The sequence below is a fragment of the Megalops cyprinoides genome, chromosome 19 (assembly GCF_013368585.1).
Source record: "Megalops cyprinoides isolate fMegCyp1 chromosome 19, fMegCyp1.pri, whole genome shotgun sequence".
In the NCBI taxonomy this organism is placed as follows: Eukaryota; Metazoa; Chordata; class Actinopteri; order Elopiformes; family Megalopidae; genus Megalops; species Megalops cyprinoides.
The window spans coordinates 29,209,067-29,342,920 of record NC_050601.1 but is presented as its reverse complement, the minus strand read 5'-3'; the positions used below and the strand labels follow the sequence as shown (position 1 = coordinate 29,342,920).

The 133,854-nt window shown below is 43.3% G+C and overlaps 2 protein-coding genes, 1 long non-coding RNA gene and 1 pseudogene across 4 annotated transcripts; 3 read left to right on the top strand and 1 right to left on the bottom strand.

The window, feature by feature from the left end:
* The first annotated feature begins 26,120 nt into the window (after nucleotides 1–26,120).
* On the top strand, nucleotides 26,121–82,258 carry LOC118794021 (annotated as a pseudogene).
* A 2,506-nt stretch (nucleotides 82,259–84,764) lies between these two features.
* Nucleotides 84,765–91,798, bottom strand: LOC118793975. 2 transcript variants are annotated; one of them, XR_005005715.1, is made up of 3 exons: nucleotides 91,625–91,798; nucleotides 85,871–86,207; nucleotides 84,765–84,882 (listed from the first exon to the last, which is right to left on the bottom strand). It is a non-coding gene; the product is annotated as an uncharacterized LOC118793975 (long non-coding RNA). The 2 variants fall into 2 exon arrangements; XR_005005716.1 differs by having other exon boundaries at nucleotides 84,765–84,876.
* Nucleotides 91,799–98,533: 6,735 nt separating this feature from the next.
* Nucleotides 98,534–114,776, top strand: si:ch211-106h11.1 (volume-regulated anion channel subunit LRRC8D). The gene is made up of 5 exons (XM_036552051.1): nucleotides 98,534–98,739; nucleotides 107,521–108,476; nucleotides 108,911–109,161; nucleotides 110,986–111,363; nucleotides 113,173–114,776. Exons 2-5 carry the CDS (start codon nucleotides 107,523–107,525, stop codon nucleotides 114,293–114,295), a joined length of 2,706 nt encoding a protein of 901 aa, XP_036407944.1. The 5' UTR covers nucleotides 98,534–98,739; nucleotides 107,521–107,522; the 3' UTR covers nucleotides 114,296–114,776.
* Nucleotides 114,777–121,709: 6,933 nt separating this feature from the next.
* ddx39ab (DEAD (Asp-Glu-Ala-Asp) box polypeptide 39Ab) lies at nucleotides 121,710–128,627 on the top strand. The gene is made up of 10 exons (XM_036552083.1): nucleotides 121,710–121,795; nucleotides 123,171–123,379; nucleotides 124,125–124,252; nucleotides 125,091–125,367; nucleotides 125,781–125,899; nucleotides 126,421–126,552; nucleotides 126,675–126,784; nucleotides 127,107–127,251; nucleotides 127,480–127,627; nucleotides 128,153–128,627. Exons 2-10 carry the CDS (start codon nucleotides 123,172–123,174, stop codon nucleotides 128,167–128,169), a joined length of 1,284 nt encoding a protein of 427 aa, XP_036407976.1. The 5' UTR covers nucleotides 121,710–121,795; nucleotide 123,171; the 3' UTR covers nucleotides 128,170–128,627.
* Nucleotides 128,628–133,854: the final 5,227 nt, after the last annotated feature.

Genomic DNA, 133,854 nt, shown 5'->3' with positions numbered 1-133,854 from the left:
TGACTCCAAATAAGCCACAAAGTAAGTACATTTACATTTTTTTTTTTTTTTTACATTTTTACATTTATTTATTTAGCAGACGCTTTATCCAAAGCGACTTACAAAAGTGCATACAGCAAGTATAGCAACAGTACGGGGACAGGATGTGTACAGTTCCACAATGAGACAGTTCTCAGCTAGAGCAAGGTCTGTTTGAGGACACAGTACTATTAGATTTGTACAATTACAGCCTATAGGGCAACTAATACGATACACTTTCAAACGGCGGACTTCAACAACTTCAAACAGCGCAATGAGCGTCAGGGTAAAGGCGGCAAAAAGAAACAATTTAAAAATCACAATTTAGAAAGCACAGCAATTTACGACAGCACTGATGGGGGGGGGGGGGGGGCAGCAATTGTGTGCTGGGTCAGTCCAGGTAGAGTTTGAAGAGGTGCGTCTTCAGGCCCCGTCTGAAGGAATGGGGTGAAGAAGCTGTCCGTAGCGAGACAGGGAGTTCGTTCCACCACTGGGGAGCGATGTAAGTGAAACGCCGATGTCTGGCAGAACGAGCACCTCCTGCCTTGACCATGCAAGGAGCGAGGCATCCAGTTGTTGCTGAGCGCAGGGATCGGGCTGGTGTAAGTACAACCCCATTTCCAAAAAAGTTGGGATGCTGTGCAAAATGTAAATGAAAGCAGAATGCAATGATTTGCAAATCACATAAACCCATATTTTATTCGCAACAGAGCATAGACAACATATGAAATGTTTAAAGTGAGACATTTTACTATTTTATGAAACATATTAGCTCATTTGGAATTTAATGCCAGCAACATGTCTCAAAAAAGTTGGGACAGGGGCAACAAAAGGCTGGAAAAGTAAATAATACTAACAAGAAACAGCTGAAGGAACATTTTAAAACTAATTCGATTAATTGGCAACAGGCCAGTAACATGATTGGGTATAAAAAGAGCATCTTATAGAGGCAGAGTCTCTCAGAAGTAAAGATGGCCAGAGGTTCAATGACCAGTGAAAAACTGCGAAGAGGACCCCGGACAGTTGAGCAGCTGGAATCCTATATCAGGCAAGAATGGGACAACATTCCACTCGAAAAACTCCAGCAACTCATCTCCTCACTTCCCAAACGTATACAAGCTGTTGTTAAAAGAAGAGGAGATGCTACACAGTGGTAAACATGGCTCTGTCCCAACTTTTTTGAGACGTGTTGCAGCCGTCAAATTCAAAATTAACTTTTTTTTTCATAAAACAGTACACTATCTCAGTTTAAACATTTGTTATGTTTTCTAGGTTCTGTTGTGAATAAAATATGGGTTTGTTTAATTTGCAAATCATTGCATTCTGTTTTTATTTACATCTTACACAGCGTCCCAACTTTTTTGGAAATGGGGTTGTACAATTATGAACTCCGTTGTGCTGTGCGAGAGCGCTTTTCTTCAACACAAAAAGTCACATCGTGATGACGTAAGCATGCTTGGGCCCGGAATGTTAGAGGCAAACACTCCAGACCCATCAGGTACCAATCGCCTCATCTCCTCCTTCACCATCCGAATCGCTGCCTGGCAGGAGTCCTTGTTTACCAGCCCCAGAACGATACAATGGGACTCCAGGCAAGTGTCGAGGATTTCTGATCCAGTGCTCACTCAACTTTGAACTGCAAGCTTCTCTGTTTCCCACAGACCTTTCAAAGGTGGTGTTCATCATTTCCTTGCTGACCGGCAAGGCGCTTGCTTGGGCCACTGCAATTTGGGAACAGAAGCTACCAGTTTGTTCAAGCATTTAGTTTCATGGAAGAGATGAGGTGAGTTTTTGATCACCTAGTGACCAGTCATGAAGCTGCTAAAAGGCTCCTCCAAATCCACCAAGGCTCCCGTAGTGTGGCAGACTTCGCCATAGAGTTCCACACCCTGGCTGTAGAGAGCTGGTGGAATCCCGAGGCTCTATTGGAGGACATCAAGGATGCAGTGCAGGGCTCCAGACTGCGACCATTTAGTCGGATTTTGCGACCATTTTTGGAGACAGTGCGACTAAATTTTATAACTAGGCGCACCAGTGCAACTTGCAAATATGCCCGCATATGCGAACATATGCATATGCAAGTTAAAATTTCACGTGGTCGCATTCGTGCGAGTGCATGATGATCATTTTGGCGCCCCTCCCCGCACAGGTACTGCGTTAGCAATTGTGGTTGAAAGTAGTACTTCTTCTTCAGTGGCTTAGTCGGTGTCTCCCTACCTGCACTCTCACTGCCTGTACACACGCATTGATGATGAAACGTGCGAAATGATCCATTTAGCTGTTATCCTGTTGCAAAGCTAAAGAGGTCTATAGCTGATTATTTTAATCCTTTCGCACATAACTTATTTTATGCTATGTAGCACGTGTAACCTTGCATGGTTCATTATGTTTTCATTAGTGTTATTAAGCTTCTCATAGTTTTCACTGCCGCATTTGCTATAATTTTTAATGTTAACCCTTTGGGTCCCAGGGGTATTTTGCCCCATTTTTGCAACTTTTACTTGTGTGCCTGTACAACCCCATCTGTCCAACTCATACACTAATACTGCATATCATTGTTTTCAGCAGACCCAGAGCTACACAACGAGCCCTCTTGTTCAACTTTAAGAAAGACTACCAGCCTAAGACAAGGCCTCAAACAGTAAAAATTAGTCACATCCATTGAAACAAGAGGAAATTATCTGGAATAAAAAGTTATTGAGTCATGGATCTTTGAAAAAAACTTCATAAATTCAAAGTTCAATATCTCTTGAATGTTTATGCAAGGTTTCTTGTAAATCTAACTTATCACTGCAGTACACTGCTGGCTTATACATATAGTGTACCAGATGCATTTAGTGATTTTGAGTAAATTTATGAAAAATGTCTCAGTGCAAGGCCTTATAGCACTTGGAAGTGAATTTTATCATAATAGTCATAATGTAGACATGATCACACACAGCATGGTGAGGACCAGTGGCATCGTTAGGTCCAATCATTCGGGGCTATAGCCCCAAATATTTGAAGCCTAGCCCCAAATATTTTTGCCCTGAAAAGGAGGTGTTTCTAGCAAAACAACAGACTAGACCAGGGGTCTCCAATCTTTTTTCATCTGAGAGCTACTTTGAAAAAATGAAAGTGACGGAGAGCTACTCGTGTCTTATATTACTCACACTTATTCACATAATGTATTAAAACACTCACAGGGCTACAGTGCTCCTGGTAAAAAAAAAGTTCATCTGGAGCCCTGCAGTGGATGACCTAGAGTCACTCATTGACATGGCCATCTGGGTGGACAATCACCTTTCGAGAGAGAAGGAGGGAACATTGAGGGTTTTCCGCCTCTCCCATGGTCTCAAGCTCCAGCTCCACTCGCAAGTCTCCTGATCGCCACCAAGCCCCCTCGAGTCTGCAGACTCCTGACCCAGGGGAGACCATGCAGTTGGGTAGGACCCATCTCTCACAGTCAGAACAGGATCCGCATATCCTGCCCAGGGCTTCAGAGAAAAGTTCAGCCTCATCTGGGAACAGAAGGTCTGTGATGAGGCGAAGTCTCTCTCCTGAGTCTGCTACTCCTGGGGTCCTGCTGACAATGCTCCTCTCATGGGGAGAGAAGAAGCATATCCATGACGCCTTTGTGGACGCTGGAGCAGCTGGTAATTTCCTGGACCTCACCGTAGCCAGACGCCTAGGTGTCCCCCTGGCTGACCTTGACCGCCCACTTCCCATAACAGCAGTGAACAGGAATCCTCTGGGTTCCGGTCAGGTGCATCAGTGTACTGTCCTTGTCCACCTCTGCACAACGCACCACCACGAAACCATCCAGTTCCATCTGATTGACTCTCCTGAGCTCCCTTTGATCCTGGGGTTCCCCTGGTTAGTCCAACGCAACCCTCACTTTGACTGGTCCAGTGGATCATTAGTCAAGTGGGGGCCTTTATGCATTTACCACTGCTGCTCTCCCGGGTCGCTGCCGTGCTCTCCCAAGTTGCCGCCATTTCTCCCTCCGGAGTATATGGACCTCCAAGCGTTTTTTTGCAAGAAAAAAGCAACATCTCTACCCCCCCCCCCCCCCCCCCCCCACCGTCCTTACGACTGTGTGATTGACCTTCTGCCTGGAACCTGCCCTCCTCAAGGAAGAATATTCTCCTTGTCAGGTCCTGAGACTGCCACCATGGATAACTACATCCATGAGGCCCTTGCCTTGAGTTTTATATGTCCCTCCACCTCTCCAGCATATTTACCAAGCTGGACCTCTGCAATGCTTACAACCTGGTTTGGATCCGAGAAGGAGATGAGTGGAAGACTGCATGCAACACACGCACTGGCCACTATGAGTACCTGGTCATGCCCTTCGGAATGGTCATTGCTCCGGCCGTGTTCCAGGCTCTGATCAACAACGTTCTTCGTGATACGTTGAACTGCTTTGTAATTGTCTACTTGGACAACACCCTCATCTTCTCCAAGTCTTTTGCAGATCATGTCCAGCATGTAAAGCAGGTCCTGCAACGACTCCTTGACAACAACCTTTTTGTTAAATTGGAGAAGTGTGTCTTCCATGTATCCACAGCACCCTTCCTGGGTTTTATTACTGCAAAGGACTCTGTACAGATGGACCCCAGCAAGGTTCAGGTAGTGGGGGACTGACCAGCTCCTTCCATGGTAAAACAAGTGCAGCACTCTCTGGGTTTTGCAAATTTCTACCATGAGTTCATTTGCAACTTCAGTGCCAGCGCTGCTCCCTTAACTGCATTGACCAGGGGATCGCCCCCACAAGATTCATCTGGATGCCTGAGTCAGAGAAGGCATTCAATATTCTCACGCATCGGTTCTCTTCTGCTCCCATTCTGGTCCTTCCTGATCCAGGGCTCCCCTTTATTGTTGAAGTGGACGCCTCTGATGTCAGAGTAGGTCCAGCAAGGACAACAGAACACATCATTGCGTCTTCTTCTCCTGTTGTCTGTTGGCTGCCAAGCGTAATTATGACATCGGCAATAGGGAGCTGCTGGCCACTACGTTGGCTCTGGAAGAATGGAGAAGAGCCCAACTGATATAGAATTTTTTAAGACTGATACTGATTTTGATATTTGAGGATTAAAATTTTTTTTTTCAGAAACACACAGAGGTGCAAAGAGTGCTAAATAATTTTACTCAAGTAAAAGTACTGTTACTATGGTGAAATTGTATTAAAGTAAAAGTAAAATTACCTGTGTAAAAATCCACTCAAAAGTAAAAAGTAACTTATTTAAAGTGTATTAAAGTTGTAAAAATTGTATTAAAGTATTTTTAAGTGTGTGGTTGGCGAGGTGCAGATAGATTGTCCTCTAGGACCTTTCCCAGGCAATACAGACAGGGAAAGAGCATGTATATAACATGTTATTTTATTTCAGATCACCTTTACAAAATAAAATGCATTAACAAATTAAATTTAAATTTAATATTTAATTTTTTTTTAATTAAATATTTAAATAAAAAAGTTAAATAAACATGAAATAAATACAATTAAAAACTGAAATAAAAAATAAACATGATATAAAATGAAGTATACTAACAAATTAAAATCAATTGCCTCCTCAAGGACATTAATTCTTGTCACTGGATTTAAAACACGTGTGGCGACAGACTTAATGAGACCACTCATTGAAATTTCTAAAAGCCTGAGCAGGTCTCCTTGCTCAGCTTCAAAAGCCTTCACAGCTGCTTCGGCCTCTGATAGAATTGACTGAATGTTAGGTATAGTACACACTGAGGGTCACTGTACATTACATCAAGTGTCTCCGCCATGTAGCAATGCTCAGAAGACTCTGTAAGACCAAAGTGCAGCTTCAACTCATCCCACTGGTTCAGGATGCGGTCCACTGCGGGCTCAATGGACAGCCACCGTGTTGCACACACCTGAGTGATTTGTAGGGGCTTTTCTCCATTGTTTATTGTCTCATAGACTGCCCTGTAAGCATCTCTCCATTTAGAAGACACAGAAAACCAATTATATGTCTCCCTCACAAGGTACTCCACACTTCTTGGTATGGTGTCATGTGATGCATGGCTGACAGCTAGCTGGAGAGAATGTCACACACATCTAATGAGTACAAGACTGGACAGGCCGTATTCATTCCGAAGGACTTTGTAAACACCATTATTTATGCCAGTCATTACAGAGGCATTGTCTGTCTCAATGCCAATCAGATGTTCCTTTTTTAAACCACATTTGACCAGAAAATCCATTAGTGCAGTCGCAGCAGCCCTAGCATCACCACCCGTTAGCTCAACCAAACCAAGATATGTGGAGTTGACCTGATTTTTATTCTCACTTAAGTCACTAAATGCTGCTTTGCAGGCTTCCCCCAAATGATCTATGGTTAGCAACGAGCAGGGGCACCTGCAGGATTTATTTTTAGGGAACGCACAGAAACCTGACCACGCACGTGCATGTACACGCATGCACGCACACACACATCGAGAGAGAGAGCTGGGAGAGAGAAACGCCACTGATTAATGAATAATGAAATCTGGCCTACCTATTTGAAGTTTACCCTCCTTCTTCCGGTCGCATCGAATTGTTTGCACACTTCCTCACTGTCTATTTTCATTTCAGGATGAATGTTCATAAGGGCAAGGGCACCACTATTGTTGGCACGATGAATAAAAACAGACGAGAGATGCCCCCTTGTACACAGGCACAGTCTGAAAGATTTTCCACCAAGGTGCTGAGGGCGGGAAAAGCCACACTCATGATATACCAAGCAAAACCCAAGAAAAATGTATGCATCCTGAGCACAATGCATCAGACAGTTTCAACTGATGATGGCGCAAAGAAACTGCCTGAAACTATTTCCTATTACAACAGCACTAAAGTTGGTGTTGATGTCATGGATCAAATGGCACGGCTGTATTCGGTAAAGGGAGGCAGCCGCTGTTGGCCTGTGGCTGTGTTTTCTAATCTGCTTGACCTGGCTGCGATTAATGCACATGTTCTGTACAAACAATGCATGAATGTCACCATAAGAAGAAGGAAATTTATTCTCGAGCTGGCTAAAGAGCTATGTGTGCACCAGAAAATGGCGAAGGCAATGGGGGCAACAGCACGTAAGCCACTTATGCCTGAAACTCCTTCTCCGCCTGCGAAAAGGAGACAATGCCAAATCGGAAGATGTTCAGGGAACAAAACTTGTGACGTCTGCCAGGCATGTAAGCGATTTGTGGCAAATGCTCCAAGAATGCACCAAAGCTGTGCTTGGAATGTTGGAATGTTGATAAAGCCATGCACGTATTCTGAGCACAGTTTGAAGGGAACTTGACTTGAGTTGGTGAACAAATCAAACGATTCTTGATGCGGTCATTACGAGCACAATGTATCAGGCAGTTGCAGTTGACAGTGGGGCTGAGAAACTACCCGAAACTATTTCCTCACTGTTTCAAGTTGGCAGATGTTCAGGGAACAAAACTTATGACATCTGCCAGACATCTACGTGAATTTTCTGTGGCAAATGCTCCGAGAGCATTCTGAGCACTCTCTGAAGGGAACTTTACTTGATTTGAGACAGTGCCAAATCGGCTGATGTTCAGGGAACAAAACTTATGACATCTGCCAGACATGTAAGCCAAATGTAATGACTTTCAGTAGTGATAAAGGCACTTGCAAAACATTAGCTTACGTTGAAGGGAACTTGACCAAGTGATTCATGACACGGTCGTTAGGAGGGGGTTGGGATCACACCTGGGCTATTGTTCTAGGCTGTCGGTCGATTATCTCTCCACTTGAAATGGAAACACAAAACGGCAAGGCGGAATAAAGGCACATCATTCCCTGCTTGAACAGGCTGTGCACAAGGGGTTACAGCATCTCGACACATAGGATACTAAATAGCTAGAAAAGTACTTTGTTATGTAGTTATTTACTTAGTGCATTTTTCATTGTATAGAGTACCTTGCGTATCTGTCTTGTGTAATGTATAATTAATGTATAATTAATTAATTTTTCTTAAGTATTTACTGTAAATAAACTACACAGCTGTTGATTTTCCAAAAAGAAGGTGTTTTTTCGTGCTGTAATTCAGTTTAAATAAATTCAATTTATTCTAAAAGCCTAGACATCCGACACAGCTTTGTTGACAAAACTCAATTGCGACATACATATTTTGTAAAAACAACATTCATGCATATTTATTCACTTTCAAGCTGTGCCTACATTTTCTATTACATGTGTGGAATTAGTTTTAGTTAAGACTCATGATAGGTGGTGGTAGGCTGTTCATAGTATGAACTAGTTCAGGCCAAATCGTTCAAAAGCGAGACACTAACGATAGACTATGGCACTCTATTGGGAGGGGGGTGGGAGGTGTTACTCGTAGGCTACTCGGCAGGCTAGATGATAGCCGACTGAATGCCTTGAAAAGTCGTAGTGTTTGCTTTATCTGTTAGTTGTGGTAGATGACTCATTTATTCAAATGCAAATGTAAAGCCTTTTATCCTTGGGAGGGCTTATTGTGTGGTGTAAGCGATAATTTCAAAGAGACAGACGAGTTTGGAACTGAAAGACTTTAGCCTACTTCTCCAGTGCCACCCAAAGGACTCTCACACTTTAAACTTGTACAAGTTTCAGTTTACACAAATTGTAATTCTCAACCAACAAATTGTAATTCTCTTAACCCCGTCACCCGACACATCGCCCAACAATTAGAATGTCCAAATCTGTAATTTGTCGCAACAATAATTTTTGCACTAGTTGGACCGTGCCCTTACAATAAAAGAAAGACTAGGGACAATGACGTGATGTCAGTCGACAACTGAATGGGCTGGACAACAAACGTTCTAATGAAAAAATCAACGACTATCTAGACGGAAACAATACACTGGCCGAGCTCAAGTTGATCTTGTAAGCAAACTATTTGCTTTGTGCAAGAAGCGCCATCTAGCGATCATTATGTGTCAGTAACAGTGTCCTTGTCTAATGACTCGGCGGTCTTTTGACCACCTAGCCACGCTTTAAGTAGGTAAACCCAGCTCGGCGCTTCTAGTGTTAAGGAGAGACAAAACCGTCTCATCGTACACACAAGCTGTAGTAATATTTTGTTAATTTCTGCCCCCATGCAGATCTACATCGTCACTTACCTTGACTGTGTGGAATAAAAGCTATATAGGCATATCTATTTATATAGTCCTATAATTAAGGTCTGAGGAGATACTGTAATTCTCTACATCTTCTTTGAAAAATTGTAGGCTGTTTTTTTTTCTAATCACAAAGACAGACAAAACATGCTTAATCTAAATAGTGCATTCTATATATATAGGCAAATAAACTTTATTTTTGGCGGATGTGAAGTCAATTGTATAAGAAATATATGAGCCTAATAACAATTACAATAGCCTATAATATTTATATTACATTGAGGATCCAACTCGCAAAAAATCGTAAATTATGTCATTAAGTGGCATTCTTGTTAAATCTATGTCCTGAATATATGGAGAGAATATCTATATAGGCGGGCTCTGGTTCTGGGTAGATCTCCAACTTCCGGTTTCCAGACAGTTTACTGCGAATCAGCTGAACTTGTGCGTGTTGTTACACAATCACGTTTAGCTTAACACACAGCTGCGTGTTAAACTTGTGATACTCCGGTTTAAGTAGTACAGTTCTAAAGCGCAGCTAAGGCCAGGTTCACACTACATGACTTTCAAAGTCGTCAGATTGCTGTAATGTTCACACTACACAACTTGCTGTCTTGTAATCGGGAATTTTGAAGTCATTGTGGTTTGCACACTACATGACTGATCAGCGACAGGGGGCCACACATTACAAGAGTTTTCACCAGGAGGAATCTCCAACGAGTCTGTCTGTCTATATTGTTTATGTAATGAAATTGTAATGTAAGAGTCACAGTCCTAAGTCATGAATTCATATTCACAGTACTGCAGGAATGTATTATTTTTGGAAACATCAAAAAGGCATTGGTGTTCCTGCCAAAGTTCAACCGAATTTTCCTCCATTTCTTGGATCCAACCAGATTGCGGAACTTCTGCTGTAGCCATGCTTGCTGATGTTGTACAACTCCTCCCCCGGGTTTCCCCTCACCCCATGTCTTGCACTCTCATTGGCTGTAGCTCATCACTGCACTCACTGCCAGTCACTACATTTTTCACACTACCGGATTTGGACTCCTGTCCAGGAGTCCAGATATTTAGCCTGCCAGATATCTGTCAGGCGTCTGCGAGACATCAGCGAGTCTCTCGGATGGCATCTTTGAACAATTCACACATAGGGATCGAGAGCCAATTTGCGAGCCCCGGGCGAATGCCGATTTGCCTCTGATCTGGGGCTTTTGTCAGCGATCTCCAAAAACTGTCAGCGAGTGGAAAATCAGGGCTAAAATCATGTAGTGTGAACCTGGCCTTAGACATCGCCAATGTCTCGCAGACGCCGACGCAGATACTGGAGATCACGTTTTTCAACTCGGGTGTTCCAGATCGCGGTTCCTGCCATCCAATGGAAACTTGGAAGCTGAGTAGAGCCTTACCGTGGGGATCATGTTTTTGGACTCTTTAGGGGTGTTCCACTGTCAAGTTTGCCAACAACTTGGGGGGGGGGGGTGGTGGGGGGTGCGGCTGCCCCGGGCCGGTTCTGCCCAGTAACAAAGGGGCCCGCCTTGGTCCCAATCTGCCTGACTGAACATGCATTTTTGTTGTTTAGTTTAATATTTTGAATAAAGTTCGTTTGTGTCTTGATTGCCGCAAAAAAATTAAAAGTCAGACTGAGGGCGTAATGGTTTGACCGACCTCTAGCTAAGTTTTTTGCTGTGATATTTATTTTGAATGAACACAGACACAATAAAGTTACACAAAACTTTATTCACTGTCCAGTATCCTTGTGTAAGTGTACAAACAGAAAAATTACACCCTCTGTTTGAGTCCCAAAGTAGGAACTAGGCGATCGCCGGCTGTCGTTTTATTCCCATCACCGTCACTGCTGACGGAGCTACGATATTTAGCTATTTTGAATGAGCACAGACACAATAGTTACAGAAAACTTTATTTGCTGTTCAGTATCCTTATGTAAGTGTACAAACAGAACAATTACACCCTCTGTTCGAGTCCCAAAGTAGGAACTACGCGATCGCCGTCACTCCTGACGGAGCCGTGATATTTAAAACTGGTCCACGAGTAATAGCACACCTCATTGTAATCCGCATTTCTCTCCGTTCCGCCCTTCTGTCTCCGTAAGTTTCCCCTTGGATCTGTTTTGTATCTGCATACAGCCTATAATAGAGGTTATGCACTGACGGGTTTCCTGACATTTACATGTAGCCTACCTGATTTCGACACCGGGGAAATACACAAAGCAAAGCCTGAAGGCATACAAATGCCGGGACATTCTAAAACGCTTAACGTTGCATAATGTTCCAAAACTGCGATCAATGATCACCAAATTTCTCTCAGACAACTCTTGTCAGAAACACTTCCTCCTGTCAAAAAATCAAAACCGAAATCCAAGGAGTATGGTCGTTATCTCACGTTAAGCGCTTTTCTCTCCATTGACGCCCATTATAAGGAAAAAGCTTAACGTTGTGTAAGAATTGAAGAGGCGCGGGTCCAATGTAGTTTGGAAGTCAATACGGTTTTATTGGCGTTCGAGCAGTTACAACGAGAAAGTTTTACAATGATCGGCAAAGCGTCACAGAAAAACAGTCTCTTTGGGTTCGCGGAGTAATTGAACACTGGTTGATACATTGAGGCACTTTATATACCTTCTCTGAGTTCTTTGTCCTCAGAGGCGGGAAACAGAAATGTGTATTCCAGCTACATTCTTGTGTCTGGCATTCTTAACTCTGACCATCACTCTTGTGTCTGGCATTCTTAACTCTGACCATCACCTCTGTTACTTGCCTCCTGGGGGTCCGCAGGGGGTCTGACCCTCCGCCCTCAACCAGAGGCCTAGCCAGGTAACAGTCTATGGCAGCCTTTGTGTGTGTGTTTGTCTGTTGGCACCTAGGGTATCGGCACCTCTGTGTTTGTGGGATAGAGGGAGAGACCCTGTGTGGGGTCTCTCAGACCTTACAGTGGCTTAATGTCCCAAAACAGCGATCGATGATCACCAAATTTGTCTTACATCTCACATGTCATAAACACTATCTCCTATGAAGAGATAGTGATTATTGGAACTTTAATATTTTGGAACATTAAGCCACCTCAAGCCTTTTTCTTAGCCTATAGGCTAATGTGTGTCAATGGAGAGGAAAGCGCTTAATGTAAGAACGTCCATACTCATATGATTTTGGTTTATGACTAGAGATGCCAAGAGAAATTTGGTGATCATTGAGCGCTGTTTTTAAACATTAAGCCATTTCATGTTAAGCATTTTAGAATGTCCGCAAAAGCCTTGATGCTTGGTTGTATTTCAAGACGCAATTTGTTGGTGAAAGTGACGAGGACGCCAATGGATATTATGGTTGTATGTGGACAGGTTTGCACAAATATTTTTATTTTATTACAACTTTTATTTGGAAAAAAAGTTTGGAAAAACGGTTTTGATTTTTTTTTATTTATGACAAGAGATGTCTGAGAGAAATTTGGTGATCATTGATCGCAGTTTTGGAACATTATGCAACGTTAAGCGTTTTAGAATGTCCCGGCTTTTGTATGCCTTCAGGCTTTGCTTTGTGTATTTCCCCGGTGTCAAAATCAGGTAGACTACATGTAAATGTCAGGAAACCCGTCAGTGCATAACCTCTATTATAGGCTGTATGCAGATACAAGACAGATCCAGATCACTGTTTCTGGAACATTAGCCACGTTAAGCCGTTCACTGTTTCTGGAACATAAACCATGTTAAGCCGTTTCACGTTAAGCGTTTTAGAATGTCCGCAAAAGCTTGGTTGTACTTCAAGGTGGGATTTGTTGGCGAAATTAAAGTGACGAGGACACAAATGGATATTCTAGCTGTATGTGGACAGGTTTGTACAAATATTTTTATTTTATTACAACTTTTATTTGGAAAGCTGTAAGCTACACATTTCGGTGGCTGGATTGTTTCTGCGAATTGCAACGATCCATTTGCTTCTCTTTTCTTTAGCTTTCAGCAGTCTGTAAAAAGATAGCTCCAATTTCTTGTTGAATCTATTTGTATAGTCAATCGCACAACAGCTCTTTCCCAATTTAGATGTGTTTTTTTGTTTTCGCGGCATTCAAGCTGAACGCTAACGCTGCAGTGGGTGTAACCCGCAGTGACTCCGCCTACTGTGACATCACGTGCATAACGGAGAGGAAGCTGGGATAATTGAGAGAGAGGGTAATCAGCAGAGAGGAATGCTCACGCACACAGGAAAAGAGACAGTCATGAGTTTAGAGATGAAGGCAGCGGAGAAAGGGGGCAGGTAGGCCTACAAACCCTGATGTGTGGCACGAGGAGATGTGGAGAAATAAAAAAGAAGCATATCCCTGGATTGACACTAGAGATGGTACACTAGGGTGTAAAACGTGCACTGAAATGGCCAGTCTAGCGGTATTACAATCACAAGGGGTGTGTATGTCTGCGGAATGGCAGTCCTACAGCGTAACCAACTTTGGGCAAAATCGTACTGCACAATTGCAATCACTCAGGAAAAAGACAATTGAACATAAAAACTCAAGTGCATAGTCATGCACAACACATCATTGACAAGTCTGAAGAGGAGACCCTGGAGAAACTGTGTGACAAATAAAATGCAGCCCACCTATAAGCCACAACTGCTGTCTTTAGGACAGCTTACCATCTGGCTCAGAACGACAGGACACTACGACATCCTAGAGCTTCAGCAACTTAATGGGGTAAATATAGGAGTCGGTCTTCATTCATGGTATAGTGCTACACAAATTGTCAATCATGTTGCCAGCGAGATTCACAAGAGAATATGCAGCCACATCAAACAAATAAAAGGGAACACATCACTACTCACTGACGAATCCACAAGTCTGAGCAGTAAAACAACTCTGATCATTCACTTAAAATGTGACACTAACAGAAGCTGCAAACCCCATTATGTCTTCTTGGACCTGATAGAACTTCCAGAACAAAAGGCTGTAAACCATTGTCAAACATTTGTTAAATTGTTTGAGTGAACACAGTGTTGACTATCAGTACTTAGCAAAACATTTGGACAGCACAGCAGCTACAACAGCAAGTGTCTACAATAGGGCGCATACTGCACACATGCCAGGTGGCAAGCTCGTTTCAGACTGTGGCAGCAGGGTGGAATGGTTTTGAAGTACTTTGCTCACACTTTGTGCAAGTGATGACAACTGAAACAAAAATGCCCTCAGAAAGAAAACGGTACGCAGGCATGCACAAAAGATTTTCTTCCAAACAGTTTGTTAGGGACTAGGTTTAATGTATGATGTTCTGAACAAACTGGCAGTCTGCTTGGAGTGCTTTCAGAAGCGCAGTGCCTCCATTGTATATGTTACCAGCTCCAGACCTAGGGGATATCTGGACCGGCAGCAAGTGATGCACAGGCTGAACAGCACTGTGAATCTGTGAATCAATACAGAGAGACGTTTACTAGCGTCTTGTTCAAACCAGCGCCACTTTATTTCTGAATAAACGGATTTGCAAAAATGCGATTTGAATCGGATTTCAAACCACATACGAATGTGGTTTGAAATGGATTTGTAAAAACTGGATCTCGTGATTTTTGGCTGTTCAGACTTGCTACATATGATCAGATTCCAATCGGATATGCACATAAATCGGATTGGATATACACTACATGTACAAAAGTATTCAGACGCCTGACCATTACATTGTAATGACATTGTATTCAAATACATATACTTTAATATGGAGTTGGTCCCCCTTTTGCAGCTATAACAGCTTCCACTCTTCTTGGAAGGCTTTCCACAAGATTTTGGAGTGTTTCTGTGGAAATTTGTGCCCATTCATTCTGTAGAGCATTTATGAGGTCAGGCACTGATGTTGGACGAGAAGGCCTGGCTCGCAATCTCCGTTCCAGTTCATCCCAAATATGCTCAATGGGGTTGAGGTCAGGGCTCTATGTGGGCCAGTCAAGTTCTTCCACACCGAACTCATCAAACCATGTCTTTATAGTCCTTGCTTTTTGCACTGGGGCACAGTCATGTTGGAATAGAAAAGGGCCTTCCCCAAACTGTTGCCACAAAGTTGGAAGCACAGCATTGTCCAAAATGTCTTGGTATGAAGCATTAAGATGAGCCCAAACAAAACAGGTGTGGCCAAATACTTTTGTCCATATAGTGTATATATATACATATATATATGTATAACCTGTAAAAAACATAACCTATGTAAGTGGCACAGCTCTCTTTGTACAGCCTATAGGCACACCCACTAAAAAATTTCTAAACGTTTATGTGGAATACAATGAGAGAACTCCGGCAGAAAGTCCCCCAAATAACTGCATCTTCAGTACCTTACTCGTGGGCTGCCACGAGTGATTCTTGGAGGGTTTTGAACATGTTCAGTGTCAGTAAGGGCTAGTTAAGGCCCTAGTCTACCGAGTCATCTTATGACCCATGCAGCAATCGACCAAGGTCACGGGGACCCGCGGGTGACTTAGTCAATCACATGAGCACCTGTCAGGCTGGAAAGGCACCTGTGCAAGGGCTAGCTACTGCCTTTCTCCTCACTCCTGACTCACACAAGTCGACGTATACAGCTATTGTTGCAATCCAAACATTTCTGAGATTGCAGTAGAGCACTGAGCTAGGCAACCTCACATGGTGTGTGCTCAGGCACTCTTACGATTCTACATGTTAGGCTGTTAATAAGAGAACCACGGAGTCACTATAAAATAAATGTCTGCCTATACATTCTCTGCTCGCTAATCCACTGCAGATTCTGAGGCACAGTTTGTTTATGTCTCCTTTTAACCTACAATCATCGCAGTTCGAAAATGTAAATGTTTTTCCACATTTGGTTAAATTGATGGATAACGCCTCATATTACTGAACCGATATAACCTTGGAATCTTCAACTCAACGTCACACCAGTGCCTCTGTCGGAACTTCCCTTTTCAGGGGTCGTCATACACAATAAGGTAAATGACAGACTTCCTATAGCGAGCATCTCTCAGTCATGCGAGATGTGCCTAATATCTTGTGTGGACACGACCACTTACATTTAGGCCCTACCTCAGCTACCAAAGTCACATCAACGTACCATTTTTCAATGTGCGATTTGAAACATCTTAATGAGATACCAATTCATAAATAATCCTGAATCACCAGGATAGTAATATTTATTGAAATGTAGTTACATTCCAATGTTAATCGCTTGGTCAAAGCCTTCTCAGAGCTTGATGTCGTATACATCAAACACAGCTGCATGGTAACGGCGGTAAAATATCTAAAGCTGAAAAACTATGGAGGTGCATGTAAGATAGGTAGGATAATTCGTCTTCTGCTGTAATTTTGCAACAAGAAATCAAGGCCGTTACCCGGAAAACAGTTGTATCCTCCATGGAAAAACCGTCAGTTGCATATTTGTGCTTTACATTAAGCATGATATACACTATTCTTCCACTAGACTAAAATCAGTTTTCGTCCCTGTCACTCTAATCATTTGCAAATAACGGGGTGGTATGTGTAGTTGTGTGTGTGCGTGTGTGCAAGACGGGGGTGTGTCTACGGGTGGGCTGGGGTGGGCATTGCCCACCCACAGATAAGCCTTGCCCATCCAGAGGAATCATCTGCCCATCCATTGAAAACTCTGAAAAAAATACCGTTATAGCTATTTTTCTGAGCATTCATAGTTTTCTGTAATTTTGTCATTGGTCATCAAAAAATGCACTGCTTTCCTATTGGCCATTTTAAAGGTGTGAGTGTTCTTAGTCAATGCTCCTCCTTTATATTATCGCCAAATCACATCCACGACACTTCTCAAGTGCGGTACAGACGTGAACCGCAAAATCGGTTTGTAGCTAGAACACTGCTCTCAGCAATCCAATTAAGACTTAATACTGTGACGGTTGGGGAAGTGGGCGGAGCCAGACCAGCATGCTCTGTGGTATGTGATTTGCATATGTACAAAGTTGCCCACTGTGACTGTGTTTTGTAGTGCATTCAGTTAGTCCCTTCCCTTTTCCGCTTGTTTGTGTTGCTAACAAATTTTTTTAGCAACACAAAGCAAAACATTTATGCAGCGGTTATGCTCAAGTTCACTTATACTTACCTGGCAGGGGAGATACCATGATCAACAACGTGGTCCGCGTGGAGCAGCCCATTGCTAGTTCCATTTTTACCCCTCAACCTTTTTTCACTTCATCGTCTGCCTGAGGAAGGATATCAACATGGCCGCTTGGGCTCGAAGAAATGCTGTTCGTTTTGAACTAGAGGAAGATGTTAAGATGGACAGACTGGAGTTCAGCAGACTTGTTCTTCAGAAGGAGTTGGGTTTTTCCGTCAGCCATCTTGATTTCATCTTCGCCTTCCCTGGGAACAGAGTTTTTGAGGTAATTTTTACAGCTTCCTTTCTTCTCGAGCGTTGTTTAAGTGTGTTTGAAGAGAAGAAGAGAACTTTGCCAGCATTTGGGAAAATTAAGCTAACCCCTCTTTCCCAGAGGAATATAAAAACTGTTCATGTTGTTATGTTTTCTGAGTGGGTAAAACATGAAGACATAGTTACATGGCTTAATAGATATTGCACCGTGATTAATGGAGACGAAGTGAGAGATGCTGATGGAGTTAAGACTGGTGCCAGGCGCTTCCAAGTGCGCCTGAAAGCAGCCCCAACTGGGGAAGGCCTCCACCACTTACCCTGCACAATACAACTAGGGGCTTACCGTGGGTCAGTTTTTTATGCTGGCCAACCCAAGGAATGCAGGCATTGTGGAGCACTTGATCACTTAGCTGCAGCTTGTACCCAGCAAGTTTGCAGAAACTGTTTGAGCCCAAGCCACCCCACAGCTCAATGTTCTGACCCTTTGAAATGTAATCTCTGCAATTCAACTGAACATAAGTTCAGAGACTGTCCACAGGCTTACTCCAACCGCCTGAAAGGGGCAACCGCTGCTCAAGTTAGCCAAGTGGGATTGTTGCGAATGAACCAAACGAAAGCCAGCAACAAGCTTGAGGTAAGGCCTGCAGGCCTTGACTGCGGAAGCCAGGCCTCACCAGCAGAGGTCCCAGTGCAAGCCTCCTCTCCTGATGGCTCCAGCCTGGCGCCATTTTCCGAGAGCCCTACTGAAGGCCCCAACCAAGCTCAACCACCAGAAAATGCCAGCCAAGCTCCAGCCCAGTCGGGCTCCGGCCTGACTTCACCCCCAGAGGTTTCCAGCAAAGTTCCTCACCAGGAGTCCTCCAGCCAGGCCCCACTTCTGGAAGAACCTAGACAGCCAACACCCAATGCACGGTCTAGTCAGGCTCCCACCCCGGCGGGCTCCAACAGACCTCCACCCTGTGACGGTCACGAGGGGCCACCAGAGGAATGTATCCACAATGAGGTTTCCAAAGGAGGTAGTCAACCACCCACATCGAGGAATACCAGCTGGACTGATCAGGCCCACGAAATGAGCTGGGGCCCTGCCCTTCCACTGATTTCTGCGCAAGACATCTTTACTCAAGAGCTCCTGGGTGTCCTCCTCAGAGACTCTCCTGTTCCAGCCAAACTGCCACCATGTTTGAAGCAGTCATCTCTGAGTGGCAATATTCTACTTGATGGTGTTGAAGACTTCGCAGCCTCAATCCCGCTGTTGTCAGACAGCACCTCGTCTCGTGAAGATTTAGCAACTGTGAACCCTCGAAAGCGCGCCCAAGAACCTTCCAGTTCACCTGAGGATAAGACCAACCAAAGACCAACCAAAGCAGCTATGAAGTAGGAGATGAATGCCCCACCCCCCAAACAACCCCTTTCCTAGGATCTGAGGAGGTAGCAGCCTTCTCCTACACAACCCAGATGAAATACTTGGGAGGTGAAAAGGGAAAAGGAAAAAAAGGTGAAGGGAAACAGAAAAGAAGAAAAAGGTAATGGCCCACCTCCTATTTCAATGGAGTTCCTTTGCTTCTCTTAATACAAGGGGATTGAATGTTACTGTCAAATGTCACTCTGTATTTAGACGTTTACTTAACACTTATGGGGACTGCTTCTCCTTCAAGAATGCGGGATCCCCTTCTTAGAAAAATATAAATCTTTCGAAAACAGATGGTCTGCAGTTAATTTCGTTGTGGTCTGGAGACAACAAAAATTGAACCCCTGGGGTCGCCATACTGTTTCAATACTGTTGAATCCAAAAAAATTGGAAACTAGAGGGAAAAGATGATCTGATGTTTGCACTTTTCTAACCTGATCATTGAAAATGCTTAAGTACTTGTATGTAATTTCGTATCCGTGGTGTAGAGAAAAAAACAAAAATGGACACGTAACATCTGCATTTTGAACTAAGCAATACAGGAGAAAAAACTGTTAATCCAAAAAACGGAAATGTGAGGGGAAAAATGAACTAATATAGGCAATTTTATACTCATCCCTTGTATACTGTAACTTCGTGCTGACATTGTGAAATTGTTAACCTTCCCCTCTTTCGTCTACCTCGCCATTGAAAATGCTGATGAACGTGTAGGTAATTTTTGTATGTGTGATGTAAAGAAAACCAAAAACGGGAGATGTATCATTTGCACCTTGAACTTAATAAAATCTGTTAAAAACTGAAAAACTGGTTATGCTCAAGTTCAACGTTTTTTTAACCCTGCGTGAATGCTACAATACCTTCGATTCTTGTTCATTCTTTTGTCTGGTTCTTTTAAGTTATATTAGTAGTCTTGTATAGTTTCACAGTTGAGTTTGCCCTTTTTGCAAGCTGTGTGTTTCTTTTAAGTTACCAGTTTACTTGGTGGCCATTGGTTTAGTGATTAGCCAGATAGCTAACGAGCCCCAGACTAGCTACAGCTGATTTGTTGCTGGAGTTGGCTTGTTGGGTAGGAAATAAATTTACAGAAGGCAATTAGTAGTAACACAATTAGTTTTATTTAGCTAGGTAGGTAGCTCTTCCAGCATGGATAGGTGGGTCATTAAAAAACAGGCACCCTCAACTCCAGTGCGTGCTGCCTCCACTGTCGAGCCCAGCACAGCTACCAACACTGAGCAAAGCGTTACTGCCTCGGTGCCGTGGGCAGCAAACTTCCGTCCTCCACAAATTTCAGACACACCATCCTCCAGCTCTGCCGTGTCATCTCCTGACTTAAATATGGATAGCCCAACCCAGCCAATTTTAAGTAGTTATCCCAAGCGCCCATTTGGACAAACTGTGAGAAGCTTTAGTGCAGGCTGGTACCAGTCTCAACTATGGCTAGAATATTCTGTCTCGCGTGATGCTTGCTTTTGCTTTGCCTGTCGCAGATTTGGGGTTTCCAATTCCGAATAAGAGGAAATATTCACGAAACGTGAATACACTAATTGGAAGAGAGCACTTGAACGAGACAGTTGTTTCCTTAAACACGCCTCTAGTATTCCTCACGTTAGAGCGATATCTGCATGGCAGGAATAGCAGCGTTGCTCAGAGACAGATGGAAGTACCGTACAGCTACTGGGTCAAACTGTCAGAACTCAGGCAGGGACTCAGGCGCAGACAGCGGAATGGGGTGCACAAAGCGAAGTATAATTAAGCCAATACGGGGAATCCAGAAAACGTAGTCAAAACAGGCGAAGTCGGAAAACCAGAAGAGCACGGCTAACAGTACCAAACAGATCCAAAAACACGGTCGAGGGAAACAGGCAAGATCGGTGAAACAGGCTGGCAGGCAGAACAGGAAAAACAGCTTGTAGCGAAACAGATAACTGAGACGAACTAGCGACGATACAAGAACCAAGCAGGGAAGATATAGGGCAAGGCTGATGAGGAGATGGGATGCAGGTGTGCAGGCAGGCAGGTAGAGACAATCAGGTGGGCGGAGACAGGGCGGAGAGCGGGGCAGGGCTAGAACACAAGGAAAAACAAAAGCACATGGACAGGGAAAAGAAAACAACCGGCTAAGACGCCGCAGTCATGACACAAACCCAGATGGAAAAGAACAGGCACTATATTAAAAGCATAGGCAAAGTCATTCAGTTTCTCACTGTAAATGAGCTAGCTCTCCATGAGCACCGTCAGGGGCATGGGGATGAGGCAGGTCTTTTAATTAGGCTGTTTGATTACACATACACATCAAATGTCATTCAAAACGAAATAATTGAAACCCTTGCCAAAATGGTTTTAAAAGATATCAGGGCCAAATATGAGGAAGCTGACTCTCCTGGACTTTGTATTAAAAGTGATGGCACCAGGGATCGCTGTAACATTGAGAATTTATCAATAATAATAAGATTTGTGCGCAACTCCATCCCAGAAGAACATTTAATTGGCTTGATTGACTTGAGTCAGCTTGATGCTGAACATGTGTGTAACCAAATTCTCTCTCATCTCTCTGACCTGGGATACAATGCTGCTAATTTAGTGTCTCAGTGTCACGATGGCACTTCAGTGATGTCTGGGGTGAGGGGCGGTGTGCAGACTTTGCTGCCACAAAAAGTAGGCAAGGACATTCCGTATGTGCACTGCTACAACCACTAACTCCACTTGGCAGTGATACATGCGATGCAATCAGAACCTCTTGCAAAGACGTTATTTGAATGGTCCAATTCATTGAATAGATTCTGTCACAGACATTATATTGCATGCAGGTACAATACTCCTGTCAGGAGTGACACAATGCCCAGCCAGTTCGCCCTCCTAGGGATCCGCCCGCCACAAGAACGCCAGGACAAGGTGAGTCCCTGCCCTCTGCCCTCCCCGGCTACAAACAGGCGGGAACGCTACCCAACCGCACACCAAAAAAAAAGAAAAAGGAATCCCCACACACACACACACACACTTGGCCTCACTACAAACATCCCGTGATCTGGCGTGCCCGCCCACCTGGACACCGGGAGAGAGAGGACTGCTCAATTTCACCACCGGGGGGAGTGCTGCCGCTGCGGGGGAGGCTCCTCACATGCACGCACATGCACACCACACAAGACGAACAAACGAAAATGAAAGTATAAGGGGGGACGTAGCTCAGCCCGCGCCACGATGCCGGGCTTCGCCTACGTCCCAAAAAAACAAAAAAAATTAAATAAACTCCAGACAAGGCCCCCGCGTCACTCCTGCGGGGGCTGGCGGCTCCGGCGGCGACCCACGTCTTCTCCCCGGTAGTAACTCCGCCGGCTCCGCGGGATCACACTGAGGGAGACACAGAGCAGCAGCCTGTCAGTCCTCCCTCTCCACCCCGTGCTGGTGACCCACGCACTCTCTTGAGGTTCCGCGGTGCCACCTCCCTTCCAGCTAGGGGATCCACCTCCCCAGCACGCGCTTCCACGGGGTGGGGGCTCTCTTCGACCCCGGCTGCGTCCGGAACCAAGTGATGTTTTCCCTGCTCCCTCAGGGATTCGCTGCTGGAGCCCCTTCGGTCGCCGCTCTTCTGAGGCCGCCTAAGACACACAAACACACTTGGCCCAGCACACCAAAGCAAAAAAAAAGGAAATTTAACCAAACAAAACAAACTCAAAACCCGTTCTGGGTCACGACTCCCAGAGCTCAAACTAAACGCAAAGAAAAAAAACAGCAAGCCAAAAAAACAAACCCTAAACTCGGCCGTGCCGGCACGTTCAAAGGAAAAAAAAATAAAAAAACCTAACCTCACACTAAAACCCCATGTGACAACCTCCGTCAGCATCTCTGTAGTGCTACTCCCACTCACCTGCCTAAATAGTCCCGGCGAAATCACTACGGACAGGCAACAGGTGTGGAGCACACACCAGGCAGCGAACACCGTCATTAGCCAATTATTCAATCAATAATTCAGCCAAGTATCATGAGTCTTTTGTCTTATTCACATAATGTATTAAAACACTCACATTAACCAGCTGAATTAAGCTACTTTTTGTATATACATGTATCAAATGTCAATATCCAAAGCTCACATTTTGGATCAAAAGTATCTTAAATTCACATCAATAGCATGTCAAATGTACGTTCTGTATCCATATATTTCAAATTTCAATATGTCAAGCTCACTGTAGCAAAGGGCGAGAGCAGTCACCCCAGCTGGCCTCAAACCCGGGTCTACAGTATACCAAACTGCAGCTTTGACTGCGACACCAAAGAGCTAGGCTGGTTTGGCATTGCACTCAGAGCACATACTCAACCGCAGTGACAGCACTCTGTCACACACATCTTAAACACGTAGTAATGTTTTCTATGGCTTTGTTGTGAATTTATGACGTGAGATGTCAGACAAATATGGTGATCATTGGCCGCTATTTTGGAACATTAAGCCACGTTAAGCCTTTTCCTTATAATGGACATCAATAGAGAGGAAAACGCTTAATGTAAGATAACATCCATACTCATAGGATTTCAGTTTTGATTTTTTGACAGGTGAAAGTGTTTATGACAAGACATGTCCGAGAGAAATTTGGTGATCATTGATCGCTGTTTTGGAACATTAAGCCACATTAAGCCTTTTCACGTTAAGAGCTTTAGAATGTCCCTGAAGTGGCGCTGAACGTTCCATCTTTTACCGACTGAAACGCTGGTACCACAGATGAGGCACACACACACTTTCCTTCCTCCTTCCTTCCTTTTTTCCCTTCACATTCATGGGAAAAACAACTTGCGTTCCCATTCCTCATGGAAATAACATGTTTTTTTAGCCTGGCCACTTTCTTTGTTCATCATAAATCTGGCTATTTTATAAGCTAAACTGGCTTGCTAACACCACCGAACTCCTTGCTTCAGCTCAGTAGCTACCTCAGTAGCTAGCCTACAGGCAGGGGCGGAGCCAATGGCTGATTTCAGAGGGGGTGAGGACCTTATACAGCCAATAGAGGTTATGCACGTGACAACACAGTAGGCGGAGTCACTGCGGGTTACACCCACTGAGTGGCAGAAAGACTCACTGGCAGCGTTAGTGTTCAGCTTGAATGCCGCAAAAACACAAAAAAACACATCTAAAATGGGAAAGAGCTGTTGTGCAATTGACTGTACAAATAGATTCAACAAGAAATTGGATTGTCCTAAAGACAGCAGTTGTGGCTTATAGGTGGGCTGCATTTTATTTGTCACACAGTTTCTCCAGGGTTTCCTCTTTAGACTTGTCAATGATGTGTTGTGCATGACTATGCACTTGAGTTTTTATGTTCAATTGTCTTTTTCCTGAATGATTGCAATTGTGCAGTATGATTTTGCCCAAAGTTGGTTACGCCGTAGGACTGCCATTCCGCAGACATACACACCCCTTGTGATTGTAATACCGCTAGACTGGCCATTTCAGTGCATGTTTTACACCCTAGTGTACCATCTCTAGTGTAAATCCAGGGATATGCTTCTTTTTATTTCTCCACATCTCTTCGCACCACACATCAGGGTTTGTAGGCCTACCTGCCCCCTTTCTCCGCTGCCTTCATCTCTAAACTCATGACTGTCTCTTTTCCTGTGTGCGTGAGCATTCCTCTCTGTTGATTACCCTCTCTCTCAATTATCCCAGCTTCCTCTCCACTAATTTCAGTCTTTCTCTCCATTGTTTCATCTCCATCTGTCTCCCTCTCCACTGTTGTCACTCTGCGCCTCTCCCCCTCTGCTGATTTCAGTCTCTCCCCTCTTCTCAGTTTCTCTCTATATATCAAGCCGAGAAATAATTGTGGTTTAACAAAAGTTGATTAATTGACATTATTATATCCCATTATATATATTAATATAGCAGTATGAGCTGCTAGGCTACAGGTTATGCACGTGACGTCACAGTAGGCGGAGTCACTGCGGGTTACACCCACTGCAGCGTTAGCGTTCAGCTTGAATGCCGCAAAAACACAAAAAAACACATCTAAAATGGGAAAGAGCTGTTGTGCAATTGACTGTACAAATAGATTCGACAAGAAATCGGAGTTCTCTTTTTACAGACTGCCGAAAGCTAAAGAAAAGAGAAGCAAATGGATCACTGCAATTCGCAGAAACAGCTGGAATCCAGCCACCGAAACGTGGATTTGCGGTTGCCATTAAGGATAAGGATGTTTTTATTGTCATTCCAGAACATGTTGTACATGAAAGGGAACGATATTTTAAATGTTAAATCGCTGTTTCTTCAAAGCTAAAACTAGCTAGACTTTTTCCAATCTAGTTTTCTAATCGCACCGGTTTTAGCATACGTGCTAAACAGCTAATCGCACCGGTGTGACCATACGCGCAAAAGGGTTCAAAGTTTCTACAAAATATGTTGAAACTTTGTTTATTATTAGCAGAGGTGGACACCCCGGCTTCAGAAAGTAAAAGTCCTGTCATGTATTTGTTTTTTGAGGCCTTCTTTTGAATTGAAAAGTTGCATGTTGCTTCTGCTGAGTTAATATGAAATATAAAAATAAATTAAATAATATATTATATAATATACATAAAATTTATATAAAAATACAAAAATAAATTTAAATGTTTTTTTTTTCCAAATTAATTCTTGTCATGGGTCATACCTTACCATCCACATGCTATAGTAGAGCCGCGACCAATTTGATCCTGTGTGTTTGTAAGGACAGAATCTGGACCAGCACTATGGAGCAAACCTGTGGCCCTACTAGATTTCTGGAAAAGGTATGAAATGTCACTGTGTGTGTGTGTGTGTGTGTGTGGGGGGGGGGGTTGGAGATGCAGCCGCACTGTACTCTTCGCTCTGTATATTTTCCTGCTTTTTTGTCCTTTGCCAATCACATGCCTGATGTCTTTTTATCTTCAAGATCAAGGTCACACACAATTTGAATGAATTATGACGGAAGTAATAAGTAAGTTGACCCTTTACTTTTTGCTACAGATGCCTATGGTAGAATAGTTTGTTTTGATTTAACCAGGATTTAAACACATACCTGAAAATGTTATTATTTTATTTTATTTTAATTTTTTTTTAATTGGACAAAATTAGGCACCTTGCACAGTCTTTGTGCCCAATATGGTAAATTTGAACTCCACTCAAAATTACCACGAATAAGCGCTCTGCTGCGATCCGGCCCCACTACACCTATGCCTACTACTTGTACAGTGGATCCCATTCCTTCACCTCTCCTGCAGACTGTTGTTTGCAGTCTTCTTCCATTCATCACCGGCCTGATGAATCTATCACTCGCCATGGGCAAGGTGCCTGCAGCCTTCAAGAAGGTGCAAGTCACACCTATGCTGAAGAAAAGGAGCCCATGTGCTGTCCAGAAATATTGACCAGTCTCTCTGTTCCCCTTTCTGTCGAAAACACTTGAAAGAACTGTGGCTAACCAGTCTGGAACAAGCTTCTTGACCCTCTTCAGTCTGGCTTCAGGCTGGTCATTCCACAGAGACTACCCTATTCTCCATTACTGAGGTTCTTCAATCAGCCAGAGCTTCCTCTAATTCCTCTGTCTTCTAGACCTTTCTGCAGCCTTTGACATAGTGGACATAGTGGACAACACTCTATTTCTTTCCAACTTGGCTATGTTAGGGATTGCTGACACCGCTCTTCTCTGGCTTGAATCCTACCTCTCTTGATGCTCTTTCAGGGTGTTCTGCAATGGTGGGTTGTCTAGACCCCACAGCCTGTCTACGGGTGTCCCTCTGTACTCAGCCCCCTACTTTTCTCTCTTTACATGCAACCTCTCAGCTCTGTCATCTCCTCCCATGGCTTCTCATACCACTTCTACGCTGACAACACTTTCCCAGGTTTCTGCATGCATCTCAGCTTGCCTGAAATACATTTCACAGTGGATGGCGGACCACTTTGACTTGACTTCCGTTGCCTACTCAGGTTGGGCTGCATGTTCCCTTGGGCTGTGACATACAACTACGTGCTGAGCTGCTAGCAGGACTGTAGGTTCCACTCCTAACATGGGTCCTGACAGCTTTTTGGAATGAGGGAAAACAGGTGTAATCTCTTAATGAATGCTTCCCCTGCTTGAGAGTATTTATTACATTTTAAAAGAGGGTGAATCTGTGTCTCAACTTCTTTTATATCGCAGTTATCACAGAGACTGTCTTACCTAGCTTACCAGGTTTGTCTGTGTCATCCCTTCTCAATGGCCAAGCTGTGATAACTCAGATGGTGTTTTGTCAGGATCAAACAGAATTTTCCTTTCTCTCTTTCTCACTCTCTCTTCTCCTCTCTGTCCTCCCTCTTCTCTCTTTCTCAGAATGTCTGACCAGGGCAGGCAGATCCTGACCAAATATCACCTAAGTGATCACAATCAGGCCCTTGAAAATGGCCAACATACTGTAGACAACCTTGGGAAGCCAGGGAAGACAGGCTCTGTGATGACTGTGATGCAGGAGAAGTAGAGACAGACATTCATTTTCTTCTGTCAGATACTAAATACTTCCATGTATGGAAATGTACTAAGTACTCCCATGCAAGGGAAATACTCATTTTAAATGTCAAATTTGTTCTCCCACATTTCAATCAATTGACTGACACAGGCAAAATGTCAGTCATACTAAGAGAGGGGCCCACAGCCCCACTAGCAGCTCAGTTTATGGCCACATGCCATGGCTTAAGAGAGAGTGTGTGCCCTGTGCTGCACAAATGTATATATTAATAATAATAATTAACTAATTAATAATTGATCATTTTATAGTTTTGTGTACTATGTAGGGCTGATTGTTTATTATTTATCAATTTATCCTGTGTGTTTATTTGTGTTTTTCAATTCATACGGTTGTATTTGATTAATTGCTGTATTGTTTATCTTGTTTCTTTGGTAACACAGAAAATGTCTGTCCTGCCAGTAAAGCACCTTTAAATTGAAAATTGAAATTGAGAAAGATAGAGATAGATGGAGGTCAAGGACAGAGAGAGTGATGGAGAGAGAAAGGGAGGAGATAGACAGAGATAGAGGGAAGGAGGAAGGAAGGAAAGAGAGAGAGAGGGAGGGAATGAAGTAAAAGGAGTAGATAGGGAGGGAGGGAGAAGGAGAGGGAGGAGAAAGGGAAGTGAGAGATGGACAGAGAGAGATGGAGGAATATGAGAGAGGGAGAGAGAGGGATAGAGGGAGGAGGACTAGAGGAGTGTTAGGGGTTGAATGGGTTAACAGGTGAAATGTGTGTTTGTGTGTCTCAGGTGTTCTCCCTGGTGGACCGCGAGGTAGGCTACTGTCAGGGCAGTGCCTTCATTGTGGGCCTGCTGCTCATGCAGGTGAGCAAAACTGCTGCCCCCTGCTGTCACATACCTGCCAGTGCATTCCTCTTACACATTCTCCCCATACACCATGGTAAGTCACCTGCCAATGTACCCCTCTCACACACTCTACCTGCATACTAGTCTTTCCCTCCTTCTGCATCAGCCGCTTGCAGCTCTCCCAAATCTTCCAGGGAGGAGGCGGACTAACAGGGAGCAGAAGGGGATCCTCTACCTGTGTCGGGGTGAGTTGGGGCACAGTGTTCTCAGCTGTTGGTGGAGTGTCATCCCTTTGTTCCGGTGCAGTCGTTGCAAATCTTGACCAGTTTATTTGTATAGCGCAAATTGGCGTGGGTTTAGCTTGTTCGCGAGCTTCGATTGGTCGTCCAACAAATCCTATCCAATTGTCCAATAAATCCTGCATTTGCTTCTCTCCTAAGCTCTGGGGAAGGTAGGGGTGACTTTCCTCATCGCTCAATGCTTTTCTTCTCTGAGAGTGTGACCTATATCCCCATGGGAGATGGACGAGGTAGTACTTGAGTGACACTGCAGCCAAAAACTTGGGGGTCGGGTTGTCTCTTGAGTACCAGAAGGCACAAATACGCAGGAGCCTCAATTATTCTCTGCTGAGCTTATCCAGGCGTTCAAGTGTTTCCTCAAGGCCTGGATACATTTGTGAAAACCTCTCCTTTTCCTGTTCAAATTTGGTGCACCGTGAGCAGGGTTCCTCTACATCCCTAGGTGAGACAATCTGCACTCTGTCCTTTCAGTTAATGAAAAGGACGCCCAAGGACATACTCACCAATGCATAGCCCCACTGCTGATCAGGCTCTGAGTCTCCCCAGCGCTGTTGAAGCAGGTAGTCTGAGAACTGACCTCCACTTGGTAATGATCCTGGACCTATTTCCATGAATCTGCTTTTGCATGGAGAGCAAACATAAATAAGGCTTAAAATAGGAGATTCCTTTTCACTTGAATACATTTGAAGTGAAGATTGGTGCATGCACTTTGAAGATTGGTACATGCACTTTACCTTAAATGATTTTAATTATAGGGGGGAAATGACTGGTTGCAAGTTCTCAAATTTCCTTTCTCATTGTGACAGAAGTGAGTTAATGTAGCCCAACTCTTTGTCTCGATTAATTAATGATTTAATGTGAGGTACTATATGTGACTGTAATGCTACAGTGTCAGTCAGAATGGGCTGATCAGAAATCAGTCCCTCTGCCAAGTAACTCCTATACCCTGTCATTGAGTTGAAAGCTAAAGTAAGAATTCTGAGAAACTGCACTTAAAAATCCTCCCCCACTGTATGTTTCATAGTGCTTTAATAGTACACTCGTCTGTGAATCTATGCAGGCCCTCTGCCTCTTAACCATGGCAGTGTAAATTGACATCATGAAGCACAAGGTGGAGTCAAAGACATGTCAGAGGTAGCTTGAGCTTGGGTTAGCCTTACCGTCATTGTAACAGCTTTTGCAGATGCACATTACTGCTGTCATGTGAGGGGTTTCTTCAACTCCTCTCCCATGTTTTTTCAGTGACCCTAGCTATTTGTGTTGGCATAGTGCATTAAACTCAGAAAACACAATGAGGTCTATGGGGTAGGACTGCAGAGGCTGTAACCAGAAGGGGACAGGATCAAATCCTAGGCTCTAATGTTTTATCCTTGAGCTAAATGCTTAAACCTCTGTTTTTTATAAACATCTCATGGTAAAATGGATGTTTAGTACAGATAAGCATGTCTCAGCCTATCCATAATGAAACAAAACGGTGTTCTGTCTGTTTTCAAAATTTCCGTCTGATTTTAGCACTTAAATATGTGAAAGGGTGTGGTTAGCCACAGGAATGTGGACAGATATTTTAAGTCTATAATAAAATGACGACCTCCACCTGCTGGAACTGGCAGCTATTTCCTGAGACTCTTTGTGTCAGGCGTCAGTAAACACATATATATTAACTGGAATATGAATGAAAAGTGCCTTCAGAAATGCAGCTTTGGGTGCTGCTGTGACTGGTCTATGTTCATCTTTCTCATTGTACACTAAAGCAGTGAGCTTTACTGGCATAGCAAACAGAAGGGGAGTCCCTCCATTCAGATGTAGCATAAACAGCACAGGACACTGGAAGATTGCTTGGGCAACACTGCAGTTGTTATTCTTTTTCACTTGTGGACTTTTGACTGGGCTGTGTGGTTCTACAAGAAAACAAATTGTATTTAGGATCCATGTAGACATGAACTCTGTTTTGAAAGATACATGTGAAGTAAGAAGCAGTGAATGGTTTTTCAGACAAGGTCTGTCATCATGCCAGTGCAGTGTTTTGTGTCCAGTGACTTCAGGTGTCTTTCCTTATCAGTGAGTGAATGAGTAGAAGTCTTGTGCATTGTGGTGCATTGTTGCAGTTGTATTGTAATGGGTGCGATTTTACAGTTGTGTTGTGATTGGTGCATTTTTGCAGTTGTATTGTGATCGGTAGGGTAGGAAATGGAAGAAATGTGACACGTGTGGCCTTTCTCCCTCAGGAGCTGCTTCCTTACTCTCTTCCTCACCTTCCTGCCTCTTCCCGTGGCCACGCGTGTTTTTGACATCTTCATGTATGATGTCAGGTGAGATGAATCTGTGTGTGGGTGTATATTGTGTGTCTGTGAATATTGTGTGTGTTTGCATGCAAATGTACGTGTGTGTGTAGTAAGGTGTGCATTGTGTGGCAATGTGTGCAGTGTATGGTAATATGTTTGCAATGTAGTAATGTGTGTGTGGTGTGTTAATGTGTATGTTTATCTCTCCAGGGCTGGAAGTCATATTCCGTGTGGGCATGGCCACCCTACAGTATAACCAGACACACCTCATCCAGCTGGACATGGAAGGTATGTCTCAGGTAGGCCAACCTTCTGCCACTGCTCATTACAGTACTGGAAGAACAACACCAGGGGGTGCAGTGCACTAACAGTGATTATTTCCTGTCTTGGTGAAACTGGCAGAACAGAGATCAACAGTTCACTATTTCAGCATGTCACTCTTTTGCAGTTTCCTCTTATCAACAGGTTTCATCTTTCCAGCATGGTCTATGTTGTATCTCTATGGCTTTTGCTCATATGCTACAACTCTGTGTGTCTTCTGTACAGCACTTTGAGTTAGAGAAAGATGCTACATGAAAAAAATGCAATATCATTTTTGAATTTATTTAGAATGTCTCTTAGGAGGCACTTGGTATACATGGAATCTATTTAAGTGGACATGAAACACTAGATGTAGTTAGCATAATTTACAAGATGGATTCCCACTCTAAAAATCCTTATAGGTTTAACACTGTCAGTGAAACTGGATTAAAAATAATAAGTAATCTAAGTTACATTTTTGAAACAAGTGTAGCGCCATCTTGCTTTAGTGTAGTATGCGACATCGTGAGGTTGGTTGTATTGGACATTCTACATTAGTTCACATTAGCTAACTAGTGACAACACTGACAATCACTGACTGAATGGAAAATAAGAAAAGCTAAAACTAAAAAGCGATGCGGAAGGGGGGGGGGGGGGGGGGGGGGGGTCACTTTTGTATTGCCCCTGGATGCAGCAATGAATTTTATAGAGTTAAAAACCAAAGAAAGACTGTCCACTTTCATCCACTTTTTTTCTTAAGCGGCAAGTGGTTCTTTATCGTTGGCTAGCTGCACTGAAATGAAAGAATCCCCCAGTTAGCCATGATGCTAGGGTTTGTAGCGAGCACTTTGTAAACGAGGACGATGTGGACAAGGGTCAGGCGTACTGGTGGTTCGCCGGACCAACAAGCTGAAGTCCAAGGCCGCTCCCTCTGTGTTTGACTTTTCCTCTTATAAGATTGGGTGTACAAACGGTCTGACCTAGTCTAATAGCAAAGAAGTTTCTCTACATACCACCGCTGCAACTGCTGTCTTCCTTGGTCGACTTTCCAACTAACCAACCTCATGACGTAGTCAGTGACGCAACGGCAATATGGCGGCGAGCCAGAGTGAAAGAATAAGTTAGTACCAAACATAAATCTATTATAATTTAACGTGTAATCGTTTTATATCTAAAACTTTCTCAAAATAAATTCCAACACACTTAATTCTGTACAAAACTCGTCAAAATTACGCTGTTTCATGTCCACTTTATTTGTATTTTTGTTGATTTTCCTTTTGCAATGTGTGTGAATGACCCAGTGCTGACAGATCATCCAGGAATGGACCATTTATTGTGTGTTGATCGGGGTGGATCACATTGGCACCCTGACAGCTTTTGGGTTTGGGAACATATTCTTTTATGAGTACGTTTATGGTAAAAAGGGACATCATCTTGACGAGGCTGGAACCACTGTGAGAGTCATGTTTTTTGACTTCTCCAGTGCCTTCAACACCATACAGCCTTTATTGCTGGGAGACAAGCTCAGGTGCATGCGAGTGGACGCCCCGCTTGTGACCTGGATTACTGACTACCTGACCAACAGACCACAGTATATGAGACTTGGGAGCAGTGTGTCAGAGACAGTGCTGAGCAGCACAGGGGCACCCCAGGGGACCGTCCTCTCTCCCTGTTCACCTTGTACACCTCTGACTTCAGGTACAACTCAGAGTCATGCCACCTTCAGAAGTTCTCTGATGACTCCGTTATCGTGGGGTGTATCAAGGGGCAACAGGAGGCAGAATACAGGGGACTGATAGACAGCTTCGTGGAGTGAAGCAGCCTGAACCATCTGCAGCTGAACGTCAGCAAGACGAAGGAGCTGGTTGTGGACTTCCGCAAGTATAAACCTGCTCGGACCCCTGTCGCAATCCATGGAGTAGAAGTTGAAGTAGTCCACTCCTACAAATACCTTGGAGTGCACTTAGATGACAGGCTGGAGTGGACTAAGAACACAGAGGCCCTTTACAAGAAGGGCCAGAGTCGGCTTTACTTCCTGCGGAGGCTACGATCCTTCAACCTCTGTAACAAGATGCTGCAGATTTTTTACCAGTCTGTGGTTTCCAGTGCCATCTTCTACGCGGTGGTGTGCTGGGGGTGTGGTCTGAAAGCTGGGGATGCAAACAGACTGAACAAGCTCGTCAGGAAAGCCAGCTCTGTCATAGGTGGCGGAATTGAGCTGGACTTACTAGGGGCGGTGGCGGAGAGAAGGATGCTTAACAAGCTGGTGAGCATCCTAAACAACACCTCCCATCCTCTCCATGACGGGCTTGTGAAGATGAAGAGCACCTTCAGTGGCAGGCTGATCTCCCCAAAATGTTCCACTGAGAGGCACAGAATGTCTTTTCTGCCTGTATCCATCAAACTATACAACTCTTCCCCTCTCTGCTGCAACATGGGATTGACTGGCACCTGATGCCTTGTGCTGACTTCTCCATCTCACTATTCTCGTTTATTTATTATATGACAGCTACAGAAGTACTGCACAACGCATAACTGCACAAACATCTTTCTATTTGTTGTATTTTATACCTCCCTATTTATTTTATTCAATTTATTCTTTTGTTGTTTTTGATGTGTGCCGGATGGTGCAGTTGTGACACTCAAATTTCCTTCGGGATTAATAAAGTATTTCTTATTCTTATTCTTATTCTTATCATGCATGCTGAAGATAGGGGGTGGGTTGAGCTGCCTAGTTCCTCTTGGTTTGAATTAGACTTCAGGTGGGGGATTAGACAACATTGCCTAATTTCAGGCCAACTTTACTATCTAGCAGTAGAACAGTGGGACAGTGGCAGCGGGTAAGCTGGAAACAGGGGAAGCCCAAACACTACCTTTAAATCTATCATTACTTTGAGCCTGTTCACCTTTATCCTCCTTGATTAACAATAAAACAAATAATTCACAGAATAATTGACACCAATCACATAATTAGAATGAATGATTATGCTCGTGAAACACCGCAGATTGTAGTTTGTGCACTTGCAAAAGCAACAGCGTGAGATTGTTTAATTAACAGGGATTGCATTTATCGATTTAAATTACATTAAATGCTCATGACACATCACAGCTTTTGTGAGGTCTGTGTTCTAAACGTTATTGTTCATTGCACTTAACCTAACCTAAAAGTTTATTCTCAGTAATTTAAATCGATTTAACTAAATTTAGCTCGGTTTTGTAATTTGAATTTTGTAGCACAAGAAAGCTACAGTATAATGTGAAACATTTAAGAGAAAGCCTTGGGATTACTTATCACTTAATTATTCAAATTGCCATCCTTGTATATGGGGCCCATTACAGGAGAGGCAGTGATATCATTCAAGCAACAGGCAGGCCTGGTAGATTGCTTGGTGGAGCAGGTGTGTGAGTCCCTCTCAGCTCCTTACAGGGCTTTCCTGGTGAGCAGAGCTCAGTCTGACCACTGGGATGATGAAGATGTGTACTGCCTCCCTTCTCTTACTGTCACTGCTGCTGTGTGAGTGGCAGGAGGGGGAGGAGTGATCCTGTCTTTCAGAACCAGAGAGCTGGGGGTCTTTCAGGCAGTGGGGAAGAAAGCAGTGTGCACTGTCACAGGCAAGGACCCACCCTCAGTCACAGCAAGGCCTTTGCACCTCAAAGCGGACTGAGGTTTTTGAGCCGGACTCCTCTAAAGGTCACCAGAGGTCCATATACAAGTTTCAGAAAATCTTTGAAAAACAGATTGCTGACCTCCATTGGAGGATAGTACAAGGGGCAATGGCTAAACCTGAAACAACAGAACACTTTTTGTTCAGTGTGTAGATTGACAGAGCTCTTCTATCTTTTAAAAAGATGGTTCAATTTTAGGACCTGTATATAAGTGCCATTTTGTTGAAGTTTGTGTTGTGTTGTGTTGTGCCATTTTGTGTTGAGTTTTTGTCTATTATGGCAAAACTGGCTCATCTGCAGCAATTCATTCACGATGGCTGTGAGTTTGTTCTTCTGTGAATTTCGGTTATTTTGTCAGCTTCTCAGTGTGTGTTTAACTTCAGGACAGTTGTGTGGGTCAGTCCAGCAGGGTAAGAATGGTGAAAATCAGACAGCAATGTACCATATATTCAAACAAGCAGAACACATAAAACATTCTGCTATCTCAGGTACATTAGAATATATCAAGGATGTGCAACTCCCAGACAGTAGTGCAGATATTGTTTTTTACTCTCTCACTTTCTGGTGCCCACAGAGGCTGTGGACAGAGAACAGGCTCCTGAAGCAGTGGATTGACACCCTGGAGAAGGTGAGAGTGAGGACACATGCCTGCAGCACAATTCACACACCTTGTATGTGCTAAATATTGGAACAGTGAGTGCTCCGTAATCATGTATGTGGCTGTGTTACACGTATTCCTGTTGTGTCTCAGTCTGACTGTGGAAGATTAGTATATATGTGAGTCTGTTTCGCTGTTTGTTCATTTGTGCATGCATATGTGTGTGTACATGTGTGTACATGTTTGCGTGTGTGTGTACATGTTTGCGTGTGTGTGTGCGCATGCGCGTGCTTGTATGTGTGTGTGTGCGTGTACGTTTGTGTGTGTGTACGTTTGCGCGTGTGTACATGTTTGCGTGTGTGTACGTGTTTGCATGTGTGTTGGTGTCAGTGTCTGTATGTGTGCCTGCACATACATATTTTCATGCTCCCAAGTTGTAGTGAGGAGAGTAAATGTAAATTAAAGATCTCCAGTGTGGATGTGAATTTACTTTAGCTATGGAACTTTTCCCCTGTAATCCAAAGTCTGCTTATGATTCTTTTTCTACTTTTTCTCCTTCTGTGTGTCTTCCTGTCTTTTTCTCTCTGGACTTCTTTCAGGTATTCTCTCTCTTCTTCATCCATGTCTGCCTGAAAATGCTTTTCAACACACTCCTGTCAAACCTTATGTTTTTGTGCATATACATGCTCTTCCTGTTGGAATTTGGTGGAATTGCTTTGAAATTAATGTACTTGCAAGCTAACTAATAAAACTGTTAATACAAAGAACTTCAGTCTGGACCCCAGTTGAAGGAGAGAGAAAAGACTGTTTATTGATGATCTTCACAGCAAGGCTTCACAGGCGATGGTCGGCTCAGCAGAGTTTCAGAGATTACACTCACAAAGTCCTGCGCTTACAGTCTCACACTTTACACACTCCTCAACCTCTCGTGGTCCCGTTTCCCTCTGCTCCCGGGGGCAACTCTACAGCAACCTTTAATAGTAAGCACTTACAAAAGCCTGGTATGATGTTTAAATTTGATTGACCTTGCCGTGCCTGGGCACTGGCACCTAATTGGAAAAACAATGCTTCTGAAGGTATCCATGGATTGATAGTAAGCACACACTGACCCGGCTCCTCTCTGTCACAAACCCTGACAGGGGAGGCAGAGGGGGAGAGCAGGTCGAGGGGTACAACTGAGTGGTACCACCAAGCAGTATGCCTCCATATCACCCAAGGCAGACAATAGTTATACACAAAGAATGGGCTAAAAGCCTTGACTATGAGGTAGAGGGCCATAGGTCACACGCAAAGAGGGGGCCCAAGCCTGGGATACGAGGTACAGAACTAATATCAATCATATCAATATCAAAGCAACCCCCGTCAGTGGTCAGACATATAGTGACTGAACTAAGAACAACTACATGACTGTATGGAATAAGGGGCCTCTCAGTTGGTAGGCCTGGACCACATGCACATGATCACAGCGTGCATGTGTGTGTGATTTGTTCAATAGCAGCATCACATTGGAATGTGTGTCACATCACCATTATACTGTTTCTTAATAACTAGGGTAAATGATCACTAAATAATCACCATTACTCTTCATTCCTCTCTCATTCCTTTTGTGCCTCTCTCTGTCTCTCTCTCCCTTCCTCTTCATGGTGCTTTAGCAGAGTGCTGCTTCAGCAGACAGACTGATCCAGGTACAGTACTGTAACTTTGATTCCCCTTCCCCTGAGAATGGGTACCATGACCTTGCCCCTGCATGAGAACCTGCTGGTTTGTCTGTTGGTCAGTCTGGCTGTCTGTCACACCAACGCTGCAGCTTTGCCTATCTACCTGCCAGTGACGTGCGGTGAGGTCAATGGCTGGGGAGGCACTGGATAGTATTAGAGCCAGATTTATACACATATGAACCCGATAGAGGTAGCTTAAATTCACCATTCAACTGGCAGGTTGCACAATGACTATTGGTTAGGCGACCTTATGTTTCGTATTTCATATCGGCATTCTTTACAACACGCATACAGGTAAGTTACGTATTCGATTCACGTTTTATTTGCCAATGCAGTTCCACTATTCATACTCATTCAACACAAATGAAAATGTATATTGCATGGTCTTACGTTTACTTGTAAATGAAGTCCATTCGCCTATTCTTCTGGACAAAAATGTCAGTGACTTTGTTTGCGACACAGACATACACCTCCATACCAGGGTTTCCGCTAGGATTTTTTCTTGCCGGTGTCCGGAAAGAATTTATTTTACCAGACAAATTTGAAACTTACTGGTCACATTTCAATAACAGTCTATGTTACAAACGCAAATATAATGTGCACTTAGGTTGACGAAAGAATGACAACAACCTCAAATCAGTTTGACTATTTAATGAACAGTAATGATTAAGCAAAACGAATAGTAACAATTGAGCAAAACCTCAACATTAAACGCTAAAATGTAGGCTATTACAAAACATCTGTAACCTGTAACATCTGTAGCCTGTTTAAAAAAGGCTAGGCCTACATGGCATCAAATGCAGTCTATAGGTTACCAGGTAACATTTTATTTTCTCCTTTTTTTCACTGTGGCAAAGTCCTCTGCTGCCGACTTGAAGTCAAATGTGTCCAATGTGTCTTTGCAGCTTGCAATGCATATAAGCCGCACCACTCTCTCCTCCTCTTTGCAGCGCCATCTTAATTCAATTCTGCAGAGAGAAGCCCCTCTCTGTTGGCACGCTTGACACGGGCAGAACACAGGCAATTTTAGTCAGTGTAGCTAAAGAGTAGAGTCGGGGTACAGCACCTTTGCATTATTACCGGACATTTTGACTGACAAGTTTTTAATTTGTTGTTTTTTTTATTATCAATTTTACCAGGCAAAACCCTGGTATCTGGCAATTACCAGATAACGGAAACCATACAAATACACATACAAATTCTCAATGAAATTCCATTTTGTTAAGATCCTAACACACTGTGTCATTAAGACCTAAAATGTCATAGTCGTAATAAGGTTATGTTCATTTACACATTCATCACTATGCAATAGCTGAAACAATATTTCTAGCTACCATGTGACCTTTAGCTGCTAGTTGCTATTGTAACCCTTGTCTACTTAGTATGTGTAACTGGCCGTTGCACAATAGACAGTACATTAGATCTGGGCCAATAGAAGATGTACTGAGTTTTTTTTTTTTAGGAGGCAGTAAAACACAAAGACACAGAGTTCAAATGGTTTTAGATTTTAAGTGAAAGAAGAATTATATACACATTTACAAAGCACTGAAGTTCAACACTCAAAAATGTCCTACCTCAATTTTTAATGCCTTAAGTTCTAATAAATTCTCTGGTTGATACCTATTTACTTCCTGTTTAGGGTCTATTCATTTCCAGTTTAATTCCTATTTAAAGAAAACTGAATGTATTTGTCATTAATTTCCTATTTCTCTTTTTTTTTTGTTTGGTGGCTAATTGAATGTTAAACCCTAAACTAAATTCTCTAATAAGGTCTTGGTTTAGTTTAAGTATTTGAAATTATCCCCACGGTTAAATCAGTTTCAAAACCAAATCAACATTCACATATCAATACGTGTTCAAACTCAAACAGTTCAAAGACATATCCAACCGGAAATGCAATTCAAATGCGTACATCCACAATACAGTCTTTCAGATAAAACTCAAAGGTTTCAGTTCGCTAAGTTCGGTTTTCTATCTCAGTCTTTCAAACACAGTCTTCCCCAACTGTCCAAGGAAACTGAAAAGTCTTACTTTCGTATAACTGGAAAGGAAGGAAAAGATAACATTACGCTTCCAGTCGGGCTTATCTGCTGTGCGGTGGAATCAATCTTGTCTTTGGGTGGCTCGCCATCTTGTTCTCGTCGTCACACGTGTTATCCACATCCAACAAGGTAAACAGTTCAAATCAAACACAGTCCGTGAAATAAATGTCAAATGGGAAGTAGTATCTTCGATAGTCTTTCAGCAAAATCAAACAGAGATACTTTAACGGGTTCAATGCTAGTCGAAAATCAAACAGGCTAAACTCCGGTATTGGCGCTCTCAACAAAGAAAATAATAATGTCCGCGATTGTCAACATTTAACTCTGTTCACTCACGTCTCTCCACACAGTAAGTGCAGTCCTTCAGATCTATCTCTCAAACTGACTTTTAACAGGTAAGTAGATCTCAAAGAATTTCTTTTCAATTGTTTCCGCTCGAGCGTTTTCTCCATACGTCCTCCCCTAGCATCTCCGTTCCCTCTTCTGACGAATCCTACTTAAGTTTCGTTTTTACTTTTCTGCCCACTACACCCAGTAGAGGGAGCTCTAACATTAAATATTTACATCTAATTACATTTAAGTGGAATTCCTTTACCATTTCCTAATGAATACTTTGCATTGCATATTATCTGGTTTATCAATTCTCACTTATGTTTAAAATAAAATTATAATTCAACAAAGTAATCAATGGTTTGTGGTTATTATTATTCATAGTATTCTAAGGATCTATGAGTTTCTTTGTAAACCTTGGTTACACCCTCCCCCTCTGATTACATGCAAGTCCCTTTGCATGCTACGAGGCTGTACCATTATGGGGCTAGGATGGTCAGGGTCGGTAAAATCTGGAAGTGACCCTACTATGGCTGTACTTAGACCTTGGAAAAGGGACTTTACTATAGTTACCAATGGATTTCCAAATTCAGGGTAAGTCAGCATTCTAGGTGGTTCTCTGTGTCTAGAAGACCTTCTTAACATGGGCTCTTCTTGTTCACATGTCCGACTACGTGTTGCATCAGTGCCAATGTGTTCCTGAGTCTCTGTACTAACCTGTTCTTGGGTCTCTTGTTGTCTTGGGATCTCATCCAGGACTAAGGTAGGTTCTCGAATTCTGTTGTCAGTTGGGGTGTTCTGATTGGGTGTACCTTCAGATGATATTTCCTCCACAGGTTTAACTTGAGGACTAACCGGTGGGTTACTTTCTCCAGCGGACTCTTCTTCAGGAGTACAAGGTAAGTTACTTCCCGCCACAGACGTGTTCACAGGTAAGTGACCTTCGTTTCCCTGGGGTTCCAAAAATTGACTAATCATGTCTGGCTGAGCAGTACCAGTTCTAGGTTCCATGGTCTTCCATTTACTTTGTTCTGCACATGGTTCTCTCCCCTTCAATTTCAAAACCACTAGGTCTGAAGAAATAGGGCATGTCATCTTCTGACTCAGTTGACACTTCCTCTTCTTCTACTGAGTTCTCATCTTTGCGATTTCTACGGGTTCTACGAGTTCGGACAGGAACTGATTCATCTTGTTCAACTTCTTCAGGGGCAAGAAGACTACAAGGCAGTAGTAGATCTCTATGCAGTGTTCGCACTGGTCCTGATTGGTTCTCTGGACACACTTTATAAACAGGGAGGTCACCAGCCTGGCTTACAACCACATATATGGTTTGCTCCCATTTGTCAGCAAGTTTGTGTTTCCCGCGTAACCGTAGGTTCCTAACTAAAACCCGGTCTCCTTCACTCAATCGTGAAGCAGTCACATGTTTGTCGTATCTGGTTTTATTCTGTCCTGCCATCTTCCTTGAATGGTCAGCTGCAATTCTGAAGCTTTCTTCAAGATGGGATTTCAGATTCTGTACATATTGTGAATGTGATGCATGCTCTTTGTCTTTCAAGGGTAGTCCAAAAGCTAAGTCTACCGGCAGCCTTGGTTCTCGGCCAAACATGAGCTCATATGGGCTAAACCCGGTCGTGTCATTTTTTGTGCAGTTGTGGGCGTGTACAAGGGGTTTCACAAATTCTCGCCAACGACTCTTACTTTTGTTCTCCAGTGTCCCCAACATGCTCAAGAGTGTCCTATTAAACCTCTCTACGGGGTTTCCTCTGGGATGGTAAGGCGTTGTTCGAATCTTTTGAATACCTGAAATCTCACATAGCTCTCTAATCAAGCAGGACTCAAAGTCGGGACCTCGGTCGCTGTGTAGGCGTTCTGGGTAGCCATAATGAGAGATGAAGTCTTCCCAAAGGCTTTTCGCAACAGTCTTAGCTGTCTGATTACGTGTAGGGATCGCTAAGGCATATTTGGTGAAGTGATCTGTTATTACTAATATGTCCTTAGTGTTACTCTGATCTGGCTCCACAGAGAGGAAATCCATGCAGACAAGCTGTAGGGGTCTAGAGGTGGTAATATTCACTAATGGAGCTGCTTTCTCTGGTAACGCCTTTCGTCTCACACACCGCCCGCATGTCTTAATTTTAAATTCTACATCTGCAGCCATCTTGGGCCAATAGAATCGCCTCCTGACTAAGTCCAGAGTGCAGTCTGTGCCCATATGACCGAAGTCATCATGTAAACTCTTCAGTACGTCACTTTGAAGTTGTTCTGGCAAAAGAAGCTGATAAGTAATCTGAGCTCCGGTCATTCTCCTCCTGTAAAGAACTCCATCTTGCAAGACTAAGCGGTCCAGTTCCCTAAGCAGAAGAGGTAACTTTGGAATGGCATCTCTCACCGAACTGCAAGGTTTCTCTCCAGTCTTTATCTGTCTAATGACTTCTCCTATACAGGGATCTGCCATCTGTAACTCCTCAAGGTCAGAATGAGACAGGTGGGAAATCACTGGCAATCCTCCACACTGATCCTCATCCACATAACTGTCTGGTACGGCACTGATGTCCATTGTCAATGAGCCAACAAACGCGGTAGCCGCATCTGCAGCAGGTACAGACATCTGAATGAGGCGGCTTCCACAAATGGCTTGAACGACATCAGGAGTGACTTCCTCATCACACAGGTGACTTTCACTGAACTTCAGTATGCGTTCACGCTCTTTCTGGGATATGAGATCATCAGAGAGCCCTCCATGCGGCCGTCTTGACAGGCCATCGGCATCGTTGTTCTGTTTTCCTGCTCTATACAGTAGCTTGAAGTTAAAGGTAGATAGGGTGGCCAGCCACCTGTAACTGGTCGCATCTAGTCTAGCAGTGGACAGCACGTATGTTAAAGGATTACTGTCTGTAACTACTGTAAAAGAACTTCCAAACAGATAATCATGGAATTTCTCGGTAACTGCCCATTTAAGGGCTAAGAACTCGAGTTTATGGGCTGGATATCTTGATTCACTGCTAGAGAGTCCCCTGCTCGCATAAGCTATAACTCTCGGGCACCCATCTTGCTCTTGGTAAAGGGCAGCCCCTAAACCGGTGGTGCTGGCATCTGTGTGGACAGTATAAGGCAACTGGAGGTTAGCAAATGCCAAGACTGGAGCAGATGTCAGCTCTCTAATTATCAACTCAAATGCCTTTTGACATGCTATCGTCCACCTGCTACCAAATGCCTCTCGTGGATTACGGTATTGACCACTGTTCTTCATCTTCAAGCTTTTCCTGGTAGGTGGATATCCAGATGTTAACTCATTGAGTGGCTTAACTTTGTGAGAAAAATCCTTTATGAACCGCCTGTAATAGCCAATGAATCCGAGGAAAGACTTCAGTTCTTTCAGGTTAGTCGGAACTGGCCAAGTTTTAACAGTGGCTATCTTGTCTGGACCAGTTTTGACTCCCTCATGAGATGCTATGTGGCCTAGATATTTAACAGAGGTTTGCGCAAAGACACATTTCTCTGGTGCTAGTTTCAGGCCGTAGTCCCTCAACCTATTCAGGACTCTCAGCAATCTCTCCTCGTGCTCTTCTAAGTCTTTAGAGAAAACAATGATGTCATCCAAGAAGACAAGGACTTCCTTCAGATTTAGGCCTGTCCTGCATTTTTCCATGATGCGTTGGAAAGTGCCGATTGAATTCATAGAATCCAAGCAGGCACACAAAGGCTGTCTTTGGCTTATCAGCCTCTTCAACCTCTATCTGGTAATATCCAGATTTTAGGTCAAGAACAGAAAACCACTTCGATCCAGTCAAAGCCATGAAAGTGTCCTCAAGGTTCGGAAGAGCATAAGCATCTTTCACTGTTCTTAGATTTAACTTGCGGTAGTCTATATACAATCGAATGTCTCCATTCTTTTTCCGAACCACAACAATTGGTGATGAGAAAGGAGATTCTGATTCTCTTACGACGCCTGTGTCTAGCAACTCCTCGAGATGCTTTCGAACACCTTCCCTATCTTCAGGGTGTATAGGTCGGCATCAATGTTTGAATGGTGTCTCATCAGTCAAATTAATTCTGTGTTTTACTTTGTCAATGCATCCGAAGTCTAAGCGGTGCTGGGAAAATACATCACGCATGTTCCTCAATTTCCGTGTCAGTCTTTCCTTCCATTCAGGAGAAATGGGGGAATCTCCGAAATTGAATTCTGGATATGCGGCTTTGCTATCAGCATCACTGGAGGCTGTAAGAGACGTTTCTTTGGAAAATACAGACTGCACTGCCTTCAACTCGGCCACAATGCATCTTGGGGGGATTGCGACATCATGGTCTGCTGTATTGGTGATCACTACAGGCAAGTGAGAATGTTGTTTACTCCCTATAGTGACCATGCATGTTTTCACAATCAATCCTCCAGGCAACAGAGATGTTGGGTGTTCGAGGATAGCCCATTTGTCGGTGTTCAGTGCTTTGATAGTGACAGACGCACATAACACCAGACTCTGTCCAGCGGGAATTACTTTAGGGTCTTTGCCAGGTAGCCTTGCAAGGCCAATGTTTCCCTCTGTAAACTGTTTCTGGCGGATCTGCAAGATCTTCATCACATCTCGGTAACCAAACTTAGAGGGAATATGCTGGACATTCTGCAATTTGGAATAGTCTTTGTACAGCGCATCTAACGTATTCATGCCAACTAATACATCGGGCTGCGTATGGGAGGGAAGTTCTGGAACAATCAATGCTAAAGTTGGTACTTCCATTTCTACTCCTACAAAGTCTTTTGGGAACGTTAGGGTAACTTCCACATATCCCACGTATGGGACAAATTGACCGTTAGCTCCCTCAACATTCAATAAATTGTTCAAAGAATGAATAGGCTGCTTTGACAAATGCTGGGCATAATAGGATTCAGGAATGGTGGTGACCTGAGATCCCGTATCTAGTAAGCAGGTGCATTTCCTTCCAGCTATCCTTATCTGGGCTGTACATTTTGTGCCAATCAGTCCTTTGGGCAGGTTTGGCTCGTGTGATCTGCATCTTAGTTGTTTTTGCTGCATTAGATTGTGACATTTGGGACGTTCTTTCCCATGTCCAGTCCCTGTTCGTCCCGCAACAGGAACTTCTTCTAGTTTAAAGGATTAGGGGCATTGTGAAACTCCCATTCACTCTGTCTTTTCTGTAACTGTTTTTTCTTCTCAGCCACTAATACGGGATTGGAGTTATTACTGCAGGATTTTGCGATATGTCCATCTTCGCCACATCTAAAGCAGTACCATGGTTTAGGCTTGACAGTGTGTTGCTTGTTTGTAGCTTTAAGTTTAGGTTCTGCTTCAGCTTTTGTGCCGTTCTTCTCTTTTTGCGATTTGACACAACTGGTCTTTGCTTTAAATGTCTGCTTTCCGTCAGTCAGCGTGGCAAGCTGGCTTTGGAGCTCGGCAACTTGCTTTGTCAACTGAACGGCGACTGAATTAAGATGGGTAACCTCTTCTCCCTTGCAGGAGCATGATATCTGGGATTTTATTGTAGCATGTTGCTTGTTAGCACCTAGGTGCTGTTTCATTCGTGTGACTTTAGAGTCATTTTTATTCTCTTTAGTACGTAAGAGTGTCAGCAACTCTGTGAATAATGGTGGATTTTGTTTTTTCTGTTCCAGCTGCAGTTCTGTGATAAGAGCGTCATCCCAGCATCCCCTGCAGAATTGTCTCAAGAGATGCTTATTCACATCGGCGGGTTGCACTCCGCCACGTTTCACGGTGAGAGTTAACGCAACTTGAAGTCGCTGTAGGTAGGCTGATGGCTTTTCCCCAGTGTTCTGGAAAATGCTCATAAACTTGGCAAATAACTCATCTCCATCCTCCATGGTGGAGAAAGCTGAATCCAATAACCGGATGTAATCCCCTGGTGGAGATCCTGGGCTAACTGACTTAATAATATCAGAAGCTGGTGGGTATATGCTGTCACATATTTTCCGCACTCTTTGCAGGTCAGACACAGCTGGGTCTTGTAAAAGCAGTTCTACACTTGCACGCCAGGTGTCATAATCAACCTCATTAGACGGACGTGGTATCCTACCAGAGAAAGTTTGGAGTCTGAGTGATGAATGGCCATGAGCCATTATATCATTGTTGCGTACAATGTGTTCTACTACTACTCTCTGGATGTCTGGAGGGTTTAAATCACTGTTAGTGAGGGATGGGGTTATTGGGACTCCCCCTATTGGCACTGTGGGTGCTGAACTGTCATGCACAACAATTTGAGGTGTCCGTGTTCCAGCAGGGACAATGACATCACCCTCGAGAGGAGCTGTGATTGTGATGCCATCGGGTTCAATTTCACCTGTTTCATCAGTGACTGGCTCAAGGCTCTCTGCAGTGGTAATGGTTTCACTGATCTGTGTCAACATCTCTTTCAGGACTTCATCGTAGCCTTTTCCGCTACTCTTTGCTATGGCTCTTAGTTCATCCAGGTAAGTCTGAGTTATATGCTTTCCAGCTTTCTGTGTATAAATACTGGCTAAAGTTACAACACTGTATGCCGCTTGGGGGTCACTACTGGATTGCTGAGTGAGAGGTAAGAGGGGCTGAAGGTCATGTACAGCACTCCCAGAATTATATTCAACTATTAGAGATTTCCCTGTCACTGAACTAGGGTCTGTTAGTAGAATAACCCTGGCAATTGAACCATACTTCTTTAGAAAGTCAAGAATTTCTTCATCTTTATCTGTTTCTGTTATCCCGCTGATTAAAACAGCATTAGGAATTTTAACTCCCTTTTCCTGGATAACTTCCATTTTTTCAGTTCTGGATTTTGGCTGAATCAATTTTAGCCAACCGGATATATTTCTTTTAGTACGTTAATTCAGTGTTTTATACTGCTCTCCTCCTGGCTGGCTCGCCAAACTGTAACCCTTGTCTACTTAGTATGTGTAACTGGCCGTTGCACAATAGACAGTACATTATATCTGGGCCAATAGAAGATGTACTAAGTTTTTTTTTTTAGGAGGCAGTAAAACACAAAGACACAGAGTTCAAATGGTTTTAGATTTTAAGTGAAAGAAGAATTATATACACATTTACAAAGCTCTGAAGTTCAACACTCAAAAATGTCAAATGAAGAAATCACAAATCAAAATCTTTCAGTCCTACCTCAATTTTTAATGCCTTAAGTTCTAATAAATTCTCTGGTTGATACCTATTTACTTCCTGTTTAGGGTCTATTCATTTCCAGTTTAATTCCTATTTAAAGAAAACTGAATGTATTTGTCATTAATTTCCTATTTCTCTTTTTTTTCGTTTGGTGGCTAATTGAATGTTAAACCCTAAACTAAATTCTCTAATAAGGTCTTGGTTTAGTTTAAGTATTTGAAATTATCCCCACGGTTAAATCAGTTTCAAAACCAAATCAACATTCACATATCAATACGTGTTCAAACTCAAACAGTTCAAAGACATATCCAACCGGAAATGCAATTCAAATGCGTACATCCACAATACAGTCTTTCAGATAAAACTCAAAGGTTTCAGTTCGCTAAGTTCGGTTTTCTATCTCAGTCTTTCAAACACAGTCTTCCCCAACTGTCCAAGGAAACTGAAAAGTCTTACTTTCGTGAAAGGAAAGGAAGGAAAAGATAACATTACGCTTCCAGTCGGGCTTATCTGCTGTGCGGTGGAATCAATCTTGTCTTTGGGTGGCTCGCCATCTTGTTCTCGTCGTCACACGTGTTATCCACATCCAACAAGGTAAACAGTTCAAATCAAACACAGTCCGTGAAATAAATGTCAAATGGGAAGTAGTATCTTCGATAGTCTTTCAGCAAAATCAAACAGAGATACTTTAACGGGTTCAATGCTAGTCGAAAATCAAACAGGCTAAACTCCGGTATTAGCGCTCTCAACAAAGAAAATAATAATGTCCGCGATTGTCAACATTTAACTCTGTTCACTCACGTCTCTCCACACAGTAAGTGCAGTCCTTCAGATCTATCTTTCAAACTGACTTTTAACAGGTAAGTAGATCTCAAAGAATTTCTTTTCAATTGTTTCCGCTCGAGCGTTTTCTCCATACGTCCTCCCCCAGCATCTCCGTTCCCTCTTCTGACGAATCCTACTTAAGTTTCGTTTTTACTTTTCTGCCCACTACACCCAGTAGAGGGAGCTCTAACATTAAATATTTACATCTAATTACATTTAAGTGGAATTCCTTTACCATTTCCTAATGAATACTTTGCATTGCATATTATCTGGTTTATCAATTCTCACTTATGTTTAAAATAAAATTATAATTCAACAAAGTAATCAATGGTTTGTGGTTATTATTATTCATAGTATTCTAAGGATCTATGAGTTTCTTTGTAAACCTTGGTTACACTATCTTCTGCTCCGTCAAATCAAGCAAACACTTTCCTCTATGAAAATGACAGCTAGCTAGCTAAGATGGTATATAAATGATTGAAAGTCCAATTTTGAGAATCTTTTAAGGTTATATACAATGTTTTCCATTTTTGCAGCCCATATGGTGTAGATATATTTGGGATGAATGAAACAAGATTAAAAAAATAAAACTAAAGGGAGTTGCAGCCGCTGTAAATTTTTTGCTCGAGCTAGCTAACGTAGAGGGAGAGAGAGCGTCACCAATTACGTGGGCTCAAGACACGCCCCCTTCAGTGCAGCTGATGTAATGGCTGCCTCCCCTGGCGCTTTTTCATTGCAGTTTTATGATGAGACCAGCAAGCCTAAATATCTTTATACACATGCGTGAAATAAGTTGCCTAGACTATGGAAGGCAAAGGCATGTAAAGAAGGGGTCTACAAACATGACTGTGGTGACATACAGAGATAGTAACAGGCACGCACTTATTGCCCACGCTCCACCCAGTTTCTGACTTTCTGAGCTTGTTGCTGCCGCACCTCTTGTCTCTCAGATATTTGCAGCTGAGCTCCGCAAATTTGGCGATTTTGACTATGAAAAATGATTGGAATCATACAGAAGTGACATTTATAACACAGATCAGTGGAAAAATCTTAATATTTATTTTATTTTATTATCATTATTTTTATTTTTCATAACAGCTATTGTATGTATGACAGGTGAGGCTCTGCCTCCCCTGACCGCATGTCCCTGCAACCTGCCCCTAAAATTCCATGTTTAACCAATCAGCAAACCTTGTAGTCTGAGAGTCACAGGACCTAACTTGCTTTTCTTTCAAAAAGCAAACAGTTCTGCATTGTGTCCTTTCTTAATGCTTGTTTCCTTTGTGCAATCCTGTTTTAGACTCAGCAGCTGTATGTTAGGTGTGTCGCTACAGCAGCCTCTTTCCTTGTGCAGAGCTGAAGCTGTACAGTGGTTATTTTTGGCACTACAATACAATATATTGAACCGCAGCAGTGTGGGTGCTGGTTGGAAGATAGGCGCCATTCGAACAGCTTACAGGGCGTTGCCAGTTCACAGGGTGCCACCATCAGCAGGCAGCATTGGAACCCAGGTCACAGGAAAAGTGCCTCATTGACTGAGCCGCTCACAGCCAACTCTCCTTTTTTAAAAAGGCTTTGTCCCAAAACAGCTGCCTGTAATGGACTGTTTAAACTGACTTCTCTGCAGAGAGTCTGCATTTTCATTAAACTGTACTTACAAGTAATTACATTACATTACATCATTGTCATTTAGCATACCCTCTTATTCAGAGTAACTCATATTACTGTTCTTAGATGTTTTCCATTTATACAGCTGGATATTTACTCAGACATTTACTGAGGGTGGCCTCCCTCCTTGGAGTGATGGAAGAACTGGTGCTTGGTTGCCATCTCCTGACTGCACTGAAATCATGCCGGGGAGGTGCCATGTCACCAGAAACAGTGACTATCAGCAATGTAGACAATATCAGAAATGTAGAAAATACTGTTTCAGTCACCTGGAAAGCTTGTAACTGCATCTCAGAAAGGCTCCTCAGTCTCTGTATGTAGCAGAGATACAGTAGCTCTGCCTGCTTCTGTTAGGGCTTCATAGCTGCAAAGCAGAGTTAATTCCAGGAGAGTTTCCACTGGTGGAGTTAGCTGTGGCTTGCTGTGCTATCTCAGCCCCCAGCCCCCTCATGCCCTCTGCTCTCCCCCTCAGGGTCAGGTGCCATGGGCTCAGGAGGCAAAGGAGAACTACATGATCAAGTGGGAGTTGGCGGTGGTACGGCAGCAGTGCAGCATGGCCAGCGAGAACCTGGACAGGACACCATCCGAGAGCTGCAGCAGCACCAGGAACTCGTCCTTAACCCCACCAATGCCACACCTGCACAGCCGGAGACACACCCCCACACACACATACACACAGAGTGTTCACCTTTCCTTGTGGAAATACCCTTACTGTAAGGTGCAGAGTGACATGGTACCCTGAATGTGCTGGGTCATGTGATGTTGAGAGAAGACTAGACAGTTTTTGCTTGCATGTGTGTGTGTGTGTGTGTGTGTGTGTGTGTGTGTGTTTGTGTGAGAGAGAGAGAGAGAGAGAGAGAGAGAGAGAGAGAGAGAGATGTGCACCAGGCCAGAGTCTGTCACAGATTTGAGAGATATGCACATTTGCGATGGGAACACCTGTCAACTTTAATTCATCTCACAATCTCAGTGAAGAATCTCTAAAACAAGAAATGAGTGTTTGCATCGGTCTGCATGTATTATTGGTATCTACTTGTTCACCCCAGTTCCAAGTATATTGTATTCTGTGTTTGTGTATGTGTTTGTGTGTGTATGTGTCTGCTTATCTGTGTGTGTGTGTGTCTCTGTGTGTGCATGTCTGTGTGTGGGTGTGTACTTCTCTGTGTCTGTGTGCACCTGTGTGTATATGTCTGCTTGTCTGGGTGTGTGTATGTCTACTTGTCTGTGTGTGTGTATGTATGACTACTTTGTCTGTGTGTGTCTACTTGTATTTGTGTGAGAGACTGTGTGTGTGTGTGTGTGTGTGTATGAGTGTACATGTTTGCTTTTCTGTGTGTATATGTGTGTGTATTTGTGTGTGTGTGCTTGCATGCGTGCATGTATGTATGTATGGATGCAGCTCCTGACAGTGATGAGAGGCAGATAGCAGGTATGGGGCCTTGGTGGGGTTGTGCTAGTTCTGAATTAGGGGTGTGCAATATGACGATATTAGGTCCTGAACGATTAAAATGTCTCCACGATCTGCCTTTACAGAGAGATCATTAGTATTGTTCTACAGTGCATATTCTATCAGTTGCAGTTCTATGGCTCATACACGCATCCAAAGTTGTTTTGTCAGCCAAATCCGTTTCGACACACCAATAAACCAATAATAGCAAACAGTAGGTAGTGCCTTGGAGTTCTTCCCCTCCCCCTTTGGCGCCCGCGTCCCAACATGCAACGCCACATGATGTACCTTCATATTCCCTATTTGGATGACAACGCAGAGGAGTTGGTCCTTGAAAAGAATTTGACATCAGTAATATGGATCTAGTTTGGATTTTCCAAAACGGACACAGTGCAAACAACAGTTATTTGCAAATATTGCAAAGATAAGGTTCGCATGTCAGATGGCAACATTACCAACCACAAAGCACCCAAACAAGTATGCTGACAGTCAGACAGTGAGGGGACCCCACATGAGTGCATCAGCTACAACCACGCAGCCAGAGGCTACAAGGCCAAAACAAACAACTCTAACAAAGGCATTTGAGAAACAGGACAAGCACTGGAAAGAGGTAACTGATGCAGTGATATTTCACCTGGCCAAAGATGATTCCCATAAAAAAAAAAAGTGGAAAATGAGGGTTTCAAAAGACTGCTCAAAATAGTTGATCCATGGTACGAGATACCCAGCCGCAAATATTTTTCCAACAAGGCCATTCCATGGCTGTATGCCAAATGCCGCGACAAGATTCAACACAAAATTCAAAACGTCCATTTTTTTGCTACAACAGCTGATTTATGGTCTAGCCACACTTCAGAACCTTATTTGAGTCTGACCATTAATTTCGTTCACGACTGAAAGCTGTGCAGTGCGAAAATAGTCTTAAAAACCAACATGAAAAAGAATCGTGATAAGATCGTGGATCGTGATCCTGCCTGAAAAAAATCGTGGTATGATATTTTTGCCATATCGCCCAGCCCTATTCTGAACCCAAACCCAGTACCGCAGTGGCGGAAACTCTGAATGTGTTCACATGCAGAGCCAGACGGCCCTATATACTCATTACACAAGTTACGTAGGGTCCCGCAAATTACGCAAGGGTCCCGCCTCCCCCTTGTGTCAAAGCGGGTGTCAATGTTTAGAACTTCGATGAGAGGATGAAGTGGAACTATACTTCTGGTCATGAAAAGAGAAAAAAAAACACCAAAACAAGTGAATTGTGGGAACAGCAATCAGACAAACTTGTGTCCTCTCCTCTCCAAGTTTGATGTCAGCAGATAACAGTAACGTTAAGTTGATATTCTAGTTTGCAGTGCATCCTGTAGCGTAGGCCTAACATAATTGTGATCGGCCCCAGTGCAAATATTTTTTTCGCACACACATGCACTGACACACACACACACACACACACACACACACACACGACCACTCCAGACAATTAAATTAAATAAGTGGTGGGTAGAAATGATATTTATCTTTAACCCTTTTGCGCATATGGTCACACCGATGTTATTTGCGGTTTAGCGCGTATGCCATAACCGGTGCGATTAGAACACTACATTGGAAAAATTCTAGCTAATTTTAGCTTTGAGGAAACAGCGATTTAATGGTAAAATATAGCAAATGCTAACTGAAAATTAGAGAAGCTTAATAACGCTAATGAAAACATAACGAACCATGTATCGTAACATGCACGTATTTATGCTACAGAGCATAAAAATAAGATACGAGTGAAAGGGTTAATAAAACATGCAGTTTTGGAACATTTCGATAAGGACAAATAAAAATACATAAATAGGCTATTTGGTGAAGTTTGTGTTGTATCTGGATGTGTTGAGCTGAGTTAAGTGTCCATTATCTGTGTCTGTTTACCTTAATTACATGCATTATCTCTGTCAGTTTACCTTAATTACATTAGAGATGCATTGGTCCTGAATTCTGATGGATTAGATTATAACAACATAAGAACGTAAGAACATATTATGACGAGAACAAGCCATTTGGCCCAACTAAACTTGCCATTTCAATTAAAGAGTATCCAAACTGCATCAATTCTGGACTTGAACACAGCAAGGGTCTCTGCCTCAACTACATGACCTGGCAACCTATTCCATGTATTGATAACTCTTTGTGTAAAATAATATTTCCTTATATCAGTGCGGAACTTATTCTTAACTAGTTTCCATTTATGACCTCTTGTTCTACAGACTGAACTCACCCTAAAAATGTATTGTAGTTAACCTTTAGATAGAGATAGAGTCCTTTTATAAATTTAAAAACCTCAATTAAATCACCCCTAAACCTCCTCTCGCTAAGTCTAAATAGGTTAAGTAACTTAAGTCTTGAGTCATTATTGATGTATTGGTTCCGTGAATGTTCAGTTTTTGGTTGTGGGTGTATGTGGGTGTGGTTTGGGTGTGTATAAGCATGGATGGGTGTGTTTGTGTGTGTGTGTGTGTGTGTGTGTGTGTGTGTGCATTGTTTCTCTCAGAGAACACTGTATTCTGTGCCCCTAGGCATTTCTGCATGTCCTGGTTCATTGTATTACACGCATTTACAAGCTCAATATAGTAGTACCTTGCATTTAACATAGTTTGTCTTCGGTAATCTGTGTTGATTTGTTTTTGATTGTTTGAGCTGTGTCTCTCTCCCTGTAGCAGGGTGCTCTTCCCTCTAGTCATTGCTGTTGGTCTCTGTTTGCATATTCTGTGAGATCAGAACAGTGATCTAGCAGCTGGTGGAAAATTACATTTACAGAGGGACAAAATGGTAAAATTTTGATCTTGATGGTGTTTTCCTTTAGTGTAAGTTTGAAAGCGTGAGAGGATCTAATCTGAATCCTAAATGTGTTGAACTGTGTGTGTGTTGGCTGCCTACAGCTTAACTGTAACTGTCTCTCATGTTCAATTTGCAGTTGAATTGCTTTGTGTGTGTGTGTGTGTGTGTGTGTGTGTGTGTGTGTGTGTGTGTGATGCACAGTGATGTCACTGCGTCCTACTCAGATCAGTGCTGTGGTTTCACACTACCTCTTAAACAAACAATCTCACCCACTTGCAGTGAGAGAAGTGTCCGGGGTGGAGGGTGTGTGTGAGAGAGATTGTGTTCACACGTTTTCCCCTGGTGCCTCACATGTGATGATCACAGCAACCCATCAAATGATTTAGGCTTTAAAAGATGCTGAGAAAACTGTTGAGATTTATATAAATAGCTATGCAGACCTCGATCTGTGTGCCTGCCTTGAACAGAAAGCAGCATGCTTTGTGCATGTACTGACAAAATGGGGTTTCAAAAGCATATTCATCAAAAGTATATTCATCATTGATGTAATATACACCACACGATTGTTCCATGGAAGAGGGGTGTTTTTCAGTGTTTCTCTGGGAAAGGTGCCTGACACAATGAAACAATGTGCAAAGCCCTAGTGACCTAGGCACAGTGACCTGAGTTGGGATATGCTGCCATGAGCTGCAAAGCACTATTGTACATGGAGCCTCTACCACTCTGACCACGATGTTTTTGCAGGAATTTGCAGGAATATACAGGAATTTGGGACAGTCCTGAGTTAGACTGGCATGTACACTGGATGTAGACTGACATATACTCTTCAGTTGGTCTGACTCGCAGATAAATACAGGTGTTTTGCCTTTTCCCAGTTGAGCCCTTTCACCAGTTGCTTATGAGACGGTAGTGCAGGATGTCCTGAATACAGCCCTTCAGTACGCAGGACTCTGCAAGTCCCATTATGCACTACAGTGAAGCAAACAACAATTAGAGGATAGGTGCATCTGCGCTTAATGTTATCTAGGCGAGCAGCGAGACAAGGGAACCTTGACAGCGTACCCACCCCTGTCCCTGGCAGGTGAGCCCGGGGTAATCTAATGACATGGCTGGAATTGAATCTGGGCCGTCTAGATCAGCTGGTAGTAAGCCAGTCAGGAGCCCTTTTACATTCAAGTGTTTTTTCTTAACAAATACAGTCTGACAAGTTCAGTCATCGCCAAAATTTGTGAAAATTGTGGTTGTATTGGGAAAGGTTGCAACTTTTCATGTGCTTTAGAAGTGAAACCTTGACTTAACACAGAATGGCCTCTTGGGGTCTGTAGAGCCGTTTTCACATATGAACCCCGGACAAAGTGCAGAGAATCAGGTGGCCGGAATTGCCCTTTCACACATGTAGCACACAACAGTAGATTGTCCGTGACAGACCCCTTCTCACCTACAGGAAATACTCCGGTAAGTGAGGGGCAGCGCCTGGGTAGAGCGTGCAGGAGGCAGGACATGATGCAAAAACTATGCTGCAGAAATCGCAGTGGCTGTATTCGAAACTGCCTACTGCATACTGTGTACTGCGTACTACACAAGTATATACTGTATATTGCATACTATTTTTCAGTGTAGTACCCAGTATGCGACCATTAACAATTACATTTGTAGTATGTTACATTGTCGCTTGAAATGATTGCAAGTTTAGAAACATCCAGATTTCCTCGTGGTATTTTCCAGTTAGACGCCACTTGCATTCTCACAAGTGAAAAGTATTGACGAGATCACCTAAAGTATTTGCAAGTTGAAATATTTTCAGTTTTTTTCTTTTCAATGTCTTACCTTGCGGTGGTATGGGCACATAATGTGGCACGGAGGAGAAGAAGGCGAACATAGCTATTGTACTTTTGGGTTGGCTATAAAAAAAATCACACATAGCCATCCAAATGGTGCTACCGGTACACATAATTTATTATTAGTTATACATTTATTATAACAATAAGGTAAGTTTTTGCTGTTTTCTATGTAATGTTAGGTCACCAGTTCACCTATCTCATTATACTTATCACTATTACTTAGCTACAGCTTAGCTAGCTACTAACCAGATAATAAACTACTAACCAACATTATTAATCATCGTAAGAGACAAATTTTGGCAGTATACCTATAGCTAACTATCTCTTTAATGATCATTGGACTCAAAATAGCATGTATCTGAACATATCCGCAATGTCAACGAAACAGTGGAAAGCTTTCTACAGGCACGTGGAAAAGAGTACAAGGCAGATGTTTGTATTCTTTTAAATTCTGTTAAACGGTAGCTCTCTGGGGACGCTGTCATTGGCTTAAGCGTCATCATCATTATGACAATTATAATATTAACCGTTATTTTGTTACGTACATTTCTGTGACACCAATCTCCAGGTCGTGTGCATGAAAGTCCAAGAAAAACACAGTGAATAAATTGGAGGGAACTAACAGCATTGAGTGAAGCCATGAGTGGCGTCTCTGAGCAATGTGCTCACTGTATGTTTGGTCTCTGCTCCCTCTGTGCCTGGGGGACAGCCTTGCATAGGCCTAAAGAGAACTAAAGCAGGTGAGAGCATGGTACTGAGCGGCGCGGCTCACTTGTCTGGAATTCACCAGCTAAGTAGACTCACCGTCATCCCTCTCATCTTCGCACCATCATAGGCTCTGAAAGTTCACCAGGTTCACTGAAAGCAGCAAGTGCCGTGAGTACGCTGAGGCCTCAGAGTTCACACGCCCCCTGAATCATGCCATGCTGCAAGTGTTCAGAACGAGGGCTTCCCATTCGCCACCCAGGGGTGGGTGTAGTCAGGGGCAAGGGGGGGCTTCTCTATGACAGGAAATGCTGAGAGAGCTGAGGCTTCCTGTCCTCCAGTGAGCACGAGTTTGAAACAGTGAGAATAATAGCGAGAAAAATGCCCCCATGGGGATATCAAAGTCAAAGTCAAAGTCAACTTTATTGTCAATTCTCCAATATGCACAGGACATACGGAGGATTGAAATTGCGTTTCTCTCAGGCCCACGGTGACAATACAACAGTTCGACATAACACAATGACAACACTGAGAGACAAGAACAAGAATTTTCACAGAAAACAAGCTACAAATTACACATATTTACAGCAAGGGCATCCAGGCACATTGTAGGTTTATAAATATGAAGAATAAATATAAAAAATATAAATATAACTACATATTCCACAGGAATATGATGTAGACTGTTTTTATAAGTAAAGAAAAGTGACTGTGCAGATCTGTGTGAGTTTGTGTGTGATTAATGTTGGGAGTAGGAATGGGTGGAGAATAGTCCAGGCTTCAGTATGGGGGGGGGGGGGGGGGGGGGGGTTCAAAGTTCAGTTCTGTGTTGGAGCAGATGGCTGAGGGAGGGAAGAGAGTTCAACTTCCTAACAGCCTGGTGGATGAAGCTGTCCCTCAACCTTGAGGTACGGGCCTGGAGGCTTCTGAATCTCCTCCCCGATGGAAGGGGACTGAAGAGCGTGTGCGAAGGATGAGTGGGGTCGGCAGCAATGCTCTGTGCTTTACGGGCTAGGCGTGTGTTGTAGATGTCCAGGGGGGAGGGGAGTGAGGCACCAGAGATCTTTTCTGCTGCATCCACTATGCGCTGCAGGGTTCTCCTGTTGGCGGTGGTGCAGCTCCCAACACACTGCTGAAATTGAGCTTCCCTATTCCTCCTGCAGCTTCAATTGGGCAGAATCTGAGCTGTCAGAGAGAGAGGTGCTGGCCTCCTTGTGTGGGTGGAGGTGAACGTGTCAAAGTAGAGGTCATAATGAGCGTGAACGATATTTTGCTCCTGTCTCAGGATGCCCTCTCTCTGGTGATTGGTCCTTTTTGGACATTTTTTTTGATAGTTTCGCTCTTTCCTGCTCAGAAAAAACATTACAAGCTTTGTGAGTCACGTTAGCCTCCCTGTAATTCTTTTGCTGTTATATTCTGAATTCCATGGCAATTGACTGTGCTTTTACTCAAACAAGCTTTATTGGCATGACCACAGATGGACAGTATTGCCAAAGCAAAATTATCTAATATGTAAATATGTGAATGTTTAGCAATATGCTAACAAAAGTACGATTAACCAAAAAGTACGCACATAAATACACATTTACAGAAACACACATAAATATATTTATTTACATTTATACTATAACTCGGCAGAAGTTTCCTGCCCATTGTCTGTCAGGCTGTGGCACTTTGGTATGTACCATGCTGCTAAAGGTGCAGCTTTATTTCTCTCTCAGAGCAATTTGTAATTTGTACACCTTTCCATTGCTTAAATGTTGGGAGCTGTAATTCAAAATATTTAAAGTATTTGTCTCTCACTCTTTGCAAATTATTACAGTGGAGGAGAAAGTGCATCTGTTTCTACCTTACCTGTCTCACACCACATAGCCTTTTTTTCTTTTGGTAGCCATGGCTGTGTCTACCTTTTTCAATTGCAAAGGTTTAGTCACTGAGCCTGAACTTGGTTAGGATCTCTCTCTGCTTTGTCTCTTTGACAGTGAAGACATACTCTGCTAGCGTGTAATCCCTGTTTAAGGCCCAATAGCAGTATATTTTGTGTTTTGGTATCATTATCCCAATGTTCCAGATGATATTTCTGTTTGTTTTGTTATTGGGTTAACCTAATTTGTGGTTGGTTAGCAGAGTTGTTCTTAAACCTGTGTGTATTAGCTGTTACTGGGTTAGTTAGTTTTGGAGCCAGCTGACTGAGAGGGCTCTTTTCAGGACTCAGGGTTTGGGTTTGAAGTGCCTTAAAATGCAGTGATATGAGTAAGAATGAGGCTTTGCATGATAGCTGCCTAAGGAAGATCTGCAGAATCTATCGGCCTAACAAAATTTCCAACAAAGAGCTCTACAAAAAGACAGAATGCCTTAGTGTGATTGAAGAGATTAAATGCCACCACCTAAGATGGCTTGGTCATGTTCTAAGGATGCAACCAGACCACATACCTAAGGTTGGTTTAAAATGGACTCCCCAAAATGAATCTGTTGTGGGGAGAGGCACAAAGCTGCAAAACACAAGAAAAGTTGGAAGAGAATTGTGGATCCATCATGCTGCACAAGGAGCAAAGAGAATGGATGAATATAATTGGAATATCTGTTTTTATTGTGTTACGTTCCATGTAAGTATTGTATTGGGGGGTATGCTCCGATGTTTGTTTAGTCTGTCTGTGTCCCTGCCCCTGCCTCTGTCTATCTTGTTTCTTCAGGCTCCTGGTTTGGCTGCTCCTGTCATTTCTCATCCGATTGGTCTCCATAGCTGTCCGTCACCCAGCTCAACTTCCAATCATCATCCTCCGCAAAGTAGGGATGCACGATATAGCCGTCACAATATATTGGTGTGCTCCCGCATCAGGTATGACTAAAGGGAAAAAAAAAACATTTAATTAAATGAACAGTAACGATTAAGCAAAATGCTCATTAAATAGTCAAACTGATTTGAGGTCGTTGTCATTCTTGCGTCAACCTGGGTGTACATTATATTTGCATTTGTAACATGGAGCTACTGAGCATATTTACCCCCTACACCACATTGGAGAATTGTGTAGTATAAGCAGTCATGCCAAACAGAATGAAATGCTTTCTTAATATCAATGAAGCATGCAAATAATTTTCTTTTCCTTATTTTGGTGAACATCCTGATTTATTTGGGTGTGTAGGATGTAAATGTGCTCAGTTGCTTGGTGATTTGGTAAAAAGCCAATCTGACTCTTATTCAAGACATTGTGTAAGGAAGGCTTGTGTTCAGGCATTGAGAATACAACAGAAAACCTTCCCCAGATTGCTGGTCACACAGATGTCTCGGTAATTATTGGGATGAAGTTTATCTCCACTCTTATGTATTGGGCATATAAGCCCTGGGTTCCAGATTTGAGGGAAGCAGCTAGCTGAACAAGGTTGAACAATTTAAGTAAGGTCCAAAGAAACCACATCGGCTAACATTAACAGAGCTATGTAAATCACTGAAAAACATTTTGCCTGAAGTGCCATTACACAATGCTGAAAAACTCCCTCTGGCTAACTGTTGAGATGTTTTTTTTTTTCTGAAAAGCTGAAAATGGCTTGTTAACTTTACTTCAACTGTCCCCGCAGATGTTGCAGGTTGCAAGTTCGGGGAGATGTCTTGTAGAAAGATAAACCGCGGAATATAAACTCTGGTGCCCTCCTGGTGACCTTTCATCTTATGCCAGTTAAGAGAGAGAAAGGCAGGGGTTACAGAAAGATTTTGGCTCTGAAAGTATCTGTTTCTTCTTGTTTTATGCCACCATAGATTTAGCCTTTCTCATTGTTGTGTGAGTGGCCCTGAAACTGAAATTGTGAGTGTGAAATGGCAAGAGGAAAGTTTGTTGTGCACGGAGGGAAGAAACAAGATGGTGAGATAGGCACGGCTCTCTTTGATGTGAACTGTAGCCTCCGCATCCTGAGACAGAGCCCAGCTCCTCTCCTCTGTGCCAAGCATTGAATATGTATATATATACACACATACACATGCACATATGCACACATCCTGAACATGTTCACCTGCTCAACTGCTTCACTTTCTCGCCCATCATACTTGCACTGAGTGACTGCGGCACTCCCACTACAACTTTGTGGAGTGTGTGAGCATCTAGCCTCCAACAATCAGATAAAATGCCATGCCCTGCCTGGACAATGTGATACCACAGGTGACTGGGTTTGTGTGTTTCCTCTCTTCCCTGTCATACTCTGCAGACAGAGCATCAGTCCAAGAACCCTCTTCCTTTATCACATTTCACTTTATAGGTTATAAATGGTCAATTAACTGCAAAATATTAGGCCTCTTATACCTCTTCTTGTGTCTCCCTCCTTATGTACTCTGAACAGTTTCACCTATGTCTGTCTATCTGCTTGTGTCTCCCTGTCACAGTACATTGAGCAGTTTTACCTGTGTCTGCCTGTGTCTCCCTGTCACCGTACATTGAGCAGTTTTACCTGTGTCTGCTTGTGTCTCCCTGTCACAGTACATTGAGCAGTTTTACCTGTGTCTGCCTGTGTCTCCCTGTCACCGTACATTGAGCAGTTTTACCTGTGTCTGCTTGTGTCTCCCTGTCACAGTACATTGAGCAGTTTTACCTGTGTCTGCCTGTGTCTCCCTGTTGCTGTACACTGAGCAGCTTGTGAGCAGCCTGCAGATACAGCTGGAGCAGTCACGACTGCAGGAAGCAGAGCTTCTCTGTGCCCTGGAGGAGATGCAGGACAAGGCCCTTGACTTGGAGAAGGTGAGGTCTGCTACACGTGTGTGTGTGTGTGTTTGTGTGTGTGTGTGTCTGTGTGTAGGAGTCCGCATTTGGTATACATTTGTGTGACTGCTTTTAAGTGGCACTACTTTATTTTGGTTTCACCCCCTTTGTGTGACCTTTTTCTTGGAATCACCGATTGAATGTTAGAATTGTTTCTACATGACAGACAGAAGCGATGCTACATGTCCCATAATGGGCCACGACAGAATCGGAGCATAGGAACAGCACACTTTATCCCTTTTGCACGTGACTTATTTTATGCTATGTAGTGCGCGTGTTACGTTACATGGTTTGTTATGTTTTCATTTGTGTTATTAAGCTTCTCATAGTTTTCAACACTGCATTTGCTATACTTTGTATAAATCACTGTTTCCTCAAAGCTAACGTTAGCTAGAATTTTACCAATCTCATGTTCTAATCACACTGGTTTGACCGTACGCACAAACGGGTTAAAAACACATAGTAAAGAAAATGAGGGGCCCCTGAGTGGCTCAGTCAGCAAGACAGTCATATGTAGCGCAGGTTGAGTCCCACAGCCTGGGTTTGAAAACCGGCTGGCGGTAACTGAGTCCACAGAGGCATAGCAAGCTGGTTTGGTTTCTCTGGGGACAAGGATGGAGTGTAAGACTGGCACTGTGAAAAACAGCCACTGGCATGCTGCCAGTGTATCAGAGGGTTGCATTCATCTTGCTTCAGCCTCTTTCTGCGGTGAGACGATGCACAATCGGTGACCCCAAAACAGGGTGCATGATGGGAATGAAGCATTATAAAAACAATGTAATGACACAGTGATGATGCTTGGTATACCCTAGAGAATCCAGTGCAGGTGGCACCCACCAAGAAAAAATTAGTTGGTGTATACTGTGCCATATTTAAAGGGTGGCATGCATTATTCATAGCTATCTGAATAGCAACCGATCAATTTTCTGTTCACTGTGAGTTATGTTTGTGGTAAAGTGAGGCCATGGTCAAAGTCTGGGGGTGAGCCAGGTCGATGACCTTTTCAGTGGGATCTGTGATATTGATATGTGGTGTCCTCTTCAGCAGGTATATATTTAAAAAGAGGATTTTGCAGGCTACTTTGGCAGTGGCCAATTTCGCTGATTACGAGAGGTAGTAAGACAGTAAGAATTCTCATGTTATCGACAGTTTCATTTTTGATATGAAAACCTGTAGCTAGATAGATAGCTCCTTTATAATTACAGTTTGGACTTTCCCTAATTTTTTTCATAGCTAGCATGTAAATGGAATTAATAAGTTTGTATAAGCCTGTTTAAGACATGTAATGATGTTGTGTTGGTATATTGCCTTGGAAACTTGACAGTTGGGTCCAACTAATTATCACAAATAACCACAAAGTACCACAAACAGCTACCACAAAAAACCACAAAGAACCATGGAGTACCACAATTAGTGGTAATTCGTAGGACGTGGATGGTTCAGATTTGTTCTTCGGGCTACGGACAGTAGTGCACAGGATTGCTTTTCTTTGTTCTTTGCTCCTGGTCAAATACCAATAGAGCTGGTTATGGTGATGCTTGTAACTAAAATATCACATAATAAAGATGGATGTAACATTGGTTAAGTCTTTGAAAAGTAAATTTCACTACATTTGAGGAGTACAGTGCTATGGTTCATACAGCAGGTTTCACAATTTCAGCTTGTTGAAGTTGTGGCAAAAGTCTCTCTTGTTTTCACACTTATTCTCACCAGCTTGGATGTGGATAAACCACACCAGCCCCACTCGGGAGCTGGGCTCCCGAGTGGCTCAGTTGGTAAAAGCACTTGTTCTGAGTGTAGACCCAGCCTGGGTGCGAACCCAACCGTGTCACTAGCCGACAGTGACTGGGAGCTCACAGGCGGAACACATTGGCTTTGTCCCACTGGGGATAGGGGTGCGTATGTCAGCAGGGGTTTCAGTCCCATTAGCAACATCAAGCCCTGCTGGTCGATCACGCCTGTGGTCCACGTGCCAAAGCTGCATACGAAATGTCTTCCTCCTACTCATCTTTGTGCTAGCTTAGCTTATGGACCGCAGTGCAAAAAGAAGCAGTGGCTGACATCATGTATCTCGGAGGAGGACATGTGCTTATCCATGGTCTCCCGGATTGACAGTGGAGGTTGTGCAATGGGACTGAACATCGATGTCGACTAATTGGGCATTCCAGAATTCGGGGAATTGGCCATACCAAATTTGGGAGAAAATGGAAAAAGGAAAAAAAATTAAAGAAAGCTGTAGAGCTTCGGTTTGCTTGGGATTCCAAGTGTAACTGAGGGAGGAGGACCTCAGCTGATTCAGCATGAGCTTACTGTGTTTTAGGCTTAGGGAAAGTTATGATTGACAATCTGGCGATGATGGAATGATTGGAATGAGTGGCAGGTGTCCTTCTGGTACATCTCAGAAATGTGCAATTTATTAATGTGTGAGGGACATTAGTGAGAGGAGAGTTCTTGGCCATTTTCAGATGAACACACACCAATTGATTGCACCTCCATTTGCACACAGAATGCAAGCACTGGAGAAATGACAAGTGAAACCTGAGCACAAGGCAAGAAGCTACTTCAAACATATTAGGAGCACAAATGGACAGGAGAGTTTGTGCACAGGGGATGTTTGAGCGTACATAAGTGTGCACTTCTGGGCCTCATGAGAATGTGAATATCTCTGTGTGTGTCTGTGTGTGTCTGTGAGAAATGGCAACGTGTGAAAACCACTGAGGCCAGAGGAGCTGGGCTGGGTCCCCTCACTGTAGGCATCGCCTGTTGTGTGCTGACACATCATATATACTACAGGCCAGATAGTGTGAGAGAAATGTCAGAGAAAAGATCTGGGATGGAAAATAAGTGCAGAAAAGAGTGAAATAAACGAGTGTGCAACACAATAGTTCACCAGCTGAAAGAGTGAGATAAATGAGTGTGAACCAAAGAAGTAAATGTTAGTGATATAAATGTGAAAAAAGAAGTGTAAATCTAGTATCACCCCTCCCCATCCCCCAGACCCCAGGATCACGGTTCCTAGAAAGATGGGTTTACCGCATGCACTATACAGTGTGATGGAGGAGCTGTGCTGGGGAGGGCAAAAGCTAGGGCGAGGAGCCCACCACCAGCAGCAAGAGAAACCCACCAAGCCCACCGCTTGTCTAAGCACGAGCCTGCACTCCACGAAAAACCCAGAGGAGCAGCCCCCCACCCCCCACCACACTAACCACACCTCGCCAAGGAGCACTGTCATACTGACAGCACAGGAAACTCAGACCTGCCTTTACTGCCATCTCTCTGCTCTGTGTGTATGTGTATGTGTGTGTGTGTGTGTGTGTGTGTGTATGTGTGTGTGTGTGTGTGTGTGTGTGTGTGTGTGTGTGTGTGTGTGTGTGTGTGTATGTGTCTGTGTCTGTGTCTGTGTCTGTGTTTGTTTGTGTCTGTGTGTACATGTGGGTGTGTGTGCGTGTGTCTGTGTCCACCACTGACTCTGGATCTGTTTATCTATCTGCATAATTTCTGACAGAAACCTAAAGACAATTTTAACATGCTGAACCATGGCAGGGCTCCATTCTCTTGGGTGTCTCATTCCCAGTTTCAAAATGGCATCTCTGCACTCCCACTTATTGGGAGCATATTCACATTGTTATATCAATTACAGTGATTAAGCCCATGAGCAGCAGTGAATGTAGGCACACAGAGCAAAGTATGAAACCCTTCTAGCCGCTCCACACTCGCAAGCAGTCACCTCTGACTCATTGGATTTAATCTGGAATTTGTGTGTGACTGTGTGTGTCCTTCCACCACCGACCCTGGACCTGTGTGTTCTGCAGAGGAGGAGCTCCTTGCTGAATGAGACCAACACTGCTAAGCTTCAGGAAGAGCTGAAGCTGGTGAAGCTGAGAGAGCTGGAGATACTGCAGTCCTTCAGAGAAGTGCAGGACATTGTCACTGATCTCAACCAGTGTTGGCAGGTAACATTCACGTGCACAGGGTGAGAGAGGGATGGGAGAGAGACAGAGAGAGATACTCCAAAAGGATTGTTTTGCAACAGAGCCTAGATCTGTTGTCCAAAATGGGTATTGTCTGTCAGTTTTAGAAAAAATCCTAATCTCAGGCAAACAGGTACCATTTTGCTCTGGGCAGCTTAGTTTTGGATCACGGCACCAACTACTACTATAACCATTAAGACCCAAAAATTTCCATATTAACATTTAAAAACAAATACATTGACCACAGGATAAACAGGACAAAATTAAACAACTGTCAAAGCTCCGTACAGAACTACAGCGAAAGGCCGAGAGCAGTCACCCCACCCAGCCTTGCACCCAGGTCTACAGGGTGCCAAACCTGCAGCTTGACTGCAACACCAAAGAGCCAGGTTCATTGGTATGGCAATCAGAGCGCATACTCAACTGTAGTGACAGAACAAGAAGGAAGAATACAAGATGTTCTCAGGTGATTGGGACAGAGATCCACTTCCTGTTAGCATGCTAAAAATCCACAAATTACACAAATCCTTACATAGGAAAAATTATTGCCCAAATTTGAGTGACAGACCCCAGGTTAACATCCTCTCAGGCCAAGGTAAAATCTCTGTCCTTCTGAGAAGGAAGAGCTAATGGCAAACCTGATAGCTAAATCTGTGTCTCCTTGCAACTCTTAGGTAGGTGACTCAGCGGAACAGCATCAACATTTCAGTGTTCCTTATGTTAGGTTTACATTGTTATTACTGTTGTTCATTTTAATTTGTATGTAGTTGATGTATCTGAGGTTTTTCTTTCCTCTTTATTTCAGTGTATTTCATCCATCTACTTATAATTCCACTACTTGCCACTATAGCACTATTGTCAGCATGTAAATTTTTTTCATTTTTCCATATGTCCTCAGCACAAGTGTGATCATTTGTAATCTTGTATTGGTGATATTGCACATTATAAAGCCAAGCCAATGAAGCATTTTGAATCCTGCACCTTCAGAGTGGAAGAATAAAGGGAGAGATGGAGTGGTGGGAGAAAGAAGATATAAGGAGAGAGAGGGATGAGAGGTGGAGGAGAGGCAGCCAGAGAGGCAGATGGGAGAGAGGATGGATGGAAAGAGAGAGAGAGGGAGAGACTTGCAAGATGCAGTATGTAGATGGAAAGGAAAGGGAGAGAAGTCTTTATGAAATGAAGGCATTGTCTGACATACATATGGTTGGGGCATCGCAGATGTTAACCAGCCATACTCACAGAAGGCTGTCCGCCCCCTCTTCCAGCATCACATGTCTCGAGGAGGGGGAGGAGGGCACTGGAATGAGTCTCCAAAGAAGGTTATGTAGCCAGCCCTCCCGTTACCAGTCCCCTGGACATGCGGCCTTCCAGAGCCTGTGCCTGGCCAGCCCAACATCCCAACGGGAGGGAGACTACCTCAGCTCGGACGACGACCTGCTGCCCAGTCCTCTCCCGTCCACTACTCTCTATCCATCCCTCACCCAGCCCTGCCACCCCGCCCGACACCTCAATAGTGATGGCAGCACTGAAAGTGGAGGGGGGGAGCAGGGCAGAGCTACACATGTTCTGCCTCCTCCGCAGATCTTTCCCTGTATGCTGTGTGCAGAGGACAACTGAGTAGAGCAGGAGGTACCAGTGACACGCACAAAGACACTAGGGGTGGAGTCGAATCCAAATACGAATATTCGGCAAAGCACAAATAGTGGGTTTTTACGAATATTTATTTCGTACAAAAGTTATGGCTTTTGAGAAGTTATGGCTTTTGAGAAGAAAAACATGTCAAACAGATGGTGTTCCTCATAACTGTGAGCGCGGTTAGGGTTATTTGTTTTTCAGTTGAATTATATTTAAAGTCAGTTGCAGCTGGTGAGACGGGGGGGCTGAAACACTACCTTTAAATCCATCATTACTTTCAACCTGTTCCCCTTTTTCCTCCTTGATTAACAATAAAACAAATAATTAATAAAATAATTGACACCAATAGCATAGAGTAAATGATTATGCTCGCGAAACAGCGCAGATTGTCTGTAGTTTGTGTGCTTGCAAAAGCTACAACGTGAGATTGTTTAATTAACAAGGAGAGCAATTTGAATAATTTGGTGGCATTCAGTGTGTGATGGAATAGGTACTATGAGAATGACCAAAATTCACCACTTCATGGTACCACCTTTTTGATCTTGGAACTTTTTTGGTTGTGGAATTTATTTTACACCACATGTTGTGATTCAGCACTTAAAAATAGCACGACACAGTGTGAGAGTCAGACTGCAAACACAGACGTATGCGTATCAGCGTGGAGCAGCTGGGACCCCTGAGAGATGGGGGTAGAGCAGACCCTCTAGTTTGGTGGGCCCTGTTGCCTCCCATGGTTCCCCTGTGTTTAGGTGACAGTAGGGGGCACCCCATCCTTCCCATAGGTTTGCTGTTTGCTGCACTCTGGCATTCAAAGACCAAAGGTCAAAGGTCAGTCAACCTCCCTGTCTGTGTAATGCAGACATGGATTCTACCAAGTCCATACAAAATGACTCTCTCTTTCTCTGTCTCCCCCCTCTTTCTCTTTCTTCCTTGTCTTCTCCCTCTCTCTTTCCCCTTTCTCCCTCTCTCGCCTTCTCCATACTTTTTGCTCAAAGGTCTTTTCTCCCTTTTTGCATAGACTTAGCTGTCACACACCCCCAGCACTGCCTTGCATAAGGCTGCACCTGGATGAGACACTTATGACACCATTAGTTAAGGGGCAGGGGTGAAGCCGATGGCTCATTGCAGAGGGGGCGAGGTGTCTGTGTAACACTCAGTATATTGTCAGTGTGTTTTTTTATAATGGTACACATATATCTGTGGCATCACTTCCCGTTTGTGAGGCCTCTTTGGGGTTAAAGTGCGAATGAATGAAAGGGTGTTGTTGTAAACCAGTGCTAAACAGCTCCATGGTTAGCCTAGGGGTAGCACCCAGGTGCACTTACTGCATGTTTCCAGTTGCTTACATCATCATCATGTGATCAATCACCTGACCTCAGACATACATGCAGATATATCAGAGGTGGGCTGGGGTTTGTTCGTTTAAAGGTTAAAGGTCAAACATTTACAGCTAAAGCATGCGGAATGACTGCATATTGAAATATGTATCTGCAAGACATCCTTATTCAGTTTGCAAAACGGTCACATCACAATGAGGTCAGAAGTGTGTGTATTACTGTGCCACCTAGTTTGAGAGTAGAGCCTAGCAAAGGCATGGCAGGACTCCTTATTGGCTGAAGTGTTTATTACAATATCAGATTTATATAGTATATGTAGCATATTAAAATGTATTCTATTTACAGAAACATTGTTTTACAGGGTACTGTTCAGTATGGTGTTGCTCACCTTGATGGTAGTGCATATCAACCCAAAAAGCTGTTTGATTTAATCAATAAGAACATTAGCTAATTTTGCATTTATCCAACTCCTGTTCAAATCCCAGAATCCTTTGCGGCACTTCTCTGAGCACTTAAAAAACCACTTCTTGAGCACTTAAAAACATAAACCAAATTTAGTGGCATCTTGCTTGGATATTGGAATGTGTGGACTAAGGGACCCAGCTGGCCTCCTGTGGAGTGTAGCCTGTTTATTCTGTCACTGTGGGTCTCTGGTCACCATTAGCTGATGGCTTGGCTGGGATTGAGCTCACTCTGTAGGACTCAGCGTGCATTCAGAATGATTGCCTTAGCCATTGAGCCACTCAGGAGCTGCCATTTTAGAGATTTTAGCTTTGTGTTAACAGGTCTGAACAGCTTCAGAGTGCATTCAGGGAGCTGGAGGCAGACAGGAAAGAGAAGGATTACCCTCTGTAACTGCAAAGAAAGAAACACCAGTGATTGAATAAAAAAAAAATGTCATACTTTGCTCATGACAGCCATTTATGCATGATGGAAGACTTCAGGGGGATACTGGGTTCCTGTAACAGTGATGCTTTACAGAGCGGGCTAGCACATGCCCACACTAGAGCATGATGATCACATGGAGCAAAGCAGACACCGCTCTAGTGTGTGGCACAGCATCAAATTAAATTTTAGATTGTTGCTGAAGTTACCCTTTAAGAATATGACACACACACTGAAATGTTACTCTTTATAATGCATAGAGAATGATAGAAAACGCATATATATATTATACAGTGGGGTCCAAAAGTCTGAGACCACTACTCAAAATACTTCTATTTTGCACTTGTTTCATGTCAGAACTCAGGCAGGGACTCAAGCGCAGACAGAGGAGATGGATGCCAAAAACAGGTTAATAATCCAAACGGGTAATCCACAAAACGAAGTCAGGGCAGGCAGAGTCAAAAACCGGGCAGACACGGCGACCAAAACCACAGGGCAAAAATGAGGAACGAAGTCAGGAAAAACAGGCAAAGTCCAAAACCAGAAAAACACAGCAAACATACCACAAATCAGGTCCAGAAATCGTAGTCAAGAATAAACAGGCAAAGCAAACGGAACCAACAGGCAAACCAGAACAGACGGCGAGTAGTGAAACAGCAAACTGAGACGAACTGGCAAACAAGACAGAGACAAGCAGGGTAGATATAGGGCTAGGCTGATGAGGTGATGGGAAGCAGGTGTGCTGGCAGGCAGGTAGAGACAATCAGGTGGGCGGAGACAGGGCGGAGAGCGGGGCAGGGCTAGAACACAAGGAAAACAAAAGCACATGAACAGGGGAAAGAAAACAACCGGCTAAGATGCCGCAGTCATGACATTTCAAATGTAATACTCATTTTTTCATTACAAATGATAATATCAGTTTAACAATTTGAGTGAAAAGTTGAATCTTTGAAAAATGTACATAAATTTGGGAATATCTTAATATTTGGTATGTCCCCCTTTTGCTTTAATGACAGCATGCACTCGAGCTGGCATGGACTCCACAAGTTTGTGCAAAACCTGATGACCCATGTTATCCCAGCATGATTTGACAATGTTCCAAAGATCTTCTGGTGATGTCACAGAATGCTTGGCTTTCTCAGTCTTCAAGTGCCCCCATAAATGTTCAATGGGACTGAGGTCAGGTGACTGTGGAGGAAAGTCCATGATAATCAGGACTCCTTGGTCTTCTTTGGTCTTCTAGTAGTTCTTACAAAGCTTTGAGGTGTGTTTGGGGTCATTATCCTGTTGCAGTATGAATCCTTCACAAAGATGCAAACCAGACGGTATAGCATGTCTCTGAAGAATGGAGTAGTACTTCTCCTCGATCAGGGTGTAGTCAATTCGGTGCAGGTGTCCAACTCCAGAGTAGGCAAAATACCCCCAGACTTGAATATTCCCACCACCATGTTTCACTGTTGGTTTGATACACTCAAGATCAAGAAGATCAAGCTTGATGTATTGATCTTCTGATGGTGTGGTCACTTTTGGCCTGCCTGATCATACTTTGGATACAACTGATCCAGTTTCTGCAAAGCCTTTCAGAGTTCCATCTACTGCCCCCTTAGAAACCTGTAGTCTAGCCATGATTTGACGCTGAGAAAGCCCCTCTTTGCTTAGAATAACAATTTGACTTCTGACACTTTCACTTAGTTCTGACGCCATTTTCCCACTATCACAATGCACCTTGGTAAGCAATGATCTGCTGGAAACTTGAGGCACAGCCATATTTATAACAGGTGAACACTGGCTGCAAGTTGAGTTACTTGAATGAGCCTCGGATGAGTAGATCAAATCCACTTGAGTGTCATCTGAACGCATGCTTCAATGGAAAGGATACAACTCAAGGAAATCTGACCTTTTGTACAAGTTGGTCAATGCCCCAAATTTGCTTATGTCATCTCAAACTTTTGCAATGTGGTCTCAGACTTTTGGACCCCACTGTACATACATACATAATATGTATATATGTATATTATAATATTATATATATATACACACATTATATATATACAGGTTTATGTTATTTAGTCTGTCAAATGCACTACAGCACATGGTCACTTGTATTAATTTAGATGAATGCTCTGAAGGAACAAACATTAGAAAAACAATGTGGCACTCCAAGGCTGGGACTGCTCCTGTTCTGACTGCAGGATATCTGCCTCTGCACATGTCTAGCAGTGTGATACCCCACCCCTAAGGCTCTTCAGAGGGCATTTTAAAGTGAAATCAAACCTCATAGAAATGACAAGAGCTTATCTGACACCCCAAATCATTGGCAGGTTTGATCCCACAGGCATGCAGACAGTGAATATTGGACACTAAATAGGCGCTTATCCATCAGATAAAGGTAAAGATCGGGGTATCTTAAAGCTTGGTGGTGTTCTCTGAGAGCATTCATGCACTGAAGGTTACTGTGCCCTGTTATAGTGAAACACCTCTGGTTTTCTTAATAAAAACATTGTTACACTATTGTCTTCTTTTGGTTACCCAAAAGAAAACATGCCTGTTGGCCTAAATGGCTCTAAAGTGGTTTTAAACATGTAGATACAAGGGAGATGAGGGGAACTGACAGGATTTTCCAGGAGAAATACCCTTGTTCACTGCTGAATTCATGAACATTGTGTCAGCAATAATTGGGCATCTCTAGATGGTGTTCTTGCCTGGTGAGCAGGGCCATGCAGAAACCTTTAAAGGGGCAGGTGCTCAAATTTAAAAAGGGGCACATGGACCAAGATGTTAGAACACCAACTACAGCATAACCTGCCAAACTATAGCAACCAATGTTCAAAGAGAATGTAAAATGGAATCTCATAACAAAACGCATCATACTTTATGATTACACCTGAGAAGAGTTTGGCATTTATCAGAATGTATTACTGTAATTATTATTTGAGGATTACTCAGTTGCATACTACTCTCAGGCTGTTAGAGGACATGATCAGCTGGTGTACCTGGACATTGCTGTTTCTTGTCAGTGTCTGCTGGGGCTGTAAGCTGACAAGAATGCATACCAGAAAGCACTGTTGTGCACAGAGCAATCCCAGATAAGTTAGGTGAGGCTGGGAATGTGTAAGGCTGTTCAGTTATGAATCTGTACTGCATATGTAATACATAATGAAGCAAATACAAAACAATAATATATTTTAGCTGTAGTTTATTATTGAAATAGACACAAAACAACAAAATAAATAATAATACTAATAACAAATAAAATCTTTGGTGCCCACTCAATACAGCCACACATGCAATGTTGCTGTGTTACCGTATGATGTTCAATAGATGCATAACAGCGCACACACACACACACACACAAATGCTGACAGATATTATCACTAAACACATGTTGTCCAAACTAGCAAAACGATCAGAGAACTAACTAGTCAAAAATGTGACCTTCATAATCAGACCCACTATATTGCTGACTGGCTACTATGCTACTGCACGATCTCCCGATGAAGTGTAATACTACAGGCCTTAATACAGCCATGTGTCGCTTAACGTCCACGATACATTCTGTGAAATAGGACGTTATGTGATTTGGACATTGTGCGAACACCATACTATATACAGTATATGGTATACTATGTACTGTACCATTGTATGCCTGGCAGCACAATCGCTTTGTTTCCATGAGATACACGAAATTCTCCCATGTTCTCCCATGTTACTCCCCAGCTTAAATCCCTCCACTGGCTTCCTGTCGCTGCCAGGATCAGATTCAAGACCCTGACCCTCGCCTTCTCTGCAATCAACAGGACAGCCCCTACCTACCTCCAAGAACTCATCCAGCCCTACACACCAGCCCGACCCCTGCGCTCAGCAGCAACTGGATGCCTCGCTCCTTGCATGGTCAAGGCAGGAGGTGCTCGTTCTGCCAAACATTGGCGTTTCACTTACATCGCTCCCCAGTGGTGGAACGAACTCCCTGTCCCGCTACGGACAGCTCTTTCACCCCATTCCTTCAGACGGGGCCTGAAGACGCACCTCTTCAGACTCTACCTCTACCCACCCCCCGCACGTGCATGCTGGTGATTGAGCTGCTCCACCCACATCTACATCCGTTATAGCACTTTAGGAATGGACTGGAAAGCATACAACTCGTTGACAGTGGGCATTTAACTTCTGTGTGTTGGGTCCTGCAGTTTTGACCACCGTGACTACGAATTACATTGCCACACAGAGACATGTTGCTTGTTACTATATAATCCAGTTCTAACTGAAATAATGTTAACAATCAGAGTGATAGGAGTACATACAAATACTGTTATCAGTGGGGTTCCTATTATACTGTAATAGGAAGTCCTGCGCAGTCCTGACCCACTCCACTTCTTATTAACTGGGAATTTGGTATTCACAAGTGAACAACTTTGACCCTGTCCACTCTTGAAATTTTACCATGTGATATACATTAAGGCAAATATTTGAGATGAAGGTTATTATTATGGTAACAATGGCAATGGCATTGGTATAGATGATATGAAACATTTCATTGTTCTGTACTTTAAGAGAATAATGTGCAATAAAAATTTACACTGTAAACTCTCAGTCTAATTCTAATTGTCGAATTGTTGTTTGTGTGGGTCTGTGATTGTGTTCTGTTTGCATGTAGATATATCATTGTGTTTGGTTGTTTGTGTGTGGATCTGTGATTGTGTTGAATTGTGTTGTATGCACTTGACAATGGACTGAACAACATGAAAACATTCAGACCTACAGGGAGCTCATAGCATCGATCAGCATAGCGTACAGATTCTTCTTCTCCATTATCTCAACAGTCCATTCCTTCCAGTTAGTGAACCCAGCTCTTGGTCCAGGCACTAGTCTTCCCTTGCTCCCTGCCTGTGGAATCAGACCCCTGCAACTCCCATTGATGGCTTGCATTCATTTCAGAGCGCGGTGTTTGCCTATCGGGCAGTGACTGCATAGATACTCCACCATTCAGATCACTCTGCTGGGCTGTTCCTCACCTATATGGTCACACCTCCTGTTTGTGTCTTCTGTTTGTTGTGGCCTTAATGTGGTGAAAGGAGCTTTCCATAGTGGTCAGAGCAGTGGAGTCACTGGTCATCTTCCATCTCTCACTGAAGACCTGCCTCTTGCATCCTGACTACTCTACCCAGTCATAATGTAAATCTTACTCTTATCTGTGTTACCTTCACTCTTTCCATTACCTGTGATACCGTCATTCTACTGCAGGGTATGTTGTATTGCATTTACTGTAGGATGCATATATATATATATTTATGATACCAGCACTGTATGGTAGATTGAAGTATGGATATGGCCATGTAATGGAGTGAGTCCTCTGTTCGTTAAAATGTTAAATGTTAAAACGAAAAAATGGAACAGCACATACTTTGCTTACTGTTTTAAAAACATGACGACTGGTAGTTGGAGAAAACAGTTTTTATTTATGACATCACTAACTGATGAATTGTTGTTGAACTGCTTCCAGGTAACGTTTGCAGCGTAGTTCTGCATCCTGGGAACCAGACCTGCAAAAGGGGTTCCAAAGTTACCATGTAAGTTCATAGTCGGGGCGCCATGGTCTGTGTTCCCCATAGTTTGCTAACTTCGTGCATAATCACAAGTAATATGACTGTGTGAGTTTCACAGTAACAGAACGTGAAAACAGTGCTATTATGCCCAATACGAGTGACCGTGGCAGTGAGCAGCTGGATTGTTCTTCGTAGAAAGGAAGCTGGTTGCGGTCTGCGCCACTAAGCGATTGAGAAAAGCAGGGCGCGCGCGCGCTTGCAGCTCACTGTCGCTAACTTGTTCTCGTGCCCAGTGGAGCCCGCTACATCACCACGAATTACAATAGTTGCTTCGATTTACAATATATTTAACCGAACCAGCGAAAATGGTTGAATTTCGTCTTCATTCGTCAAGAAAAATGTTTGAAACTTGCGACCACTTGATCAAAATGATGCATTGAATAAAAAAAAACTGAGAAAGAATAAACATCAGGAAATTTATTTTATGAAAATGAAATTACGGTTTTCTTTTTCTTCTTTAAATCGCAGGCTAAACCTAGTCCTACTTGAAATCTAGGTGTCTTTGTGACAGTAATCGGTCTGGTAGCCAGGTGACCTTAGATAACCACACTTGGTAAGTAACTTTTTAGTTACATTTTAATCCTCTCTCCATGCCACAAGTCAGTACATTCAGTACATCAGTACTCATTCCTTATAACGTATAACTATGTTCAATTTTACTCAGTATGTCAGGAATTAGTCTTACTGTTAAAAACAGAACTTTTATAGAAACACTTTGCATGCGAGGACGAGTAGGCTAATGTGACGGCTCTTCTGTTTTGTAAGTCAGGACTATCATTTGTAAATAAAATCTCTGTTTTGCCTCAGCAGTTTCCCTGGAGCATTATTAAGGGGGCAAGCTACCAAGAGGACAAGAGTTGACTTTATTAAAGTGACATTAAAGTGGTGAGTCAGGGGGTCCAATACGGTATTTCTCTCGACCATAAATGGAAGAAGAGCGGTTTGTTTGATGCTTTGTCTGTGCCTGTTGGCTTGACATAGATACAAGTACAATACAATGTAATTTATGACTTCACGATTAAAGCACCCAGCAATTATATAGTCACAAAATATGTTTTTTTGTTTTTAAAATAACCATAGAGGATAAATAATTACAGTACTGTTTTCACTTTGTAGCCATGGTTATTAAAACATTTTGACAGCTGTAACACCCTCCATTCAAAATTAATATTATTACTAGATTTTAGTGTAATGCAGTTATCTCGTGACACAGTTATTAACCTGATGCTTTACTTTATCGGGAATTAATGGCTAAACACTCGATTGAACAAATTTAAAAACAGTCGATATTGTTATCTAGTGACAGCTTGTTGGTGTGAAAGTAATATGCGTTGCCATATGTACTAGGGAAATATTTTCCATTAAAATCAAGAATCGCAACAACCTTACAACCTAATCTACTGCCAACCTTACTACTCAGCTTAACTACCTTTTTATATGAACTATAAATGTATACTTTGTCATCTTTGTAATTTTTTAGCAAGCCTAATGTAACGGGTGGTCTCACCCGTTACACTAACAATGCACAGTTTATTATATTAATGAGTTATGATTGTGGCATTTCGTAATATAACTTATATACTTTTCCTATAACTGCTGCTGCTTTTGTTATCTCCAGTCGTTGATTTTTTTTGCCTCGTATGTTTAAAAGTCGGTTTAAAGTCGGATTTTTGTGAGTAGGTGATTTTATAAAATGGGTTTGGGCGGCGGTTTTGAAGTGTCCTTGAAGGTGATAGAGCCCAGACCCACACAAACCGCTGTAAAAACCCTTTTGCAATAATCGGAATCACAGAGAACAGTGGTTCTCACGGCATACTTTCCACAACTGAATGGTAACTGGTGGGGAAAATTACGCTGAACAAAATACTTACAGATATACATAATGCATATTATTTATTTTAGATACATAAATAGGATCAATTTGAATGGGAATGTTTAAAGCACAGAGCTAAGCTAAAAGAGCCGATTTTGGTCTGCCTTTTCCTTTTTATTTTGGCAGGACACTGAACTCACGTGGATCATTCGTTGAGTTTGGGATAAATTTGTAGAATTGTCTGTATACTCCTCTCTTCGGATTGCAGGTTCCGGATTGCAGTTTGCGAGTTTTACGTTTTATTGTGCTCATCAACAACACCGGGTTTGAGAGTGTAACAGACGGGTTTTTATCTCCAGGTGTGTTCTTCTATGGAAACTTTCTTTGTTGCAACTGTGCAGAAAAACACTCTTTTGATGTCAGTACAGCTATATGACAGGGCATTAGCTTAGACTCAGTGTCTGAATAAAAAGTCTGAAGTACCTCCATCATGACGACTTTCTACCTCCGCGTGGGAGTTACAGTGGATATAAAAAGTCTACACACCCTTATGAAATTGCAGGTTTTTGAAATGTAAAGACAGAAATAAAAACAACATAAATGTCACTCTTTCCATCTGTAATGTGACCTTCCAACAAACGAAAATCCAGAGAAAGAAAGAAGAGTTAATTGTTAGGGGAAAAAAACTACAACATCCTGATGAAGTCTGCACACCCCTCCAACTAATACTTTGTGGAAGCACCTTTTGCATTTATTACAGCAGCAAGTCTTTGCGAATAAGTCTGTATTAACTTTGCACATCTAGACTTTGGAATTTTATCCCACTCTTCTTTACAAAAAAGTTCAAGTTCCTTCAAATTGTGAGGGGATCTCCTGTGTACAGCTCTCTTTAGGTCATTCCACAGGTTTCTGATCGATTGAGGTCTGGGCTCTGACTGTGCCATTCTAAGACTTTGATTTACCTTTTCTGAAGCCATGCCTTGGTCAACTTGGATGTGTGCTTTGGGTCATTGTCATGTTGGAATGTGAAATTCCTCTTCATCTTCAGCTTTCTGACAGAGGCCAGCAGGTTTTGTGAAAAAATATCTTGATATTCATTATCCCATCTATCTTGACAAGAGCCCCTAACCCAGCTGAAGAGAAGCAGCCCCAAAGCATGATGCTATCACCACCATGCTTCAAAGTCGGTATGGTCTTCCTTGGATGATGAGCTTTATTGGCTTTGCGCCAAACATATCTTTTGCAGTTTAGGCTGAAAAGTTCAATGTTTGTCTCGTCAGACCATAGCATATTTTCCCACATGGTTTGGGGTGACTGAATTAATCTTTTGGCATGATTTAGATGGGCTTGGATGTTCCTTTTTGTAAGAAAGGGTTTCTGTCTTGCCACTCTACCCCATAGCCCAGACATGTGCAGAATACAAAAGATGGTGGTCACATGCAAGGAGTGACCGGTACCTATCAGAAATTCCTGTAGCTCCTTCAATGTTGCTGTTGGCCTCTTGGTAGCCTCCCTGGTAAGTTTTCTCCTCACCCTCTCATCAATATTGGAGGGTCGTCCTGATCTTTGCAATGTCTCTGTGGTGCCACATTTTCGCCCATTTATTGATGATGGTTTTGACAGTGCTCCATGGTACATCCAGTGCTTTCAATATTCTTTTATATCTCTCTCCTGATTGGTACGTTTCAATAATTAGCTCTCGCAGTTTCTTTGGCAACTCTTTGTGGACCATGGCTCTCCCAGTAGGATGCAACCCCAAGCAAATCCTACAGCAACAGCTGACTTTAATCTGGGTTTATTCAGAATCACTTTCATTGATGGCGGGTATATGCTATTTACCTACAGGCATGATATTGAATGTGATTGGTTAACTTTGAACACAGCTAACCAATTATGAAAGGGTGTGCAGACTCATGCAATCAGGTAGTTGTAATTTTTTTTATTTAAAATGTTCATAATAATTAACTATTTGTTTTTCTCTGGATTTTTGTTTGTTTATTTATGTTGTTATTTCTGTCTTTACATTTCAAAAACCTGCAATTTCATAAGGGTGTGTAGACTTTTTATATCCACTGTAGGTTGCCTTTGTATCCGTGATATATCCTTACATCACTTTTTATGTTCCTCTGACGTTTTCTCTATCACTTTTTAAGTTTTTTGTTTGCTAAGATTTCAATGTACTTGAAGAAATATGTAATTTTTCTTTTTCTCAAGTAATGTTTTGGTTCAAGGTATGCTTTTATTTAAATTAATAACATTTGAATTGCCCCTGGAAAGGTATAAGCAAGAAAATGTGATGTTATAATGTATACATAGTATACTGTGGACATAGAAATTATGTCTACGCTTTCAAATGAATTTCTCCATTGCTGGCTTTTAAAAGTACAATGCTGCCCTCTAAAGACAGAATTGACAATTTGTGAAGTTTTGTTGCAATTGGGTAGGACCTCATTTTACTGTTGTGTTAGTAGAGGTTGTTAGGTCATTTTTGTATACAGTAATGTGAAATTTCCCATCAGAGTAATGTAGCATTTTTTGAGAATTTTAAATGACATTTATTTAATGTTCAATTCAATTCAATTCATTTTTATTTGTATAGCGCTTTTTACAACACAAGTTGTCACAAAGCAGCTTTACATTGTTCCCAGGCCTGAGACCCCCTGAGAGCAAGCCTAAGGCAACAGTGGCAAGGAAAAACTCCCTATCAGGAAGAAACCTTGAGCAGAACCGGGCTCATGGGGGGGGGGGGGGGGGGGGGGGCATCTGCTTCTGGCCGGCACTGGGCAGATAGAGTTAGAGACAAGTTATGCAATGTACTTTAAGACATTTACGATTGACAGACAATAGTAATTAACAGCAGAGTGATTATAAGAATTTGTCCTAGGATGTCCGGTTCTTGGAACGCAGTTGGCTTTGATGGGCAGGGCAGCGAGGTAGCAGGACTGGAAAACGGGATGAGACGCTTGGGCTACAGCTCCGGACAGGAGCCCGGAGCAGGGATAGGAAGCAAACAGAAAACAGTGGTTAGTGGATGATAAGAATGGAAGGGATGTAGAACAGAGAGGCAGGAGAGGAGGGGCAGAGAAAAAGATGTGCAACAAGGAAAAATCCCAGCAGGCTAACATTATGGCAGCATACCTAGGGGACAGGAGGCAAGGGACCGGTATAGTCATGAGGGCAACCCTAAGACAGTCAACACCAGATCACGGCACAGGGTTCATGAAAGCAATGACCACTTAGTCCACCAGAGACTCTATGATCCATGTCCCTCAGCTGAAGGATTTACTATATAGATATGTTTTGAGCCTAGACTTAAAGGTGGAGAGAGAGTCTGTTCCCCGAATCTCGGAGGGTAAGCTGTTCCACAGGAGAGGGGCTTGATAGGAAAAGGCTCTACCACCTACAGTAGTTTTGCCCACCCTTGGAATGGTGAGAAGCCCGGCATTTTGGGATCGAAGGGCTCTCTGCGGAAGATATGGGTGAAGATGTTAGCAGTTAATGTTAGCAGTATGTGTCCATTGGAGGAATCTTTCTTATACTCTGGGTGCTTTCAGCCCTTATATCTCTCTCTCTCTTTCCAGCTCTACCTCCACTTGACATGCCTCGCTCTTTCCTGGTCAAGAATAAAAGGGGAGGGGCTCCCACACCACGCCCCACAGGGGACAGCTGCCACTCAAGTCCTACCCTATTGCATGGACACACCTCTCCATTGGAAAAGCCAATCCTGTCTAATAGGAGCCCTTCCTCAGAGGCTGTGGAGCCCACGTACACTGATCCAGCAGTCCCAGGAATAGTGGTGGCTCTGCCCACAATGTGCTTGAGCCCCATGCCCACTATGCCTCATATCACATCCCATGGTGACCCTCACACAGCCTGGCCTGCAGGTACATGATACATGTGCACCCTTACTCTTCGCAGCCTGCAGGTACACGCTGACATCCACAATCCTTCTCTCCACAGCCTGCAGATACACGCCCACATCGGCACCCTTAGTCTTTACTTGTTTGGTACAGCTGGGATAAACAGACAGACAAATATATCACTGGCTCGTTGTGACAGAAAGGACCAATTCTAAAAATGAGTTTGAAAGAAATAGCAACAAGGGAAAACAACAGGAAAAAAGGCTGAACTCATTTTGCATTCTCAAAATTCTAGTTAAAGCCTATGAAAGCCTGTAAAATTCATTACACTCTCCTTCTCTTTACTGTGTTGTGAGGATGGAAAGTGTTCATGCTGTGTTTCTGGATGGGTTTAAATCATTTTCATTTGTCCTCTTTTCCCATGAAAGACTGTGTAATAAATCTTAACAAAGTGCATTTTTCAACGTACAATACCGCCAAGTTGTTCACCTGTACAAAACATAAACTCTCTGTAACTCTACAAACAGGTGAAGAAACTCCACACACATGTGGGCAATATGCTGCCAACATACAGCCTGGTAATTTGACCTAATATTGCTAAATTGTTCTGGCTAAGCCACACCACCCTTTATGTAATATAGTGTCCCTGTACCTGGTACCCTGCAGATAAGCCTGGACTAGATGAGCCCCTGCCAGCACCACACTGGCCCCTCCTGAGCCCAGAGAATCCTGAGAAAGAGCGACAGCTGGAGAGACTACTGCACACTTTCCTGAGCCACCATCAGAGGGCAACAGAGAGGAGGAGGGAGAGAGAGGAGCTGACATGCAGCCAGTTCCTGAACTTCAAAACTCCCATGATATATTGTCCCCAGTGTGGGAGGGTGAGTGCAGGCATCCATACTGACTCACTCTCTCCTTAACTCACTCACTCACTCACTCACTCGCTTATTCATTCACTTGCTCAGTCACTCACTTGCTCAGTGACTCACTCACTTGCTCACCCACCCACAAACTGCGGCCTGATTCCCCTGCTCCTCTGCACATGAGTGAACCTCCTTTACTGTAATAGAGTCATGAAGTGAAACTGCCTGCAACCTGGACAGGCAATTACACCTGTGCACTGTGGGCTGTTAGCCCTTGCCTAATCCTGAGCTACAACTCTATTCACACATTCGGAGACAGTGATCCGCTAGACATGTGATTCAGCTTATTCTCCCTCAGGTGTTTTCCTCAGCTGCATGTCTGGAGACTCATTTGAACAGATCTCATGTCAGCAGGCTCCCAGTCCCATTAGCTACGTATCCCAAGGCCAGTGACCAAGCATACCTCTGCAGGCCAGAGCTAGGCATGCACTGCAGGGTCAAGGTAAGGTTGAAGGAGAAGGGAATGTTTGTCAACAGGAAACACACCCCTCCAAAAAGACACAACAATGTTCTGCAGAAAGGGAAGGAAATAAGAAATGTAAAAGCCCATTGTGAGGGCTTCCTATGCATTGGATTGGATAGTCTTTATTGTCCCCAAGGGGCAATTTGGTTTGCAAACAGTAGTCAACACAACCAACACACATCATAAAATAAATAAATAAAATATAAATAAATAAAGAGCATAAATACATATACAGTAGATTGTCATCATATTAAAATGCAATGAGATATAAAACACTAAGAGTCCATTAGTCCATTGTTAAAATGTGTGTGCAATAGCAAGTAGACCTACAGCTTGTTTAAAAACCCAACAACTTTTATGCCACAGTGCAGTAGGCATCTGCGATGCATCAGATGTTGATGTTGATGCCTGTGAGGGTTAGAGCGTGGTGTACTGCCATACCTGCCACCGCTCTGACCAGTTCAGGTGCCTTTCAGGAGCGCAGCTTCAGCTGCAAGGTGTGCGGCAAGACATTCAAGCGCTCATCCACCCTGTCCACACACCTCCTCATCCACTCAGACACACGGCCCTACCCTTGCCAGTACTGCGGAAAGAGATTCCACCAGAAGTCGGACATGAAGAAGCACACCTTCGTACACACAGGTGAGTGTGCAGGAGCAGGGGTGGCATGCGTGTTGCAGGAGGCTGAACTCATGATCTCACGGCTCCGATCGGATTCTTTTCACATGAATAATGAATAGCAGAACCTTGTCATTTTTCTTTGCTGATTCAGACTCGTTATCAGCAAAAAAAAGCTTTGCTTCCTGACTTTGTATGAAGACTGTAATATTACATAGCCTGATAACTCAACCCTCAGTGTAATACTACGCACGCTAATAACTCCACCCACAGTGCACACTAGCTCAGGTTCCTGCAAGTGCTAGCTGTGACAGTGGATAAGGGACTATGAAGGCACTGGGATGTTCAGCTGGGCCTGTGCTGACTTTCTCTTAGAGAACAGGTCTGTGAATACACAGTCAGTGTCTCACCTGGTCTCCTGCCTCCTGCTCAGGTGAGAAGCCCCACGTGTGCCAGGTGTGTGGCAAAGCCTTCAGCCAGAGCTCCAACCTCATCACACATAGTCGCAAGCACAGTGGCTACCAGCCCTTCAGCTGCCCACGCTGCTGCCAGGGGTTCCAGCGCAAAGTGGACCTGCGGCGCCACCAAGAGCTGCACTGTGGGTACAACACCCCGTAGGGCCAGAGCTTAGAATCCATATATACACCCATACATTGCCATATACGCATCCAATTTTATCCATACATACACACATCCACATCCACATAACCATACACACACACAGACATACACATACAGTACATACACCCGCCTATACCCATACATACACACATACACACACCCATACACAGCCATACACACATAAGCCCCTTTCACACATGTACTGGACGCTGGAACGTATCCGGCCCTTAGCCAGAGGAGCTGTATGTGAGAATGCAAATGTCCGAATCAGTCGGACCGGACATGTGACGGACTTCTTTCTGCCAGCTCCCTAGTAAAAAGTCTGCCTCATGTCGGAGTGAACCCATGTGTGAACAGACCAGGCAACATTCCAGAGTGTCCACCGCGAGTGAGTGGGCGTGTTGATGATGTTTCTGTCATGCGCCTGGCGCGAAACCAGAAGAATACAAACATTTGCCTCGTAGTCTTTTCTGCGTGCCTGTATATTGCTTTCCACTGTTTTGCTGACATTGCAGATATGTCCAAATACATGCTATTTTGAGTCCAATGATCGTTAAAGAGATAGTTGGCTATAGTTATACTGCCAAAACTTGTCTCTTACGATGATCAATAACGTTGGTTAATAGTTTATTATCTAGTTAGTAGCTAGCTAAGCTGTAGCTAAGTAATAGTGATAGGTATAGTGAGATAGGTGAACTGGTGACCTAACATTACATAACGAACAACAAAAACTTACCTTATTGTTATAATAAATGTATAATTAATAATAAATTATGTGTACCGGTAGCACCATTTGGATGGCTATGTGTGATTTCTTTATAGGCTACCCAAAAGTACAATAGCTATGTTCGCCTTCTTCTCCTCTGTGCCACATTATGTGCCCGTACCACCAAAAGGTAAGATATTGAAAAGAAAACAACTCGCGAATGCTTTTCATGAACTCATCAATACTTCACTCTTGAAAATGCAAGTGGTGTCTAACTGGAAAATACCACGAGGAAATCTGGACGTTACTAAACTCGCAATCATTTCAAGCGACAATGTAACATACTACGAATGTAATTATTAATGGTCGCATAGTGGGTACTACACTGAAAAATAGCATGCAGTATACAGTATATACTTGTGTAGTACGCAGTACACAGTATGCAGTAGGCAGTTTCGAATACAGCCACTGCGATTTCTGCAGCATAGTTTTTGCATCATGTCCTGCCTCCTGCACGCTCTACCCAGGCGCCGCCCCTCACTTAAACCAAACCGGAGTATTTCCTGTAGGTGAGAAGGCGTCTGTCATGGACAATCTACTCTTGTGTGCTACATGTGTGAAAGGGCAATTCCGGCCAAGTTCCGGACCAGATTCTCTGGACCTTGTCCGGTATTCATATGTGAAAACGGCTATACACACCATATAGGCCATATACACACCCATATACTCCTACAGACACATGCACACACCCATATGTACCCATACGTACACATACACACACCCATACATACAGACCCAAACACACACATACACACGATGCATGCATACCCATACTCACCCATACATGTACATAACAATACAGCCAAACACCAATACATGCCCATACACATACCCAGACATACACACCCATGTCTACCCCTACATACACACATACACATATAAACATCCTTACACACATACACATACTTACCATGGTGGCGGCAGCGTGATTGCATGGGGATGTTTTGCTGCCTAGGGATCTGGAAGACTTGCTATCATTGAAGGAAGCATGAATTCTACTATGTACTAGACAGTTCTTAAGGAGAATGTCCAACCATCTGTGCATGAGCTGAAGCTAAAGTGTATTTGGGTGATACAGCAGGACAATGATCCAAAACATAGAAGCAAGCAAGCAAAACATCTGAATGGCTAAAGAAGCCAAATTAAAGTTTTGGAGTGGCCTAGTCAAAGTCCTGACTTGAATCCAATAGAAATGATGTGGCAGGATCTGTAAAGAGCAGTTCATGCTCAAACACCTACCAATCTGTAAGAGTTCTGCAAAGAAACCTGGGCCACAATTCCTCCACAGAGATGTGCAAGGCTCAGATCAAATTATAATAAGGCGTTTAGTTGCAGTTATTGTCGCTAAGGGTGGTCCAACCAGATATTAGGTTTAAGGACGCATTACTTTTTCACAGGGGTGATATGGGTGTATGTTAACTATTTTCACTGAAGGAACAAAATAAACATTAAAATTCAATTCAATTCAATTTTATTTGTATAGTGCTTTATACAACACAAGTCGTCACAAAGCAGCTTTACATTGTTCCCAGGCCTGACACCTCCTGAGAGCAAGCCTAAGGCAACAGTGGCAAGGAAAAACTCCCTAATTTACAGGTAGAAACTTTGAGCAGAACCCGGCTCAGAGGGGGAGCCCATCTGCTTCTGGCCGGCACTGGGCAGATAGAATTACATACAGTACTTGAAATTGTACAATGTACTTTAAGACATTTGAGTTTTGATAGACAGTAGTAAATAACAGAGTAACTATAAAATGTATCCTAGAGAATGTCTGGTTCTTGGCACGCAGTTGGCTTGATAGACAGGACAGCGAAATAGGAGGACTGGAGATCGGGGTGTGATGCTTGGGCTACAGCTCCAGGCAGGAGCCCAGAGCAGGGACAGGAAACAAATAGAGAACAATGATTAGTGGATGGTAAGAATGACATGAATGTACAGCAGAGAGGCATACTGTGTTTACTCAGGTTCCCTTTGTGCAATATTACATTTTGCACAAAATCTGAAACTGTTCAGTGCTCCAAATAGGAAACAACAGAGAACATCAAGAAGGGGGCAAATACTTTTTCACAACACTGTACACATACAAATCCATACACCACATACATACATGCACAAACAGATCCACCCATGCATACACACACATTTTTATACTGTAATTGTAACAATCAATAGTATGTAAATGCTAAGCAGTTATGGACATGTTAAACTTTTATGTTTGCATTAAGATTCATTTTCAGGTAAAACCTTTGCAGTTGTTATGAATTGTATTAAAGTAGTGTCCTGTGTTTTCATATTGTTCTTATTTCTGCCGGTGGTTTTTTTTATTTTGAAACAATAAATGAATATGAATTCCTGTGCGTTTTTTGTTTGTTCCACGTTCATGTTTCTCTCATCAGTGTCATCAAATACTGCTTTTCTGTACTGTGCTGCTGTATTCAGTTCTGATGAGTGTCATAACAATGTGGTGTGTTTGACAGACCGCTGTAGTTTGGCAGGTACAGTACTTTGTTTTTTATTTTCCATACCGACCTCATTCATGTCATATTGTTCTTTTATTTGAGACAACAATAAAACAAGAACAGTCCTAATTTGCCATTCTAATTTCATTAACAAATCGGTGTGCATGTTTTGAAAAACACTAACAGATGAGATGAACAGTTCCCCACTATCTACTAGGTCTTTTAATGTAGATTGACGCTAGGTGAATTACATACTGAGCTAGACAGAGAAGGAAACGGCACAGGAGAAACAGGTAATTGCAATCCTTTTATTATTCTTTGAATATGTACTCTTTATTAGTAAGAAATACTGTTTTTGTGATAGCTGTACTGTCTGAGGGGTACCTTGGACAGACACTTTGGGGCCCATCAGTAGCTTGTCTTTTGCTCATGGTCTCAGAGCTGCGGTTCTCCTCCGGCAGGATCAGGTGCAGTAACCAAACTGTCCCTGGGTACTGCTTTGTGTGACTGTAGTGCTTGTGGCAGCACTCTTTGGCAGCTCTGGGGAGTGGCTCATTGGGGAAGGGGACCCAGATCCTGTTTCTGCATCTGCCCTTCATCAGCTGCCTGCAAACCCTGGCGGGTTTAGTCAGGGCACAGAGGAAGGCCAGGCCACTTCTCCTGGTGTGAACCAGCTCTCAGCCCATCGGCAAAACCATACATTGGGCCAGCAACAGTCCAGCTGCAAAGATCAGGCAGAAGATGAGAATGCTGAAACCACGGTTGCAGTGAGCCATGCCGTCCATATCAGCAGGACAGGTGGCATCGATACTCAACACTAGGAAGGAACACAAGTGTATATGAATTGAGAGGATATCCAAAATTAGACAAAAGAAATCTAAACAAGTCACCAAATGAACAGTGCTTGACTTCTGAAGTTCACATTTATACAATATTCTGATTCAATTCCAAACATTCTGAAGTTTTCATGGGAACTCTGACATCACAATCAGGAATGGTTGAATTGGCTGTATATTACATTTACATTTTTGTCATTTATATATAATATATGAATACGAATATGAATATATGAATATATGAAGTACATATCATATAATCTTTTCTCATCTTATACATTGCCTTATGTCATGTAATGAAATAAATGCTTTTTATACAGGTGTACAGCAATTACAAGATAGTAAAAAATAAAAGGTGACAGAAAAAAGACATTTTTTTTTCCACTGTGTGTGTAATTATATATGTGGAAGTTTTACCTCAAGCTATGTGTTAGCATTGTATTTGAATTGGTAAAGTCCCTGTTGCCTATATTTCATTGCACTGACATGTTGATTTAGGCACACATTTGTTGTCTCAGCACTGTATTTGTTCATATGCAAGAACATGCATGTTCATATGTGATTAGTGGCATCCTGTTTGTAAAACTTTACACGCCACTCTGTTCGTTGCACGTTGTAAGTCACTCTAGATAAGAGCATTGCTAATTGACCATAATGGAATGTAAAATAACATATGAAAAGGAGATAAAAAATAAAGTCTTAATAGCAATGAATATAACTCATGTAAAACAAGTCACACAATGCAAATATCAGGAATAAACCAAAAAATCAATAAACCAAAAAAAACCCCAAAATCTAAGATTAAACAAATAGGTTTTTAGGAGATTTACTGTAAATGTCAAGACTGTCAATAAAGCCAAATCTTTACTACACAGGCAAACATCAGCACAGGAAGGTACAGAACGCAAGCTCAAGACGGAGCGGGGAACAATACAACATAATGCACATAATGCACCAAATACACCAAATGCTCAAAGACTAATTGCAAACAGGTGATCAATCAGACAATGATGCACACACAAGAAACTTCCTCTGGTGGGGGCTGAGGGAAGCACGAGGACACCTGCTGGTCATTTTGGGAAACCATCTCCGAAACCCTGACAGTACCCCTCCTCCTAGGAATGGCTCCTGACGTTCCTTCATGGTGGTCAGGGCGGCACCGGTGGAAGTCTCTAATGAGGCCTGGGTCGAGAATGTCCCTAGCAGGGGCCCAGGAGTGCTCCTCTGGGCCACAACCCTCCCAGTCCACCAGATATTGGAGATCCCCACAGACCCAATGAGAGTCCAAGAGGTGGCGGACTGTGTAGGCTGGTTGGCCCGTGATGATGTGAGGAGGGGGCGGCATTCTGGCAGCCAGTGACAATGGAGAGGAAACCATGGACTTGAGGTGGGGTAAATTTGCAGGGACGGCAGAAGCTGGAGCCAGTAGGTGACTGAATTGACCCACTGCAGGACCTTGAAGGGACCAATGAATTAAGGTGCCAGTCTGCGCAACTCGACTCGTAGTGTGACATGTCCAGTGGAAAGCCATACTTTCCTGTATGCCTGGGTGAAAGGATGGTGCAGGTCTGCGCCGCCAGTTGGGCTGTGACTGAGGGTGGACATCTGAGGGTTGCTTCTATTCCTGATTGGCCCTCTCCGTCTGGCAGTTGGGCTGAGGGTGGAACCCAGAGGACAGACTGACCGATGGACCCAGGAGCTTTCCAAAACTGGGAGGTGTACTGGGGACCACAATCAGAGACAATATCCCAGGGAATGCCATAAATACAGAAAATGTTGCTCAGTACCACTTTGGCAGTCTCTTGGGCTGAGGGGGACTTGGGTAACAGCAAAAATTGGCAGGCTTTCGATAACCAATCAATTACCACCGAGATGGTCATGTTGCCTTGAGACTGGGGTAGGCCCATAATAAAGTCCATGGAGATGTGGGACCAAGGCCAAGAGGGAATAGGCAAAGGATGGAGCAAGCCCTGAGGTCTAGACCTGGAGTCCTTACTTTGGGTGCAGATGGAACAGGCAGCCACAAAGGAACATCCTTTTCCATGGAGGGCCACCAAAAATGCCTCTGGATGTACTCCAAGCTCTGAATGGCTCCAGGATGCCCGGTAAGGGGTGACAAGTGACCCCACTGCAACACCTGTGACCGGACAGTCTCAGGGACTAAAAGATGACCCGGCCAGCCATTACCTGGATCTGCCTCCATCTGTTGTGCCTCTCTCACCGTTTCCTCAATTCCCCACCGGAAAGGAGCCACAATACGGGAACTCGGCAGGATGGGTTCTGGGAACTCGTCTTGATCTGGGGGGGTCAAAAAGCCTGGAGAGGGCAGCAGGTTTCTGATTCTTGGAGCCTCAATGGTAGGAGAGAACAAAGTTAAATCGGGTGAAGAAAAGAGCGCACCTTGCCCCGTGCAAGTTCAGCCACTTCGCCTCCTGAATGTACAACATGTTCCTATGGTTTGTCCAGACAAGGAAGAGATGTTTGGAACCCTCCAGCCAGTGCATCCATTCTAGAGCCCGATCGATAATTCGGCATGCCGATATCATCGGCCGATATGAGCGAAATGCAGATAGATCGTTATCGGCATTTATAACGGCCGATAAATGACAATTTTAAAAGAAATGGAAAGACAATGATGAGAGTTATAAGTATTGTCCTTGTCCACCAGAGGGCACACTGCAACTCCACTGTTGGCAACACACGTTTGGAACGTCACAAATCACAACAGTCAGCTGACCCAAGTATGGCAGAGCTGAAGTGAGTAGCTCATGTCAGCCCTGGGTGAAGCCTGTGGGGTAACAGGTAGCAGGTAGCTGAGCGGTTGCAGTGGTTACGTCGCTCCCTGAGACCTGTATAATTAGCGTTGTTGCCGACAGGCTAGGAGCAATTTGCCTTTAGCTCAACTGGCAATGATGCTGGCCATAAGGGGTTGGCAGTGAGCAGAGAGACCCCAGGTTTGAAACTCTCTCGCTGACCCATGTAACATCTAGCTAAATACACAACGCAGGCTACACCCGTTGCACAAGCAGAGTCGAGCAGAGTAGCCCACAACGGAGAGCTGTGTTCATGGATTTGATAATCGTTACGTGAAATACATTACTTAAATAATAAATATCCCCCATCACTTCTCCTCTTAGCCTACATAAGCCTGACAACATTCATGTCAGCCATTCCTGGTTTTGCTGCAATAACGTGAAAGCCGGTACCGTAAGTTAAACAGCAAAATTACGTTTAACGTTACCGTAGTTGAGGGGTGTAGTCTAAGCTGTTGACAGACTTGATTGTAGGTTTATTTATGAAACAGTCTGGCAGTTCTAGCAAGTAAAGTGACAACGGTCCTATCATTTCTCCCTCATTACTTCTAAAAATTCTCTGGCAACATCACTTACAGCAGCTTATAACGCTGTCCATTGCTAAATTAGGCACAATTACCCACAAAGCTAGCTAATGCCATGTTTATCAGTGGAAGACCGCTAATGTTAATGAGCAGTTAAACTATAGCATTTAACTTATTCTACCTACATGAAGCAATGGTAAATATATCTGCGACTCGCATGTCTGTAGTTACAGTCGATGCATTGAAAATTATTAAACCAGAGGGGACACGTAAATAAACGTGAGCTGAACAACTATCTAACATGGCTTGGTAGCCAAACAAAGTTATCTAGCTTCTTTTTCAAACATGTAGTGTGAAATCCCAAAGTCGCAATTCCTCATTGCGGACAGTCATGTAGTATTAGATGTATTCAACAGCAGCATTTACTCTAGGTCACTACTCTAGGTTTACTGCATAGTTTAAGATGGTATGTTTAGACGGTGCAAAATGGTGGTTGAAAAAGGGTTGCTTGTTGCTTGCATTGGATAGAATTAAAAGAGTGCTGGTAAAGGGATAAACTAGATGTGAATATCCTACATTGAAAGTAGTCAATGTGACAGATTAGGTGTAAGGTAATATTTAAACGACAAAAAATATATTTTTATACATTTGACTCGTATCAAACCTTTAATATATTTTGTTGTACGTTTGTTCAAAATACTATTCATGACAATAAAACAAGTTTTCAAACTGCATTATGTCATGTTATCTCGGTGAGGACTCCTAAATAACTACACATAACAAATGTTAGGGAAAATCTTTGTTCATGTTATGTGTTTCCAGGGATGGAAGTGTAGCAGGAGCTACTATGCAAACTACGCCACCTTGGGAATTTCACCCAAAGAATTAGCTTTCTACCCCTTTGTGGTAACACGTTGGTTTCATACACAGGCCCCTTCAATTTTATGAAGCAACCAGAGACGTGAATTCCATAAAAAAAATATTGTTTATGTAACGGGTGGTATCTTGCGTTGTGTTTTTAATATGATGTTACGTGGGTCGGCGAGCGAGCGAGTTTCGAACCGAGGTTCTTACTGCTCACTGCAAACCCCTTAAAGTCAGCGTCGTTGCCAGTTGAGCTAAAGGCAAATTACCGTTAGCCTGTCGGCAACAACGCTACTTAGCCAGGTCTCAGAGGGAGTGACGTAGCCGCTGCAACCACTCGGCTACCTGCTACCCGCTACCTAAGGCTTTACGCAGGACTCACACGAGCTAATCACTTCAGCTCCGCTACATTTATTCCAGGCAAAAGCAAACAAGTATTAAAACACACACACAAAAAACAAAGATTTTATCAATAAAAAAAAAAAGTTGCTTATAACAAAACAGAGGCCAAGCCCCAACTCTACAGTTGGTTTGTCCAATAAGCTAAAGGTTAGCGATCACCCGACACCACACAGAATGTAAACAACCCGTCGCTTGCTAGCTACTGGGAAAGAGGGCTTGCTTGCTAGCTAGCTAGCTAGCTAAGTGGCTAGTACGCTATGTGGCAAGTCTGTGTGTCTGGTGACACGATATGCAATAGGCAACAATTGATAAAAGCTAGCTAGCTAAAACACACAGGCAAAACAGCAGCCAGCCATCCTAAAAACAAAAATAGGAAAAGCAGTTAAAACGAGTAGTATCTCGATGTAATCTTTTCTTAGCAGGTTCTCCCCACTTTGTGCAATATATAACATGCGGAGTAGAATGCTTCATGTAGCTATCATTGCAAGAATTAAAAGGGTAAAGAGCCAGGGATACCGACACTCAGCTACAGATATTTTACATCTTGATGCCGTTATTTAGTTTGTCATTTTACCTTGGGAATATAATGACAGCGATCTCAATCAAGCAGCGCCCGTCTGTCCACAGGAACCTAGAATGGACAAGGCTCGCCAGATTTGCCAAAAGCAGTACGACAAGTGAATGAAGACGCCAGCCTACCTTCTCGGGACATGTATTCAGAGTGCCCAGGGGAAAACCGGAACCAAACAGGTAAGACGTTCTCTTTTCTCTTTGGCTACCACAACCTATTTATAGGGATAGGGAATTGATTGCGTTTCCTGACCGCCAACCGAGTAGCTGGTTGCCTGGTAACCGCGCATTGAGCGTCCAACCAGCTAGCTATGCCACAGAAGTAATGAATTAAAATTACTCTCGTTACTGTAACAAAGTTGATTTTTTGTGTACTTATACTTTTTTGAGTATTTTTTTGTAATTTAACTTTTACTTAAGTATGTTTATGTTAAGGTATTTTACCTCGCTACAATTTAAATTGCCTCTGTTACAGAGTAAAAAAAAATAAAAAAGTCTCCATGAACTACGCACCAGGAAATGACGTGATCTCCTACGCCAAGACAGAAACTAACGTCCTATAAATGTTTCTGATGGAGATCGGAGAGCATTATTGCGCCAGCTTTTACGCTAAATATTACATGTAAAAGACGACACAATTGTGTCTGACAGAATTAAAGCGTAGACCATTTTTGGACTGTATGATCGTAATAGCTTGAGCGTTTATTAACATTTGGAATTTATTGTGCTTTATGTGGCCTGTCTAACAAAAAGGAAGCAGGAACAGAAGAAATTTTTTTGTTTTATGTGGGTGCTTTATTCCTCGACTGCATAAAGAGGGAATGCAGCATTAACTGTATGGGCTTAAAGGGAAATAGCCTATATAAAAAAATAACTCTGTTCACAACTGCATTTATCTGTTAAACAACAAGATGCTATTCGAATCTTTGGTAAATACTGAAAGAATCATTTAAATTTTGCCAGCAGGCTTTGATATCAGCGTGGATGCAAAAAAAAAAAGAGGAAAAATCTAACAGTATTATAAGCTATAGGCAACAGCAGTGGCTCTGAGTGACTAAAAATAAAAGGAGAAAAGAGGAAAATAAATAACAGCATTATACACTAACAAAGCCACACTGTTAATGCACAACATTTGTAGAACAAGGATATCATATTTGACAAAATGACATTTTAGCTGCCTTTTGTAAAATACATTCAAATTGTAAACCTCATCAAAACACACACAAGAAATATAACATTGCATGTAGTGCGTTAACTCATAGTGTACTGACTCTCCAAACAAGTAGGTTTCATTCAGTCCTCCGTCCCAAACTTCTTAAAAACATCCAGTAGGGGCATTTGTGCTGATAATTTGATAAAAATTAAGTCTGACAAACCTGAAAGTACTACCTGTAGACAAATGGTCCTTAAGATTGGGTTAATAAATATCAGATCGCTACAACCTAAAGCTTTATTAATAAACGAATTGATTACTGATCACCAATTTGATATCTTATGCCTGACTGAAACATGGCTTAAACCTAATGACTTTGTTGCCCTCAACGAATCAACTCCTCCCAGTTATTGTAATCACCAGGTCCCTCGACCTACTGGTAGAGGTGGCGGCGTTGCTGCTGTACACAGCTCCAAACTCTGTGCCACCCTTAAACCTGGCTATAACTTCCATTCATTTGAACTATTAGTACTTAGCTTTGCACATCCTGACAAGACTGCATTTCAGCTATTTACCCTTGTTATAGTTTACAGGCCACCTGGCCCTTACAGTGTTTTCTTATCGGAATTTGCCAATTTTCTATCTGACCTGGTTGTCAATATAGAAAAAGCTGTAATAGTAGGCGACTTTAATGTCCATATGGATAATGAACATGACCCGTTCAGAACAGCATTTTTGTCCATCATCGAATCCATTGGACTCTATCAAGCTGTGGACAAACCCACACATTACCGCAACCATACTCTCGATTTGGTCCTCACATATGGAGCAGACATTAACCAGGTGGAAATCATGCCACACAATCCTGTGTTATCCGACCACTATCTCATCTCTTTCAATTTACCACTAACATGCTTCACATACTCGGAGCCTAGATTTTCTTCCAGGCTCACGTTTTGCTCTCTTACAGCGAATTTATCGACGAGCTCCCTACATCATACTACCTGCACAACGACATCTCCTCTAGTTTATGTTCAAACCCCAGCTCAACTGAAATTAATCTACTCGCGGACAGAATCGACTCTACTTTGCGTAAAACTCTAGATGCCGTTGCTCCCCTCAAAAGGAAGAAAATCACAGACAAGAAGCTAGCACCTTGGTATAACGACCATACTCGTGCTCTCAAACAAGCCACACGAAAACTCGAAAGAAAATGGCGCTCCACCAAACTACAGGTTTTTCTCCTGGCGTGGAAGGAAAGTCTCCTAAATTACAAGCATGCCCTCACAGCTACCAGATCCAAATATTTCTCTACTCTTATTGAGAGAAACAAGGACAATCCTAGGTACCTGTTTAGCACTATCGCCAGATTAACCAAGAGTCCTGCATCAGTTAACCCTACCATACCAGCAATTTATAGTAGCAGTGACTTCATGAACTTCTTTGACAGTAAAATCTTAAAGATAAGAGACACAATACAAAAATTCTCATCAACTTCTGGTTCCTGCCTGGCCAGTCCCGTTCCAGATTATGTAGGCATGTCTATTAGGCATGTCTATTAGGCCCGCCTCGCGCTTTGACTCTTTTATACCCATTGAATTTGGCGACTTTTCTTCTCTTCTCAATTCATCTAATAACTCTACCAGCCAACTTGACCCCATACCAACTGGCTTCGTAAAACAGCTATTGCCTGCAATTGGCACACCACTATTAAATCTTATCAATGCCTCTCTTATGTCTGGACACGTACCTCAGCCCTTCAAAGTAGCAGTTATCAAGCCTATTCTGAAAAAGCCCAATCTTGATCCCAATGACCTGTCAAACTATAGGCCCATCTCGAACCTTCCATTCCTCTCAAACATTCTGGAAAAAGCGGTATCAAAGCAACTCTGTGCCTTTTTACACTCTAACAACATTTTGGAAGTTTTCCAGTCCGGATTTAGACCTCACCACAGTACGGAAACCGCTCTCCTGAAAGTGCTCAACGACCTTCTACTCTCCTGTGACAATGGCTGTATCTCTCTTCTTGTGCTACTAGACCTAAGTGCAGCCTTTGATACCATCGATCATTGTATCCTCCTTGACCGCCTCGAAAACCTGGTTGGCATAAGTGGACATGCCCTATCTTGGTTTAGATCTTATCTATCAGAACGATATCAGTTTGTCTCCATCAACAACGAATCCTCCGCTCGTTCCAGAGTAAAATATGGTATACCTCAAGGATCTGTGCTTGGACCTCTGCTCTTCTCGTTATACATGTTGCCTCTTGGCGATATCATCCGTAAACATGACATTAATTTCCACTGTTACGCGGATGACACTCAGTTATACATATCAGTCAAACCGGATGTCCCTCTGAATATTTCAAACATGGAGGCCTGCCTAACAGATGTAAAGAATTGGATGGCCCGAAACTTTCTCCTCCTCAACCCGGACAAAACCGAAATATTGGTCATAGGCCAAAATTCAATCAGGAGCAAACTCGCTCATTTTACATTGGACCTTGATGGTGTCTCCCTTGCCCCGAGTGCAGCCATCAAAGACCTTGGTGTTGTTATTGATTCCGAGCTCTCCTTTGAAACTCACATAACTAACACCTCTAGGACTGCCTTCTTCCATCTGAGAAATATTGCTAAAATCAGGAAAATCGTATCAATTAACGACGCTGAAAAACTAATCCATGCCTTTGTAACATCCAGATTAGACTACTGTAATGCCCTCTTGTCAGGATGTGCAAACGTCTCATTAAAACCCCTTCAGCTGGTGCAAAATGCAGCTGCTCGAATCTTAACTAAAACTAAACGCTTTGAGCACATCATCCCAGTTCTGGCCTCTCTCCATTGGCTACCTATTAAATACCGGATCATTTTTAAAATACTCTTACTCACATTTAAGGCTTTAAATGGGCTTGCCCCCCCTATCTTAAGGACCTTCTTCATCCATATCTTCCGCAGAGAGCCCTTCACTCCCAAAATGCCGGGCTTCTCACCATTCCAAGAGTGGGCAAAACTACTGTAGGCGGTAGAGCCTTTTCCTATCAAGCCCCTCTCCTGTGGAACAGTTTACCCTCTGAGATTCAGGGAACAGACTCTCTCTCCACCTTTAAGTCTAGGCTCAAAACATATCTATATAGTAAATCCTTCAGCTGAGGGACATGGCCTGGTGCTGGCGTGGATCATAGAGTCTCTGGTGGACTAAGTGGTCATTGCTTTCATGGACCCTGTGCCGTGATCTGGTGTTGACTGTCTTAGGGTCGCCCTCATGACTATGCCGGTCCCTTGCCTCCCGTCCCCTAGGTTATGCTGCCATAATGTTAGCCTGCCGGGGTCTTTCCTTGTTGCACACCTTTTTCTCTGCCCCTCCTCTCCTGCCTCTCTGTTCTACATCCCTGCCATTCTTACCATCCACTAACCACTGTTTTCTGTTTGCTTCCTATTCCCTGCTCCGGGCTCCTGTCCGGAGCTGTAGCCCAAGCGTCTCATCTCGTTTTCCAGTCCTGCTACCTCGCTGCCCTGCCCATCAAAGCCAACTGCATTCCAAGACCCGGACATCCTAGGAGACATTCTTATAATCACTCTACTGTTAACTGCTATTGTTTGTCAATAACAAATGTACATTGCATAATTTTGTGTCTAACTCTATCTGCCCAGTGCCGGCCAGAAGCAGATGGGCCCCCCATGAGCCCGGTTCTGCTCAAGGTTTCTTCCTGATAGGGAGTTTTTCCTTGCCACTGTTGCCTTAGGCTTGCTCTCAGGGGGTCTCAGGCCTGGGAACAATGTAAAGCTGCTTTGTGACAACTTGTGTTGTAAAAAGCGCTATACAAATAAAAATGAATTGAATTGAATTGAATTGAATTCAGTATAGAAATTTATTAATCAGTAGGCTACTCCTGTAAATCGCATCCGTCACTCCCCAAGAAGTACAGAATACGGTAGCACACAAATCTTATTCACATATCTGAATGACAGACAACTAGTACGAGCGAATCCTTGCGACATCTGCTGAGAGAAAAGAGAATCGCAGCCTTGAAAGGCAGGAAACAACATGGCCGAACGCGAGGCTGACAGTAGTTTCGCACAAATGGGACCAAAATAGCTTTAAACTAGCTTGTACCGGTGTGATTTTGAAAATTCAAAGATGCTAGGTGATAACACGCACAAATTTAGGAAAAGTCATGAAAGGAGGGTCCTGGAATTTGATCGAGTGCAGAGAATTTTTTTTTTTTGGTCGCTGCGGTCAGATGACCGCCGCTCGGTGCTTCTAGGTATAAGTGGCTTCAGACCAGCACGGCGCTTCTAGTGTTAAACCACTTCAGTGTCGGTTTAAGCAAATACGCACAAAAGTGACCTCTAGTGGCTAATATGAAATTTCTTGAAGACAGAGCAACTTAGATCAAGCTAAACCTCAGCAGTAGGTTAAACCACAAGTACCGATGACACGGCAATGGGTCTTAAGAAGCCACGTGACTTCTTCCGCAACATGCGCGTTTAAAACCGTGTTAAACTGTAAACCACAACTAAGCTAACGACAGAGCAATTGCCCCTTTGAGCCCAATTTTTAACAAAAACATTTAAAGATTGATGCTATTCACCAATAAAAACAACAATAATCAAAGCTTGTTCACGCGTTTTAGAGAATTTTAGTTCATCTCACCACGTAAAATGGAATGCACCAAGCACGGAAACAACATTGTGGGGATTGGCATGTTTATATCCAATTAAATAAGAACAGTCCAAGGAGCTGCTTTTATTATACAGGTGGGGCCTTACTATTTAAAATTTTGGAATTTCGTTCATTTTTGTGGTGTTAAAACATACGACGATACGACACGTTAATCGGTTTCCCAGGAGATGATTATAACTGCTGGGATTGGGACGTGCAGAATTTGGCGATGCATGCAGAACATACCAGATACTCTGTGACACAATCAAAGATATTGCTCACATTATTCTTATCGGAGTAATGAAACTATGCGGGCCTCTACAGTGGCACAATGGTCAACTAAGTAGAGATTTTAAAACTCGAATCATGGGACGGACTCTGCCGGTATGCCTTCGAGGGCCTTGGTGTAACCGTTTTCCGCATCCTCTTAAATTGGGAATGCAGAAGTTGCTTCCACTGTGTGACAGTCTGGATATTTACATTTTAGTAGGCTATATGAGTAGGTTTGAGAAGGATATCCTGTCCTATTTTGTATAGGGTCATTGTGTAGCCTGTATACAGTTATAAACAATGAATAGCCTACATTATATTTAGGCCTAATGTACTTCTTTAGTGACAGAAAGACACAAAATGTTATTGCATTCACATTGTTGTTTTTTTTTTTTTTTTTTTTTGGTCAAATCTGAGACGATTAGGCAAATATCTATCCAAAAAGTATATGTAACTTGTAATATGTAATTCAATGTTTTTCAATGCGTCTCAACCTGCCTTAGGGACAGTGAACAACTCTCTACAAGAAGATACAATATCGCTTAATCGAACCAGACTATATGTTTTTCAGGTTTTTTTCTATCGTTGTATATTTACGGTAATTTACGGTTATTATAGCCTTACGTTTTTAAATTGTGAATGTGTACATTGGTTTAAATGTCCATTTTGTGTGTTTTTCTCGTGGATAGGCTACTTTTGGGTACTTCTGATAACTTTTGCTCATATTGCTTTGCTTTACTGATGTGTAATATCTGAGGGTGACAACTGAAGATTAAGAGAAGATGGATGACAGAGTAACGACGACAAGAAGCAAGTGGGACGAGTCGCGGTTCCTGAAAATACCGCGCTGGTGGTATTAATGTAGACTTTTCAGCGACGTCTCTCTTTGTCATGACAACCGTAGTGCGAGCCCAAAACACGTGTCTGGAGCCCCAGCTCTAACAATCGTTTTCAGTGTCCTCTGGTCTAAATGAAAGTCACCGCTTGGGCAGAAGTTTCTGCTTAAGTTTTTCTGGGTATTCTCGAGAAAACCGGACTGCACCGGACGGAAAATACTATAATTTGCGGTTTTCTGAATAGCAAAGGAAACAACTCAGCACATGGTTGTTACTTTGAAAGGGCCAACTAGCGTGAGCAGAATCCGATCCAGCGTCATACAGTAAGTTTTGTTATTCTATAAATTCTATTTTATTTTTAAAGCGGTTACCACGTTAATCATGAATTAATAATTGATTACATAAGGGAGATGATGGGAGTTAAATCTCGTTTTACAGTGGTATCGGTAATAGTGTGGTATTCACACAGCACTAAAATACGAGCTGTTACCTGATTAAATCATGGGTTAAAGATCTCTGGCCCCACGCCGGAAATCAGGCGTGCAGAGAGTTTAGATCAGGCAATGAATAATAGAGTAGGCCTACCGAGGTGGGTACTTCATCACTAGCGTATACGGACTCTGATATTACCAGACCGGAACGCAATTTTATTAAAAACAATAGCTGCATCCGAATACTCATACTGCCATACTATATAGTACACATAAAGCAGTAGGCTACGTCACAATCCGTAGGGTGTCCGGGTGCTGTCATTATGTAGGCATTTAATAGTAGTCGAACAGTACCTGGACGACCTACTACAAATTTTGAAGTGTGAAATTTTGAAGTATAAAAACGTACTACACTACGCTATCCCATAACTCAGCTGGAGCTCGAATAACCGAATAAGAATTCCCCGGGAAAAAAATAGAAAGAAGACGGCAGAGTAGTCAACTTGGTTAATCTAACGAATCAATTGGCTTGTTACGGAAAGTTGGCTTTTAGTCTTACCTCAGGTTGACAGTTAGCTAAGTTTTTCCCCACGAATGTGTGTGTGCCTCATGTGGTACCTGTGGTACCAGCGTTTCAGTCGGTAAAAGATGGAACGTTCAGCGCCACTTCAGGGACATTCTAAAGCTCTTAACGTGAAAAGGCTTAACGTGGCTTAATGTTCCAAAACAGCGATCAATGATCACCAAATGTCTCTCGGACATGTCTTGTCATAAACACTTTCACCTGTCAAAAAATCAAAACCGAAATCCTATGAGTATGGACGTTCTTACATTAAGCGTTTTCCTCTCCATTGACGCCCATTATAAGGAAAAGGCTTAACGTGGCTTAATGTTCTAAAATAGCGGCCAATCATCACCAAATTTGTCTGACATCTCACGTCATGAACACGTAGTTATGTTTTCTATGACTTTGATGTGAATTTAAGATGTGACAAGAGTGCTGTCACTGCGGTTGAGTATGCGCTCTGACTGCCAAACTAATCAGCCTGGCTCTTTTGCGTCGCGGTCAAAGCTGCAGTTTCGTATACCGTAGATCCGGGTTTGAGGCCGGCTGGGGTGATTGCTTTCGCCCTTCGCTACAGTGAGCTTGACATATTGAAATTTTAAACATATGGATACAGAACGTACATTTGACATGCTATTGATGTGAAGTTATGATACTTTTGATCCAAAATGTGAGCTTTGGATATTGACATTTGATACATGTATATACAAAAAGTAGCTTAGTTAAGCTGGTTAATGTGAGTGTTTTAATACATTATATTTACATTTACATTTATTCATTTAGCAGACGCTTTTATCCAAAGCGACGTACATAGGTTACAGTTCTTTACAATGTTATCCATTTATACAGCTGGATATTTACTGAGGCAATTGTGGGTTAAGTACCTTGCCTAAGGGTACAGCAGCAGTGTACCAGCGGGGATCGAACCAGCAACCTTTCGGTTACGAGTCCTGCTCCTTAACCACTATGCTACACTGCCGCCCATTATTATTATATGAATAAGTGTGAGTAATATAAGACATGAGTAGCTCTTCGCCACTTTCATTTTTTCAAAGTATCTCTCAGATGAAAAAAGGTTGGAGACCCCTGGTCCAGTCTGTCTGTTGTTTTGCTATAAACACCTCCTTTTTAGGGCGAAAATATTCGGGGCTAGACCTAAAATATTCGGGGCAATAGCCCCAAATAATCAGACCTAACGACGCCACTGCGGTCGCCTCTGAACAAAGCGGAGACGTGTTTTTGTATTTACATAGCAGTACCTTCTCTCGCACCAGGCTAATGTGAGTGTTTTAATACGTTATGTGAATAAGTGTGAGTAATATAAGACATGAGTAGCTCTTCGCCACTTTCATTTTTTCAAAGTATCTCTCAGATGAAAAAAGGTTGGAGACCCCTGGTCCAGTCTGTCTGTTGTTTTGCTATAAACACCTCCTTTTTAGGGCGAAAATATTCGGGGCTAGACCTAAAATATTCGGGGCAATAGCCCCAAATAATCAGACCTAACGACGCCACTGCGGTCGCCTCTGAACAAAGCGGAGACGTGTTTTTGTATTTACATAGCAGTACCTTCTCTCGCACCAGGCTAATGTGAGTGTTTTAATACGTTATGTGAATAAGTGTGAGTAATATAAGACATGAGTAGCTCTCCGCCACTTTCATTTTTTCAAAGTAGCTCTCGGATGAAAAAAGGTTGGAGACCCCTGGACTAAACCATCTCATTTGCAGAATGAGGCCTACATCACATCCTACACACAAACTGTAGTAATATTTTGTTAATTTCTGCTCCCATGTAGACCTATGTCGTCACGTACCTCGACTGTGTGGAATAAAAGCTATATAGGCATCTCTCTTTATATAGTCATATAATTAAGGTTTGCGGAGATAACTCTCTATATCTTCTTCGAAAAATTGTGGGCTGTTTTTTCTAATCACAAAGACAGACAAAACACGCTTAAATGTCTATGCACGTTCCTGAGTAATGATAATAATTCAAACACAATCCAGACCAAAATGATTATAAATCGAGGGTTACAATAAAGTCGTAACTTTAGTTCCATTTCAGACACTTCATTGACGACAGGATCCAGGAAGGGTCTTATTGTTTATTTATTGCGGGGAAATAAACTTTATTTTTGGCGGATGTGAAGTCAATTGTATAAGAAATATATAAGCCTAATAATTACAATAGCCCATAATATTTATATTACATCGAGGATCCAACTCGCAAAGAATTGTAAATTATGTCATTAAGTGGCATTCTTGTTAAATCTATGTTCTGAATATATGGAGAGACTATCTATATAGGCGGGCTCTGGTTCTGGGTAGATCTCCAACTTCCGGTTTGGAGACAGTTTACTGCGAATCAGCTGAACTCGTGCGTGTTGTTACACAGCAATCACGTTTAGCTTAACACACAGCTGCATGTTAAATTTGTGATACTCCGGTTTAAGTAGTACAGTTCTAAAGCGCAGCTAAGGCCAGGTTCACACTACATGACTTTCAAAGTCGTCAGATCACTGTACTGTTCACACTACACAACTTGCTGTCTTGTAATCGGGAATTTTGAAGTCGTTGTGGTTTGCGCACGACATGACTGATCAGCGACAGGGGGCCACACATTACAAGATTTTTCACCAGGAGGAATCTCCAACGAGTCTGTCTGGTCTCCAAACTACGTTTTGCCATGAAAACACACGTGAGAAGTAACACGGGGAATGACACGATACCATGCGTGAGACAGGGATTTTACTCTTCTAAAAATGGCTACTGTAGGCAAAGATATTATACTCTGTAAGCAATATGGCCAAAGTCTCATCTCACAATATTTGTATTTTGACGGGGTACTGCTATCATTGATATTGTTTATGTAATGAAATTGTAATGTAAGAGTCACAGTCCTAAGTCATGAATTCATATTCACAGTACTGCAGGAATGTATTATTTTTGGAAACATCAAAAAGGCATTGGTGCTCCTGCCAAAGTTCAACCGAATTTTCCTCCATTTCTTGGATCCAAGCAGATCGCGGAACTTCTGCTGTAGCCATGCTTGTTGATGTTGTACAACTCCTCCCCTGGGTTTCCCCTCACCCCTTGTCTTGCACTCTCATTGGCTGTAGCTCGTCACTGCACTCACTGCCAATCACTACATTTTTCACACTACAGGATTTGGACTCCCGGACAGGTCCAGATATTTAGCCTGCCAGATATCTGTCAGGCGTCTGCGAGACATCAGCGAGGGATCGAGAGCCAATTTGCGAGCCCCGGGAGAATGCCGATTTTCCTCTGATCTGGGGCTTTTGTCGGCGATCTCCAAAAACTGTCAGTGAGTGGAAAATCAGGGCTAAAATCGTGTAGTGTGAACCTGGCCTTAGACATCGCCGATGTCTCGCAGACGCCGACGCAGACACCGGAGATCACGTTTTTCAACTCGGGTGTTCCAGATCGCGGTTGCTGCCATCCAATGGAAACTTATTGCTGAGCGGTGGGTGACCCTGGGGATTGTGTTGGATTTTGGGTGTCATTCAGATCCCATTTCTGGCCTTCCACTGGCAACTCATTGCTGAGTGGAGCCTTACCGTGGGGATCATGTTTTTGGACTCAGGGGGACTCACTGTCAAGTTTGCCAACTGTCAAGTTTGCCAACTCATGTTAGTTACCCTGTAGGCAGTAGCAGAGCGAGCGAGCGAGCTGCCCCGAGCCCACGGTTCTGCCCAGTAACAAAGGGGCCCACCTTGGGCCCAATCTGCCTGACTGAACATGCATTTTTGTTGTTTAGTTTAATATTTTGAATAAAGTTTGTTTGTGTCTTGATTGCCGCAAAAAAAAAATTAAAATTCAGACTGAGGGCGTAATGGTTCGACCGATCTCTAGCTAAGTTTCTTGCCGTGATATTTATTTTGAATGAGCACAGACACAGTAAAGTTACAGAAAACTTTATTCACTGTCCAGTATCCTTGTGTAAGTGTACAAACAGAAAAATTACGCCCTCTGTTAGAGTCCCAAAGTAGGAACTACGCGATCGCCGTCACTGCTGGCGGAGCTGCGATATTTAAAACTGGTCCACGAGTAATAGCGCATCTCATTGTAATCCGCATTTCTCTCCGTTCCGCCCTTCTGTCTCCGTAAGTTTCCCCTTGGATCTGTCTTGTATCTGCATACATATTATAATAGAGGTTATGCACTGACGGGTTTCCTGACATTTACATGTAGTCTACCTGATTTCGACACCGGGGAAATACACAAAGCAACGCCTGAAGGCATACAAAAGCCAGGACATTCTAAAACACTTAACGTTGCATAATCTTCCAAAACTGCGATCCATGATCCCCAAATTTCTCTCGGACAACTCTTGTCACTTCCTCCTGTCAAAAAATCAAAACCGAAATCCTAGGAGTATGGTCGTTATCTCACGTTAAGCGCTTTCCTCTCCACTGACGCCCATTATAAGGAAAAAGCTTAACGTGGTGTAAGAATTGAAGAGGCGCGGGTCCGATGTAGTTTGGAAGTCAGTACGGTTTTATTGGCGGTCGAGCAGTTACAAAGAGAAAGTTTTACAATGATCGGCAAAGCGTCACAGAAAAACAGTCTCTTTGGGTTTGCGGAGTAATTGAACACTGGTTGATACATTGAGGCACTTTATATACCTTCTCTTGAGTTCTTTGTCCTCAGAGGCAGGAAACAGAAATGTGTATTCCAGCTACATTCTTGTGTCTGGCATTCTTACACACAGCTACGCATTAAACTCTGATTTAAGTAGTACAGTTCTAAAGCGCAGCTAAGCTAGCTGACAGAGCGATTGTCTCTTGAAGGCTGGCGCAGACACAAACACAGTAGAACGGGAGGTGAAAGATAAATGGCGATAGACTTGGTTAGATGAAAATGATGATGACAGACAGACAGACGTTCGGGTTGTGTTGTCACAAATTAAACACTCAGGACCTGCTTTGCATTGTGTGTTCGAAAAAAATACAGTATGGGACAAGCGGCAAAAGCTATTGTCTCGGCATGAGACAGATCCCTCACACGAAGCAGCTGTTCGGGCTCTTCGTTATACGCCAACGTTGCCGGGAGCTGTGGCCACTGTAGCTGCTGCCGCTTCATCCATCTAAGACCGCGTGTGCAATCAAAAAGTCTGTATTTGTACATTTATAGCGGAACATGACCTGTCTTTTAGGATAGCACCAGCACTAGTTGACTTGTGCAAAACATCACAGGACAGAACTGCACTCTCCAAACTTAGCGTGTCAAATACACAGTCCAACTACCTATCCACTCACGGCATTGTCTCTCACATTAGGCACATGTTTAGTGCGCAAGCTGTCAAAACAGATGTTTTGGCTGCACGTTGATGAGTACACAAACTGCAGCATGGACAGAATTTTCAATGTCTTGGTCCGATTCTATGACGATGACTTGAACAAAGTTGTAACACAGCATCTTGGGGAGGGTATATTCCCAGGGTTCTATTTTCCCCAGTTCAATATTCTGTTAACACACCAGCTAATGCTATCCTTATCTAATGCTAATGTTAATAGTAACCGAAATGCTAATGCGAACACTTACCCATATGCTAATGATAACCCTAATTCTAATGCTAACACAACCCTGAAGCTAATGCTAACTCTCAAGATAATGCAAAATTGCTAATGCTAACACAACCCTAAGCCTAAACCAAACTCTAACCCTAACCTTAAACCTAACCCTCACCCTAACCTTAACCCGAACTCTGACTCTCACCCAAATTTCAAGGCTAAATCTGACATTAATGCTAATGCTAACTGGAAAGATAAAGCTAACGCTAACCCTAGAAGTAATGCTAAAGCTAACCTTAACCTGAACTTCCATTTGGGCCCTTGGAAGCATCATCCATGTCATATTAAGTGAATACAGAGCTAGGGAACATCTTTTCAGGTTCCCATTATGTGCTATGTAGAGCTAGGGAACTTAAGAATCAGAATCAGAATCAGAATAGACTGTATTGTCATTGCACGGTGGGGGTGCAACGAAATTGTGGGTGGTCTGCAACAGCAGCGCACTGAGGAACATTTATGTAAACAAAGAACAGTACAAATAAGGCACATGACATAGGAGAAAAAATATACAAAATATACAATAAATACAGTAAAATACAAATTTACAAATTAAAAAAAGACACATTGTAAATGAAAAGAAATATAAAGAAAAGCTTGTACGTTAATGTGGCCTCTATAAAAACTACTTAAAGTGCACAGTGGAATTGCACAGTTGTATTGAGGTAGAGGGTTGGGGGGGGTTGGGGAGTCAGTGTTTGTTTGCAGTCCGTATGGCCCAGGGGAAGAAGCCATTTGTTAGTCTGATGGTGTGGGACTTGATTGACCTGAAGCGCCGTCCGGAGGGCAACAGGTCAAACAGGTGATAGGCGGGATGTGAGGAGTCTCCTTAATTTTACTGAGGCAGCGGGATCTGGATATGTCGTCCAGGGTGGGCAGAGGGCAGCCGATAATTTTTTGGGCGGTGTTAATAACCCTCCGCACAGCCTTCCTGTCCTCAGCTGTGGAGCCTGCGTACCACAACCCCAGAGAGTTTGTTAATATGCTCTCCACAGAGGAGTGATAGAAGGCCAGCAGCAGCTTCTTGTCCAGGTTGTTCTTCCTGAGGACATGCAGGAAGTGCAGGCGCTGCTGAGCCTTCTTTACTAAGGCCTTGGTGTTGGCTGGATGACCCCCTCTTAGGGCTGGGCGGTATGGCCTAAAATTTATATCACGGTATAATTTGAAGCATGGGCGGTAACGGTACATATCACGGTATATTCGTTTTTAGAGATATTAGAGATTCCTCCTCTCTAAACTGTTTCTCAAGCACACTCTCTCATCTTCAGTTCTCCACTGCTGTCAGTGGCCAAGTCTCGCACGAGTTGGAGGCGTGTCCAGGCAAGTCACAGATTATCATGGAGGAGGAAGAGCTACATGTTCCACCAAATTGCTACAAATCAAATGTTTGGTGACACTTCGGATTTTTCGAGAGAGACGGACATTTTGACAAGACGCATGCAATTTGCAAAATATGCCGTGCTGCTATAAAGTACACAGCCAGCACGACTAACCAAAGAAATAAAATCAAACTATCCATACCATATTGAATTGCAAAGCATCATATTCCTTTGCATCGCATCGTATCGCGTTGAATCGCATTGTGTTGAATCAAATAGTTTTGAATCGTACTGCATCACAATAGGAGTGAATCATATCGTATAGCATTAGTAGTCGCTTCATATGTATCTTTAATGTATCAGACCGTTGACAATGTATCGACATGTGTATCGTGTCTTTTCAATGAAGTTACACCTAGATCTGTGAGGGCTCTACCGGTCAAAATGGTATAAAATCCATACCGTAGGGCAAATTCATACCGGTGTACTTTCTATACCGTTTATAACGTCCACCCCTACCCCCTCTATAGGACCCCCGCTAGGTTCCCATTATATGCTATATAGAGCTGGGGAACATAGGAATGACCCTGCATCTTGCTACTCGACCAACTTTTATTGAAGTTGCACTTTTTATTTTCACTAGTACTTAAGAAAAAAAGGAAACAATTTTAATTTGAGCACGGTAATACAAAATTTACAAATTGTTTTACAATTTACAGTAAAGCTGTTGTGGTAACGCTAAATGTACGTCTGTCCTATTTTGTTAATCCCCCCACAAAAAAAAAAAACATTAGTCTCAGAAAATTGTGTTGCTTTAAGCCCCGTTAAATAATGAACACTTTGCTCCTGTATTTCTCCCATATACTATGTAAGAACATGTGAAACAGTGTTGTCTATTGTGTTGCCATTAAAAGTGCTATCTTGAAAATGTGATATCTATTGTGTCAGCCCTTGTGGGTAAATGTAATTAAGGGGACGTTTCAGATTTAACAATTTGTTTGTGAGGTTTGGAGGTTGTAAAGCTAGCAGAGCAAGCTTGACCTGTGACTAGAAACTCATAAATATGTACTTATAAAACTGTGCTGAACTACCACGTAAAATGACTCACTCTCTACTACTCTCCTCTCCCCTTCTCCACCCCTGCTTTTGGTCTCTGGCCCCACATTCATTTTTATACCCTCACAAACCTGCCCTGCCCCAGTCATGTTTACCTTATCAGAGCTAGCCTCTCTACATGACCGTCAGGGCAGTTATTACCGGCTGCTGAAGCCGTGGTGGGAGGTGTTCATGGAGTACCTGGTGGTATTGATGCTCATGGTATCTGTGCTTGCTGGGACTCTCCTGCTCTCCCGGGATGGAGTGGTGTGCCTCCCTGTATACCCTCAGCTCCAAAATCACAGCTCTCCCAGCCACGCTGACCCCCAGCCCAAGACACTCCTCCATCCCTCCAGGAACTCACTTACCTCAGACCCCCACCCTACCTCTACCCCATCCAATCACATCCCACCTCCCCAGACTCTGCCCAGAGGGCGGCGCACGCACCTGGACTACCAGCAGTATATGTACATTAGTCAGGTGTGCTACCACGAGGCCCTCCCCTGGTATTCCCGCTACTTCCCCTATGTGGCACTGTTGCAGTCCCTGGTCCTGCTGGCCAGCGGCTGCTTCTGGTTCCACTTCCCCTTGACGTCCGCCCGTATTGAGCACTTTCTGGCCATCCTGGGGAAGTGCTGCGAGTCGCCCTGGACATCGCGGGCACTGTCCCACACAGCCTGGCTGGAGAGCACACGCACCCAGGGAGATGAGGGTGGGCCCACGCTGCCCTCAGCTCCACCCTCCCGGGCAACTTCCATAGCCGGCCAGTCCAGCCTAGACTCGGGCACAGACAGCCCCCCATTGGTCAGATGTGACAGCACATCCCCTGCACCGCCCCCATCTCCCTGCCCCTCTACCCTGTCTCGCTCCTCCTCCCTGTCCTCCCTGTCTTTCTCTGCCCCCTCCCACCCCTCCAAGCAAGAGCCAGCTCCAACAGTGATGCCTGACAGCCGCCCTCAGACTGCCAGCCTTGACCGCAGTGACGGGGAGCAGGCACGGGCTCTGTTTGAGAGGGTGCGCAGGTTTCGGGCACACTGTGAGTCCTCTGACATCATCTTCAGGGTACGTCATCTGTGAATCCACATTGCTGTCACCTCTGTCCTTCTGCCCACTGTTACAAGCTTTACTGTTTTACCACATGTATTGTCTCTCTTTTCTGCATTACTTAAAAGTCTTTGATGTCAGAGTAACCTATGAAATTAGCCAATGTTCAAAGTTATGGCCTACAATTATACTCAAAGGGCAGGGCTACAGTCAAAAAGCAGGCCTTCAATTCTACTTAAAGTGCAGACCTACTGTTTGCAGGGGAAACAGTGATCATCTGGTGAGTGAATCACCCACACCCAGCATAAAAGAACTTTCTTTTTGCATTCTTTCTTTTTGGATGAACTCTTTACATCCCAATGTCTCATACAGCAGGGTAACTGTAACGGGCGTCACTAGTTTTCAGTATGGTTTCCTGAAGTGCTGGCTCAGCTTCATGCCACCTCCCTCAGGTGTACCTGGCCCAGACTGTGTTCAAGGTGCTGAAGTTTTTGCTGATTGTGAGCTACACAGCACCACTGCTGGGTTCCATCTCCTTTACCCACACCTGCCAGCCTCGGACCCATGCACTCACAGGGTACAGCACCTTCCAGTGCACCCACAGCCTGGCCTCTGTCTTACGCAAGCTGCTGCTTGCCTACGTGTTCTTGGTCAGCATCTTCGGGGTGCTGGGCATCTACACCCTGGCCTGGATCTGCCACAGGTAGGCATCAGCGTGAGCTAATGGTTAAGGAGCACAGCTCATAATGCAATGGTTTACAATTAAGTTCCCAGTTGATCCACTGCTGTACCCTTGGGCAGACAATAAAGCATTTAAAAGGGCTAATGGCTCTAAGTTGGTCTTGATAAAAGCATCTTTTGGGATAAATGTAAAAAATGTTGCATATGTAGCCTATGGAATTAGGTTCTTTTATTTGGGTAATGCAGCACCGCGGTGTTAGTGCAGCTTTATAGCATCAAATTGGTGATTATATATAGTTCCCCTGTACAACACAAAGTTGAACAATATATAAGCTCATCAATACATTACTACCAAACTGTGCTTAGAACATGCACATAAATTCAACGAAACAATTTCTGTAGCAGCTTACACAACGTAGCTTCACGCCAAAAATAAAACACACCCCTGATCAAGTTAGCTTTCAAGGCTAGGAAAACATACAATTTAACATACAAAATATGGCAGTGGGCTTACAACTGTACATTTAAGACAAACAAAAATACAACAAAACACATTCTTTTAGTCTCATGTTAGCCCACTTGTAATACTGAGTATTCAATTATCAGGAAAACAATACTCACGTCGTAATTATTCCTGTCACAAAGTCCGCGTTTTTAGCTCCAGTTTCAGGAGAATACAATTAAGTCTCACAGTGAGGTCTAGGGGAAATAAAACATACATTTCTCTGCTTTAAAACTACCCAAGTTACAGTAAGCACGGGAAATGTAACGGATGCAGCTAACTAGCTAGCGAGCCTGGGAAGCCACCTCTTTTATTACAGCCCGCGAACTCTGGAGATTCCATAGAAAAACTTATTGACAAACCATCGACTTAAAATATAGCTCTATACATTGATATTGTTATTCACAAAAACTTACTTTAGTCAGATGTTAATAATCTACGGCGTATTTACCGATTATTTTGCACAATGCCTGATCACATTCACTCCATGTGTGCATTACCAGGTTCAACCATAATGGGAAAAAGATTGAGATGCATCCAGCTCGCCAACCTTACATTTTTTCCAGACCGTGCCATCAAGTGGACAAAAGTTGTAACTGGTAGTTTTGGACTTCTTCCGTTAACTTGCTAGCATTACTTTGTGCACTGCTTTCTCAGTAAAACATTTCTGTAAATAAATGAACTTAAATTCTTTTCTAACAACATTTTAACATGTTATCTGAACTAAACATACAACCCTTGCTTTGTAGCCTATCCAGCAGGGAATATATTTTCTTTACCACCTGGCTACATTCTCCCCTGCAACATAAGTCAGCGTCCTCATTGACTTGACATATCTGATGGGATCCCATTACCCCTTACAAGGCCTTCTAAAACAGAGCAGCACCCAAGCTTGTCAACACCTGAGAGACCATATCTGTCACAGTCACTGCATTACAGGCCGATTTAGGCAGATGAAAGGGGTTAGCATGGACCCCTGCAGTTGCTCTCTGGCTCCTCCTAACAGCAGAAATGGGTGCACTATTGTCCCCCACTCCTATCTCTACTGGGTGGACTTCACTGACTCCTACAGGCAACTCATCTGAAGGCTGTAGCTCCTGACTCCCAACCCTAGAGTCCCCTGAACTAAAATAACCCTTGCTTTGTAGCCTCTGGGAATATATTTTTTTTTTACCACCTGGCTACACATAGCTGTGCAGCCAGGATACAAGTTCACAGGGAACAGAATGACAAATGTGATGGTGGTGTTCAGTGTTGACATTTTGTCATGTGTTGGGTTTTCTTTGTAGGTCATGTTTTAGGTTAGTCTCCCTGGGTCAGGTTTCCTTGTTTGTACCCCTCCAGATCTCTGCGTCGGTATTCCTTCCAGCACCTGCGGGAGTGGGGCTCCATGCGGGATGTCCCGGATCTGTGCAATGACCTGGCCTTCCTGCTGCACATGGCAGACCAGTACGACCCCCTGCTGGCCCAGCGGCTCTCTGTCTTCCTGTCACCCATCAGTGAGACGCGCCTGTTGGAGGAGAACCTGGAGCGGCAGTGGGGGGAGGCACGGTTGCACTCCATGACCTCTACCGACCCCCACGGCCGCACCCAGCTGCAGCTAGTGGCCCTGCCCCATCTGCCTTGCGCCCTCTACTCCCTCAGCCACCTGGAGGTGCTGAAATTGGAGCTCATCACCGAGGCCAAGCTGACCACACAGCTCTCCCACATGACCTCACTCAGGTATGGCAGTGCACTGTATCATGGGCTGCATCTATTTTCGAAGTGAGCTGCATCAGAAGACACTATTTAAAGGGGGGGGGGCTCTGTGGTTTCAGGGTTGCACATAGACTACAAAATCTGATTGATATCATTAGACAAACTGTAAATAAAATGTAACAAGGTGAGACACCCTCTGCTCTGAACACTAAAACACTATTCAAAGTCATTCTAGATACTGTTGGCAGTGCGCAAAACTACAGATGACAAAATCTTTCTGTAAATGCACTCTCAAGTGTATCTGTTTCAAATATAGGAATGGTGTTGTTACCACTAAAGGAGAGAATAATAATACAAAGTAATATGAATAGACAGTCTTTTTCATAGTTACATTAAACTGGAATTAATTTACATCTTACAATATTACAATATACACAGGCTGCCAACACCTTTTCAAATTTCCAAACCTTTCCATGACTTTTCAAAGTCCCATAAAATTTCAGTCACCATTTCCTCACAATCTTGCTAACCACAATATATAGATAGAAAAGTGAAAAAATGGGGAAACAACTACATGTGTACTCACTGAAGACACATTATCCCAACTAGCTAGATAGAAGAATTGGCTGAGCGTCCCCTGATGACATAGAAGAGCATAGGCCTATGTGCTGGGGCTGAGCCCCGGCCCAATTTAACCCCTGCTCCTAAGGTACCTATGTTTGGGTGAACATGAAGAACACAAACAATGCTTCCTTCAAAAATAAGGCAATCTGAGAAAACATTGTGGCTCACGCAACATTCTACAATATTTTTGAAAAAATAGCAGCCGAGGTGATACCCAAATGAGAGGCGGACAATCATTCTGTTTTTAAATGTGTGTAATGTTTAGAAGGCAATAACAAATTAATCTGGCTGTTGTATAATCTGTATTTACTGCTTTGTAATATCACTATGAATAGATGTCAGCAGCAATATTAATGTCAGCTAGTGAGTTGTAGCTAGCTAATGGGTACTCATGTTATTGTCAGTGGAGGACTAACTTTATTAGCTAGTTAGTTTATATTGAAGCTAGCTATGTAATGTTAGTCATCTTACCGTCAGTTTATTAGCTAGCTAGCCACATGCTTTCTGTGATTACTATAATCTAGCTAGCTAGTTATGATTAGGTTGCTTAAGGCTAGCTATATACATAGTATAGCTCTATTTGCATCTGCTCCAGGGATTAGAGAAGGCACAGAGGCTTTTATTTCAGTTAGCTAAGTAAAAGCCACTACGAATCACTGTTAATTGTTATTAACAACTCTGTCCTGAGCTGCTGGAGATAACTCATTCCTTAATTAGAGCGAAGGTTAGACATCTTGCTAGTTGCTTATCATTCTGATTTATGCAACTATTCAATGGAAATTATATAGATTAGTAATGTTATCTCAGTCTATCAAATACCTGAAGCTGCGCTGTGGTCTCTTGCATGCCACGCACACCTAAGATGGCATTAGATGTTGACATAAACACTGCCTTCAAAGGCTGTCCAAATTCACATTCTTTTTCAGTTTTATGTCAAGGGAGTAGGCAGCTCACTTTGAAAACTGACACAGTTGCAACCTCACTTAGGTACAACAGTGCACTGTTACATAATCTAACTCAGAGTAGCCCAGCCATTTCATATGAATGCATTCAAGTTGTGTGGTCTGTTTCATTCCCCCAGTGCCTGTCTAGCCAGTGATGGGTAGTGTCTGGGTAGACAGCTGATGGCTGTGACTGGTGTTCTGACAGTGTGTGCTACAGTGGAGCAGCAGAAATGTTGCTCTGTAGTGACAGGTGTCTACCCTACAGGGAGCTGCACCTGTACCACTGCCCTGCTGTGGTGGAGCCAGCGGCCCTGCTGGTGCTTCAGGATCGCCTGGAGTCCCTATATCTCACCTTTACCCTGGCCACAGAGATCCCCAGCTGGGTTTACACTCTGCGGGGCCTGCAGGAGCTGCACCTCACTGGCCGGCTGGGAGGGGAGGGTGGGTCAGGACGGGGCTGGGTGCTAGGCAGCCTGAGGCAGCTGCGGCACCTGCGGGTGCTGGCCTTGCGGGGGGCGCTGCAGCGTGTGCCAGCCGAGCTGGCTGAGGTGGCGGGTAGCCTGCTCCGACTGGAAATCCACAACGATGGGGCACGGCTGCTGGTGCTGACGGCACTTCGGCGCACCGCCGGCCTGGCCGAACTGCAGCTGGAGGGCTGCCAGCTGGAACGCCTACCCTCCCCCCTGCTGGCCCTCACCAGCCTCCGCTGCCTTGACCTGCGGCACAATAGGCTGCGCACGCTGGAGGGCCTCCTGGGTCTGCAGCACCTGCGCCGGCTCACCTGTCTGAGGCTTGCCCACAACCGCGTGCTGACCCTGCCTCCCAGTGTGGGCATGCTGCGAGCCCTGGAGCTTCTAGACCTGGGGCACAACCAGCTGCAGAAACTGCCTCCCGCACTTTTCACCCTTCACCACTTGCGGCGCCTCCTGCTGACAGGGAACCTGCTGGAGGAGCTGCCCCCTGACGTGGGATCGCTGCTGCTGCTGAACGAGCTGGACCTGAGCGGGAACCGGCTGGAGAGCCTGCCCCCGGCGCTATTCACCCACTGCATGCACCTACGCACCCTCAACATGGCCCACAACTCCCTGGTTGCCCTGCCACCTGGCCAGTGGGCCCTTCACGAGCTGTCCCAGCTGGACCTGCGGGGGAACAGCATGGATGCCCTCCCTGCAGAGCTGGGGAGTTGTGTGGGATTGCGTGGGGGTGGCCTGCTGGTGGAGGATTGGCTGCTCTTTTCCCTGCCTCCCCACATCAGAGAGTTCCTCTTGAAGCCCAACACCCTCCCAAGCACCTCCACAGAAGGACACTCTCAACCAGATTTGGACATTTTCCCTACTTTCTCTACAGCCCAGTGGAGTTTCCTCTCTGCTCTGGAGTCACAAATATAGATGCAGATAAAAATATAGAGATATAGATGCAGATGCAGATATAGATATACAGATGTGGATGTGCACTCTGTGCAGGCCCTTCAACACTCCTCTGTACACCTCTCCAGCCATGCTGCGGGGGAGCAGCCATTTTATTGTCAGGGGTTTGGACTTCTCCATTTTCCCAGGGCTTGGAATTTCATATCAGATGTCATGTCATATTAGACATGTAACCATGTCCTCCCCACTTATCCTCCTTGATGTATCTACTGCTTTTAGAACAGCTGACTATCAGGTCCTCTTGGCTAAAATGGGTTTTTCAGGCACTGCCCACAGGTCGTTTTCTCCCTACCTCTCTGCCCATTCCTACTGGGTAGCATGGTGTAGGGGTAAGTTAGTCTTCCTCACAGGGGCAATACCAATTATGTAGGGACAACGCCTATGATTTGAGGGGGGTACCATTTATGTGTAAGGAATATCCTTACATGAGGTACCAATTATGTTTGGGGTAATTAAATTAAACACATGGAGGCACCATACAGAATATGGCGTCTACCATAGTGGTTAAAATAAAATATCAGTCTCAAATTCGTTTCGTATATCAGTCTCATAAAATATACTAAACTATTAATTTGGAACTTCAATTAATAATTAAATTAATTAAACTAAAATAACACTGATGATTTAACAAGGAGGTGAAGGTCTTTAGAATTCTGATCAGCAGAGCTTGGCGATATTCATTCCACGTGTAACATTACAACACACAACCTTGGAAAAATAAGGCATTTATTGAAATATAAAAGAGTCGGAAGGCACATGTATGTACAGTAAATGGAGCACGTGTACGTATTTACACTGATGTGTAGATTTGCGTGAACGTCTTGTGCGAGTGTATGAGCGTGTGTGTGTGTGTTCCTTTGTTCTGAGTGGCGCGTGTGCTGCGCGTGCTTGCTGGACACACGTGTTCAAAGAGGACAATGGAACATGCGTGTGGCGGCGAGTTTGAGTTGCCTATGTGCATGTGTGAACGAACATAACGTCTGTTTGGTACAGGATATGTTCGGACGATTGATAATCGTGGGGTTATTCTGTGCGGATTAAAAGGAGATAGCGGGGTTAGTAAAACGATACGCATGCAAAGACTCTACGTCTCTGTGTGGTATCTTAACTAACGATGCGCAGTGAATAGTGTGTGACAAATCAGTTAGGAACAACGAAACATGGCTAGTTACATTACTCGTAATGATTTGAAACACACGGATGTACAACATTCATCGATGTAGCTAACAATCGGATGTTTAGCTATGCAAAGTCCTATGCCCAGGGTTAACAGCCTACTGTAGCTCATGAAATGAGGTTCCAATCTTACGGTTCCGTGGATAGTTTCGCTGGCGGTTCCGTCGTCGGGGAGCCAGGGCTGGTCTGGTTCGGTCTGGATGAGGGTTTCTTTCGGGAGATGCGTTGAGGTGGATCCCGTCGCACCTTTGTCTCCGGCTAGTTCGCGCTGCTCTGATCGCTGGCGCTGAAACTCGGCGCTTGCGTTATTGATCTCCGCTAGCAATTCGTCGCTAGCTTGGAGAATCTGCTTTCCGTGTCCCGTCCGCGTGGTGCGGCCTTCGGGAGAGAGTGAGTGATGCGTCCGTCTTCTTCGGACGCACGCAGCAAGAAAGCGTGAGCGGTACGTCCGTCTTCTTCGGACGTACAAGGCAAGAGAAAGAGAAGCAAGAAAGAGAGCAAGAGAATGCACCCGGTTTTTACTAGCATCGCTGCAGGGGGCATTTCCTGTTTACTGTAGCTGTTTTTGGTTGGGTGAGAGGTCTTAAAACTGCAACATCACTTCCGTGAGATCGCGTGTCATATTAAATGCGATTTACCCATTACTGTCCGTAAAAGTTGAACGAATAAAATGGATGAATCTGTCGGTGGACGGCACTGTACATACAATGGCATGATTCTGTCTCAAAGTCTAACTGCCCTGCCACAGGAATCCCTCGGGGATTTGTCATTGGTCCTCTCCTCTTCTCCCTTCATATAAAATCCTGGGATCAATCATTTCCTTTCATAGTTTCCCTACCACTTGTATATAGATGAACTCTGTCTCTCCCTTTCAACTACTGACAAGCAAACACGTGAAGCTCAGGCTCTCTAAAACTGAACTCCTCTATGGCTGATTGATCTGCAACCAACTAATATACTTTCATATCGCCCCTCTCTCTTCTCTCAGCATTTGGTAGCTTTTATAACTCAAATTAAATTCAATTGGTTCTAGCCTGCCAAATTGTGACAAAAACTGCACCCCCAGCTTACAATCAATCATCATCATGCTCCTGTATTCTGCCCCCTCCTGGAAGGATCACTCATTTTGATCACATCCCCTCTCTACTCTTGCCCCTAAGTGTTAAAATGAACTCCACATAAATGTCAGACCTGCAGAATCACTGTCAATTTTCTGGCTCAGACTCAACCACCACCTGTTCAGACTACCCCTGGGTTCTCCAAACTCTCACTCTCCCCATAGTAACACTAATGAAATCTGGTGGACTATACTTTAAGCACAGAAAATAAAAACCTTATGGCATTTCAGCCTTTTGCAGTAGCATGGCTGGAAATTGGCAGTAATAATGCACCCTATGTCATCACCTACTCCCATTGTGGCAATGTTTCCCACAATGGCACTACATTCAAGGATGAAACTAAAGGTTCAGTATCTGCAAACTTAATCACCTAACCCTATGGAATACACTTTGTAAATCACTCTGGATAGGAGTGTCTGCTAAATTAATAAATGTAAATGTAAAATGTGTAAATGTTAAATGTAAACTGGAGAAACAAGTTCATCCTTAGTCAAATGTTCATACCTTCAAAAGGACATAAGCTGTGCATTATTCTTGTGACTAAGGAAAGGGAGCTCACAAAACATCCCATTGAAATGCCAGCAGCTACCGTCACTATGGAGCTGCCCGTTCACTGCATCTGAATGCTGCTGGAGGCTCCAAATGCTATGGTTCTGTGAAAGAGCAGAAAAAGGCCATTGACGTTCTTTTTTCAGGAGGAAGGCTATTTGGAGAGTTGGCACCCACTCAGTATCTGCTGGACTGGATTACATGTGGAGAGGGGAGTGTTGTTTCTAGTTTCCCTCTATGTTGCAATGCCCCCTGCTGGTTGAATGTTTTGCCTCTGAGGCACACAAGTAGTCAGAAATGTTGCCTTTGGAGTTCTAACTAGATCATATGCATACTGCTTTAAACTCAGAAATGTGTAAAAATTATTTACCTTCAGCAAACTGTTTCGCTAAAGACTTTTAGCCAAGTAAGGGCTGGAAGAAAGAATAAGCTGTTAGTGTCATTCCACTGTATTACACAAAGTACTTCAATGATTATGCTTCTAATACAACAACATTAATTAGTTTTACTCAGAAACTTTTGTAAATGTATTTTTTACAGCTACTTGCTATACTAAATTTAAGTGTGCACATCTGAACTAATGTTTATGTACTTCTTCTGGACTGTTCAATTATGTTTTTGCTGTTGAGTGTTATTTCAGTTAAATATCTTATTGGTTCATTTAGGTAACACCCTTATATCATTATTCATAATTGTTTTTCTCTGTTTGAAAATCATGCAATATTTAATTAATAATCAACTGAAAATAGTTTACAGGGGTAAATGTCAACAATATAGTCCCCCTTTTTAATCCCCACCTCAGCTGGGAGATGTATGATCTACAGTGCTACAACTGGAAGCCACTTAGTTCCAAGCAATGCATAACACATTTAATGATACAGGCTACTCTCAGCCAGTTTAAGTCCATCCCAGTGTCAAATATGGATAGCTAAACAAAATGTTTTTATGTTATTATAAGTTGTGTTATAAGTATTATAAGTTATAAGTTGTAATATATGTTATTATATTATAAGCATGGCAAATGGGTCCTCTTACTGTGATGTGGGTGAATATTCATGACTTGGACATGCATGAATGTAAGGCAAGACTGCAAGAATGATCGGAATAACACAGAATTATCTTTGGTCTCAATTAGAGTAACAGGAAATCATTTTTGGCAGTCTGGCCATTTTATATTATTGCCTTTCGTTCATGTATGTCCAGTCATGAACTGTCTGATTAGATATAATGAAATTAATTTATCACGTCTACATGATTAAAGTCTTTTTAAAATGATGTCTTGAACATGAACGTAGTCTTGCAAGTTTAAACGGCAAAATCATTTATTGGCATAGTTTTGTTTAAAAAGGGAACAACAAGTTACATCAAGTAGACCAGCAACCAGTTAATTCGCACCTGTACATGTATATATTATTCCGCCACCTAGACACTGCACGATGTTAACTGGATATAGATGGAATTGTTAAAAAATGTTCTGAATCCTCTACTACTGGCCTTCATTGGTGGCGTTTCCAAATAAATCAGTGAATTAATAACTGAATGAGGAATTAAGGAAAAGTTAAAATACGAGCTTGTATGTGAGTTTTCTTTGAAAACCGCCGAGAGTGACCACGTTTGGTTGTTAGCATCTACAACAGGAGCTGCAAAGCTACTATAACGGGTGGGATCTCGCTGCGTTGTGTATTTAATATGATGTTATGTGGGTCGGCTAAAGTTGAGCTAAAGACAAATTGCCCTAAACATGTCGGCAACAACGCTACTTAACCAGGTCTCGGGGGAGTGACGTAGCCGCTGCAACCGCTCGGCTACCTGCTACCCGCTACCCGCTACCTAGGGCTTTTTACGCAGGACTCACACGAGCTATTACTTCAGCTCTGCTACACTACATTTACATTTATTCATTTAGCAGACGCAGTTCTTTACAATGTTATCCATTTATACAGCTGGATATTTACTGAGGCACCAGTGGGTTAAGTACCTTGCCCAAGGGTACAGCAGCAGTGTCCCAGCGGGGATTGAACCGGCAACCTTTCGGTTACGAGTCCTGCTCCTTAACCACTATGCTACACTGCCACCAATACCATGTGCTGTTATGTAGACGTTACATTGCTGTGTATTTCTGCAAAAAATGGTGGTACTGGTGACATTGTTATTTTTTCAAAAGGCTAATTTCTTATACTTTTCTTATAAATTTCTTCGACTTCTGCCTGCTGCCTGGCCAGTCCCATTCCAGATTATGTAGGTATGTCTATTAGGCCCGCCTCACGCTTTGACTCTTTTATACCCATTGAATTTAGTGACTTTTCTTCTTTTATCAATTCATCTAATAACTCTACCAGCCAACTTGGCCCCATACCAACTGGCTTCCTAAAATAGCTACTGCCTGCAATTGGCATACCACTATTAAATCTTATCAACGCCTCCCTTACGTCTGGACACGCACCTCAGCCCTTCAAAGTAGCAGTTATCAAGCCTATTCTGAAAAAGCCCAATCTTGATCCCAATGACCTGTCAAACTATAGGCCCATCTCGAACCTTCCATTCCTCTCAAAAATTCTGGAAAAAGCAGTATCAAAGCAACTCTGTGTCTTTTTACACTCTAGCAACATTTTGGAAGTTTTTCAGTCCGGATTTAGGCCTCACCACAGTACGGAAACCGCTCTTCTGAAAGTGCTCTGAAAGTAGAAACGACCTTCTACTCTCCTGTGACAATGGCTGTATCTCTCTTCTTGTGCTGCTAGACCTAAGTGCAGCCTTTGATATCATCGATCATCGTATCCTCCTCAACTGCCCCGAAAACCTGGTTGGCATAAGTGGACAGGCCCTATCTTGGTTTAGGTCTTATCTATCAGAACGATATCAGTTTGTCTCCATTAACAACAAATCCTCCGCTCGTTCCAGAGTAAGATATAGTATACCTCAAGGATCTGTGCTTGGGCCTCTGCTCTTCTCGTTATACATGTTGCCTCTTGGCGATATCATCCGTAAACATGACATTAATTTCCACTGTTACGGATGACACTCAGTTATACAGTTATGCAAAATGCAGCTGCTTGAGTCTTAACTAAAACTAAACGCTTTGAGCACATTACCCCAGTTCTGGCTTCTCTCCATTGGCTACCTATTAAATACCGGATCGTTTTTAAAATACTCTTACTCACATTTAAGGCTTTAACTGGGCTTGCCCCTCCCTATCTTAAGGACCTTCTTCACCCGTATCTTCTGCAGAGAGCCCTTCGCTCTCAAAATGCCGGGCTTCTCATCATTCCAAGAGTGGGCAAAACTACTGTAGGCGGTAGAGCCTTTTCCTATCAAGCCCCTGTCCCGTGGAACAGCTTACCAACCGAGATTCAGGGAACAGACTCTCTCTCCACCTTTAAGTCTAGGCTCAAACCATATCTATATAGTAAATCCTTCAGCTGAGGGACATGGCCTGGTGCTGGCATGGATCATAGAGTCTCTGGTGGACTAAGTGGTCATTGCATTCATGGACTCTGTGCCACGATCTGGTGTTGACTGTCTTAGGGTCGCCCTCATGACTATGCCGGTCCCCTGCCTCTCGTCCCCTAGGTATGCTGCCATAATGTTAGCCTGCCGGGGTTTTTTCCTTGTTGCACACTGGCACCTTTTTCACTGCCCCTCCTCTCCCGCCTCTCTGTTCTACACCCCTGCCATTCTTATCATCCACTAACCACTGTTTTCTGTTTGCTTCCTATCCCTGCTCCGGGTCCTGTCCGGAGCTGTAGCCCAAGCGTCTCATCCCGTTTTCCATGCCTGCTACCTCACTGCACTGCCCATCAAAGCCAACTGCGTTCCAAGAACCGGACATCCTAGGAGACATTCTTATAGTTGCTCTACTGTTAACTACTATTGTCTATCAATCGTAAATGTTTTAAAGTACATTGCATAACTTGTCTTTAACTCTATCTGCCCAGTGCCGGCCAGAAGCAGATGGGCCCCCCCGCTTCTTCCTGATAGGGAGTTTTTCTTTGCCACTGTTGCCTTAGGCTTGCTCTCAGGGGATCTCAGGCCTGGGAACAATGTAAAGCTGCTTTGTGACAACTTGTGTTGTAAAAAGCGCTGTACAAATAAAAATGAATTGAATTGAATTGAATTGGATCATACGCAATTAATTACAGTACCGTCAGTACCATAAATAAGTGTTAATTTCTTCCTCGTTTTTATCAGGTTAACAAACTGACCATCTAAAAAGTAAAAATGCCATCTCGACAGGTTTTTAAGATGTTGGGTAAACTCTTAAACCAGAGCCATGTAGAGATCTCTTTTTGTAAATAAATATTGTTAACTTCTCAGATGCAATGTTAAATCGTGTATGTTAAACTTGAAAACACAAGTATTTACCAGTAGATCGGGTAATGTAAATCACGTCTACCGCTCAAGCGCTACAATGATTCCAATACAGCTGAATAACTGGCAGACGCAAGAACCTATCAGGCAAGGGCATTTTGGAACATCGGAACGACTACCGTTTGATACCGCCAATGGAAACAGTAGAGTTGTTGAAGGCGGTAGTTCCGGCAGTATGTATAAAATTGAGGCCTACCCATGTGAGCTGTAGAAGTGATAGTCGGAGCTGAGTTTGTAGTATCATCGTGAGGTAAGAATCGAGTATTAGAGATTTGTAAACACATCGCAGTCATTGTTTGTGTGTTGAGAGTAGCTTTCAGTTTACATGGCGTTAGTGCAGGTGAATGTTAAAAATAACGTTTTAGCGACACATAGCTTGCTTAACGATGCGAACAAACCGGCTTTTCTTACATGTAGCTAACGATAGCTGGCTATCCATATAGCTATAATGTGCCTAGGTGGGTACCTTGAGTTATTTCGGCACCAAATGTAAAGGAACATTTAAAAATGCCTTTCATTATGTGTTATTCAACATCTAAATGGCTGGCAAGCCACGCAGTCACTCAATATGATGTTTGAATGAAAGGGAGGGGGGGGATTCCATTGTTTGGAAGGCAGTCATTATCAACCTTGTTTTCATAATTGGCTAGTTAACTTAGTCAAGCGATAACCAGCTGTGACTTAAGTGATCGAAACGTGTATTATCAACGTATTCGGTTTGTTAGGGAGCTATTTGAGTAAAATGCACTGTAATTTTAGTTGTTATCTAAGTACATATGCCATCACCAGCTATGTTGACTATAGCTAGCAAGTCAAGATACTTAAACGCGGGGAATCAAAACGAGTAGCTTGGTACCATGCTAGAAAACCTTGTTAGTTGTCTGACTAGAGCTATCTTTGTCTTGGTAATATTGGTTGAATAGTTCGCCTCATTCAATCTCTCTTTTTTAGCCATACGTCCTCGAATGCATCTTAGGTTTGGCGCCTAGCGAACTGGCTAAACTATCGTAACGACAGGATTTTGCCAGCCAGCTAAGATGGTTAGCAACCTGCCAAGTTAAGCCACATTCACCGCTGCAGCTAGCTACACTTTACATCTAGTTAGATGCAATCTGTGAATTTTGTGGTTTGCTAATTATCTAAATATGTCGGTGACGTAATAGAGGTGGATTGTCTCTGATACAAGCTAGCATCCAATGGTCTTTGGCCTAGTTAGCCAAGTTATCCGAGTTTCGTCATTCGACGTATGCTGTCCTTGGAAAACGACTGAGACAAGTTACCACAGTTAGCCAGTCAGCTAATGTCCACATATCGGTTTTAGCTAGTAGGATTAACAAAGACTGGATGGTTGACCAGTGACATTGTACAAACCCGTTCTGTCATTCTGTGGTGTCAATGTCGACAATGCCGACATCGAAGCATGACACACAGGTGGTTTTGTTACATTAAATGATGGCCTGTAACGTCTTCTCGGTGTATTCTTTCAAACATTTCATGATTTGTTTGTATTTCATTAGTATTTGCCGCATCTGTTTAATGTGTATTAAACAGTGGTTGTCAGTGGGTAAAGGAAAATATGAGTGGAATTGTGAAAGGCCATGTGTTTTTGCCCTCCCCTGTGGCAGCATGGCTGAGAATGACGTTGAGAATGAGCTGCTTGACTACGAGGAAGACGAGGAGCCACAGGGAGCTCCGGAGAGCGCGGTCCCGGCGGGGAAGAAAGAGGTCAAGGGCTCTTATGTCTCCATACACAGCTCCGGCTTCCGAGACTTCCTACTCAAACCCGAACTGCTGCGGGCCATCGTGGACTGTGGTTTCGAGCATCCTTCCGAAGGTTAGACGGGGGAGGGGGTGTATGGGATGGATGCCTGCGAGCCGTGGACGGTTTGGGATCAGTGAATGATGTGGTTTGCCATCTTTAACAGAGACAATGCGCCCTCTTTTAGTCGTAGATGATTGTATGTGTGTGCCTGTCTGTTCATAAGGTTATGGAGGATTGTGAATGCTGGGAGTAGTTGTGTTGCTTTTACTATGCTGTAAGGAATATTGTCAGCACTTGCACTTGCACTTCCAACCAGCACCCATGCATATTTAATCATGTGTTCTGGTTGGTATTGTAGGTGTGTGTTCACTGTTTTGATCTGTGAGCACTACATTAAGCTGTTCAAGGTCATAAATTCAGGATTTGGAAATATTCTCCTTTTGGAGTGCTTGTTGAATTCCATTACATTATTACATGATTGGCATTTAGCAGACACTCTTATCCAGAGCAACTTGCATTATAGTTTTTTCCAATTTTATCCAATTATATAGCTGGATATTTTACTGAGGCAATTATGGGTTAAGTACCTTGCCCACGAGTACAGCAGCAGTATCCCAGTGGGGAATCGAATCGGCAACCTTTCAGTTACAAGTCCTGCTCCTTTACCACTATGCTACACTGCCACCCCTTCCATTCCAGACATTTTGTTCCAAGTATTGTGTTCAGAATGAGCTTTGTGCGAGGTTGCATGGCAGTCGGGCATCTTGGATGTTCGGCCTGCTGTGGGAGTACTGAAGTGTTTGTGTGTATCTTTCAGTCCAGCACGAGTGTATTCCTCAGGCTATCCTGGGCATGGACATCCTCTGCCAGGCCAAGTCTGGAATGGGGAAGACTGCCGTGTTCGTACTGGCCACCCTGCAGCAGATAGAGCCCGTTGATGGACAGGTCAGTGTCTCGCCTCTCCCAGCCAAACCTGATGGCAGTGTTACGTGTGGAATCCCCCATTTATTCCTGTTTCTATTTAGTTCTGAAACATGGCCAGTCCTCATGAATCTGTGCTAGAGTGTTGGCAACATTTTTAAATATAGTATTACAATTTGATGATATAGTTGTTTTTTATGTTGCATTTTATCACAAAGCACTGGATGTTGTGCATTTGCCAGAGCTTTCTAAAAGAGGGTTAATTGGTGAAAACTCTCTCTCTTTTTTTTTTTTTGGATTAATAGACCCATTGAAGCACACATGGGTCCCAGGTGTTGAACATGAGGGACCACTTGTTATTGAAACTGTTTGTAAGAAAACAAAGGTCAGAGGCAAATGGGATTATAGCACAATCAACACTCTTTGTAAAAACTAGTTTATAGATGTAAGTCCTCAAAACACTTTCTTGAATGTTTTCATGTGAGGTTATGAGAAACTAAGGCAAACTTTTTTTTTTTTTTTTTTTTTTTTTGTTTGGAGTGCCCGATGCTGTTCCTCAATTTGTGGTGTTTGCATGTCCTGCATCTGTGACATCCGCTGTTAATCGCGCAGGGGGGGACTTGCACGTTCTCCAGAGAGATGGACTGTCTCCCCATCATCATTGTACCTGGGCCATAGTGCTCAGGCATTCAGCAGATTTGTTCTGAGTCAGATTTGAGCAAAAAACTACACAGGGTAGAACCAGGACAGTTTGAAAAATTGTGAGCTAATTGAATTTTGATTGTGTCGTGAAGGGTTGAGTTATTGTGCGGTAGTGGCTCTGCTGTTCTGGGATCAGCGTTTGGCGTTGTCTTTCCTCTAGGTGTCTGTGCTGGTAATGTGCCACACACGTGAGCTGGCCTTCCAGATCAGCAAGGAGTATGAGCGCTTCTCCAAGTACATGCCCACAGTGAAGGCGGCTGTCTTCTTTGGTGGCCTGTCCATCAAGAAGGATGAGGAGGTCCTGAAGAAGAGCTGCCCCCACATTGTTGTGGGAACGCCAGGGCGCATCCTTGCCCTCATCCGCAACAAGACACTCAATCTCAAGAACGTCAAGCACTTCGTCCTGGACGAGTGCGACAAGATGCTGGAACAGCTAGGTGAGTCCCACCCACTCGCCCTCCCACCTGCCCTGGGGTGTCTGTTCGCTGAGCTCACTGCCACATTCTCTTTTATCTGGTTCATCTGTCCAAGTTGGATAAGAACACTCTTACTGGGCAGGTGTATTACTGATTGGCAGGTTTAACAAATGAGTTGCCATTTGTTTGGTGTAACCAACAGCTTTCTCCAGAACGTTCCAAAGCGCTTAGCTTACTAAAAGTCCATAATCCTCATAATACGGTAAGCTTTTACTCATGTTCTTTTGTCTTGTGACACATGCAGTGCAGTAGTATGAGGAAGATGTGTACATCTTTTGTGTGCTTAATGTCAGGTCCCCCTTAGCAGTGGCTATGCTGAGTGCTCCCTCTCTGTGTATGGGTTGCTGCGCTGAGCACTCCCTCTCTGTTGGCAGACATGCGTCGTGACGTGCAGGACATCTTCAGGCTTACGCCTCATGAGAAACAGTGCATGATGTTCAGCGCCACGCTCAGCAAGGAGATTCGGCCCGTCTGCCGCAAGTTCATGCAAGACGTGAGTATGTGGGTCCCCACAGAAACGCAGTGTGCATCCAGTAGCTGTAAGGCCAGTGGCGACAGTGACTGAGATGTTCCTGGTTTTGGTTCTGTCCCAGCTCTTAACCACATCATGTCATTGAATTGATTATTACACTAAAGACTGTGCTGTGGTGCAGTGTTAAGGAGCAGGGCTCATAAACCAAAGGTTGCCATTTCAGCTCTTAGATGGCCACTGCAACTCTACATTTATTGTTTCTTCAGTACATACCCAGTTGTGTAAGTGGATAGAATTTAAGTCGTAAGGAGTGCATGTCGCTCTGGGTGAGAGTGTGAATCACTTACTTCAGCACCCTAACCCATCCAGTCAAGAGCTCCACTGGAGCTGAACTCAGAAAGTTCCCTGCCTTAGCCTGTGTACCTCCTCCCAGCTGAGTGTTATGTGGTTGGCTGATGCTTGTACCCAAGTAGGCTTGTGTAGGTTGTCTTTTAACTGAAGCAAAGCAAGTCTGACTGCAGCCCCTCCCACACTCTTATCAGCCAATGGAGGTATTTGTGGATGACGAGACCAAGCTCACTCTCCATGGCCTCCAGCAGTACTACTGCAAACTGAAGGACAGTGAGAAGAACCGCAAGCTGTTTGACCTGTTGGATGTGCTGGAGTTCAATCAGGTAAGATCACTTCCACAAAATGTTGCCCTCCACAGGACCATGTACCACCAGTAACCCTTGTTCTTTTTGTATGTAGTGAGCTTTCTGAAGGAGGTGTAATGAATCTTGTCCTCTGTTTCTAGGTGGTGATCTTTGTGAAGTCAGTGCAGCGCTGTGTGGCTCTGTCCCAGCTGTTGGTAGAGCAGAACTTCCCTGCGATTGCCATCCACAGAGGCATGGCCCAGGAGGAGAGGTGAGACATGTACCTGCCAGCATGGTGCAGCTGTGTGTGCTTAGCGAGGCCTTTACTGCAAAATGTACCATGGTGGGAACAGAACTGTGTGCATCACCGGTAGCCTAGTAAGGCAAAGGTGCCTGACAAGCCACTAGGAAGTAATGATCCAGCATTAGGTAAAGCAGGCTTCTGTGATGCTTCTCCCAGTAGAATACTCTCTGCTGTACTGTCCGTCTGTGGCTAGAGTGTGTGAGGGAAGGCCTCCCAATCCCCCCTCTCTGCCATGCTGTGGTAAACGTGCCTTCCTGTTTGCCCCGCATTGGCCATGTCCCTCCTGCAGGCTGTCCCGGTACCAGCAGTTCAAGGACTTTCAGCGGCGGATCCTTGTAGCCACCAACCTGTTTGGCCGAGGGATGGACATTGAGCGTGTCAACATCGTCTTCAACTACGACATGCCCGAGGACTCAGACACCTACTTGCATAGGGTAAGGCTGGCTGGACATGGTGCCGATCCATTTTCCCCGTGTAGCATAGATACAGCTATTTTGCTTTTGTAGCAATGCATCAGCATGAATCATCATAATGCCCCCAAACACAACAGGAAAGGAGCAGTCTGAAATGGTTTTTGGCACACAGCAGATGTAGAGGATATGGGCATGAATGGTGATTGGTTGCCTGCATGCTGCTCACCCGCCCCTTTCCCCACCCATCAGGTTGCCCGCGCTGGCAGGTTTGGCACAAAGGGGCTGGCTGTGACCTTCGTGTCGGATGAGACGGACGCCAAGACTCTGAATGATGTGCAGGACCGCTTTGAGGTCAACGTAGCTGAGCTGCCAGAAGAGATCGACATCTCCACCTATAGTAAGCCCCAGCAACACTGTTTAGCCTGCTGTCACATGGCTCAGGAGATCCTTTTTAGGGTTATGGGGGCATTGCCAACTGTATCACAGGAACAAATCGGGATATAGCCGCACCACATAAATGGGTACTCTGCATAAAGAGCGCTCAGAGGTGGAGAAAGCACCCTAGTGCATGGTGGTTTGAGCCTTTCCGGGAATTATTAGAAATTGGTTGATTTCCTGTCCTGCCTGCTGTGGTCCACCTGGAGTAGCTATGTGGCTTTCCCACCCCTAGCAGGACTAACCTCACCAGCCTTACAGGCAGCAGTGTGTTGTCCCATGGATAGGGTCTGACCTATAGTCTTGACATAAGTGCTTATGTGACAGCCAAGATGGCAGGTGCAGTGCCAGTCATGTTTGAGATGCCTCCACGGCTTCTCTGTGTTTAGCAAATGATGTAATATGGCCTGCTGATAATGGGAGGGGTTATCTCAGTGCCATGTGAGCTAACAGTCCCCTCTCCTCCTCTCTCCCTCTCTCTCTCTAGTTGAGCAGTCCAGATGAATCCACCAGCCCAGTGTTGGGAATTCCTCCATGCACGCACACGCACTCTTTGCTCATGTATTTTTGAATTTAAATCCCCCCATGTGTGTTTTAAAACTTGGCTCCCAATTGCAACTCTTACGGAATCTACCTGTAATCGTGGGTCCAGTTAATTTTTTTGTGGTTACTGAAATTAAATCTTTTTATACAATGCCAGTTGGTCTCTCTCTTTGTTACTTGATTTGGGCATAGGGTTGCACGCTCTCTTATAGCGAAAATCATTAAGATTTTCTGCAATTATGCAGTCACCCAGTCATGGTCTAGCTTGGCTGCCAGTCTGTGGGTGAGGTGTAGATGTGGTCCAGTCAGGACCATGTGTGTTTCAGACCCTTTGAGACTATTTTAATGCATCTGGACTGACCAGTATGTACTGATATCCCAATTTCCAGGCAAAAGCAGTCATCTAAAATGTGATCCATAAGAATACCTTATTTTTCACAATTGCGATGTCCTCAAAAGTCCTGAAAAATGTTTTATATTTTAACTTTTTAAACCATTTCATACATATACTCCTTGAATGGACTGAATATTGGCAAGGTCCCTTTTTATGTTGTGAAAAGTTAAAAGACAATAAATATACAAAACATCAAGACATTAAATGGAAAAATTGTCAGTTTTTGTTTTACTTTTTGCACTGCCAGTTCCCTCTTTGTTGTGAGCTTGAAAGATGTTGGTATGGTAAACAGTCCCTGTTAATTTGGGGAAAAGACCTCAACTTGTTTGTTTTTTATACAGCTGTTGTCATACTTCAGTTCAGTTTTTTGTCTAGCTCAGGACACACATGTCTAAGGTTTGAGTTGCATATTAGTGGGGCATTTTCCAGCCCCTCTGAGTTTAACTGGCCTGGGACGCTGATAACATGGGTCACATGATGCACATACTAAAGAAGTTGGGATTGTACCATGGGTCTGGGCTGATCATTCTGTCAATATACAGTGCTGGCCAAAAGTATTGGCACCCCTGCAATTCTGTCAGATAATGCTCAATTTCTCCCAGAAAATGATTGCAATTACAAATGTTTTGGTAGTAATATCTTCATTTATTTTGCTTGCAATAAAAAAACACAAAAGAGAAAGAAAAAAAAGTCAAATCAAGTATCAATTTACACAAAACTCCAAAAATGGGCCGGACAAAAGTATTGGCACCCTTTGAAAAATCATGTGATGCTTCTCTAATTTGTGTAATTAACAGCACCTGTTACTTACCTGTGACACATAACAGGTGGTGGCAATCACTAAATCACACTTGCAGCCAGTTAAAATGGATTAAAGTTGACTCAACCTCTGTCCTGTGTCCTTGTGTGTACCACATTGAGTATGGAGAAAAGAAAGAAGACCAAAGAACTGTCTGAGGACTTGAGAAGCAAAATTGTGAGGAAGCATAGGCAATCTCAAGGCTACAAGTCCATCTCCAAAGACCTGAATGTTCCTGTGTCTACCGTGCGCAGTGTCATCAATAGGTTTAAAGCCCATGGCACTGTGGCTAACCTCCTTAGATGTGGACGGAAAAGAAAAATTGACGAGAGATTTCAACGAAACATTGTGCGGATGGTGGATAAAGAACCTCGACTAACATCCAGACAAGTTCAAGCTGTCCTGCAGTCCGAGGGTACAACAGTGTCAACCCGTACTATCCGTCGGTGTCTGAATGAAAAGGGACTCTATGGTAGGATACCCAGGAAGACTCCACTTCTGACCCAGAGACATAAAAAAGCCAGGCTGGAGTTTGCTAAAACTTACCTGAGAAAGCCAAAAACATTTTGGAAGAATGTTCTCTGGTCAGATGAGACAAAAGTAGAGCTTTTTGGGAAAAGGCATCAACATAGAGTTTACAGGAAAAAAAACGAGGCCTTCAAAGAAAAGAACACGGTCCCCACAGTCAAACATGGCGGAGGTTCCCTGATGTTTTGGGGTTGCTTTGCTGCCTCTGGCACTGGACTGCTTGACCGTGTGCATGGCATTATGAAGTCTGAAGACTACCAACAAATTTTGCAGCGTAATGTAGGGCCCAGTGTGAGAAAGCTGGGTCTCCCTCAGAGGTCATGGGTCTTCCAGCAGGACAATGACCCAAAGCACACTTCAAAAAGCACTAGAAAATGGTTTGAGGGAAAGCACTGGAGACTTCTAAAGTGGCCAGCAATGAGTCCAGACCTGAATCCCATAGAACACTTGTGGAGAGATCTGAAAATGGCAGTTTGGAGAAGGCACCCTTCAAATCTCAGGGAGCTGGAGCAGTTTGCCAAAGAAGAATGGTCTAAAATTCCAGCAGAGCATTGTAAGAAACTCATTGATGGATACCGGAAGCGGTTGTTCGCAGTTATTTTGTCCAAAGGTTGTGCTACCAAGTATTAGGCTGAGGGTGCCAATACTTTTGTCCGGTCCATTTTTGGAGTTTTGTGTAAAATGATAATTGATTTAATTTTTTTTTCATTGTCTTTTGTGTTTTTTCATTGCAAGCAAAATAAATGAAGATATTACTACCAAAACATTTGTAATTGCAATCATTTTCTGGGAGAAATTGAGCATTATCTGACAGAATTGCAGGGGTGCCAATACTTTTGGCCAGCACTGTAGCTACTACAATGTCTCATGGCCACATCTAATTTAAACACCATTAAGCTCTGTTCTTGGAACATCTGGGGTCTTCAAAAACCTGCCAAGAGAATGGCAGTATTGACATTTATGAAAAAAGAGGATGTTTCCATTGCTTTCCTCCAAGAGACTCACTTGGAGAACAAGGACAATGTCAAACTGCAAAGGAACTGGGTGGGGCAGGTTTTTGCAACATCATGTTCTTCTTTTAGTAGGGGTGTGGCCATCTTGGTCAGTAAAAATCTTGCATTTAGGTCCCTTAACTGTGTTAAAGATGGTCGAGGCTGCTATGTGATTATCGGGGGAGTACTCTCAGGTAAGTCTGTTACACTTATGAATCTCTATTGCCCTCCTGGCTATTCCCCTGATTTTCTCTCTAAGGCCTTTATGGAGTTTGCTGAACTGGTATCTGAGAATTCCTTTGTGAGAGATTTCAACTGCCATCTTAATCCCTCTCTTGATAAACTTCCACCTGGCTTCTCCCCTCCTTCAAAGCAAGCCAGCGTGCTCACTTCTATATGTCATGACATTGCGTATTCAGATGTATGGAGGGAGTTCCATCCCACTGACTCAGTTTACTTTTTTCTGCCTCCATAAAAGTTATATTAGAATTGATTATCTTTTCATTCCTTCATCAAAAATGTTTTTGGTTCTCTCATGTACCATAGGTAGCATCATCTTATCTGACCACACCCCTTTATGGTTTATTCTCTTCCTGAGTGTACTGCCTTCCTTGTGTGTTTGTGGCATGTAACACAATTCTTGCAGCCAGCCTAACTCCTTTCAACAAACAAGTGAAGTCAGGATGTAGCCTCCGAGCTCCGGTTTAATTGAAACAGAGTAAAACTGAAATAATACAAAATACAATATGTATTAGAAAATTAAAATTCACTAATGCGCATGTGAACATATGCAAGATCTCAGATGCAGGCTATTACATAAACTCACATGAACTAAGCAGAATATGTGATGGATAGCATCTATTCAAACAAGTATATAAATGTACAAAATGTAACCCAATTTGTCAACAGTAAGAAAGAACTATGGGTATAAACGTGTATTACCTACAGACAATGAGTTCTAAGAGTTTAAAGATTAAAGATTACAGCAGATTGTATGAACTCCAATCACATAACAGGAAATGTCCTTCCTTATAAAAACATGTTCTGGTCAACTGGTTGATGTCATTGATGACATCATCTTTAGGCGACAGTAACAAGAGGTAAGCCACTGCACTACACCCATGCAAACCAGCAGAGGGCAACAAAACAGAATAACTGAGAAATGCTGTGGGCAGAACACCGAGGAAAGGGCATTGTCAAGGTGCTGGAGACTTCAATCATCTCTTCTCAAAGATAATTTCACTTCCTATTTTACCTTTTATCTCCTTGAATCTAGTTTAGCCGACTTGGAGAAACATTACATATTTAGCCCAAGCCCAAATTCACTCAAGGAATTGATGGCCACACGTGCTGCACTGAATACTCCGCTGACGCAGGACTCTGAGCACTCCTTCAATTTTTCCAGACAGAAGCTGTATGAGTTCGGGGAAAAACCCGGTAGATATCTTGCCAATCTTGTTAAAAAGAAGGCAGACTCTCAAACTGTTGTCTCAATTACAGATTCCAGTGGTGTCAGATGATTTAATACCAGAACTATTAATAAAGGATTTGCATTATTTTATTCCAATTTATGTAAGTCGGAACAGCCTGACAATGCCCTAGCCCTTATGTACTTATGTATTTTTCTCGGACCTGAGACTCCTAAAGGTTACAGAGGCACAAAAACTACAGTTAAATTCCCCAATTACAAGAGAGGAAGTTTGCTTTGAAATCTGTGTCATCGGGGAAAGGCCTCTGGGCCAGATGGATTTGGGTGTGAGTTTTATAAGGAATTTAATAATATTCTCTCAGACCCATTGCTGGCTATGTTTAACCAATCTTTTGAAAATGGGATCCTACCTCAATCACTCAGGGAGGCCAATATCTCCCTTATCCTTAAAAAGGAAAGTGCCCTGACAGTTGCGCCTCCTGTAGGCCTATTGCCCTACTTAACTCTGACCAAAAACTGTTTTTCAAAATACTAGCCATGTGTTTCAAAAAAATGTTACCTTATATTATTAAGGAGGACCAGGCCGGTTTTATTAAGGGTCAGAACTCCTGTGATAATATGAGAAGGCTCTTTAATATCATTCAGCTATCCCAGGGCTGCGAGGACCCTGCCCTCCACTCAGTTTAAAATTTTACATTGTATGCATATAACACCTGCTTTCAAAAACAAGATGGATGCTAAAGTGTCTCCAGTCTGCTGTAAGTGCAATTCTGAGATTGGCAATTACATTCACTGTTTCTGGTCATGTGTGAGGCTACAGAGCTGGTCTGGTATTGTAGATGAACTGTTATTTTTTGTGTTCCAATAGAGTTAGATCCTCTTTGCCTCCTTCTTGGTCTTCCAGATGGTCATATTATAAATATCAAACACAAGAGGCTATTCAATCTATTGACTTTTGCAGCTGGAAGAATATTTTGCTCTTTTGGATCAATGACATCACTCCAACAAAAAAGTTCTGGCACAATCTTATAATGGAGTGTATTCCCAATAAATACATCTCATGTATGCTTCATTTCTTAGTGGATGCCTTCTATAAAGTTTGGGACCCTTACTTAGAACATATTGGACCCTCGCTGTCATCTTCCATATTACCAGGGTTTCCTAAACCAGCCTAACCTGTCTCTGTACCTTTTCTACCGCAAAACCAGTTTTCCTGTAACCTTGCTATTTGTTTACATATTTATTTGATGTTGCCTTTCTCTGTTGTAGGGGGTGGTGAGGGTTGGGGATGAAGATAATGCACATTATTACATTTTTTATTTTTACTTCTTACCTACTCACTTTGTCATGTCATGTCTGAGCTGTTTTGTTCTGTGTTGCATATGAAATTCTTAAAGTCAGTCCAGGGGAGTGGACAGGGGCATGCTGTGCCCTGGGGGTATGGGTCCGTTCTTGTTCTGGCGCAGGAGGGGAGGAGGGGGCAGCAGGGAGTTGAGGAGCCTGA

What these genes read in the sequence shown, in the direction of transcription:
- ddx39ab (XM_036552083.1), top strand. Translation starts at nt 123,172, where the DNA reads ATGGCTGAGAATGACGTTGAGAATGAGCTGCTTGACTACGAGGAAGAC. An exon ending in CAAGATGCTGGAACAGCTAG is followed by an intron (nt 125,368 to 125,780) that starts GTGAGTCCCACC and finishes CTCTGTTGGCAG; the next exon opens with ACATGCGTCGTGACGTGCAG. An exon ending in GGCATGGCCCAGGAGGAGAG is followed by an intron (nt 126,785 to 127,106) that starts GTGAGACATGTA and finishes TCCCTCCTGCAG; the next exon opens with GCTGTCCCGGTACCAGCAGT.
- si:ch211-106h11.1 (XM_036552051.1), top strand. Translation starts at nt 107,523, where the DNA reads ATGTTTACCTTATCAGAGCTAGCCTCTCTACATGACCGTCAGGGCAGT. An exon ending in CTGGCCTGGATCTGCCACAG is followed by an intron (nt 109,162 to 110,985) that starts GTAGGCATCAGC and finishes GTACCCCTCCAG; the next exon opens with ATCTCTGCGTCGGTATTCCT. An exon ending in TCCCACATGACCTCACTCAG is followed by an intron (nt 111,364 to 113,172) that starts GTATGGCAGTGC and finishes TCTACCCTACAG; the next exon opens with GGAGCTGCACCTGTACCACT.